This window comes from Lucilia sericata, unplaced genomic scaffold (assembly GCF_015586225.1).
Source record: "Lucilia sericata isolate MDLA Ls3-8-SP2 unplaced genomic scaffold, ASM1558622v1 Contig000789F_arrow, whole genome shotgun sequence".
Lineage (NCBI taxonomy): Eukaryota > Metazoa > Arthropoda > Insecta > Diptera > Calliphoridae > Lucilia > Lucilia sericata.
Genome location: NW_023994782.1, coordinates 96,593 through 222,996, shown reverse-complemented (window position 1 = coordinate 222,996; position 126,404 = coordinate 96,593). Strand labels below are relative to the sequence as shown.

General features: G+C 31.3%; 1 protein-coding gene across 2 annotated transcripts; it reads left to right on the top strand.

Moving 5' to 3' along the window:
- Positions 1-8,879: 8,879 nt before the first annotated feature.
- Positions 8,880-76,005, top strand: LOC119608094 (fat-like cadherin-related tumor suppressor homolog). 2 transcript variants are annotated; one of them, XM_037962358.1, is made up of 8 exons: positions 8,880-9,155; positions 16,978-17,289; positions 19,440-24,747; positions 30,039-30,323; positions 36,062-36,244; positions 36,327-36,350; positions 67,208-67,345; positions 75,785-76,003. In XM_037962358.1, exons 3-8 carry the CDS (start codon positions 19,449-19,451, stop codon positions 75,919-75,921), a joined length of 6,066 nt encoding a protein of 2,021 aa, XP_037818286.1. In that variant the 5' UTR covers positions 8,880-9,155; positions 16,978-17,289; positions 19,440-19,448; the 3' UTR covers positions 75,922-76,003. The 2 variants fall into 2 exon arrangements, with proteins under 2 accessions (XP_037818286.1, XP_037818288.1); XM_037962360.1 differs by lacking the exon at positions 36,327-36,350 and having other exon boundaries at positions 75,785-76,005.
- Positions 76,006-126,404: the final 50,399 nt, after the last annotated feature.

The window sequence follows — 126,404 nt, the reverse complement described above, 5'->3', positions numbered from 1 at the left end:
TTTTGTTTCTTGGTGCATTCAGTTTCGTATGTTTGGATGTCTGTTGGTTTCATGTATTTTGTTTTTGCTTTTTTTTTTGAGTATTTCGTTTCGTATGTTTCATTGCCTTGTGTATATTGTTTTTGTTTTTTGGTGTATTCAGTTTTGTATGTTTGGATGTTTGCTGGTTTAATTGCCTTGTGTATTTTGTTTTTGTTTTTTGTGTATTTCGTTTCGTATGTTTGGATGTCTGTTGGTTTTACTGCCATGTGTATTTGTTTTTTTGTGTGTTTATTTCTTTTAGCGTTGTTGTTCGTTTTGCTATAATAATGATATAAACAGGAAAATGAAATATATAGAATAGAAATATATAGTGAAGGGTATATAAGATACGGCACAGCCGAATATAGCACTCTTACTTGTTTTCCTTCAAATAATTTTTGATTGATTAATAAAAAAAATTTATTTATATTTTAGAATCCTGGTTAAACGTTTTTCAAAACCGCAAAAACTTGAAACAAGTTAAATAGGCGCTATTTATTTATAAATACCAGAAATTTGGCTTCCAATTCCTGTTAGAATTTGTGTGTAACCACACTGTATGATGTCATTCTAAAGCCGATGTATGATAATTAAATACTTAAAACTGGCTTTTACAGCAGTGCAAAATACTGAATGAATTATAATTCATTCCCTCTTTTTCACTGCTGTAGAAGCCAGTTTTACGTATAATTATATAGTAAAAGGTAAAATATCGCCTTGCAACTTCTCAAATATATTCCTGACGGTACAAGAATTAATTTCAAAAAATTTTTACCACGCCATCAGTATGAAAAATATTTCAAAATATTATATACATTTTCTCACATTATGATAATTTATTTCATAAAATGCTCTGCATACATTGATAGAGTTATTCTGTAATATAACGTCTCTAGTTTCGCCTATATTTAGATTTTTCATGGTGTAAATAAAAAAATTTATAAAAAATATTTGATAACAAAAATACAGTACTATAAAATATAAAAAATTGAGGTTAACTTAGAATTTTTAATATTACTGAAAGGGCTACAAGTGACCGCAGCCAAATTAAACATAATCGTAAACTATATACTTTTTTTGTATATAAAGGTTTGATCTTTGTATTCGATTGACAAACATTTAAAACTCTATATTGTTTCATATCAAATTTTTAAAGCACTTATAAAATTATACTTCGACAAAGTTTATATTTTTTAATCCATAGCACAATTGAACCAGTCATTTCGAAAAAGGCATAAGCTCTTTTATACAAACTTTTCAGGAGGAACAAAAATACGTTTGGTATAAAAGAAATTCTATGATCCTAAAAAAGTTAAACATAAAGGTTGATAAACAAAAACACAAGTAATTTTTGTAATATTTGTTTTATTGGAAAAATAAAGATATCATACAGATATTTTGAAATAAAAGTTTTGGTGTTCTAAAAACAATTTTGTGACTCGTGCCCTTTTCGAAATGACCGCTTCAATTAACTGATATTATAAAATATGTACATATGACAGAGCTAATTCCATAACCTATTATTTCCGGCCTTTACATTTTAACTGAACGCGTTAAATAATTAAATATTTATTTTTTTCTGAAAAATGTCTGCTCGTTTCTTTCCACTCATTTTGAATGTTTTGAGTGTCATTTAAAATTGGCAAAACAATAGCGATTAAATTTTTGATGTCTTTATTATAGCCTTCACCTTCGTGAGAAGGGTATATATAAGTTTGTCATTCCGTTTGTAATTTCTATAATATAATTTTCCGACCCCATAAAGTATATATATTCTGGATCCTTATAGGTAGCGGAGTTGATTAAGCTATGTCCGTCTGTCTGTCTGTCTGTCCGTCTGTATGTTTGTTGAAATCAGTTTTTAGAGGACCCCAGATATCGGCGACATCCGAATTTTCAACAATTCTGTTAGATATGCTTTCGAGAAGATCGCTATTTAAAATCAGCAAAATCGGTCCATAAATACCGGAGATATGAGCAAAAATCCGAGACAACCTCTGAAAATTTCATAAAAAAGACAATTTTTTTCATGCTTTGATATAAGCAACAACAACAACACTGCTTATTCATTGAGTATTTCGTTTCATATCGAGCCCTTTTCGCACAAAAGACGTAACCGACAAAAACTAAATTTTACAGAAGAGCATTTTTTTAAAATATCTTCGAAGTAGGACATAGCATTACTCCAAAACTTTGTTAATAAATATTATTACATCTAAAATATATTTGTTTTTTTTAGGATGCAGTTTGTTTCGATTTTATATTTCGCTATATCCGATTTTTTTGTCGCTTACGTCTTTTTTGCCGAGACAAATTTTTATAATATAAACAAAGTTAAGGCGGTTACGTCTAAATTCTCTGTCTAAAAAATTATTTTTTTGTTTATATCTTTATATAATTTGTATATATCTGAAATTTAAGAGTGTAATAAATATTTTTTATAATATTTTAAGATCATCTAGCGATGTCCGTATGTCAGTCTGTTTGTTGAAAACCGGATAGGTTCCGAACGTTAGCTCCTAACGTGATGAAATTCTCCAAAAATGCTCATTGATGACAAATATTATTTGGTGTTAAAAATGGGCAATATTTTTTCATGATTTCACTTAGCTCCTATACAAGTACCTCCCGGATTATAGTTAAAACATTAATAAATATGTTGTTTATGTAGCAATCGCTATAAAATTTTGCAGAAGTCGGTTATATATACCTGTAAATTATGTTGGGAAGTATGTCAGGAAATATTTGACCCTAGCCTCCATATATGGACCCTTTAAGACAATGATTTTATGACCATAGCTGTCTTAAATATATCAGTATAGCAACGAAATCTGATGTACATATGATGATGTTTTAAGATGGGTTCCTATGCTCCTCATACAGAAAATAAGTTTACAGTTAATAAATCTTTCAAAAGTTAAGAAAGTATGATGAAATTCTACAAAAAAACATTTGTTTTCAAAAGTAATCACGCGTTTAAATTTTATAGACCTCGGTCCACAATTGACCAAATCCCTCATTAAGGCCGTATTCTGAAAATCACCCTGATGTCCACATTAATATCCATACATGGTAGTACAATTTGCTTATATCGAATAAATAAGTAAATTCTGGGACTATTGATTCATTAAGAGTCCATATACAGGTGCGTCTTCCGAAATCCACAAATTTATAACCAAATATAAGAGTTGGTTAAATGGTAATAATATAAATGCAATGTAATTAGTAATTAGAATGAACTAAATTCATAAAAAGTTATAGAAAATTATAAATTTTAGCACATACATTGCAATGGCATAGTGATAATTACATAAATTTATTTCAATTATACTCAGATACAGTGGCGAGCAAAACTGGACACATATCAATCAAGTGTATGTTAAAAACCCAATAAAATCCAGAAAATATTAAACAATAATTTTATATTGGTTTTAAAATAAGCAATAGAAGAATAAGAAAATAAAACAATAGAAAATTCGCGAATATTGAAACTTTATCTCAAGTTTTAGCTAATTTTATTAAAAAAGTCTATGTATCCACTTTTGCACGTTTAAATTTAATTAATCTAGCAACACAAGTAAATTTAAAAATAACAATGAATTTGAGTACTGCTACTTGATTTACCTTTGAAGAAAGCATCAAAACAAACAGTTACCATTTTTGAGTCATATTTGTAATTTTTTTGCAAATATTTTAATTTTCTAGTTTTAATTAGAAAAATATCAAGTTTATTGGGAAACCAAATGGTCGAAATGACAAAAAATAATTACTGTGCTCGTCAAATTGCCAAGAAGTTAGGAATTTGCCACCGAAGAGTGCTACAAGTGCGAAAAAGAAAAATATGAGCACACCAGAAGTTAAGAAATGTCGATCGTGTTTGCTTTCGGAGAGAGATGCCAGAACTATGGAGCGTTTATTGACATCCAAACAGGTAAAAATACAAAAAACAGGCTATAGTCGCCATAAATAAGTCCTTAAGTGAATGGGCAGTCGGGGGAGCTCTTCGTAGAATTGGCCTTATATCAGCCGTAAAGCAGAAAACACCAGCGTTATCAGAAAAAGTGTGAAGGATCGTCTTAAATTTAGCAAGAACCACAAAAATTGGAGTGTTGATGACTGGAAAAGGGTTATATGGTCCGATGAAGGGTTGTATGGTCCGATGAAACGAAAACTAATCGTTTTCAGTCTGATGGCAAGGAATATTACTGGCACCGCCCTTATGAAAGCTTAAAAAAGCACCAAGTAAAACAAAAGAGTGAAACAAGCGGGTGGTAGTCTGATTGTGTGGGCTTGTTTCACTTGGTAGAATCTCGGTTCTTTAGTAAAATTAGATGCTATAATGAAAAAGGAGGATTATTTGAGCATTTTCAATCCAATATTCCAGATTTTGTGGAAGAATGTGCATATCCAGAGTCAGAGGTTATACTCCAACAGGATGGGGATCCGAAGCATACGGCAAAAATCGTAAAGAATTGGCTTTCAGCGCAGAATTTTCAAACGAAAATTTATGGGCTTTGTTAAAAAAACGTCTTGCGCAATTCGATAATGCGCCAAGAAATCTTAAAGAACTTTGGTCGAGAATACAAACGGAGTGGTCTAGTATTCCGCACCGGACCATTGAGACCTTGGTCAAAAGTACGCCTAAACGTATAAAAAGTGTCATAAAAGCAAAAGGACTTTGCACAAAATATTAAAAATCAAAATTTTTTTAAAACGTGCAAAACTGGATACTTCGACTTTATTTATAAATATGTTTCAATCTTTAGATTAATATTTAATTATCATGAATTTAATTTTGTTTTCTTTTTATATTGTTTTACTGAATATTTTAAATTTATTATTTTTCCTTTATTTTATGGGTTTTATAGCATTTTTAAGTCTTATTAGCTAAACATATATCCAGTTTTGCTCGCCACTGTATGTGGCATTTTCATTCACAAACAAATGTAATACGTTAATTTGTTCAAACATTTTCTATAAATTTAATATATTTTAAAAGAAAATTAAACGTAACCGACACCTTGCTGTTACAAAATTCATAAACAGAAAATAAATGTGTACTTACGTCTTTTTTCTTTTTCTTGTAAAGTTGAAACCATTGGATCTATAGCTACGAAATTTTCAGAGATGATGCTAATAGACCTAAATTATCGATTTCTATAAAAAAACGAAAATCGAAAATCAAGTCGCTTACGTCCATTTTGCAAAAAGGGCTCGATATGTTTGGATGGCTGTGTGTTTCATTGCCTTGTGTATATTGTTTCAGTTTCGTATGTTTGGATGTCTGTTGGTTTCATTGCGTTGAGTATTTTGTTTTTGCTTTTTATACCCTTCACCTTCGTGAGAAGGGTATATATAAGTTTGTCATTCCGTTTGTAATTTCTATAATATAATTTTCCGACCCTATAAAGTATATATATTCTGGATCCTTATAGATAGCGGAGTCGATTTAGCCATGTCCGTCTGTCTGTGTGTATGTTGAAATCAGTTTTCAGAAGACCCCAGATATCTGCGAGATCCGAATTTTCAATAATTCTATCGGAAATACGGTCGAATAGAACGCTATTTAAAATCAGCCCAATCGGCCCATAAATAACGAAGATATGAGTAAAAATCCGAGACCACCTCTGAAAATTTCATCAAAAATTTACTTTTTTCGTGCATGCTTATACAAAACAATATACAAATTAAATTTTTTTTGTTATTTGTTATTGTAATTCTTGTTTATAAACACAAAGCAAAGAATGAACATCACGTTACGTTGTTATTGGGTAGAAACATGAAATTAAATATGTAGAGCCCGGATTAGGCGAGAACACATTAAAGGGCACTTTTTCGTACTTTTTCGTTCTACAAAAGGTACTTTTTGAATTTTCTATAATATTGAACCTAGAAACATGAAATTTAGCATGTAGGACCTTGACTAAGTAAGAACCTATAAAAAGGGATTTTTTGGTACTTTTTCGTTATACAAAAGTTACTCTTTGAATTTTCTATAATATTGAACCTAGAAACATGGTATTAAATATGTAGAGCCCGGATTAGGCCAGAGCACAAAAAGGGGACTTTTTGGTACTTTTTCATTCTACAAAAGGTACTTTTTGAATTTTCTATAATATTGAACCTAGAAACATGAAATTTAGCATGTAGGGCCTTGACTAGGTAAGAACCTATAAAAGGGGACTTTTTGGTACTTTTTCGTTCTACAAAAGGTACTTTTTTAATTTTTTATAATATTGAACCTAGAAACATGAAATTAAGTATGTTGAGCCCAAATTAGGTCAGAACAGATAAAAGGGGACTTTTTGGTACTTTTTCGTTTTACAAAAGGTACTTTTTGAAATTTCTATAATATTGAACCTAGAAATATGAAATTAAGCATGAAGAGCACGGATTAAGTTAGAACGTATAAAATGGGACACAATTGGTATTTTTTGATTTTTTTGCAATAAAATTCGTACTGACTGTTTTTTAACACATCATGGTGAAGGGTATATAAGATTCGGCACAGCCGAATACTCTTACTTGTTTTTTTTGAGTTTTTCGTTTCGCATGTTTCATTGCCTTGTGTATATTGTTTTTGTTTTTTGGTGTATTCAGTTTCATATGTTTGGTTTCATTGCGTTGTGTATTTTGTTTTAGTTTTTTTGTGTATTTCGTTTCGTATGTTTGGATCAGAGTTGGGGGAAGTGCACTAAATTTGCAGTTTCCACTAAATGTTAGTGAAAGTGCAAAATTTTTCACTATCACTAATAGATATTTAGTGGTGAGTTGAAAAATTACAGCCTCACTGGTAGTGGTACAAGAAAGTTTTTCACTAAAATTAATTTAGTGATAGTGAAAACCCTTTTTTTACAGCTTAGTGCAAATTTTTTTTCTCCACTAACAGGATATTGGAAAAATATAATCATTCACTAATGTTAATGGAACTCAAAAAAAAAAAAATAAATTTATGAAAAAATATATTTTGAAAAACAACATAAAAATTGTACGCAAAGTGACAAGAAATTAAAAGGTTTGTCATTCAAATTGCATCCGGGATCAAGAGGCCACATTTTATTTCGTATTTTGGTATTATTTTCGTTGTTTTTAAGGCCTTTATCTATCGTATATTTTTGACATTTTCTTTCATTTATTACGAACGAATTCATTTTCTAAAAACCATAAATATGTATGTATGTATATGATTTTTCTTTAATACAATAAAAAATAATAAAATAGAAATATTTTGAACATACATACATATGTACATATGTATTTTCAATTTGTTTGGATTATTTTTACAAACACTATTTTTTGAGATTTTAGCATTCATGTACAAAATTTTCACTACCACTATTTTTTTTAGTGGTAGTTAAAATATGTTTCACTACCACTAATTTTTTTAATGGTAGTTAAAATATGTTTCACTAACACTATAGTGATAAAAAATAGTGGAAAATCAAAATTTCGTCACTTAGTGCACTAAATATTTAATGCACTACCCCCAACTCTGGTTTGGATGTCTGTTGGTTTTACTGCCTTGTGTATTCTGTTTTTTTGTGGGTTTACTTCGTTTAGCGCTGTTGTTGTTCGTTTTGCTATTGACGTAATAATGATATAAACGGGAAAACGAAATAAATTAAAATTTTATAGAATTGATATTTTTTAAATACACTGTGGTGAAGGGTATATAAGATTCAGCAGAGCCGAATATAGCACTATTACTTGTTGAATGCTGATCTTTTGAAAGATTAATTTTTGAGTATCATTATTATTTTTGTCGTATGGGAACCACCGTGCGGTCATACATATATACCCAGCATAAACTCGGCAATGTAAGTGTACATAACCACTTACTTTTCAATGGGTACCACTTACTGTCTGCATGACTTTGAAGTACTCTATTAATGACTTTATTTTAATCTGATATAGAAGTACTTTATTTTTGGCTTTGTCATTTTGTTTGGACATTTTATTTAATTGCGTGTTACGAATTTGTGTTTTACAAAAAAGAAACAAAATTAAATTTGTATGCGCAATAAGATAGCTAAGCAGTGCTCCAGTGAGTAGAACATTTGATTAAAAACCCGAAGTCCCCCATTTTATGTGTGAGTTTCACCAGCAAACATATTTCTTATTTTAGTTTTGCATCGTTGTTCAAGTTTGGAGATGTTTTACTTAAACTTAAAATCGGTTCAGATTCAACTATGTTACTGACTTATAAGTGCTTAAAGGTACGAAAAACGTAACTCCAGATTTTGGAGGTGTTTGGCAAATTTCAAAATATATTCTTGTTCTAATCGAATCCACCTTTCAGAAAAATAGTATCACTTCCCAGGTATTTCAATTTTCGTTTATTTTGTCTCACTGTGTAATGAGTTAAAATGCTAATGAAGAAGTAGGGAAAAGAGGTTTTATTAGCTTTTTAACTCATTATTTTTCAATGTAAGTTTTTCCAAAAGTATACTTTTAGAAAATTTTAACATATTCTAAAATTGCAATATTTTTAAATTGGAATGATATTAAAAAGTCACTGTGGAAAATTTTGTTAAAATTTAAGATAGTAAATCTGACTACTGTCCGCTTTCACGCGGATTTTCCCAAAGCCGGAATACTCATATGGGAAATGATAACTTGTTTCAACGTATTTTGTGGAATAATATACTCATTATGATGTAAATTGATTTCAATTCTCAAACTATTAAAAATTTAATTAATCAAATTACTATATTTTATTTCATATTTTTTCAGTTGAAGATTTAAATGATAATGGGCCAAAGTTTATTGAACCTTCATTTTCCAGTAAATTATCAATATCTGCAAAAAGGGGACAATTTGTTACTATAGCAAAAGCATATGATGCCGATGATTGTGATATCAATAAACTAATTTACAAAATTGTTGACGGCAATGAACACCAACTTTATTCCATTGAAGAAACTACTGGTCTCATTAGCTTGCAAAATAATCAGAGACTCCAAAACCATAAACAAACTATACTAAATATTTCTGTTACCGATGGACTACATACTAGTTTTGCCAGAGTAAAAATTAATCTGTTGGCTGAAAATCTCCACAGCCCAGTTTTTGAAAACCAATTTTATGAAGCTCATGTTTATGAGAACGATGACCAGGATAAATTTATCGTAAAAGTAAGTTTTTGTTTATAAATATTAAAAATTGCGATTATTTTAATTATTATGCGAATGCTCGCATATGCGAATTATTCGCTTACATTTTTTCATTCACATTCGCTTTTGCATTCGCAAAATCTCAGCGAATGTTTTAGCGAACACTATTTCCTAGAAAACTTTAAGATAATTTAGATGTAAACAGTTTTATTGAATGAAAATTAAAATTTTAGTTGTATATTATGAAGTAGACATGTCGTTACAACTCGATTTTTCATCGAAATAAATAATGAATTTTTGTCATTCACACCTGTGTATTAAAATTTACTTCAATTATACTATTTGCATTTGCATTCGCAAAAATAAAAATTATTATTCGCATTCGCTAAACTGGCATTCGCAACTCCCTAATTATTATTGTAAAATGCCGTCTCAAAGGTATTCTTTTTTTTTTGTCGAATATTTGAAAGGTTTATTTTTTATAAAAAGTAATTTTGGGCTACATTTTTTAAAGATAAAAACTGCTGAATACATTTAAAATCTGACTTTATACAAAATCTACAGGAAAATTTAATATATATGAACATAATTTGACATAGTTTGAATGTAAGAGTAAGAGAAAAAATGTTCAAAACTTGATTTTATTAATCATAAATACAATAACCTATACCCTTTTTCACTCGAAGTATTTTTAATCCAGCAAAAAATAATAGATGTCATAATTTTCAAACGACATCTTAACCACAACTAAGAATGCGATTAAATATTTTTTGATTTTATAAACAAACATTTCCTTACAATTAAAACCTATTTAAAATTGAGAAAAGGTTGTAGAAAAGTCACTACAAATAGCATAATCGAAGCACTTAAAATTTTGGGTTGTACTTACATAACCACTTACTTTTCAATGACTACTAACTACCGTCTGCATTACTTAGAAGTACTCTAGTAATGACATGCTTTTAATCTGATGTATAAGTACTTGCCTCCAATGGCATCACCGTGTTAAAATAATGAGTTAAAATGTTAATTAAGAAGTAGTGAAAAGAGGTTTCAATAGCTTATTAACTCATTACTTTTCAATGTAAGTTTTTCCTGGGATGTTATTTGTGGTGAAAATTCTACATTTTTTACCTCAGTTTTTTTGCTGTGCAGTGATGTATAAATAATATGTTTTGCAAATATATGAAACAAACACTTAAACATATAAAAAGGGTTAAGAAAGTGCGTTCGGAAATGACCGACATATACATATGTATATTAGAGGTGTCCAAAAATATCGATTTTGCTAAACTCAACTGTTTTTTTTTGTATTTGTTACAAAATCCCCTGCAGATAAATGAATGAATTCTGGTATATATGTAAATGGTTTTATATACAATGTTTGATCAGGTATGTGAAAAATAGGACCATAATTTCTTATACCAAGCGTAAAATAGGTCAAAAAGGGAGATAAAAACTCTCCAAGCAAGCTAGGTTTGTACCTGGATCCTTACACTGCTGGCCTATATTCTAATCATTGCATCACTAATCACTACTTTTTACATAAAAATACGATATTCGTTGCTAAATCTATGTATACACGGTTGTTAGATCTTACAACGTTGGCAGTAAAATGTGCAGAAAATGTCTAACGACAGTGTCTGTCAACTTACAAATTTCGTCTTGCAACATTGTCAGTAATGCTTTTAATGACAACGTTCCAAAAGAAAAATTGTAAGTTCAAACGATTGTTAGACATTTTCTGCACATTTTACTGACAACGTTGTAAGATCTGACAACCGTGTATCACAGCTTTTACAAACGTGTAGATTTCTATAATAAATTCCTAGCAAAAAATAATTGATGTCATACTTTACAAACAACATCTTAATCACATCTAAAAATACGATTACATATTTTTCGCTTTTATAAACCAAGTATTTCCTTACAAATGAAAACCCAGTTAAAAGTGAGGAAAGAGTTATAGAAAAGTCACTACAAATAACATATTCGAAGTACATCAAATTCAGATTAAAAACCAATGAAATTTACATAAGCGTGTCATTGAATGAATGGGGTTTATTTTTGTATCCAAATATTGGATTAGATTAGATGTAGTTCGATGTTTTCAAAAATTAACAACATCCCTCCAATGACAAGCTAATGTAAAATTCATAGGTTTTTCACCCGAATTTGAAGCACTTCGGGTTACTAGTTGTGATGAAAATACTACATCTTTTTTCACACTTTTTTTGATGTTAGATAAATATAGCTATACCGAGGGGAAAATAAAATGTTTAAATAAAATACAAAACGTATCGAATTTCGAAAAACTGAAAAAAAACCGTTTCGGTGAAATAATATAAGGTTTATAATGTAATAATTTCAATTAATCTCATTAAATAATTATATGTAAAAATTTTAAAAATCTAAAAATTTTCCGAAAAATAACAACATTTGTAATAATTTATGAGTCGTAAACAAAATTGTGTTATGTCTCTCAAAGAGCTTACATATGACACCAAATTTGCATATAGTTTATTTGCCAGAAATATGACAAAATCTTAAAAAGGACCTTTTTATCCTTTGATCCAGCTTACCAAATATTGACGTCACACAGTGGTATAGGAAAAAAAAAAGAGGGAAATAATTCGGTAACTTCTAAACGGTTAATCCGATTTTAATGAAATTTGGTGTGCACAAAGAGGAGGTGTTGTCGAGTTTAGGTTTTGAATTTGGACCTTATAGGCCAACCAGGGGCCCGGCGGGGGGTCATCAAATTAGGACACCTCGGCTATGTTAAATTTTTAAAACGATCCTATTTCTTCATTTGAGTTCCGATTTAAAAAAAATTTCGTATATAGAATCTCCTCATCGAGCACTATAAAAAATGTTGTCATAGCAGTAAATTATCTCTTATAGTTTAGGAGATATTCGCATTTGAAAATTAAAATTTTTACCGTCCTTACTTTAGTTTTTTTTGATAATAGCAGGTCCAAATATTCCCGATTTTCGCCATTTTTTTTTATTCGCTTAACAACAAGTTTATATATCAAGCAGTGAAAGAATTATGTAAAAATCATGACTGAGTCCAAAGTTATAGGCATTTTAATTTAAAAAATTAAAAAAAGGCGATTTTTTGTCATTTTTTTGGGAAAAAAGTATCTTTTTCTTTTTAAGTTATCTAAAAAGTTTCTAAGAAGATGTATATAGAATTTATACTTTTTGGAAAGCTGACTTTACATAAAGTACGATAAATGAAACAAAACCTAAAAATTTTTGATACCGAGGGGACCAGGTCCATCCAAAAAAACCCTATTTTTTATGGAAAATTAAATTTTGAGCAAAAATTCTCAAATCGCATAGTCGATATCAAATTATAGTGACCTGTTTTATATGACCCAATAAGTTCTTAATCATTTTGTAACGGGTTTCGATAACCCCGCCCCTGGTATGGATATAATAGGCAAAAAACTAAAAAATCCCATTTTTGGGATTTTTTAAAACTTTTTTGGGAATTCCGGGATTTCTAATAAGAAAATTCGAAATTTTGATTTAATTTTGGATTTTAAGTAAAAAAATCTACCTAACTGTAAAATTTCATCAAAAAATATTCATAAATAAAATTTTTATTGCAATTAGAAAAATTTGTATCTTCGCAAAAACTGAATAAAAAACATTTTTTAATTTTTTTTAAAAAAAGTATTCCGCGAATTTTTTAATTTTCAAAAATTATATACAGTTTTGAAAAATAGACAAAATTACCTTTCCATTGATATATAACATGCCTACCTAATGTTTTTTAAGTGACAAATTAATTAGGGAAAACTCAACATCTTTTAGAAAATTTGCCTAGCACTATTATTTTCATCCATAAGGTTAACTCTTAAATTTGTTACATATATGGATGAAAATAATAGTGCTAGGTAAATTTTCTAAAAGATGTTGAGTTTTCCCTAATTAATTTGTCACTTAAAAAACATTAGGTAGGCATGTTATATATCAATGGAAAGGTAATTTTGTCTATTTTTCAAAACTGTATATAATTTTTGAAAATTAAAAAATTCGCGGAATACTTTTTTTAAAAAAAATTAAAAAATGTTTTTTATTCAGTTTTTGCGAAGATACAAATTTTTCAAATTGCAATAAAAATTTTATTTATGAATATTTTTTGATGAAATTTTACAGTTAGGTAGATTTTTTTACTCAAAATCCAAAATTAAATAAAAATTTCGAATTTTCTTATTAGAAATCCCGGAATTCCCAAAAAAGTTTTAAAAAATCCCAAAAATGGGATTTTTTGGTTTTTTGCCTATTATATCCATACCAGGGGCGGGGTTATCGAAACCCGTTACAAAATGATTAAGAACTTATTGGGTCATATAAAACAGGTCACTATAATTTGATATCGACTATGCGATTTGAGAATTTTTGCTCAAAATTTAATTTTCCATAAAAAATAGGGTTTTTTTGGATGGACCTGGTCCCCTCGGTATCAAAAATTTTTAGGTTTTGTTTCATTTATCGTATTTTATGTAAAGTCAGCTTTCCAAAAAGTATAAATTCTATATACATCTTCTTAGAAACTTTTTAGATAACTTAAAAAGAAAAAGATACTTTTTTCCCAAAAAAATGACAAAAAATCGCCTTTTTTTAATTTTTTAAATTTAAATGCCTATAACTTTGGACTCAGTCATGATTTTTACATAATTCTTTCACTGCTTGGTATATAAACTTGTTGTTAAGCAAATAAAAAAAAATGGCGAAAATCGGAAATATTTGGACCTGCTATTATCAAAAAAACTAAAGTAAGGACGGTAAAAATTTTAAAATTTTAATATTCAAATGCGAATATCTCCTAAACTATAAGAGATAATTTACTGCTACGACGACATTTTTTATAGTGCTCGACGAAATTTTTTTTAAATCGGAACTCAAATGAAGAAATAGGATCGTTTTAAAAATTTAACATAGCCGAGGTGTCCTAATTTGAGGACCCCCCGCCGGGCCCCTGGTTGGCCTATAAGGTCCAAATTCAAAACCTAAACTCGACAACACCTCCTCTTTGTGCATACCAAATTTCATTAAAATCGGATTAACCGTTTAGAAGTTACCGAATTATTTCCCTCTTTTTTTTTTCCTATACCACTGTGCGTCAGTACAAAAAATTTGAAAATTGGTATATTAGAACGAGCTAAATTTTCATTTTCGGTGGGAACATCGGCAACTTCAATTGTGGAGCCTAATGTACATTAGGGTGTCCCGTGGACCACTTTTTAGGATGAATACCCCTAAAACGAAGCATTTCAATATTCTAAATACGAGAAAAATAAAAAACATTTTTTTTGAAAAGGTCCCTAGTTCCCTGCGATTGAAAATCATGATCTCAGTACAACATGTTAAAAAAAGATTGCAGACATATCTTTTCCAATTGGGTCACGAAAGTTCCGTAGTATTGAGATTATCGTGGGAAAACAAATATATTCTACAAAAATTTTAAAATTATTTTTCCCCTATTCACCCCATAATTTCGGTATTTTTAAGACCAATTTCGAAAAAATCTAATATATTTTTCAAAAATTATACTGAGGTAGGGAAAAATTATGAATTTAGAGGTACTTTTCGACATTTAAGAATGAGAATTTTTTATTTTCTTTGTTCTACGTCTTTATTTTGAATGTAATATACAGTGTCGGTCAAAACATATTGGACAAAAATTACATGCTACATATTTATGGAATAAAACAAATATGTTCTCTTTTATAAAGAAAAATATAAAGAAGTCGAATTCTAAATTTTATAATGGCAACGCTTTTTTATCATATTTATAAATTGAAAGTAACATTTTTTTCAAAAAATAACATGGATAACATAAAATTTTATAATGGAAACTCGTTTTTATCATATTTATTTATTTTTATACCATAAATACAGTAGCGAGCACAAAAAATGCAACGCGTGACGATATGATCTTCGATTTCGTCTGTTTCGAAATAACGGTAATGAATCCATCTCTTCTTTTTGCTGTTTATTCTCTTAACTTCCAAACAAGCGAAATTTTGTTTCAATTTCTATTACGCAAAGTGAAATATTTTATATTTGCTGAAAAAAGTGAACTTTTTTCGCGAGCACAAAAAATGCAACGCAATGAAATAACAGTAAATTTATGGTTTTTATTGCGTTTTGAATGAAAGTTTTTTGAAGAAATTATACAATACGATCATTATAGTAGTAGCAGTTATTATCTAATCAAAAAAAGAACTATTATTAAAGCTCTAGAGGATAAGAATCCATGCTTGAAATAGGTTCGTTCTTTTGAGTGAAAAATTTGGCGTAAATCGATATGAATCACGATTTCACTTGAGAAAAAGCATGGAAAGGGAACAGATAGTGGTTGTCTATGGAAAACTTCCACTTTTAAAGACCGTCAGGTGATTAAATTGTTCAAAATCGGCTCAAGAAAGAAGATAGTGGGCGTTGCTAGTTTTACAAAGGAGCATATGGGTGACTCTATTGGAGTTCACATTGCTCGTGGAAGTTTTAATAAAGTGTAATTTGCTTGGAAAACGTTTTACTAAGGAACCACTCGTCAGTAGAGTCAAGAAAAACAAGCCCCGTTATTTTGCGAAACGTATCAGCATTGGTCAAGTGAACAGCGGGTTAAGGTCTTATGTGACGACGTGTGCAAATAAAATTTATTTGGCTCCGATACCTTAAATTTCTTACTAGATGGCCTAGACAAAGACAATATATTCGTCTAATAGTCACATATGTCGAAAAATCCATTTTGAAGTGGTGCAAGAAGCGAGATTTTCGCAATGAAATCACTGATTACATGTCAAGCATTTACAGCACCACCTGACCAATGCTTAACACATTTCTCAAACTCAACGCGGTACTTTTTATTGACTCTACTAATCTGGGATTTTTCCAAGCAAATTATACTTTGTTAAACCTTCTGCGGGCAATTTGAACTCCAATAGAGTCACCCATATGCTCCTTTGTGAAACTAGCAACGTCCGCTGACATCTTTTTCACTCAAAAAAACGAACCAATTTCAAGCATGAATTCTTATCCTATAGAGTTTGAATAATAGTTATTCTTTGATTAGATAATAATTACTACTATTATAATATTCGTATTATATAATTTCTTCAAGAAAATTTCATTCAAAACGCAATAAAAATCATAAATTTACTGTGCTCGCGAAAAATGTTCACTTTTTTCAGCAAATATAAAATATTTCACTTGCTTAATAGAAATTTAAATAAAATGTCGCTTATTTGGAAGCTCTGAGTTAAGAGAATGAACAGCAAAAAGAGGAGATGGATTGATTACCGTTGTTTCGAAACAGACAAAATCAAAGATCATATGACCCCGCGTTGCAATTTTTGTGCTCGCTACTACATGTAACATGTAATTTTTATACAATATGTTTTGGCCGACACTGTCTGCTTTCAAAAACTCAAACTAAACTATACAGAAAGTTTACCATTTGATGATTTTTGTTTCAGTTGTGCTAAAACAAATAAATTTGAGTTGTAACTTTATAATATGATAAAAAATTTATTTATACAGTATTTTTGCGTTTGCTACTTTTTCGGTAAATTGAGCAAGTTGTTGTAAATCAATGAAATGTGTGTAATTTTATGCTATTACATAAATGTATATTTGGAATATCTATCTTAGTATGTCGAAATTCAACAATTCAGAGTAAAAGGGAAAGAGAATGTTCATTTGCATACATTGATCTATAGACTCAATATTATGAAATAAATATTAAAATCCCTGGCAATGCGGGGTAAAAAAACTAGTATTAAATTATTTCTTTATATTTTTTTATCTTTTAAAATATTTGTAGGTTAAAGCAATAGATAATGATTTCGGAACATATGCAACTTTAACTTATGAAATAATTGGAGATGACATGAATTCCATATTTACGGTGGGATAGAAACACTGGTTCTTTATACACAAAAGATTCCTTAAACAGGGAACAAAAATCAACCTATGATGTTATTGTTAAAGCTTCTGAACGGAGGAGGAAAAATTTGGATTTACTTTGGTAAAGGTCAAAGTTGTAGACGTCAATGATAATGCTCCATACTTTTTGCTGAAAGATTTGAAAATTATAGTAAAACATGATGTTAAAGTAAATTCTGTCATTGCTAAGGTACGTATTATGTTTAATTTATTTTTCCACATATAATACATATCCATTAAAACATATTTATACATACATACATACATACTACATACCATACATACATACATACATACATACATACATACTACATACATACATACATCAATACATACATACATACAAGACACATACATACTACAGACATACATACATACATACAACATACATACATACATACATACAGACATACATACATACATACATACATACATACATACATACATACATACATACATACATACATACATACATACATACATACATACATACATACATACATACATACATACATACATACATACATACATACATACATACATACATACATACATACATACATACATACATACATACATACATACATACATACATACATACATACATACATACATACATACATACATACATACATACATACATACATACATACATACATACATACATACATACATACATACATACATACATACATACATACATACATACATACATACATACATACATACATACATACATACATACATACATACTTACATACATACGTTATGAATAACACATAATTATGTACATATGTATATTATAATATAAAATAACGAAAATAGTATCGTAAATCAGTTAATTTGTTTTCATTCATGTTAATTATGAAAATTCTAAGATATTGCTTGGTAATAAACTTGAACGTAACTTGTATTATTTATCTATATATGTATGTACATACATACGTATATAAAAGAGTCGCGTTAGTGACTGACTGATTTATCATCGCACAGCCCAAACGGCTGATCCAGTAAGGAGGGATTTTTTTAAATTTGTATATTTGGGGGTAAAGAAGCGGAAAACGGGTAAAATTGTTTTTTTTTTTCTTGAACAAATAAATGCAGATTTGTATCGTTTGAGTTTTATCTGTGATATACATACATATAGATTTAAACACAGCGTATTTTGTCAACCTAATTCTAGAAAAGAAATTTAAAAAAAAAATAATTTAATCCACTATTTCATCGTTCTAATCGTATTTTTTATGTTTAGAGAAACAAAAATATTTAATCTACGTGGTCCTGATTGAATAAGAAAGAGGAGCATCTTTGGTACTTTTACGTTCATCGTACCTTTTGTATTTTCTTCGAATTTAACATGACTAAATCAGAATCCATCAGTGGTGAATTTTTGGTACTTTTTCCTTCTTCAAATGGTACTTTTTGTATATTCTATAATATTAAGCCAAAACAAGATTTTTGAACAAACACTGAATGTGATTCTTTAATAGAAAACTGTTTGGTACTTTTTCGTCCTTTAAATGGTACTATAATATTGAACATGCATGGTCCTGACTGAATAAGAATCTGTAAGAGGAAACTCTTTGGAAGTTACATAGTGGTGAACCGAAACAAATGACACACGGTTCTTATAAAATGAGAATTTATAAAAGGGAGATTTTTGGTATTTATTTTTCATTGGGTGGCGAAGCGCCCAGGGTACAACAGTAAAATATATTTAAAACGACTCACTTCTTATACCCCACAATGCAATTATTCGTCATTTACGCTCTCATTCTTCATTCAACCCCCAATTACGAACTGAATTACATGATTCGCCATACAAAATTCATCTGCCAATTACACAAGCTGTACGTAATTCAGTTTTAATTAGCTACGAATTACAAATCGGGTATTCATCATAATCAGTTAAAAAAAAAAAAATATTACTTAATTTGTTAAAATAATGTAACAAACATGTATTCCAAAAAAATAACAAAATATTGAATGAAAAAAATATAAAAATATTTGGAAATTTTAATCCATATGTACTGATTTGAAATACATGTCAACTTACTCCTTAATAGACAACAATTGATCGAATAACCGATCTACAGTTAATCTTTTGAATACCCTTCAAGCTTTAAAATTAACAGTTTAACGATTTATGTAATTTATTAAATTCAAACTACGACACCATCTGTCGAACAAACAGGAATAGTCCTCATGATCCTAAGTATATAAACACACACATACATATCGATCACGTAATATAGATAATTTTTTTTTTATAAAACCATGTTAATTATACATACCTACATTTAAGAGTAAATAAATTTATTATATTTTTATTTTTTGTAGATTACAGCGATGGATATGGATGAAAATAATAACAGCATCTTAAATTATACAATGGAAAATTCAACATTAAATCCTATGTATATGGAATATTTGTCACTAGGCAATGAAGGAGATCTACGTATAACAAAGTCCTTACAAAACTTTTCCAATGAATTAATAGAATTTTTCGTTAAAGCGACTGATAATGGTGATAAACAATTGAGTAATGTTTTACCGGTATCATTACAAGTTGTGTATTCAAATATAACAATTCCCTCATTTGAAAAGGCTGTATTGAACATTAATGTCGAAGAGTCTTATTCGCCGGGCTCAATACTAGCAAAATTAAAAGTAAATGGCAATTTTTCAGTAAAAATTTCGTTAGTATCGTACTCACCAAAATTCTCTATAACTGAAAATGGAGATGTTATGTTAATGCAGTTGTTAGATAGGGAAGTGTCTAGTGTGGAACACATCATTGCAATGTCAGAAACTGCAACAGTTCCTCCGTTGTATGCGTATATCGATATATTTTTTAATGTCCAGGATGAAAACGATAATTTTCCAAAATTCTCAAATATAGTATACAATGTTGAAATTCCGGAAAATGCTGAAAAGGGTTCGTCTGTTATTAAAGTAACATGTGTGGATGCAGATGAGGGACCTAATGGTGATGTACGATATTACTTAGAAGATGATACATATTCAAAAATATTTGAAATCGATATTTATTCTGGATGGATAACATTGCTTTCAACCTTAGACAGAGAGTCGCAGTCAGAATATTATTTCAATGTTTTAGCAAGCGACAATGGTCAGCCTAAACAAATATCTAAAGCTCCTGTATCTATAACTGTATTGGACTGTAATGACAACCCCTCCATATTTAAACAAAAGCATCAGGATCTATTTGTATCGGAAAATGTTATACCTGGAACTGTTTTATCACGACTTTTAGTAACAGACTTGGATTCGCAAAAAAGCCATTTAGATTTCTTTATAGTATCTGGTGACAATTACTCTCAGTTTCAAATCTCAAACAGCGGAGAATTATTTGTTTCGAAGAAACTTGATCGCGAATTTATAGAAAATTATAATCTCAGTGTTGCTGTAACCGATGGAAAATTTATTTCGTATGCTTATATATTTATTAGCATTAATGATGAAAATGATAATTTTCCAATATGCTTGAAACCGAGATACAATATTATTGTCAATGAATCGACACCTGTGGGTACAACCTTAGTTGAAATAAGTGCAATAGATCTCGATATTAATCCCAACAACAAAATGAGATACTATTTAACGGGTAACTTTTCAGACGATTTTTACATTGACAAAGATTCTGGTGAACTAAAAATTGCTAAACAATTAGATCGTGAAAAGCATTCAATGTATATTTTGCTCGTTCATGTTCAAGATGGAAAAGAATTATTAAAGGAGTGTGTTAGCGAAGTTATTATTGCTGTCAGTGATGTAAATGATAACAAACCAGAATTTTCAATGAAACAATATATCGTTAGTATACCTGAAGATGCTCAAATTAACACAATTGTAACCAAAATTCATGCAACTGATAAAGATTTTGGATTAAATAGAAAATTATCATACTCTTTTTTGGAAGCAAATGATTTTTTTAAGATCACTTCTTTTAATGGCATTATAAAATTAACGAAATCTTTAGACAGAGAAAATACATCTATATTTAATATATCACTAAAAGCAGAAGATTATGGAACTCCTAAATTATATTCCATCGCAAATCTTACCATACATGTATTGGACATCAACGATAATCCACCAGTATTTAATTTAAAGCATTATAAAACATTTTTATCGGAGAAATCGGCAATAGATTCTGTCGTTTTAAAAGTTCACGCTACATCTGAAGATATCGGTATAAATGCTGAAATATTATATTATATTATTGGGGGAAATGAACAACAAAAGTTTAAAATCGATTCTAAAACAGGAGTGATTTCAGTAAATTTGGAAATTGATTATGAAAAAACTAAATCGTTTTTCTTGACAGTGCAGGCAATTGATGGAGGAACGCCACCACTTAGTAGTCAAGCATTTGTAAACATCACAATATTGGATATTAATGACAATCTTCCACAATTCACACAAAATCTTTATCGTATACGTGTGGCTGAAAATACAAAAAAAGGACAAATTATAGCCCAGATTACTGCTACTGATGAGGACTCTGAACAAAATGGTATTGTAATGTACCATATAGAAAGAGGAGACAGATTAAAACAGTTTTCTATCGATGAATTTATGGGAGAAATCTATATTAACAATGACCTTGATCGAGAAACAATATCATCATATACTCTTGAGATAAGGGCATGTGATAATGGAATTCCGCAATTGTGCAGTTATGTTCAAGTATTAATAGATGTATTAGACATAAACGATAATCCACCATTATTTAAAAACTCAAATTACAGCATAGTTTTGCAAGAGAATAAGCCTTTGGGATTTATAATAATTACGTTTGAATTATCTGATGCTGACGAGTTCCCAAATAGTAGTCCATTTACATTTGACTTTAAGAGTGGAAATGAGGGTGGATTTTTTCGATTGGAACAAGATGGTAGCCTAAGAACTGCCGCTCGATTTAACCATCGCATTTGTGACGAATATGTATTGCAAATTAGAGTTTTCGACAATGGCACCCCACCTCTATATTCTGATACATGGATTTCAATCAAAATAATCGAAGAAAGTCAGTATCCACCAGTAATTACACCTTTAGAAATAACAGTTAACTCTTATGATGACGATTTTGCTGGAGGATTTCTTGGCAAAATATATGTCTCAGATCTGGATAAATATGATACTTTTACATTCGAACTTGCTCCAACCCATGGGTATGAATATTCTGTCCTTAGATTATTCAACATATCGCAGAACACTGGAGAGCTTTTTGCTCTAAAGAATCTTGATATTGGTCTATATCAAATAAACGTTACTGTGTCAGATGGAAAATTCATTTCTCATGCGATTGTACGTTTAAACGTGGAAATTATTACAAATGAAATGGTTAAAAACTCCATAATTATTAAATTTGGAAATGTTACCCCAAAAGACTTCATTTTAAGTCATCGTAAAGCTTTTATACGATCTATTCGTGAAATAATGAGATGTGGCCAAAAAGATGTGATTATTATTGCTCTTAATCACGACCAGATTCTTGCAAATGAAAATAATACAACTAATATGTTATTTAATAGCAATCGTTCTAGAAGACGACGATCCTATAATGTTTTAGAAGTGGTTTTTACAGTGCAGAAGCAACAAATCGTTCCAACATCAGAAAGCTATTATTCTTCTGATGAAATACGTTATAAGATTTTAAAAAAAATTGAAGAAATTGAATATAACTCAAATCTTTTGGTAGAAGAGCTGGTACCAAATGAATGTATATCAAGTACATGCGTTCATGGTGAATGCAAAAAACAACTGCGTATAATGAAAAACGACTTACACACATACTATACAGATGTTGTTAGTTATGTTTCACCCACATACATATATATAAATAACTGTTTATGCAAGCAAGGTTTTGACGGGAAAAATTGTGATGAGCCCATCAACGCATGTTCGTCTGATCCATGTACTGTGCAAAAAAAATGCTGGCCAGCCGATACTGCAATCGGTTATCAATGTATATGTCCTACAGGTTATTCAGGCTTGAACTGTGAAATTCAAGCTGTGAAATGTCTAAATAATACTTGTTCAAATTTACAAACACCAGTTTCATTTAGTGGAAAAAGCTACGCACATTATAAAATAAATAAATCTGTTGCTCGGAGTATTGTAGAAAGTCAATTTTCTTTTTCGTTAAATGTGCGGACTGTACAGCAATCTGGAACTCTAGTTTATGCAAGTGGTCCCATAGATTACAATATAATCGAGATTTTAAATGGAGCTCTTCAATATAGATTTGATCTCGGTTCTGGGGAAGGTCTAGTTGTAGTATCTAGTGTAAATATATCTGACGGAGCCTGGCACTCCATAAAACTAGAGCGTATTCTTAATACTGCGAAGGTGGTCGTTGATAGTAAGCACTTCTCTCAAGGCAGTGCCCCTGGAGTTAACATTATATTAAATCTGCAAACAAATGATTTTTTTGTGGGAGCAGAAGTTAAACCACATCATACTATAATTGGATATGAAGACATTCATAGGGGTTTTATAGGCTGCATGACCGATTTAAGGATAGGAAATGAAATGTTACCTCTATATATATCTGGAGGTAGTACTGTAGCTGCTTTAAAGCGATTTACTAACGTTGAATTTCATTGTGATCCCGCAAAAGTTTTAATAAATTTGGGTATTTGCAGCAGTCAACCCTGTTTGAATGCAGGCTTTTGTCAAGATCTCGGTGATAAATTTAAATGTGTATGTCCTGAGCGATTTTCTGGAAAATTGTGCGAAGTTGATTTAGATCCATGTGCATCATCCCCCTGTTTATATGGTGGTCATTGCGAACATTTTGGTCCTAATAATTATTCATGCATCTGTCCAAGTCATCTATCAGGCAGAAGATGTGAATATGGTAAATTTTGCTCACCTAATCCATGCAAAAATGGAGGAATATGTGAAGAAGGCGATGGTATTCCACATTGTATGTGTAGGGGATTTACTGGAACAATGTGTGAAATTGATGTGGACGAATGTGAAAATCATCCATGTGGAAGTGGTGCAACTTGTATCAACGAAGCTGGTAGTTTTCGATGTATTTGTCCCTCATATCTAACAGGAGCTAGCTGCGGAGATCCGTTGTATTCAAATTCTATTTCTACAAAAATTAGAAATTTTTCAATGGAAAATATTACAGGCATAATATGCGGAGTAACATTTGTTTTCATATTTTGTATATTGATGCTACTCTGCATAATTTTGAAAAAGAATTACTCAAGAACGATAAGACAAAATCCCGATAGAATCAAAAATACGTATAAGGAAACAACATTGAATTCTCTCCTACAGAAGGATAAGAATAATAAACAGAATACTAAGCTCAGTAATCTAGAAGTTAACCACCGACCAATAAGTTATACTCAATCATCTACAGATAATAATATGTTTTCAACAAATACCCATTTCGTTAATAATTTGGACATTTTAAGAAGCTATGGGTCTGCTGGTGATGAACTCGAAAATATAGCTTTTGAGTATCAGAAAATAAACTTACATAATCAAAATGTAAATATTAATAACGAGAACATATCAGACGTTGCTACGTCATCATATAAAACATACTGGTGCGATCAAATGCAACTTAAGACGTTTTGTGAAAATAAACTTAACAATGGTAAGTTCAATCAAAGTTATTCCCAACATTAGCAAAAATACATTCATTTATATATTCAGTAATGCAAAATTAAACAATATAAAAAAGTAAATGAGATTTCGAAGAAATCAGATTTACTTGTAACACACTAGGTATAAAACCTATATGTGTTTCTTTATTTAGGCCATCTACGTCCAGAAAAAATATTACAAAAAATATAGGATGTCAAATTTTTCATTAAAAAATAAATACTAAAAAAGAGTGAAATCTGGAAAAAAAAATTTAATATTTCGACTTTTAGCTATTTTTATATAAACAATTTAAGAAAGTCCTAAAGGCCCAACGATAATGTGAATAAGCAAGCTAGTTAATGACAAAATCGAGCGAAAATTCTCTTAAATGCTTAAGAAAATCCAAGGAAACTTTTAGGTGGCTATAATGTACTTACGTGCATTCAAAACATTTTAGCTCCGTTTGCATATTTATGTGCCACACGTAATAAAAAAAAGTACATATTTCATAATATTTTATTGAAAAAAATTAATTTTCTGGACAATTTTAATTTTTTCTTTATGTATAATATACAAACAATTTATTCCGAACGTAATGTGCTGTCAGTATCGCTCTTTGCTTAAGCAAATAAAATTTGACGAAACTATCTTAAATACATTATAGTTTATCACATACATTTTATATGTGTTCGCACAGTTGCTTAAGCTGACTTCAGTTTGTTTAAGCATATTAGTTAATAATATAATATTCACATTAATGTCAAAGGATTTTTGCTCTAATAGTTTCCCAGCCATACATACGATTTTTATACCTTCCACCATCAGTGGTGATAGAGGATATATATAACTTTGTCATTCCGTGTGTAACACCAAGAAATATTCATCTGAGACCCAACAAAGTATATATATTCTGGGTCCTTATCAAATTCTGAGTCGATTTAGCCATGTCCGTCTGTCTGTGTGAAACGCGCTCACGATAAAACGAAGCAATAGAGTTTAACCAAATTCACCCAAAATGTTCTTCATTTTCCTAAGTTGTTTGGTATTGAAAATGGGAAAAATCGGTTCACACCGGGAAAAGTTATGAATTAAAATTTGAAACAACTTCGAAAAAAATAAGCATTTTTTACACATTCTGATGTAATTTTCTCAAAAACTATGCACGACAATTCCATGAAAATCACCACACATTCGTTTCTACACAAGAGCTGGATCCCTGCTGTCCACAATTTCATATACCTCCCATACAAAAGTACATATTCCCGGAAAATGGGTTTTACAAAATTTTACAAGTTAAAATCTTATATTAATAGAATTCATTAAGAGAAAAAATTTTCTGGATCGGTCCATAATTGGTCATAGCTCCCATACAAGGTTCCCTCCCGAAAATCACTTAAACGCACATAACTCATTACCAAATCTTGATATCCATATATTTAGCAAAAATATTACTCTTGTATACACAAATTACACTATAAAATTGTTTTACGATAGGTCCTTTTACGAAAATCCCTTAAACGCGCATTACTCATTACCAAATAAAGCTATTGATACAAAATTTGGCACAAATATTAGTTTTGTATACAAAAATTCTATTTCAAGATTTTTTCACGATCGGTTCATAACATGGGTGCGGTCGGTCCCATACAAGGTTCCCTTCAGAAAATCACTAAAACATTACTAAATTACGATATAGATACAAATTGAAATTTAGCTTTTATGTACAGAAATTTAGCTTAAAGAATTTTTTACGATCGGTCTATAATTGATCTTATCTCCCATACTATGTACTGCCCCTATAAGCGGTTTAACCATATTTAACTTTGCATTATCAATTTGTGTAGAACAAAATTATATATATATATATGTATGTATTTTAAAAATCCTTAAATCTTTCACACACATACATACATGCAAATCACTAAATATCGTTAAGCGCTATAAAAATATAAAAGAAAATGTCGTTTGTTATGTTCAATAAATCTTGGAATTGTAATAGCTTTAAGCTGTTTAAATCTTGGGATTTTTCTATTTATGACATGAGAAAACTTATTTCTACAAATATTTGATCAATTAGAAAAATATTAATATAAAAGTAGCTGGTGGAGGGTATTTAAGATTCGGCTCAGCCGAATATAGCACTCTAACTTGTTTCTATTTAATTAATATGGGAGTTTTGAATGCCCCTAATGAAAGTTCGCCCATTTTCCCCAAAATGTTCAAATAAATGTTAAATTTCTTCGTACAGATTTGAAGATTTCCAGACAAACGTCAACTCTAATTTATTACCCAAAATTTATTACCCACATGGATATCAAAGTTGTTCCTGAAAATTTGAGGATTTTAGCTCTAATAGTTTTTCAGATATACGAAATTTTATATTTTATTCATATGGGGGTTCCAAGCCCCCCTGATGAAAGTACGCCCTTTTTCCCCAAAACGTTCAGATAAATATTAAAGTTCTTAGTGCAAAATTTTATAAAGCTAGCTCTATAAGTTTCCCAAATAAACGAATTTTTGTATATTTTATTCATATGGGAGAAGCAACGCCCCCCATTGGTAGTCCGCCAATTAGTTTCCCAGATAAGCGAATTTTTGTATTTAATTCATATGGGAGGTGCCACGCCCCCTACTTCTAGTCCGCCCCCTTTTTCCTTAAATAATCATATTGACACTAAAGTGGTTCATGCAAAATTTGAGGACTCTATCTGTTATATTTTCTCAGATATAAAGCACTGCTCAAAAATATAGCCCATTTTTGTTTATTATTTTCTCTTTTTATACCATTAAAAAAGCTTTAGGTAATAAATTTATTTTGGCGGTAAATTAAAGCATATAGTCCACTTTATTAAAACAATATTAAAATTTATTTTAAAATAGCAAAATAACTGCGCTAGAAAATATTTTACGAAACAAGTCCTTAATTATTGATTCAAAATTATAGCGCATTTATAATCAAATTAGCAATAAAATATTCTTAAATGAAATGTTTATCAATATTGGATCTCGGGATGATAAAATACTTCTGCCCCTATATTTTAAGACCCATTTAGTCCCAGTTGGTATTTAGTTGCCTAAGCGTAGCTAACATTTTGGGTTTTTTTTAACAGATTAATTTTTTAGCATTTTACAATCAATTTATGCAGCGATTTTAAATTCTGAAGACATGAATCGTTAATTAATCAATAATAATATAATTTATAAACATTTGATAACAATTTGGTCAATGTTATATGAGAATATTTCCTTGATAGATCCAAAATTTCTGAATTTCGCGCGATAGCATTGAGCGTTTTTAATATTTCAACTAGGCCTATGTTTAAATAGGCCCAAAAATGTGATCATATTTTCTCCAAAAGGTTAAAATTTAGTGACTCTAGTATTTTCATATTCTTAAAAAAAGATAATAGGCCAAGAAAAAAGATGCTAAGACATGCACATGTGCTAACTGAAACACCACCAAAAAATGTTTTTAAAATTCTTATAAATGGGAATTTTATTTTCAGTAAATGGAAATTTTAATTTAAAAAAATGGAAAATAGAGGTCAATTCGAACGAAAACTATTATTTTTATTTAATTAATATACAAATTTATTATCAAATCGATGTAATACGATATTCGATAATTGCGGATTGGTTCTTAATTTTTTTATATTACATGTGAGGTTTAGCTTGCATAGAATTAAGCATATTCAGATCATAGTAATGATGTCTTATTATTCCATAGATAATTATTAAACATTAGAAGGAAGTTTTTTAAGGTTTTATGGTGAAATTTGATAAAATTATTACAATTTGTATCATCACAATCTTAAATCTGCCAAAAAGTGACCCATGTTAGAGGGTCAGTCTGTTGTTTATCTGGGAAAAAAATTTTAAAATTTTATGTCAAAGTTATCTTTAATGTCACTAGATATAATTCTCATTAAAAAAATTGGACTATTGACCAATTAGGGGCATATTTTGACATAAAGTAATTTACTAGTACTACAAGACACATTTCAGCAAAAATAACCAAAGACAACTGCTTAATATTTGTCACATCAAATTAAATTGCATTTATAAGCATAGACAACTGTCCTTTCATGATAATTAGTTGCAATTTTTCAAAATTAATTAACATTTTTCAATATTGTTTCAACGTATTTCAAAGAGTGCGCTATAATTATGAAACAGTTTTTTATGGTTAGTTTTGTATAAAAGCCCTATTACCGTTATTTTTCCGACTTACACAAATTTTGATACTTATTACATAAACTGTACTTCGTTCTTGAATTTGCCATCAATCATGTTTTTCTAACTTAATTTAGTGTAATAATACAAAAAGAATAAAAACCTAACACAAGGTGCGCTATATTTTTGAGCAGTACTTTACTTATTTAATATATGGACTATAGCCATTCCGCCCATTTTATCCGAAAATATTTTTATGGATGTTAAAGATGTCCATACAAAATTTGAAGACTCTAACTGTTGTACTTTCTGAGATATGCGACTTTAAGTACTAAGTTTGTATGTGGGCGTGGCAACTCTCCCACTTGAAATTTTGAAATAAAAAGTAGCCCATAGTTCCTTCCAAACATACAGGAAGACTCTGTGAAAATTTCAAGAAAATCAGTTCAGCCGTTTAGCTGTCTATAAAGTCCAAACAAATATACATATATACATACATACAAACACACATTCATTTTTATATATAATATATATATATATTTATATATATATATATTATAGATGGTTTTTGAAATCAAATATCTCTTGCATTTGATTAGATACAGAAATTATTTATACCTTAAATAAAAGCTTAATTCATAAGCTATTAACATATGAATTTAAAATAGAATTATATAGACATTTTTCCCGATTTCTTTTAGATGAAAAAGTTGGGTCAAAATATATATTTCGGGAAAACCCAAAAGTCGATCCATATTTTATATATCATTAGATAGGTATTTTTAATGCCTTTTATTTAATGTAAACAAAACAAAATATAGTCAAAAATTTATTAAACTTTGGAGCCACGCCCACTCGAAAGTTGGTGTCGCCGATATAAAAATATATTTTTATTCTCTCAAAATGCTCTATATTCTTTTTTATTCTTATTTATTTATTTTTATTTTTTTTTTTTTTTTTTTTTTTGAGAAATTTCACTAAAACCGACTTGTTCCAATTTTTAAAATGTATGTAATATATTAGCAGTATTTATTTAAAATTGTGTGTTAACTGATATCACTCAGGATTGTAGAAAGCTTAATAATCTTCTAAATCTCAATTTATTAAAAACTAACAAAATATTTACAGGAAAGCCAATAGATTATCACAATTTGCCATTAAATCGTCTTACATCAATAAAATCCAACTGTGGAAAACTTATTCAAGTTACGATGCCCAACGTTTGTCAATCAACATTTGGTGGAGAATACTCATCTCTTGGTCAGTACCACTGGGATTGTTCGGATTGGGTTAGGAACAGTCATAATCCTTTGCCAGATATAACAGAAGTACCTGCGGAGATTGCAGATTCAACTAGTTTTGATAGTAATGAAAGTAATGAGTCTAAAGCTAAATCATCATCTATTCCAAAGTGTAAGTAAATAAATATTCGTTTTATTTTCAATAGCATGCTAAATATAAATATATGTGGACGCTTGACAAAATCACTTATTCGAAATACAACAATTCCCTCAATTTCTGTCTAGGGGTAAGTCTATGCCTTCTAGAAATTTGAAACGTTTTTTGCCAAAAGTCCAGAGATATTTAACAAATGTCAGTGTTATATTCGGCTATTCCGAGTCATGTGTGTGTCATAAATTTAAAATAAGTTTTCGAAGGTGACACAATAAATGGATTTAGGTCACATACACCTTTTGTGAGTGTAAGACCAATATTTTGATGTGGTATAAAACGAATGAAATAGTCACCCATATTTTCTTGTGACTATAAAAACATAACACGATCAGTGGTGATTATACTTTATTTCGGTTTCATCAGAGTTTTATTTCGGTTTTTCGTGAACCTGTTTCTGAAAATATTGATTTTCGGTAACCGTATACAAAATTGTATGTTTTGTTCGATTTTTATTGGCAATCTCTCAGTTTAAAAACATTTTCATAAAAAAATTTTATATTTATGAATATGGCCATAAGAATGTTGGTAAAAAGTTTATTAAATAAAATTTAGAATTTTAGCTATACAATGAAATTCTACATTAACAGACAAATAAAATACTGAAATCATTTTGTCCAATGCCAATGTACATTAGAGGTGTCCAAAAAATATTCATTTTGCTCAGATGGGTCTTAGTTTGTTTATTAGTATCTAAAACTAACTGGTGTTAAATAAAGTTAATATCGTTATCCGTATATACCGTGCCAGACTTTTTTTAACTTCTTCAAAAATTTTGCAATTAAAATTATATATTCTTACCCCCATATTTATAAACTTTTAATAAAGTTGTTGATGGTTTATTGTAGGAATTTTGTATGGAAAATGTGTGTAATAAACCTAAAATAAACGATTAGTATATTTATGAATACGGGGGTTAGCATTTCATTCCAACAAGGTATAAAATATGTATTAATATCAAGCGACAAATAACAAAGTTATAGGCATTTTCTTTTCACAAATATTTAGCAGAAACGACTAATTAATTCATGTTTTACTCGTTTTTTGTGTAGATATTTTCGTCTACATCACTTCTGCTTGCAAAACAAAGACAAAAAGCAAAAAATTAATGATTTTTAATATACATTTGGCTTAGGAAATTATAAATAACTTAGTTGTTTGCCCGTTGATATAAATGTTTTATACCTCATTGGATAGACAATTTTCTCTAGAAGATAATATTTGATCGAAATGTTAAGAAAATATAATTTTAGTGGAACAATTTTTGAAGAAATCAAAAATCAATAAAAGTCCTTAATATTTACCCAATTTTACTCTTTTTGATCGATTTCCGGCACGGGTTCCCGTTATTCGATTGGACTAAAATTTAACACCAGTCAGTTTCAGACACTAATAAATAAGACCCATCTGAGCAAAATCGACATTTTTTGGACGATTCTATTGTATATGTATGTACAATAAAAACTAGCAAAATTAAAATGAGTAAAAAGAGGTATAAAATCTAAATAACGGATGAAAATAGACTTAATAAATACTTTTCATTTAGATATCAATTATGAAATTCTACCGGGTAGTTTTGGCGAACATAATTTTCCACATAAAATATAATGATTTCTAATATTATTTCTCATAACCATTTACTATTCAATCTATATAGTCAGATACGTAAGTACTTTATTTTGAGTTTTGCATTAGAGCAAGGGATTGTACTTGCATAACCACTTACTTTTCAATGACTACTACTTACCGTCTGCATTACTTAAAATTACTCTTATAACGACTTACATATTATCAGATTTATAAGTAAGTTCTTTATTTTGAGTTGTGCCATTTTATTTCGTACAGGTTTTTCCGATTTCGAATTTCCAAATTCATCACGGTTTAGATTTCATCAAAACTTCACATTTTTTAAGATTTTTTTCAACAAGCATTAAATTTGACATCGTATATTTTCTAAACTTCTTATCCGATGTTAATCGTTTTAGTTCCTAATTAAAACCGATGTCTTGTTGTTTGAAAATATTTTATTTCAAATATTTCAGTTTTAACGTAAGGATGATGACATCAAACAACGTCCATTAGTCAAGCATATCTCAAAAAAGGTACCTTCCATTTTCTTTATTCCGTTGCATAAGATTGTTTATAGTATTTTCAATAATGCATTGAACACATTGAAGACAGCAGGCTACACGACTACACGAACACAAATGCTGCTGTGCTGCAGCTGTAGTCGTGTGGTAGCTACTGAATTATTTTAAAGACTACAGCTACAAGTAATATAAATAAACAGCTGTTTCTTGTTGATATGAATTTATAATTCAGTGGTGTCACTTTATCGTTTTTTGTTTTTACATTAATAAAAAATAAACGTATAACATTTCAAAGTAATTAAGATTTAAACTATTATTTTGAGTAAAAATATATATGTTGTAATAATTTACATACCTATTATTAATTAATTCCAATATGGTTATAAGAACTTCTCTCAATAAAGTAAAAAAAAATATATTTTTTAAGCACTTCAATTTTTTATTATATTAGCAACACTGTTTCTGTTTTTGTGGTTGACAAAAATAGAAATTAGCTTAATTCGACTGCAGCGACAAAAGCAGTCGAGTGGTCGTGTAGCTGTGCTGTCGTCAAAAGAATCGTCTTCATATAAACGTGTGTATTTTATTTTTGACAGATTGCAGTTGGTAGTCTGCTGTCTTCAATGTGTTCAATGCATAAAATATACAAATTTCACAATGAGACAATGAGGGGATCTCAAATAAACCAACTTTTAGTTTTTCCATACAAATTTCAAAAATGTTAATTTTTTCTTCAAGAACAATTTAATTTTTGTTTCAAATTTTTTAATTTATTTTGGTGTTCGTCAACAAATAAAACTATAAATTTTGAAATTTGTATAAAAATAATGTGGATTATTTTACTAAAAGTTGTTAAACTTGAGATCTCCTCTTTGATCCATTCCAAATTTTTTATATATTGTTGAGTACACAATAAGCAATCTTATGTGAAGGCATAAAGAAAATGGAAAGTATATTTTTTGAGATATCCTTGACTAAAGGACGTTGTTTGATGTCATCATCTTTACGTAAAAACTGTAATATTTTTAATAAAATATTATCAAGCTACAAGACGTAGGCTTTAATTGGGGACTAAAACGATTAAATATACGATGTCAAATTTAATGCTTGTTGAAAAAATCCTAAAAATATGAATTTGGAAATTTTGGAGAACTTTAAATTCCGTATTTACATTAAGAATGTGTGTACCGAATTTCATCAAAATCGGAGAGGGTAATGTTCAAAATCCTACTTTTTTCTTCGAAATTTTTTGATATTATCCTTTTTAATATACACTGAAAGAAACCTTTATTGGAAGCACAATAAAATAAATAAGCAGTGCTGTTGTGAGTAAGACAGCAAACTAACGAACAAGAAGCCCAGGTTCGTATTCTGTTAGAGCATTTTTTTTGTTTTTAAATCAAAACAAGTTTTTAACTCCTTATTTGTAAGCGAGCGTGATAAGTATTTGCTTCCAAAAATAATGAGTTAAATGCTAATGATCAAGTAGTAAGAAGCGGCTTATTTATCTTTTTAACTCATATTACCGTAAAAGGCCAACACTCCCAAAAAAAAAAAAAAACACCTAAGTCTGCTGTCAAAAAACCTAACTCTACATATGTATTGTTCGGATTTTCTTTATAAGTATTAGTGTAAAAATGCTTTTCACAACTTATGAAAATACCACAGAGTTGCACAAAATTGGCCAAAATAATATACATTTTTTTATTATACCGCATTTACACTACAGCGAAATCTAGTAGATTAGATTTCAAATCTTCAAAAATTCAAATCAAAATCTAGCTGCCTTATTCATAAACATTTATCAAAGGTTTATAGTACAAATTTTGTAAATGTTTATGAATAAGTACCTAGACCGTTTACACTTCACTTTTTTGACATTGGCTAGATTTCATTTTAAAAATAAATCTTGTTTAAAAGCAAACAATATTGAAAAATATAAAATATTTATATATGTATAATCTGTATAAATAAATATAAATAAAATAAATAAAATATTTATCAGTATTTTACACATTGTACAGGATTCGGCATTTAAATATCACGTTATATTATATCTTCAGAATACTTTTCATCCATGTTTTCCGTATTGTAGGAAATTTTCTTAAAAAATTAGATTACTTCCATTTTTCATTTGTTTTGTTTCAATTGTCATTTTTTCTTCTGCAGCGTCGTATTTTTAGTACTATTTGGCAAAAAAAGAGTTGCATTTCTATTTTTACTAGATTTTGCCAAATCTAGTAAAAATCAACAGGATTTGCTCGAAATCTCATAAGTACTAGATTTCGCTGTAGTGTAAATGTGGTATTGTAGAAATTTGCCTAAATAATTACAATTTTAAAATAATTGAATGCAGATTGCTTTTATAAAAGCTTAATATGTATTAAAATACAAATTATGTTGTATTATCCCAGCAAAAACTTACTTTTAAAAGTAAGGAGCTAAAAAGCTAAAAAAGCCACTTTTCACTACACGGTGATATCATTATAGGCAAGTACTTACCACGCTCGCTTTTATTGTTTTAACACAGAAAAACCATTTGCTTTCTGTATGTAAAATAAAGTTGCTGGTGATCAATTCAATAAAATGTGCAAAAAACGGCAAAAACCAAAATAAAGTATCTGATTATATATGTATAAGTCATTATAAGAGTACTTAAAAGTAAAAGACGGTGAGTAGTAGTAATTGAAAAATAAGTGGTTATGTAAGTACAAGCCATTCCCGAGTTTTTGCTGAGATGATACAAACATTTTTGAGAAGTATTAATACTCTGTATTTTACAGAGAATGAAAATGCATTAAAAAGCATGATAACACCGTGCAATAGTCATTTTCACACATGAAAAAATCTATGTGTACCATCTATGTGTTGACCATTAGTATTAGCTCTGTGCACTCAGTTTTTCATAATCCGCTCTTATTATCCTGTAAAAGGACTTTAAAGTTTAAAGGACATACGATTTCAAAAGATGGAATTCCAAATTTATATAAAAAATTTTGTACTGATATTAATATCAAATGAAGCTGTGAACCTCTGCTTCACAATAATATTATTTATTTCAATTCATCAGGATTAAAAAAGAAATGGAAGCTTAAAGAAAATTTGTCACAAAAAACTATTTACAAATTTTTGTTTCGAAAATGATACCTTTCTTTTCGATTTTTTGTCAAATAAATAATATAGATGGAATGCACAGATTCCTAAATTTCATTTGAAACTAATATTAGCATAATACAACACATATAAATATTTAAAATAGTCTTTTGAAATTACAAGTCCTTTTATAAGGATATAAAAGCTGTATATAAAAATCGTAGTACGCAGAATTGCTATATATGGAGTCAAGTTTCACATGCATATCAACTTTTCTATGTGTGAAAGCTTTTTTCAAAATTGTTCATGGTGTAATTAGATAAAAAAAAATTTGAGTTACATACATAAATTTAATTCCAATAATCAATTACTTAGTCGATATAATTAATTACTCCTAAGTAATATTTATTTATACACCTACATACATATATGTATTTTCTTTCTTCAAAATTTTAAAGTAGAATAATGAAAAACAATAAAATTAGCTATTAATAACTTTTCTTGATTGCTTTACAGTTTCCATGTTAAAAGTAAATCCTGTCAGAGATATTTCAACATTACCCGAAGATTTAGTTTCTGACTCTGTCGATTCTGAGCTACAAGACATCCAAAACATAAGACTGCCATTAAGTAGTAATTCGCTATCAAGACTGAGCCCCATATATTATAGTGAGAACGAAGACTACACATTAAATTCAGGTAATTTTATTAATTACATACATAATTATATATATATGTATACAATAATTATATAATATTTTTGTACTTTTGTGCGAATCAGTGCCTTTCAGATGTATCACAAAATGTAAGTAATTGAGAATACATGTAATGTAATATATTTGTTTTTTATAATCACCCCGATTTTTCAAATCCTGGGATTTCATTTTTAGAAATTCCGTTTTTCGGTAATTTCAAGATTTTAAAATCCCGAAGTTTAATGGCTATATTCATAAAAACTTATTGTAGATTAACCAATTTTAGGCAATTCACGAAAATCGTATACATAAACGTCAAATAGCTTAAAATACCTTCGAACCTCGAACCTTCTTTAAGCCAACAATAAGTTGATTTTACAATTTTTTTCTCAGATAAAGCTTTTTATACCCTACACCACTTTAGTGAGGAGGGTACGTTGGATTTGTTATGATGTTTGTAACGCATAAAATTAATGGTCCTATACCTTTAGTATACCAATCTACTACTTACTGATTTGGTACACGCATTACAAGGACGAAACCTATTGAGTTTGGTTGATATCGCTCCATTATTTCACGTAGCCCCCATATAACCGGACCCCCTAAATTGGTATTTGGAGCTCATAATTATAACAAATATACTAATATCCCTTCAAAAATAGGCACAACTATTATTATTTTCATTTTATATCTTCTGTTAATAATAGCACGTGGCGAAAAATTCGCATTATAACAACCCTGTTTTTGCAATTTTGCAGGATTTGTAGCAAAATAATATTAACATATGGCAACGCTACAACATGAAAATAAGAGAAAAACCCAGCGGTAAAAATACATATTATTCATTCGCTTATCTAAGTGATATTTCGTGGCAGTCAGTAGTGATGCTTCCACTTATTCTTCCACTTAGATTTAACATAAAAGTGTCCTAGGCTGCCTCATCGATGTGCTCTCGCTTAGAATGTAAGCCACAATATCATTAAGACAAATTAAAATTTCACTTACATAATGTGTGGAGTTCTAAGAAAATTAAGATTCATTTCATTTATCTTCGTTGAAATTGTTTAATTATATTTTTATTGAATTAACTATAATACATGTTTATTACTTGATGATCATTTTTAAATAAACTTGCATAATTTTAAAATAAATATAAAAAAATATATATTTTTCTATAACAAAATCGGAAAACATGGTACTTTGACTTACAAATGCAAATAGGATTGTAATCTACATACATTACATTCTTATTTGCAAGCGTTTATAGGCGTCTCATTAACTTCGCTTAGAACTCCACACATTATGTAAGTGAAATTTTAATTTGTCTTACCCTTTTATGTTAAATCTAAGTGGAAGAATAAGTAAAAGCATCACCACTGATCAAGCTGTTACAACACATACCAAGTAAGAGTGTTATATTCGGCCATGCCGAATCTTATATACCCACCATCAAATCATCCTTATAAATAAACTTTAATATTATTGATTTATGTTGAATCATATGTCGATATTATTATGAACATCAGGGAAATATTAAAAAAATTAAATTAAATAAAGGCTTAAGCATGGACCGTGCTCTTCCGAATTAAAAATATTAATTTTGTTTGATCCAATATTTATAACCATAAACTGTTTGTTTTTTGTAAGAGTGGTTATATGGAGGGTGGAGTCAATTATAGACCTATCCTTGTCGGTGTATAAAATAATTATTTGTATCTAATGTAGCTGTACTTGTATCTTTAATTCAGTCATGGGGTTTAAAGTAATTATCTGAAGGAAACCGAAAATGGGTGTTTGATTACTTATCGACCGATCATCATGAAATTCGGTTGAAAAATTCCAGTTCCTATAAAACTACCGTAATTTGGAAGAACTTTTGAGCCATACATGAGCGTTAAAGTGATTCTCTGGAGTGAATCTTATATAAGGGTCAATTATAGACCGATGTTTATAAACCTTCGTACATAAATTATGTTCGTAAGGGGACCTTATATGGAGGGTGGGGTCAGTTATATACCGATCCCCATAAATAGTTTTTGGCTAGTACAAAACTTGTTTACGTAGAATTTCACTGCTGTAATCGCATTTCTGAGTCAGTAATGAGCGTTAAAGTCATTTTCTGAAGGGGACCTTATACTGGCGTATGGTCAATTACAGACTGATCCTTATAAAATTTAGTGGGAGATTTTAGCTAATACGAAAATTGTTCATGTCGAATTTCATCGCTGTACTCGCAGTTTTAAGCTAGTAATGAGCTTTAAAGTCATTTTCTGAAGGGGACCTCACAAGGGGGATTGGGCTAATCAAGGACCGATCCTTATAAAATTGGCTCGCACAAAACTTGTTTATGTAGAATTTTACTAATGTACTCACATTTTTGAGTCAGTAATAAGCTTTAAAGTCATTTTCTGAAGGGGACCTTATATGGGGGGTTGGTTCAATTATGGACCCATCCTCATAAAATTTAAGAAAATGATTTTAGTTCCTATAAAAATTTTTTATGTCGAATTTTATTGCTATATATATGTAAGTATATATGTTTCTTAAGGTCAGATATGAGCATTAAAGTCATTTTCTGAAGGGAACCTTGTATTGGGGGTAGGGTCAATTATGAACCGATCCTTATAAAATTTTACGAAGAGATTTAAATTCTTATAAAACATGTTTGTGCCGAATTTCATCGCTGTTGATGCTTTTCTTAGCCAGTTATGGGCGATAAAGGCATTTTCTGAAGGGGACTTATTATGGGGGTAGGGTCAATTATGGACCGATCCTTATAAAATTCTACGAAGAGATTTATGTTCCCATAAAACATGTTTTTGCCGAATTTCACCGCTATTGATGTTTCTCTTAGCCATTTATGGGCGATAAAGTCATTTTCTGAAGGGGACATTATATGGGGGGTAGGGTCAATTATGGGCCTATCCTTATTAAATTTAACAAAGCGATTTAGGTTCCCATAAAACATGTTTGTGCCGAATTTCACCGCTATTGATGCTTCACTTAGCCAGTTATGGGCGATAAAGTCATTTTCTGAAGGGGACTTTATATGGGGGGTAGGGTCAATTATGGACCGATCCTTATAAAATTCTACGAAGAGATTTATGTTCCCATAGAACATGTTTGTGCCGAATTTCACCGCTATTAATGCTTCTATTAGCCAGTTATGAGCGATAAAGACATTTTCTAAAGGGGACTTTATATGGGGGGTAGGGTCAATTATGGACCGATCCTTATAAAATTCTACGAAGAGATTTATGCTCCCATAGAACATGTTTCTGCCGAATTGATGCTTCTCTTAGACAGTTATAGGCGATAAAGTCATTTTCTGAAGGGGACTTTATATGGGGGGTAGGGTCAATTATGGGCCTATCCTTATAAAATTTTAGAAAGGGATTTAGGTTCTCATAATACATGTTTGTGTCGAATTTCACCTCTATTAATGTTTTTCTTAGCTAGTTATGGGCGATAAAGTCATTTTCTGAAGGGAACTTTGTATGGGGGGGTAGGGTCAATTATGGACCGATCCTTATTAAATTCCACCAGAAGATTTATGTTCTCATAAAACATGTTTGTGCCGAATTTCATTGCTATTGGTTTTTCCCTTAGCATGGGGGCTAGGCGAAATTGTGGACCGATAATGCCCATTTTCAATACCAAACAAACTGCATCAACTAAAAGTATCTGTGCAAAATTTCAGCTCGCTAGCTACTTCCATTTGGACTCTATCGTGTTTTCAACAGACAGACAGACGGACGGACATGGCTAGATCGTCTTAGACGAATATTTCAATGTGTTACAAACGGAATGACAAAAACAATATACCCCCCATCTTTTTTGATGGTGGGTATAAAAAGACAGCCAAATTGTACAGTGCTGCCAAGTTAAACAAAAAACAGCACAATAGCTAATGTAAATTTATTATTTGTTTATGAATATCACAATTTTATTAACGGATTTTAAGGCTAAAGTGTGCTTTAACTATTGTGTGTATTAAAACCAAAATAAGATTTTTTTATGAATACAAGCGTATGTGTTTTTCCACAGAATTATACATTTCTACACTGAAAAAAATCCATGCTCAACTTTACGAAAAAAAATTTCGTAACTTCTATTTTCGTAATATTTACAAAAATTTCGTGTATAATACGAAATATTCTTTAATAAAACCCTTTTCTATTTTTACGAAAGTACGAAAACCTTTCGTAATATTTTTTTCTTAAATTTTAGCGAAATTAAACATAATGATATTATTTATATTATCATTAAATAAAACTACAACATTTTTATAAAATTTAAGAAAAAGTATAATATTATTCACGAATTATTTTCATAAAAAAATTAAAAATTCGTGTGGAGAATAATTTTCAACTAAAATTAGAAAAATTATTTTAAAATGAGCAAAAATGTTTGCATAAATTAATATTTCGTAAATTTTAACATATTTATTCAAAATTTACTTTTTTCAATTTATGTAAATTAATTTTTCCAAGATTATTTTGCATTATACTAAAATATTTCGTACAATGTCGTATATATTACGAAAGAATTTCGTGGTGCGAAATAACGAACGATTCGTACAGTAGTACGAGTAGTTCTTTTTACAACTATTTGATATTATGAGAGCGGCTTACAACTTAGAAAGTCAATTTTGCTAATGTAAGCTGTATACACTTGTTGAATGACTATAGTCCATATTAAATTGTTGTGCCATTTATAAGTAAAGAATTATGTGGTCACAATGTTTAGAAACCAAATTTATACAATTTTACAAAATTTGCAGTTTTTTGGATAAAATATTTGCGGCTCTTAGGTTATGCAAAATGTATAAAAGAGAATAAGTATATATTGTAATTACGCGTCATTTGATGTATATTTCCAAAATGTGTTCTAGAAGGTATCACTGTGGAAGAAGTTTAAATATTGAAAAAATAAATATTGAATAAATAAAGAAAAAAGGGCTTAGTAGCAAAGCACACTAACAGCTTAACTTCAATGTACCCAAAATATCGCGTGATCGAAATACTTTTAAATTTTACATGTTGAAATCATAAAGCCGCGATAAAATATTAGCATGCAAAGATTTTAGAGCGAATACAAAAAAATTGCAAATTTTTTACTTCAGCGAATTTCCACATTATAAACAAATTTTAAATTCTGAATTTTATCAGTAATCAATCTTTATATGGAAAGAATTGGTTTGCATCAAAAAAATTTAATTAAGGCCTTTCGTGGACTGAATACGCGGGGTACCTTTCACAACATAAATCTATGAAGCACACCTAAGCCGTTAATTTAAATTGGGGACATTATACATCAACCGGTAGCTGACAATCATGCTTATATGAAAATCAATAAGCCGTTTGAAAAAATTAAAGTTTTTTAAAAAAGTATAAAAAAGTTAATTTATGTAAATATATAATTTATTTACAAAATTTAGATTAACCGGACTGGTTTTCATTTTAACGGTTTTTTTTGGATTTTTAATTAATTTAAATTTACAAATGAAAAAAGCAGTTAATTGTAGATAAGAAGGGATACAAAAGAAATTTCATCTCTTTAGCCGAAAACGCGGTGTTTCTTGAGTTACAAGATAATTCGATGAAGCACACCTAAACCGCTAATTAATATTGGTAACACTTAACATTAATCGGTAACTGGCAATGATGCTTATGCCAAAATCGATAAGCCGTTAGAAAAAAGTACGATTTTGCATTAAATGCATTGAAAAAAGTTCGGTCATGTGTATGAAATTTATTTCCAAACTTATTATAGATTTTCATTTTAACGGTTTTTATATTATTTCCTTATTTAAATTCAGAAATGGATGCAGAAGATAATTATAAACAAGCTGTTATTGGCTAACCACAAAAATATTTGCATGAAAGTTTCTCGTGTGCAGAAAACGCAGTGTTTTTCTTTTAAGACAACTTTATGAAGCACACCCTTCCCGCTAATTAAAATTAATAAAATTATATTCTTTTATTATATTCTTTTATGTTGCTATTAATAAGGTCTATAGCAAAATCTATAAGCCGTTTGAAAAAATACAACCATTTTGGATTTAATGCAATTTAAAAAAATGCATTCGAATATATGCGTAAATAAATTAAAACCTCATAATTTTTAATCTACAAACATAAATGCATAATTTTTTTAGTTAATGATTGTAAATTAACGTATTAATTCATTATGTTGAATAGTCTATAAAAAATGTGTACTTAGTTTTATAAAAAAATATTTTTTGAAGAGGTTGAAAAAACTCTTAAAAACGAATTTACCCACGAATATTTAAAATATTTGGGTTAATTAATTTGTATTTTGGGTCCTACATTGTGGGTTATATCCACGTTTATATTTTTGACTTTCAGGTAAAAACGTAATTTTGGGAATTTTTTAAACTGTTAACTTTAAACCGCTATAACTTTGGCGGCTTTTGCTAAAAATTATTCACGAGAAGATAATTGTACTTCTAAGATGTTAGACAATGTCCAAAATATCGTTGATGTGCTATTAAAAAAATTTCATAATTTTTTTGAACCTCAAAATCTAAATTAAAAAGAGAATTTCCCATATAACTATATCGTCACCTAACAAAAATTGGACTTCTTCGAACAAAATCACCGATTTTATTGACAAAAAACAAAAGGCCCTATCTACAAAGACATTTAAATATTGAAGGTAAAAAGTCCATTTTATACATTTTTATATATATGCTATTGTCAACTATCATAACAAATGATAGGTTTCACTATTAAATAGTTTGTTTATTTACTACAAATAAATTGCGTTGATAGAAACAAAATTTTCAATATAAATGTTTTTTTCAGGTGTCGATATGTAGAATAATATCACTGTATAATTCATTTGAAAGTCGATTTTAGCAACTATTGTAAACATTAAGACCGGGTTTTTGAGTTGGCAATCAAATGCCAATTAATAATCAAATTAGTTAATCTAAAAATAAATTTAATCCGATGTTAATCCCATTTGATGTTTTTGAGTACAAGATTAAACATCGCAGTGTTGCCATACAAAACAACAGAAAACGTCACTGTTTGTTATCAAAACAATGCATGTTTTTTTAAAAAAGCAGAAGACAATTTAAATTTAGTATGAAAATTAATGAAGACTTAAATTTAAAACAAAAAAATGTATTTTGAAGTGTCCGTAATTTATACTAATCAATAAATAGAACATTTTAATGTTTATATTTATAAAAATTGTGTAAATTTTTTTGCATCAGCTGTTTACACTTTTGCATTTCATGCTTAAGATTAAACCACCTCCATTGGGCGCTTAAACTTGCAAACAAAATTAACTAATTGAGTACTCCAAAACAATTTTCGAGGTTTAATTTTAATTTAATCGCTAATCTTTCACCTAAAGATTGGACCTAAACAAATGACCACAGCAAAACAAAATACACACAAGTTTTGTCAAAAATAAGGCTAAAAAATCGCGTTTTTCAAGACAAAAATATTAATAGCTAAAAATGGAGCAACAAAACCGCAAACTTTTTTTATTGTATTTACAAGTTGAAATCCCATACTATTTGAAAGACGATGTTTCGAAATTCAACTGTCAAACCTAAAAATAGGTCTATTTTAGACCTATTAAAAAAAATTAAAAATTGTTCTACACATATTCTTATAAATACTAAATCATTTTTATACATTTAAATACTTGAGTTTAAAGATTCCAACCCAAAAATATGACTTTATTAATGTTTAATTTTAAAAACAAGCACTCCATTTTTATTATCTACTTTACTTTACTACTTTATATAAAAATATAGATATTTTCCTGACTTTGACAGCTCACTACGTAGACAGTTTATAACTTAGATATTTGAAATTTCACATACTGATCTAGAATTTTATCTAGTTTAAGTAGATACTAAATACTAGTATAAAAACCTAATTCTAATTCTGTGGGAGACATTTAAAACTTTACAGAAACACTTCTTATGATCCCTGAAACATATATTTGAAATTTTATCCTATCAGGTGCCGTAGTTCCTGAGTTTATCGATTATGAACAAACTTTACTCTTTTATTTATATAGATAGATATATAAAGTATTAAATAAGATAATTTTAATAGTTTTTGATTAAAACAATAGCTTTAATCGTTTTTTCTTCATTCATTTTGTAGGAGATTAATGACAATTTTTAAATAAAAATGTATATACATTAGGGGTTTTTTGTTTAATAATTTTATTTAGTGTTTTACAAATACAAATTTTTTATTTTAATTTCAGCTAATTAATATGATTAAACAAAAAACAAGCACTATATTATTGATGAAATTAAACTAAAATAAATATAGCCCTATTTAATTTTACAGAAATGACAAATCTTATTCGAAACATATTATTTATAAAGTTTTTTAAACGTTATTTTTGTGCGTCTTTTTAATAATATTTTCCAAATATAATTTCCATTCGAAAAAAGTTTGAACATATACATATGTACACGTATAAACAGAATTATAAATATTTTAAATTTTAAATAAAATTTAAATATCAAATTATTTTTCAAATTAAAAATTGTTTTTTCAAAATAATTGCTATCATGAGTGAATTAGAATTTCCATCTGATAAATCCATCGTTGATAAAAATTATGTGGTTCCTAGGCAAAAGCGAACAAGAAAGGTTTATACGATACTAAATATAACAAATGATATATTATTTAAGAACTATTTTCAAATTAAACATTTATTTGAACAATCCTAATATACACATGCTTTAATATTTTTCAAATAAATAATAATTTATTTTTTTGTAATTTAAATTTTCAAATGTACTATGCAAGATGTATTAATTTACGGGTGAAGTCAATAAGGCAGCTGATTATTTTGTTTTATATTTTCTAACTGTCGAAGTTTATTTATTTTTTCATTTGTTTGTTTTAAATTATTTTCGTTAGAAGCAAAAATTTTAAAATGTGTGCTTTTATAATCCGCCAACATTTTTATGCAAAAATAGTAAAAAACGCTAAAACCGTCTATCCGGCTAAACACAGATGAAGTTGTTAGTACAGATACTATTCCGCAGGACTTTAAACTACAAGGGGTGCAAGTGCACAAGATGTCGAAGTGCTTTACGTGAACACCTGTTATCCCGTATCATATACACTTAACACCTACTCATTTCCAACGTTTAGTCTTACAGTCACTCCTCTGTGGTGTATCTGTTGTCTTCGGCAACAGCACCGAACTTATCACGATTTATAGAATTTGCCGTGCAAAACAAAGTCTGAAACTCTGCCCTGCGGGCTACCGGTTCCCGTGGTAACAGATTATGCTGTTTTCTGGTTCGACCTATGTCAAATCATTCCTAGGAAGGGCCGAGGATACATTTGATCATCATCAGTTTATAGCCCCGGCAGACTAGATGTACCGGTAGCACTTCTTTTCCCCGGGATTGAAATAACCCCAAGATGGGATCTTTCATCAAGGTAACATGCCCCCAAGGGATGCAAGTGCACAGATAGTTTTAATAAAAGTCAATGTGTACACGCAGAGATCGCGACACAGTCACGATCTCAAAATCACCAAAAGTATTGGAATCTCGCTAAAATATTGTTTTGCATTTTATAATTTTTCTTTTAATATAGGGAACATAAAATAAGGAAAAATTCAAATTGAATTGTTTTTTTAGTTTTATTTCTGACATTTAGAAAATATTTTTACAAAAACAAAATACATGTTGTTTTTGCTTAGTTGTATTCGTTGTAGAATTGGGACTACCTGTAAATGAGTATGCCATGGTACTATGTATTGGATATGGATGGAATGATAATGAAAACTTACAAAAATTCTGTTAAGCGGATGAATCCTTATGCTGCAGTAAATACAATAAATTACGTAAACACTATGATTAATCAGAGTCCCTCCAAGTTTTATTATTTATTTATTTATTGCTTGTGCCGCAGCACTACGCACACGACACTCAATTCCTTACGAGACCTTCTGTGCGGTCACATCACAGTTATCCAAACATGCATTTTATTACAATTATATCTGCATTTTATAATTTTTCTTTTAATATAGGGAACATAATATAAGGAACAAGTAAGAGTGTTATATTCGGCCATGCCGAATCTTATATACCCACCATCAAATCATCCTTATAAATAAACTTTAATATTATCGATTTATGTTGAATCATATGGCGATATTATTATGAACATCAGGGAAATATTAAAAAAGCATGGACCGTGCTCTTCCGAATTAAAAATATTAATTTTGTTTGATCCAATATTTATAACCATAAACTGTTTGTTTTTTGTAAGAGTGGTTATATGGAGGGTGGAGTCAATTATAGACCTATCCTTGTCGGTGTATAAAATAATTATTTGTATCTAATGTAGCTGTACTTGTATCTTTAATTCAGTCATGGGGTTTAAAGTAATTATCTGAAGGAAACCGAAAATGGGTGTTTGATTACTTATCGACCGATCATCATGAAATTCGGTTGAAAAATTCCAGTTCCTATAAAACTACCGTAATTTGGAAGAACTTTTGAGCCATACATGAGCGTTAAAGTGATTCTCTGGAGTGAATCTTATATAAGGGTCAATTATAGACCGATGTTTATAAACCTTCGTACATAAATTATGTTCGTAAGGGGACCTTATATGGAGGGTGGGGTCAGTTATATACCGATCCCCATAAATAGTTTTTGGCTAGTACAAAACTTGTTTACGTAGAATTTCACTGCTGTAATCGCATTTCTGAGTCAGTAATGAGCGTTAAAGTCATTTTCTGAAGGGGACCTTATACTGGCGTATGGTCAATTACAGACTGATCCTTATAAAATTTAGTGGGAGATTTTAGCTAATACGAAAATTGTTCATGTCGAATTTCATCGCTGTACTCGCAGTTTTAAGCTAGTAATGAGCTTTAAAGTCATTTTCTGAAGGGGACCTCACAAGGGGGATTGGGCTAATCAAGGACCGATCCTTATAAAATTGGCTCGCACAAAACTTGTTTATGTAGAATTTTACTACTGTACTCACATTTTTGAGTCAGTAATAAGCTTTAAAGTCATTTTCTGAAGGGGACCTTATATGGGGGGTTGGTTCAATTATGGACCCATCCTCATAAAATTTAAGAAAATGATTTTAGTTCCTATAAAAATTTTTTATGTCGAATTTTAATGCTATATATATGTATATATGTTTCTTAAGGTCAGATATGGGCATTAAAGTCATTTTCTGAAGGGAACCTTGTATTGGGGGTAGGGTCAATTATGAACCGATCCTTATAAAATTTTACGAAGAGATTTAAATTCTTATAAAACATGTTTGTGCCGAATTTCATCGCTATTGATGCTTTTCTTAGCCAGTTATGGGCGATAAAGGCATTTTCTGAAGGGGACATTATATGGGGGTAGGGTCAATTATGGGCCTATCCTTATTAAATTTAACAAAGCGATTTAGGTTCCCATAAAACATGTTTGTGCCGAATTTCACCGCTATTGATGCTTCACTTAGCCAGTTATGGGCGATAAAGTCATTTTCTGAAGGGGACTTTATATGGGGGTAGGGTCAATTATGGACCGATCCTTATAAAATTCTACGAAGAGATTTATGTTCCCATAGAACATGTTTGTGCCGAATTTCATCGCTATTGATGCTTCTATTAGCCAGTTATGAGCGATAAAGACATTATGGGGGGTAGGGTCAATTATGGACCGATCCTTATAAAATTCTACGAAGAGATTTATGTTCCCATAAAACGTGTTTGTGCCGAATTTCACCGCTATTGATGTTTCTCTTAGCCATTTATGGGCAATAAAGTCATTTTCTGAAGGGGACATTATATGGGGGTAGGGTCAATTATGGGCCTATCCTTATTAAATTTAACAAAGCGATTTAGGTTCCCATAAAACATGTTTGTGCCGAATTTCACCGCTATTGATGCTTCACTTAGCCAGTTATGGGCGATAAAGTCATTTTCTGAAGGGGACTTTATATGGGGGGTAGGGTCAATTATGGACCGATCCTTATAAAATTCTACGAAGAGATTTATGTTCCCATAGAACATGTTTGTGCCGAATTTCACCGCTATTGATGCTTCTATTAGCCAGTTATGAGCGATAAAGACATTTTCTGAAGGGGACTTTATATGGGGGGTAGGGTCAATTATGGACCGATCCTTATAAAATTCTACGAAGAGATTTATGTTCTCATAAAACATGTTTGTGCCGAATTTCATTGCTATTGGTTTTTCCCTTAGTAAGTTATGAACGATAAAGTCATTTTCTGAAGGGGGTCTTATATGGGGGCTAGGCGAAATTCTGGACCGATAGCAGAAGACAATTTAAATTTAGTATGAAAATTAATGAAGACTTAAATTTAAAACAAAAAAATGTATTTTGAAGTGTCCGTAATTTATACTAATCAATAAATAGAACATTTTAATGTTTATATTTATAAAAATTGTGTTAATTTTTTTGCATCAGCTGTTTACACTTTTGCATTTCATGCTTAAGATTAAACCACCTCCATTGGGCGCTTAAACTTGCAAACAAAATTAACTAACTGAGTACTCCAAAACAATTTTCGAGGTTTAATTTAATCGCTAATCTTTCACCTAAAGATTGGACCTAAACAAATGACCACAGCAAAACAAAATACACACAAGTTTTGTCAAAAATAAGGCTAAAAAATCGCGTTTTTCAAGACAAAAATATTAATAGCTAAAAATGGAGCAACAAAACCGCAAACTTTTTTTATTGTATTTACAAGTTGAAATCCCATACTATTTGAAAGACGATGTTTCGAAATTCAACTGTCAAACCTAAAAATAGGTCTATTTTAGACCTATTAAAAAAAATTAAAAATTGTTCTACACATATTCTTATAAATACTAAATCATTTTTATACATTTAAATACTTGAGTTTAAAGATTCCAACCCAAAAATATGACTTTATTAATGTTTAATTTTAAAAACAAGCACTCCATTTTTATTATCTACTTTACTTTACTACTTTATATAAAAATATAGATATTTTCCTGACTTTGACAGCTCACTACGTAGACAGTTTATAACTTAGATATTTGAAATTTCACATACTGATCTAGAATTTTATCTAGTTTAAGTAGATACTAAATACTAGTATAAAAACCTAATTCTAATTCTGTGGGAGACATTTAAAACTTTACAGAAACACTTCTTATGATCCCTGAAACATATATTTGAAATTTTATCCTATCAGGTGCCGTAGTTCCTGAGTTTATCGATTATGAACAAACTTTACTCTTTTATTTATATAGATAGATATATAAAGTATTAAATAAGATAATTTTAATAGTTTTTGATTAAAACAATAGCTTTAATCGTTTTTTCTTCATTCATTTTGTAGGAGATTAATGACAATTTTTAAATAAAAATGTATATACATTAGGGGTTTTTTGTTTAATAATTTTATTTAGTGTTTTACAAATACAAATTTTTTATTTTAATTTCAGCTAATTAATATGATTAAACAAAAAACAAGCACTATATTATTGATGAAATTAAACTAAAATAAATATAGCCCTATTTAATTTTACAGAAATGACAAATCTTATTCGAAACATATTATTTATAAAGTTTTTTAAACGTTATTTTTGTGCGTCTTTTTAATAATATTTTCCAAATATAATTTCCATTCGAAAAAAGTTTGAACATATACATATGTACACGTATAAACAGAATTATAAATATTTTAAATTTTAAATAAAATTTAAATATCAAATTATTTTTCAAATTAAAAATTGTTTTTTCAAAATAATTGCTATCATGAGTGAATTAGAATTTCCATCTGATAAATCCATCGTTGATAAAAATTATGTGGTTCCTAGGCAAAAGCGAACAAGAAAGGTTTATACGATACTAAATATAACAAATGATATATTATTTAAGAACTATTTTCAAATTAAACATTTATTTGAACAATCCTAATATACACATGCTTTAATATTTTTCAAATAAATAATAATTTATTTTTTTGTAATTCAAATTTTCAAATGTACTATGCAAGATGTATTAATTTACGGGTGAAGTCAATAAGGCAGCTGATTATTTTGTTTTATATTTTCTAACTGTCGAAGTTTATTTATTTTTTCATTTGTTTGTTTTAAATTATTTTCGTTAGAAGCAAAAATTTTAAAATGTGTGCTTTTATAATCCGCCAACATTTTTATGCAAAAATAGTAAAAAACGCTAAAACCGTCTATCCGGCTAAACACAGATGAAGTTGTTAGTACAGATACTATTCCGCAGGACTTTAAACTACAAGGGGTGCAAGTGCACAAGATGTCGAAGTGCTTTACGTGAACACCTGTTATCCCGTATCATATACACTTAACACCTACTCATTTCCAACGTTTAGTCTTACAGTCACTCCTCTGTGGTGTATCTGTTGTCTTCGGCAACAGCACCGAACTTATCACGATTTATAGAATTTGCCGTGCAAAACAAAGTCTGAAACTCTGCCCTGCGGGCTACCGGTTCCCGTGGTAACAGATTATGCTGTTTTCTGGTTCGACCTATGTCAAATCATTCCTAGGAAGGGCCGAGGATACATTTGATCATCATCAGTTTATAGCCCCGGCAGACTAGATGTACCGGTAGCACTTCTTTTCCCCGGGATTGAAATAACCCCAAGATGGGATCTTTCATCAAGGTAACATGCCCCCAAGGGATGCAAGTGCACAGATAGTTTTAATAAAAGTCAATGTGTACACGCAGAGATCGCGACACAGTCACGATCTCAAAATCACCAAAAGTATTGGAATCTCGCTAAAATATTGTTTTGCATTTTATAATTTTTCTTTTAATATAGGGAACATAATATAAGGAAAAATTCAAATTGAATTGTTTTTTTAGTTTTATTTCTGACATTTAGAAAATATTTTTACAAAAACAAAATACATGTTGTTTTTGCTTAGTTGTATTCGTTGTAGAATTGGGACTACCTGTAAATGAGTATGCCATGGTACTATGTATTGGATATGGATGGAATGATAATGAAAACTTACAAAAATTCTGTTAAGCGGATGAATCCTTATGCTGCAGTAAATACAATAAATTACGTAAACACTATGATTAATCAGAGTCCCTCCAAGTTTTATTATTTATTTATTTATTGCTTGTGCCGCAGCACTACGCACACGACACTCAATTCCTTACGAGACCTTCTGTGCGGTCACATCACAGTTATCCAAACATGCATTTTATTACAATTATATCTGCATTTTATAATTTTTCTTTTAATATAGGGAACATAATATAAGGAACAAGTAAGAGTGTTATATTCGGCCATGCCGAATCTTATATACCCACCATCAAATCATCCTTATAAATAAACTTTAATATTATCGATTTATGTTGAATCATATGGCGATATTATTATGAACATCAGGGAAATATTAAAAAAGCATGGACCGTGCTCTTCCGAATTAAAAATATTAATTTTGTTTGATCCAATATTTATAACCATAAACTGTTTGTTTTTTGTAAGAGTGGTTATATGGAGGGTGGAGTCAATTATAGACCTATCCTTGTCGGTGTATAAAATAATTATTTGTATCTAATGTAGCTGTACTTGTATCTTTAATTCAGTCATGGGGTTTAAAGTAATTATCTGAAGGAAACCGAAAATGGGTGTTTGATTACTTATCGACCGATCATCATGAAATTCGGTTGAAAAATTCCAGTTCCTATAAAACTACCGTAATTTGGAAGAACTTTTGAGCCATACATGAGCGTTAAAGTGATTCTCTGGAGTGAATCTTATATAAGGGTCAATTATAGACCGATGTTTATAAACCTTCGTACATAAATTATGTTCGTAAGGGGACCTTATATGGAGGGTGGGGTCAGTTATATACCGATCCCCATAAATAGTTTTTGGCTAGTACAAAACTTGTTTACGTAGAATTTCACTGCTGTAATCGCATTTCTGAGTCAGTAATGAGCGTTAAAGTCATTTTCTGAAGGGGACCTTATACTGGCGTATGGTCAATTACAGACTGATCCTTATAAAATTTAGTGGGAGATTTTAGCTAATACGAAAATTGTTCATGTCGAATTTCATCGCTGTACTCGCAGTTTTAAGCTAGTAATGAGCTTTAAAGTCATTTTCTGAAGGGGACCTCACAAGGGGGATTGGGCTAATCAAGGACCGATCCTTATAAAATTGGCTCGCACAAAACTTGTTTATGTAGAATTTTACTACTGTACTCACATTTTTGAGTCAGTAATAAGCTTTAAAGTCATTTTCTGAAGGGGACCTTATATGGGGGGTTGGTTCAATTATGGACCCATCCTCATAAAACTTAAGAAAATGATTTTAGTTCCTATAAAAATTTTTTATGTCGAATTTTAATGCTATATATATGTATATATGTTTCTTAAGGTCAGATATGGGCATTAAAGTCATTTTCTGAAGGGAACCTTGTATTGGGGGTAGGGTCAATTATGAACCGATCCTTATAAAATTTTACGAAGAGATTTAAATTCTTATAAAACATGTTTGTGCCGAATTTCATCGCTATTGATGCTTTTCTTAGCCAGTTATGGGCGATAAAGGCATTTTCTGAAGGGGACATTATATGGGGGTAGGGTCAATTATGGGCCTATCCTTATTAAATTTAACAAAGCGATTTAGGTTCCCATAAAACATGTTTGTGCCGAATTTCACCGCTATTGATGCTTCACTTAGCCAGTTATGGGCGATAAAGTCATTTTCTGAAGGGGACTTTATATGGGGGTAGGGTCAATTATGGACCGATCCTTATAAAATTCTACGAAGAGATTTATGTTCCCATAGAACATGTTTGTGCCGAATTTCATCGCTATTGATGCTTCTATTAGCCAGTTATGAGCGATAAAGACATTATGGGGGGTAGGGTCAATTATGGACCGATCCTTATAAAATTCTACGAAGAGATTTATGTTCCCATAAAACGTGTTTGTGCCGAATTTCACCGCTATTGATGTTTCTCTTAGCCATTTATGGGCAATAAAGTCATTTTCTGAAGGGGACATTATATGGGGGTAGGGTCAATTATGGGCCTATCCTTATTAAATTTAACAAAGCGATTTAGGTTCCCATAAAACATGTTTGTGCCGAATTTCACCGCTATTGATGCTTCACTTAGCCAGTTATGGGCGATAAAGTCATTTTCTGAAGGGGACTTTATATGGGGGGTAGGGTCAATTATGGACCGATCCTTATAAAATTCTACGAAGAGATTTATGTTCCCATAGAACATGTTTGTGCCGAATTTCACCGCTATTGATGCTTCTATTAGCCAGTTATGAGCGATAAAGACATTTTCTGAAGGGGACTTTATATGGGGGGTAGGGTCAATTATGGACCGATCCTTATAAAATTCTACGAAGAGATTTATGTTCTCATAAAACATGTTTGTGCCGAATTTCATTGCTATTGGTTTTTCCCTTAGTAAGTTATGAACGATAAAGTCATTTTCTGAAGGGGGTCTTATATGGGGGCTAGGCGAAATTCTGGACCGATAGCAGAAGACAATTTAAATTTAGTATGAAAATTAATGAAGACTTAAATTTAAAACAAAAAAATGTATTTTGAAGTGTCCGTAATTTATACTAATCAATAAATAGAACATTTTAATGTTTATATTTATAAAAATTGTGTTAATTTTTTTGCATCAGCTGTTTACACTTTTGCATTTCATGCTTAAGATTAAACCACCTCCATTGGGCGCTTAAACTTGCAAACAAAATTAACTAATTGAGTACTCCAAAACAATTTTCGAGGTTTAATTTTAATTTAATCGCTAATCTTTCACCTAAATATTGGACCTAAACAAATGACCACAGCAAAACAAAATACACACAAGTTTTGTCAAAAATAAGGCTAAAAAATCGCGTTTTTCAAGACAAAAATATTAATAGCTAAAAATGGAGCAACAAAACCGCAAACTTTTTTTATTGTATTTACAAGTTGAAATCCCATACTATTTGAAAGACGATGTTTCGAAATTCAACTGTCAAACCTAAAAATAGGTCTATTTTAGACCTATTAAAAAAAATTAAAAATTGTTCTACACATATTCTTATAAATACTAAATCATTTTTATACATTTAAATACTTGAGTTTAAAGATTCCAACCCAAAAATATGACTTTATTAATGTTTAATTTTAAAAACAAGCACTCCATTTTTATTATCTACTTTACTTTACTACTTTATATAAAAATATAGATATTTTCCTGACTTTGACAGCTCACTACGTAGACAGTTTATAACTTAGATATTTGAAATTTCACATACTGATCTAGAATTTTATCTAGTTTAAGTAGATACTAAATACTAGTATAAAAACCTAATTCTAATTCTGTGGGAGACATTTAAAACTTTACAGAAACACTTCTTATGATCCCTGAAACATATATTTGAAATTTTATCCTATCAGGTGCCGTAGTTCCTGAGTTTATCGATTATGAACAAACTTTACTCTTTTATTTATATAGATAGATATATAAAGTATTAAATAAGATAATTTTAATAGTTTTTGATTAAAACAATAGCTTTAATCGTTTTTTCTTCATTCATTTTGTAGGAGATTAATGACAATTTTTAAATAAAATTGTATATACATTAGGGGTTTTTTGTTTAATAATTTTATTTAGTGTTTTACAAATACAAATTTTTTATTTTAATTTCAGCTAATTAATATGATTAAACAAAAAACAAGCACTATATTATTGATGAAATTAAACTAAAATAAATATAGCCCTATTTAATTTTACAGAAATGACAAATCTTATTCGAAACATATTATTTATAAAGTTTTTTAAACGTTATTTTTGTGCGTCTTTTTAATAATATTTTCCAAATATAATTTCCATTCGAAAAAAGTTTGAACATATACATATGTACACGTATAAACAGAATTATAAATATTTTAAATTTTAAATAAAATTTAAATATCAAATTATTTTTCAAATTAAAAATTGTTTTTTCAAAATAATTGCTATCATGAGTGAATTAGAATTTCCATCTGATAAATCCATCGTTGATAAAAATTATGTGGTTCCTAGGCAAAAGCGAACAAGAAAGGTTTATACGATACTAAATATAACAAATGATATATTATTTAAGAACTATTTTCAAATTAAACATTTATTTGAACAATCCTAATATACACATGCTTTAATATTTTTCAAATAAATAATAATTTATTTTTTTGTAATTCAAATTTTCAAATGTACTATGCAAGATGTATTAATTTACGGGTGAAGTCAATAAGGCAGCTGATTATTTTGTTTTATATTTTCTAACTGTCGAAGTTTATTTATTTTTTCATTTGTTTGTTTTAAATTATTTTCGTTAGAAGCAAAAATTTTAAAATGTGTGCTTTTATAATCCGCCAACATTTTTATGCAAAAATAGTAAAAAACGCTAAAACCGTCTATCCGGCTAAACACAGATGAAGTTGTTAGTACAGATACTATTCCGCAGGACTTTAAACTACAAGGGGTGCAAGTGCACAAGATGTCGAAGTGCTTTACGTGAACACCTGTTATCCCGTATCATATACACTTAACACCTACTCATTTCCAACGTTTAGTCTTACAGTCACTCCTCTGTGGTGTATCTGTTGTCTTCGGCAACAGCACCGAACTTATCACGATTTATAGAATTTGCCGTGCAAAACAAAGTCTGAAACTCTGCCCTGCGGGCTACCGGTTCCCGTGGTAACAGATTATGCTGTTTTCTGGTTCGACCTATGTCAAATCATTCCTAGGAAGGGCCGAGGATACATTTGATCATCATCAGTTTATAGCCCCGGCAGACTAGATGTACCGGTAGCACTTCTTTTCCCCGGGATTGAAATAACCCCAAGATGGGATCTTTCATCAAGGTAACATGCCCCCAAGGGATGCAAGTGCACAGATAGTTTTAATAAAAGTCAATGTGTACACGCAGAGATCGCGACACAGTCACGATCTCAAAATCACCAAAAGTATTGGAATCTCGCTAAAATATTGTTTTGCATTTTATAATTTTTCTTTTAATATAGGGAACATAATATAAGGAAAAATTCAAATTGAATTGTTTTTTTAGTTTTATTTCTGACATTTAGAAAATATTTTTACAAAAACAAAATACATGTTGTTTTTGCTTAGTTGTATTCGTTGTAGAATTGGGACTACCTGTAAATGAGTATGCCATGGTACTATGTATTGGATATGGATGGAATGATAATGAAAACTTACAGAAATTCTGTTAAGCGGATGAATCCTTATGCTGCAGTAAATACAATAAATTACGTAAACACTATGATTAATCAGAGTCCCTCCAAGTTTTATTATTTATTTATTTATTGCTTGTGCCGCAGCACTACGCACACGACACTCAATTCCTTACGAGACCTTCTGTGCGGTCACATCACAGTTATCCAAACATGCATTTTATTACAATTATATCTGCATTTTATAATTTTTCTTTTAATATAGGGAACATAATATAAGGAACAAGTAAGAGTGTTATATTCGGCCATGCCGAATCTTATATACCCACCATCAAATCATCCTTATAAATAAACTTTAATATTATCGATTTATGTTGAATCATATGGCGATATTATTATGAACATCAGGGAAATATTAAAAAAGCATGGACCGTGCTCTTCCGAATTAAAAATATTAATTTTGTTTGATCCAATATTTATAACCATAAACTGTTTGTTTTTTGTAAGAGTGGTTATATGGAGGGTGGAGTCAATTATAGACCTATCCTTGTCGGTGTATAAAATAATTATTTGTATCTAATGTAGCTGTACTTGTATCTTTAATTCAGTCATGGGGTTTAAAGTAATTATCTGAAGGAAACCGAAAATGGGTGTTTGATTACTTATCGACCGATCATCATGAAATTCGGTTGAAAAATTCCAGTTCCTATAAAACTACCGTAATTTGGAAGAACTTTTGAGCCATACATGAGCGTTAAAGTGATTCTCTGGAGTGAATCTTATATAAGGGTCAATTATAGACCGATGTTTATAAACCTTCGTACATAAATTATGTTCGTAAGGGGACCTTATATGGAGGGTGGGGTCAGTTATATACCGATCCCCATAAATAGTTTTTGGCTAGTACAAAACTTGTTTACGTAGAATTTCACTGCTGTAATCGCATTTCTGAGTCAGTAATGAGCGTTAAAGTCATTTTCTGAAGGGGACCTTATACTGGCGTATGGTCAATTACAGACTGATCCTTATAAAATTTAGTGGGAGATTTCAGCTAATACGAAAATTGTTCATGTCGAATTTCATCGCTGTACTCGCAGTTTTAAGCTAGTAATGAGCTTTAAAGTCATTTTCTGAAGGGGACCTCACAAGGGGGATTGGGCTAATCAAGGACCGATCCTTATAAAATTGGCTCGCACAAAACTTGTTTATGTAGAATTTTACTACTGTACTCACATTTTTGAGTCAGTAATAAGCTTTAAAGTCATTTTCTGAAGGGGACCTTATATGGGGGGTTGGTTCAATTATGGACCCATCCTCATAAAATTTAAGAAAATGATTTTAGTTCCTATAAAAATTTTTTATGTCGAATTTTAATGCTATATATATGTATATATGTTTCTTAAGGTCAGATATGGGCATTAAAGTCATTTTCTGAAGGGAACCTTGTATTGGGGGTAGGGTCAATTATGAACCGATCCTTATAAAATTTTACGAAGAGATTTAAATTCTTATAAAACATGTTTGTGCCGAATTTCATCGCTATTGATGCTTTTCTTAGCCAGTTATGGGCGATAAAGGCATTTTCTGAAGGGGACATTATATGGGGGTAGGGTCAATTATGGGCCTATCCTTATTAAATTTAACAAAGCGATTTAGGTTCCCATAAAACATGTTTGTGCCGAATTTCACCGCTATTGATGCTTCACTTAGCCAGTTATGGGCGATAAAGTCATTTTCTGAAGGGGACTTTATATGGGGGTAGGGTCAATTATGGACCGATCCTTATAAAATTCTACGAAGAGATTTATGTTCCCATAGAACATGTTTGTGCCGAATTTCATCGCTATTGATGCTTCTATTAGCCAGTTATGAGCGATAAAGACATTATGGGGGGTAGGGTCAATTATGGACCGATCCTTATAAAATTCTACGAAGAGATTTATGTTCCCATAAAACGTGTTTGTGCCGAATTTCACCGCTATTGATGTTTCTCTTAGCCATTTATGGGCAATAAAGTCATTTTCTGAAGGGGACATTATATGGGGGTAGGGTCAATTATGGGCCTATCCTTATTAAATTTAACAAAGCGATTTAGGTTCCCATAAAACATGTTTGTGCCGAATTTCACCGCTATTGATGCTTCACTTAGCCAGTTATGGGCGATAAAGTCATTTTCTGAAGGGGACTTTATATGGGGGGTAGGGTCAATTATGGACCGATCCTTATAAAATTCTACGAAGAGATTTATGTTCCCATAGAACATGTTTGTGCCGAATTTCACCGCTATTGATGCTTCTATTAGCCAGTTATGAGCGATAAAGACATTTTCTGAAGGGGACTTTATATGGGGGGTAGGGTCAATTATGGACCGATCCTTATAAAATTCTACGAAGAGATTTATGTTCTCATAAAACATGTTTGTGCCGAATTTCATTGCTATTGGTTTTTCCCTTAGTAAGTTATGAACGATAAAGTCATTTTCTGAAGGGGGTCTTATATGGGGGCTAGGCGAAATTCTGGACCGATAATGCCCATTTTCAATACCAACAATACAAACTGCATCAACTAAAAGTATCTGTGCAAAATTTCAGCTCGCTAGATACTTCCATTTGGACTCTATCGTGTTTTCAACAGACAGACAGACGGACGGACATGGCTATATCGTCTTAGAATCGAATAAGGACCCAGAATATATATACTTTTATGGGTCTTAGACGAATATTTCAATGTGTTACAAACGGAATGACAAAAACAATATACCCCCCATCTTTTTTGATGGTGGGTATAAAAATTCAAATTGAATTGTTTTTTTAGTTTTATTTCTGACATTTAGAAAATATTTTTACAAAAACAAAATACATGTTGTTTTTGCTTAGTTGTATTCGTTGTAGAATTGGGACTACCTGTAAATGAGTATGCCATGGTACTATGTATTGGATATGGATGGAATGATAATGAAAACTTACAGAAATTCTGTTAAGCGGATGAATCCTTATGCTGCAGTAAATACAATAAATTACTTTAACACTATGATTAATCAGAGTCCCTCCAAGTTTTTTTTATTTATTTATTTATTTAGTCTATGCAATTACTCCTTACGGACAAACATTTTAATTTTTACAAAACATAAAATAAGTAGAATTAATACAATCTATTTAAATATGAGAGTAAATTTCGCTTAATAACTTTAGTACTCGAGGATGTATCAATAATGTTGTACAGGTCATTAAAATTTAGACACATACGACGAAACGAATCAGCATTAGCAAAATTTTGTTGAAACTATTGAATTGATAACGGCTGATAGTAACGAGTTGGTCGTTGAGAAACATTAAAAAATAAGTTGTTTAACCGTCTTGTCTATACCCGAGCATAACTACGTACATCAATGCCCAGCATACCCGGGTATGTCATACAATTTATATGGCTATTTCATCTTTTTATACATTTCTAGTGTATAATTTAGATAAATTATTAAAACTAATTTAATAAAACGCCTGTGCAATTAAATTAAATTTATTACATTCCATTAAATTTTAGCCATTTTTTAAAAGTTTTCTCATTGTTTTATTATGAACAAAAATATCTTGTGCAAAAAACCTTAAGAAAAAGCACTACATAACGTATAATGTACATTATGCAGAATTTGACTTTGTAAAATTTTGACTTCAAGAAGCTATTACTCTTAGACGGGGAAATATAATTGAACAAAACTTTCTCTATAATATTACATTTAGTTAAGGTATATAAAATCGATTAGCATTGAATAAATTGTTTTTGTTTTCGTTAGTAGAGCATATATTTGCAAAAAAAGATTGTTAAGTCATGGTCAAAAATTAAAATTTGAAAATTCAAATTTAAATATTTTTGGTTATGTAAGAATAAAATTATTATAATAAGCATAATTTTACTTAACTAAGTCATATACAATGGAAAAAATTTTAATTCTTCAAATCGATCCATATTTGTAAATATTACAGGGTCTAAAAGATATTCACATTCAAATTTATGAACAATGACACATTACTCTGTAATTTAAACAAAATTTGTTGTTTAGTTAAATTTTTTTCATAATATACAAGAATATATATAATTCTAATAATAAAACTGAAAATTTATAACGATACTTAATTTTTGTCCGATAACTGACATATAATTTTTATACATACCCGGGTATGTTGGGTATTGATGTACGAGGTAAAAGTAGAAAATCGGTCATAAATCGGTTTAAAAAATATATATCTAACTAATTTTTGGAAAATTTATAGAAGACATTAGTCCGATAGAATACCCCAAATTTCAAAACACTTCAAAAATGAAAAACATACCCGGGTATGTGGGTATTGACATAACGGTTAAAAGAAATTCCGAAGTGATATTGGCATTTATCATATTAATAAGAAATAAAACATTCAGCATTGTAGTGCGGCTTTATAAAGTTGGTAGATTAAGTTGCAGTAACCTAGTACTGTATGGAGGAAGATGGATAGAAGGATTAGGATAAGAATTCCGTAAAACGAATAACATAAATTGAGTTTGAACAGACTCAATACGACAATTGATGCATACTCGATTATAGGTCTCACAAGCGTTATATATAAATGTTTCGATATAGATGAATCTCTATAATATTACATTTAGTTAAGGTATATAAAATCGATTAGCATTGAATAAATTGTTTTTGTTTTCGTTAGTAGAGCATATATTTGCAAAAAAAGATTGTTAAGTCATGGTCAAAAATTAAAATTTGAAAATTCAAATTTAAATATTTTTGGTTATGTAAGAATAAAATTATTATAATAAGCATAATTTTACTTAACTAAGTCATATACAATGGAAAAAATTTTAATTCTTCAAATCGATCCATATTTGTAAATATTACAGGGTCTAAAAGATATTCACATTCAAATTTATGAACAATGACACATTACTCTGTAATTTAAACAAAATTTGTTGTTTAGTTAAATTTTTTTCATAATATACAAGAATATATATAATTCTAATAATAAAACTGAAAATTTATAACGATACTTAATTTTTGTCCGATAACTGACATATAATTTTTATACATACCCGGGTATGTTGGGTATTGATGTACGAGGTAAAAGTAGAAAATCGGTCATAAATCGGTTTAAAAAATATATATCTAACTAATTTTTGGAAAATTTATAGAAGACATTAGTCCGATAGAATACCCCAAATTTCAAAACACTTCAAAAATGAAAAACATACCCGGGTATGTGGGTATTGACATAACGGTTAAAAGAAATTCCGAAGTGATATTGGCATTTATCATATTGATAAGAAATAAAACATTCAGCATTGTAGTGCGGCTTTATAAAGTTGGTAGATTAAGTTGCAGTAACCTAGTACTGTATGGAGGAAGATGGATAGAAGGATTAGGATAAGAATTCCGTAAAACGAATAACATAAATTGATTTTGAACAGACTCAATACGACAATTGATGCATACTCGATTATAGGTCTCACAAGCGTTATATATAAATGTTTCGATATAGATGAATCGGAAAATTCTCTTGACCATCGTTTAATAAAACCAAGTACACAACGAGCTTTATTTGTGCACATATTTATATGTTCAACAAAAGATAATTTCGTGTCAAACATCACCAAGATCGTCAACAATATCCAACATATAATCAACAAGAAAATAGCAGCCTATTGGTCTAATTTTTCTGGAAAAACACATATGCTTACATTTCTTTAAATTAATGTCCAATAAATTAATTTAGCACCAAACGAAAAATAAATTTAAATCCTGTTGTAAAGAATTTTGAACAATAGAATCCGCACAGCTTGATAACAATTTTACATCGTCGGCGTACATAAGAATATTGGAAGAATTTAATGTAGTAGGAAGGTCATTAATATACAACAAGAATAGAATTGGTCCGAGATGACTACCTTGCGGAACTCCAGAATTGACAGAAATAATTTGAGACGAGGAATTATTAAAACGCACATGCTGTTCACGACATATCAGATAAGATTTTATCCATTCCAAATAGCAGTTGGTAAAACCCATTAGGTACAATTTATGTAAAAGAAGATGGTGGTTAACTTTGTCGAAGGCTTAGCTAAAATCAGTGTATATGACATCAGTGTAGAGTTATGAAGCTATTATTAATATTCGTAACAAATTAGTTGTAGTCGAACATCCTTTACGAAAACCATGTTGGAATGGTGTAACAATGGAGGAGACTTGACGACTTAAAAAATCAGTGAGGTATTGTTCAAATAATTTAGGTATAGCACTTAATTTAGCGATACCTCTATAATTCATTATATTTTATTTTATATTCATTATTATTTATTCCCCGATTTAAACAGAGGAAGAATAAACGATTTTTTCATAATTTCGGGAAGTAGCCATACTTTAAAGACATGTTAAATATAATAGTTAACGAAGTAGTAAGAGATTGAGCACAATTTATTAGAATGCGGTTAGGGATCCCATCAGGTCCACTGAAGAAAGATGATTTTAGTTTCAACATCAGAGAATTTAAAGTGGAAGTAGTCACAAAAGGAAATTATATTGGTTGTTGTTCTTGGATAGAATATGGATAGGTTTTTGATATATCATATTCAGTTGTAGAGTAAGTCGAAGCAAAAAAATCAGCAAACAAATTATACTTCAACAAATGGTACTTCATTGAGGTTGGAAATCCATCGGAACTTCTTTTTGAATTAACAAATTTATACAATATTTTTGGATCACGTTTGAAATTTAATTTCATAATGTTTAAATAATTCTTTTAAAGGTCAAGGTTGAGTAAATTATATTTAGCTCGATATAAGGAATATTTGGAGCAATCAATCATCATTCCAGATTGTTTGTATTTCTTATAAAACTTATTTTTCAGATTTTTTAGTCTCGATTTGAATTCCAAGGAGGGCCAGATTTATTAACGCGCACATATTTAGGAACGCAAGTTTAAAAGTACATTATTCAGAAGGAAAAGCTAGAACTACAAAAGACGTTCATTGGCTGATTCTTTTGTGTTAGACACCGATTCTGTTCTAAGCAAACTTCAACGAAAGCGTTTTCATTCAGTCTAATACAAATTGAATTTAAGAAAAATTTCGTAATTCAATTTGTAATTCAAAATGTAATTCAAACATGAATGAATTCAGTATATGAATCAATTAAAATAAACTGAAAGCCTTTGAATTAAGCTATTGAATTAATTCCTGAGAATTAAAAAAGAATTGGTAGATTAAATTTTATATTTCTGAATTAAGATTTTGGTGTATTAAGTTCAAATTGAATTGAATTATTCGAATCTCTGATTATAGGAGGCATATAAATTTCAGAATAATCTAAAAAAATCTGAAATGGACCAGGCAAAAAGTCCATTTTTGAAGTGAACAATTTTTCAAAAGTAATGATGGCATTAGTAGCCAATATTTTGGAATAGACAAGTGCAAAATTTTAGAATCAGGTGGCAACCCATTATTTAGCGTCAAGTTGTCAAAGTTGGATGTTGTTTGTTTGGTTTGTCTTCATATAGTTAGAGCCATTGACTATTATAGACTGATATTAGTAATATGGCATATGCATTACGAAAAGTCAACAAAAGAAAATGTATAATGAACAACCGGAGATTAAAAAGAGAGACAAATATATAATGATATTTCCATCTCTTTTAACCTTATACTTAAATGTATAAAATCAAATGTATAAAACAAATTGCATTACAGTCAAACCCCTTTATAACTTTCCTTGCTTTTTACGAACTCATCTTAATTACCGGAATTTTGATAACTATTTTGATACAAGAACATATTTTATAAAGAATTCTTGTTGAAAAGATGTTACTATTTAGTCCAATGAATAAAATTTCATACATTTATTCATTTTCATATGGAACTTCAAAAAAATATGGGTTGAAAACAAATATACGGGTGTTACTGTACATGCAAAGTTAAAAAAGTTGTTTGTGGTGTTGATAGTATATTGAAAAGTGTTTTATAATAAAAAAAAAAATTAAGGAATTATGATTTCCTATTAATAACGATATACATATGTATGATGGTAAAATTCTACATAGATGTAATAAATGAGAAATATCATATGTATGATGGTAAAATTCTACATAGATGTAATAAATGAGAAATATCAAAGTTTATTTATAAGGTAGCATTCCTTTTCGCCAATGATTTGATGGTGGGTATATAAGATTCGGCACAGCCGAATATAACACTCTTACTTGTTTATGTTATTTTGGTAATAGTCAATGTTCCATGGTGTAGTACTTTATTTATCGGGACGTATTCACTAAACTATTTATATGCTTAGAGTGGTATTGATATTTATTTTAATCTTTTTATAATTTCAACTGTTCATATCTGCAGCCCTCTGTAAAATTTACGATTTTGATTGCATAAAAATCCAAAGTAAGTCAATTGCAAAACATTTTTTTGGAAGATAATCAAAATGCGATAACTGTTTTCCAGTGGATTTGTTATAATTTTCGAAGAAATACTAAAGGAGACTACATAAAAACAATTAAAAGGAAAAATTAATAATTTTTGTGCATGTGCGACCCAATAGTGGGCCTTAACTTAGGATAGCAAGACTTTTTATTAGGGCTTGAGCCAAATATGGACCAATCGTCATAAAATTTGTTAGATGCAATTATGTATACATAAAACTTGTTTATGACAGGTTACATCACTATATTGACATTTGTAAGCCTTAAAGTCATTTTATAATGGGGACCTTAATAATGGACCGAGCAACATAAAATTTGGTAGAAAGCTTTCGGTCTCTATGAATTTTATGGCTATACTGCTCATTCCGCCCATAGTGCACTGGTAGGGAACTGAGGACCATTCGAAAAAATATATTTTTTATTTTTCTCGTATTGAGTACATTAATACTTACTGATTCCTACATGAAATTCTTAAAAAGGCTGTTCCTCGGGACATTCTAAGTATGTACATATTTAAGTTGTAAATTGAACAATATTAGTTTTTAAGATTTTGTAAGTTTTATTATACCCACCATCAAAAAAGATGGGGGGTATATTGATTTTGTCATTCCGTGTGTAACACATCGAAATATTGTTCACAGACCCCATAAAGTATATATATTCTGGGACCTCGTAAGATTCTTAGACGATCTAGCTATGTCCGTCCGTCTGTCTGTTGTTGGCACGATAGTGTCCACCAAAAAAGGGATATTGAGATGAAATTTCCCTAAATATTTTTTATTGATCAGAAATGTTTGGTATTGAAAATGGGCAAAATCGGTCAACGATTTCACATAGCCCCCATACAAATGTACCCCCCGGAATATTGTGTAAAAAGCTTCAAACATTCATAAATTCGTTGTTTTTGAAGCAAATGCAACAAAATTTCGCATAAGCCAGTTTTTTGACTTCCCAAATAAATTGGCCCTACCCCCAATATAAGGTCCCCTTTTGAAAATGACTAAAATGCTGATTACTGGCTTAAACATACGAATATAGCGATGAAATTTGACACACATAAGTTTCATGCAAGCCAATATCCCTTCACCAAACTCTACATATGTGGATAGGTCCATAATTGACCCTACCCCCCATATAAGGTCCCCTTAAGAAAATGACTTTAAGCTCATTATTTGCGTAAAAATACCACTATAGCGATGAAATTTGATACGAGTGCAAATCTCTCCGCCAAATTTCTTGGGGATCGGTCCATAATTGATCCTAGTCTCTATATAAGGTCCCCTTCATAAAATGACTTTAACGCATATTACTGGATTAAAAATACGAGTATAGCGATGAAATTTTTCAGAAGTAAGTTTTATATGAGCCAAAATCTCTCTACCAAATTTTATGTGATCGGTCCATAATTGGCCCTACCCACCCATATAAGGTCCCCTTCAGAAAATGACTTTATCACATATTATTGTGGTAAAAATACGAGTATAGCGAATAAATTTTACATAAGTAAGTATCTTAGGAGCCAAAACCTTTCAGGAAATTTTATGTGGATCGGTCCATAAATCCCCCCATATAAGGTCCCCAACAGAAAATTACTTTAACGCTCATTACTGGCCTAAAAAACGACTAAAGCGATGAAATTCGATATAGTTTTTATGAGCTAACATCTCTCTACAAAATTTTGTGGGGATCGGTCATAATTGAACCTACCCTTCATTTAAGGTCCCCATCAGAAAGTCACTTAAACGCTCATTACTGGCTTAAAAATGAGAGTACAGCGATGAAATTCGACACTGATAAGTTCTATAGGAACCGAAATCCTTCTACCAATTCGTATGCGGATCAGTCCATTATCCCTTTAAGATAATGACTTTAATGCTCATTACTGGCTTAAAAATACAAGTAAATCTGTGAAATTTGAAATAAATAAGGAACTGAAATCTTCCTACCGACTTTAATGAGAATTGGCCCATATAATATTTACTCCCTATATAAATTAACATATTTAATTCGAAAGAGCAATATCAATAGTTAAACCCCCATTAATGGACCTCTTTCAAATATTACCCTGATATTCTCATTAATATCGATATATAATAACAAAATATTCAAAATATCAAAGTTTATTTATATGGCAGTGATTTGATTGTGGGTATATAAGATTCGGCATAGCCGAATATAACACTCTTACTTGTTTTTAGATTAGATTCAATAAATATATAAAACGGTAATAAGAATTTGTTATATCCTCAATTTTGTTTTTTTTTTATTTTTTAGGTAAAATGTATGTTAGACACCCTGACACATATTTGCCACCTTTGAGCAATCTTAGCGAAACAGAAGGGGAAAGTTCATCGAATGACAAATGTACAAAAACCAATGATGATTTGGAACATTCTAAAAGAAAATTAAGTGGTAAGATTTGTTAATTAACTAGCTACATATATCTTGTGTTCTCCTCGAAACTAAATATAAAACCATTACAATTGTAAGTATGTAATGGTTTTATATTTAAAACCTTTGTTTAAAACTCTGCTTTGAGTCATAATTTCATCAAATTAACTTGAAAATTACAATCGTATAGTTGTGCTGAATTTTGTATATATTTTATCCTTTTATTTCGTCTGTAATACATCGAAATATTGGTCGTAGACCGAAAATGTAGTAGCCATGTCCGCCTGTCTGTAGAAAACACTGAAATCTGAAGAGGACCTCTTCTAAAAATCACATTGATGGTCTGAATCTTAAATACCCACCATCAAAACATTGTCATGTATCTATATGAGGGTATTTTAGATTCGGACCAGTCGAATAAAACTCTTATTTATTAAGAGAGGTTTTTAAAGGGTTTTTCATTTTAATCATTCTACAAATCAGAGTCATACCGGTAATGGTAAATTATCTTGTTTTGAGTATTTCAGATGTTTTTCTTAAAAAATCTCATTTAATAGTGCAAAACTCCATTCTTAATTAATTTTTGTTCGAAAGTAGACTAATTCCCCTTTCAAAATAAACGGTTAATTTATGATCCTAAAATCGAGGTGTCGATTAAACAGTCTCATATTTCAATGCATGATAGGGACACCGCAGTGCAATCAATAGTACCCACTGCATCAATGGTCACTTCAGTCTACCCAGAGGAGTCAAGTCCATAGAGCGAGGAGGTTAAAAACCAACTTGCTGCAAGTCAGTTAAATGGATGACCATGATTGAGGCGATCCAAATAAACCTCCATCGGAGCTAATATTAACACAGGTAAAATACATATAGCTTTAATCCAGGAACCTTGGACGATTCGCAAAAAGGTTTCTGGATTAAAACACGTAAATCTCCAACTTTTCTACTCTAATACAGGATCTCGCCCTAGAACATGTATCTTATGCCACAAGAACTTATGTTTCCTCCTCTCAACAAGATTATCCACATCGGATGCAACCATACTGAAGCAAGGCAGTGGCAAAATATATCTCGCATCCGTTTATCTGCCCTTCGATTCTCTGACACTACCTCCAACGTCGGATCTGATGAAACTAGTTGAAGAGGCACAAAAGAAAAATAAGCTTGGGGTAGTACAAACACCAATCACAGGGGACAATCCCTGTGATTTCCTTAATACTAAAGACTTGATCACATTGAACTTAGGTAATAAATCTACCTTTGTCAATAGAATCAGAGAAGATAAAGTTTCGGAATAAGTCAAAAACTAATTGGACAATGTTCGGTTCCTTACTAAAGAACCGTTTAGGTCAGGACATTTCTCAATGTCGATATGAAGAGGATATATACGCCAAAGTAGAAACGTATTTAACTGGGCACGGCGTAAAAAGACCGCAGTATACTGGAATGAGTATCGTAATAAACTTGGTGAATATAAGAAAATCATTCGAAAAGCCAAACGATAGGAACGAAGATAAAAAAGTTCCTATCCAAAACTCATGTTCAGCCGGAATCTATGATCGATGACACATAGGTGCATCCTTTAATAGCAAACTGTATACACTGGCGGTATGCATTGACATCGAAGGCGTCTTTAATAACGTACACACTGATACTCTTATCCAATCCCTAGACCAGTTTTATGTTACCGGGTGCTCCGTAACTGGATCAACTACATGCTATGGAACAGATGGATAAGCTGCGAGATGTACGATATAACTATGTATCAGGAAAAAGGTATTTCGCGGTATAACACAGGGTGGCATTTGTCACCTTTACTTTGAGTTACGATTAATAGCCTCCTAAGGACCCTAACCGAGAAAGGACTTAGAATTGTCTGCTATGCAGACGATGTCGTAATACTTTTAAAGGTAAACGATTCAAATTACTTGTGTAGAAGAGCTGAGGAGGCTCTGAATACGGCCTTGAGCTGGACTCAACCGAGAGGCCTCAATATTAACCCGGCAAAAACAGAAATCCGTCTTTTCACAAGAAAGACAAAAATTTCTACGTATACTGAACCTTGCTTCCTGGGCAAGAAGATACCAGTGACAAAGTTAATTACTTAGGTGCTGGGCGATATGTATCAGAACTATAGGCATGAAATGGAGTCTTATTCCTACTTTGACAAATTGGCTTTATAAAAGTGTAATTAGGCCAATTCTAGCTTATGTTTCAATAACCTGGTGGACTGCTTTAGACAAAAAGTGCAATATCAAACTACTACAGGGAGAGTACATGCTGCTTGGGTATAAGTGGTGCCATGTGTACAACTTCAACCAAGGCTCTGGAAACGTTGCTAGATATTCCACCCATTGAAACATATTTAAGATATGAGGCGGCGCTTACAGCCGAAGATCTGTCTACTTTAAGCGAACTGGCCAAAAGCGGTTATAGGACTCGTCATCAATGTATACTGGACACTTTAGAAGGTTATACACAATAATCGGACGTGCCTGATCGCATACCAGACACATAATTTGTCGGAAACTTTGAATTTCTTGGTCAAGCGGAATTTTAGAGCAAATACCAGTAGGACTCCGTTGTTACGCGGATGGCTCTAAATTGGGGACAAAGTGGGGCTGGGGTTCTATACTGAAGACCCAGAAACAGAAATATACCACCGTTTACCAAATCATAACACAAGCTTTCAGGCAGAAGAGTACGTAAAATCAGGATTAGAGTACGTAAAATTTGAACTTTCAAAATTAGTTCGTATGTCTATGCGTGAAAACTTTTTTCAAAATTTAAAAAAATAAAATAAGTTCATACTTTAAAACGCAATATCGCCCAACTTTTCAAAACGGAGTATGCCACTAGATTCTACGACCCAAAATTAAGTTTAGGTGTCTCGGCGTTTTTGTGTGTCTTTTTGACATACTTACAGTGTTATTAATATACATATTTACCGATATCCAGAAGGCAATTAGGGCGATATCAGGTGATAGAATTAAATCTAAGACCGTATTGGATTGTAAGAAAGCTTTAACTAAATACTCTCCCAGAGGTAAGGCTTACATCATATGGGTACCAGCCCACTCGGGAGTAGTCGGCAACGAGAGGGCGAATGTAATAGCTTTAAAGAGAAGGAAGCTCGATGTAGTTAACCTGACAAACGCAAAACCATTCGACGCAACAAAAGCTGAACTAAAAATATGGGTGAGATAATCCCATAAGGGCTCTTGGAATAATGAAACGGTGGGTAGTACCACGATGGTTCTACAGGGTGACCCTGATGAGAGCAAGACAAGAAATCTCCTCAAAATGAGCATGTCTGAAGTTAGTATGATGGTACGTATTCTGAGTGGACATATTGGATTACGAGAACATCTATGTAAAATTGGATTCAGACGAATGTAGAGCATGTAGAGTACAGTGAAACTCTGGAGCATTATCTATCTATGCCACTGCCAGGCATTCGTCGAAGTTAGATCCAAATATCTTGGAAGTGATATTATTGCGGAAATAACATTCCTAGCTAACACTGATTGGAAGATTCATAGGAATTACGTCCAGGAAACTAAGTTTCTGAACACTGAAAAATAATTCATTCAGTAATTTCTTTTTCATGATAAAGAGGGCACAACAGGCCCGATAGAAGCCTAGGTGTACTTCTTCGGATTTGATGTAGTATACATCCTCCTATCAACCTAACCTAACCATTTTTCAGATATTTAATTTTATTTAATGTGCAGTTAAGCCAGTCCCGTTTGGCATCCCTAATATAAACATTGAAATATGCTTGTACTTAATGTCATTTTTATATTCACCTTTGTCTTGTTTTAGTCTTGGGTCTCAAATATATAAATACTTTTTATACCCTTCACCTTCGTGAGAAAGGTATATGTATATACGTTTGTCAAAATTCTATAATATAATTTTCCGACCCTATAAAGTATATACTGGATCCTTATAGATAGCGGAGTCGATTTAGCCATGTCTGTCTATTCGTGTGTACGTTGAAATCAGTTGTCAGAACATCCCAGATATCTTCGGGTCCCAAGTCTTCAATAATTCTGTCAAACATGCTTTCGAGAAGTTTTCTATTTAAAATCAGCAAAATTCATCCATAAATAACGGAAATATGAACAAAAATCCAAGACAACCTCTGAAAATTTAATCAAAAAAGGGGAATGTTAGTGCATGCTTTGAAAAAAACAAAGAACAACATTGTATTGGAAAAAAACGTTTGTTTAGATGCGTGTTGGTTTTATTGTTTTTTGCATTTTGTTTTTATTGAGAAAGCGTAGGTTGATAACCACTGGTTGTACGTTGTTTTTTTTTTTATTGTCTATACTTAAGCAAAAATGCAATTAAGCTTTTTAAAGTGTCTGAAGCTTGACCAGAAGGAGACAAAAATAGGACAAATGCCAAAAAACGGGAAAAATTTGTACTTCTGTGTTTTAAGACTACTTTTTTTCGCTCTAAAGAAAAAATATTTTAGACGATGAGTTTTGTAGTCTCAGAAATATGTTTATTACAAAAGCCCACTCTTAGGGGGGAAAACGGGAACAAGAAATTCAACCTAAATGAGCAAAATTATTAATTATGTGTTTCTCTGGTACATCTTTTGTACTTTTATGAAATTTAAGAAATATATCGTCACCTAAAACGCAGACGGCCCTATCTAACATTTTAAAAATTTTACAGGAGAAGCAAAAACTATTTAAATTGAAAAGTTTGTTTCTATCAACGCGATTTCTTGTTATTCAATAAACAAATTGTTTAATAGTGAAACCTATCATTTGTTATAATAGTTGAGAAGTTATGGACAATAGATGAGGGAATAAAACGGTATTAAAATTAGGTATATAATTCTTACAATTTAGCTCTACCTGCGATTTGAACTCGGCGTATTTCGGGAAAATCGCATTTTTTGTAATATTTTACTGAATACGTATTAATTCTTTACTGTTTTACATTTTAAATAAAGTATTTTCAGAGTATTATAGTTCAGATAATATAAAATATATATCCGAAGTTTTATTCATATTGGACTTTCTTAACCCATAAATTGTGGAGTTCAAAAGTGAAATTTTACAATATTTGTGAATTGTCGGCCAAATTTAATAAAGATGACTGGAATTTTTAGTATAAAGTCTTATGTTTAAAATAACAGTGAAAAAAGTAAAATAAACCCTTTACACATGGGACGAATTTACCCGAAACTTATGAATTAACCCTTTTTGAACATATACGGTTTGTATTTTTAGACATATTATATCGAAGATCGACCGAAAAAATGGACTACATAAATTATCAGTTTTAAAAACAAAGTTTTTCTTTTAAAAATGTACACCTCAAGTTTACACCATAGTCAAAAAGGGTTACAGTATAATTTTGTATACTTACCCCCTTATTCACAAACAAAATTTTTATTTTATAAAAATTTTGTATACTTATAAAACAAAAATTTCCATAAAAAATCTAATTTATAAACCGTTTATAAAATAAAAATTTTGTTTGTGAATAAGGGGGTTAATATATAAGCTTTTATTATATTTCTGCTATTTATCTAATTATAAATCAAAGTGACATTTTTTAAACATTTAATTTTTCTGAAATTTATGTTTTATTAACTTCATAGGAAAATTTATAAAATGTTGAACTATTGATTATAAATTACTAGATATACCCAGTGTGCTTTGCTACCCTAAAAACAGTATAAATAAAAACCGCACTTTACGATTTTTGAAGATTCTAGTTCTATTAGTTTCCCAGTTGTACGAATTTGTATTTTAGTCCTCCAATTTATAACCCAAAATGTTTACATGGATGTTAAAGTTCTTCGTGCAAAATTTTAAGATTATAGTTGTAATAGTTTCCAAGATAAACGAATTTGTGTATATAATTTATATGGGAGGTGCCACGCCCTCTGCTGCTAGTCCGCCTTCTTTTTATCCTAAATAATCATATTGACTCTAAAGTGGCTCCGACAAAATTTGAGGACTCTAACTGTTATATTATCTCAGATATACTGATTTAATATTTTCTTAATATGGGCTCCTCGCCCACTTGAAATTTCAAAATAAAAAGTAGCCTATAACCGGATATACAGGAATACACTGTGCAAATTTTAAGAAAATCGGTTCAGCCGTTTAGAAGTCTATAAACTTCAAATATACAAACATATAAACATACAAACACACATTCATTTTTATATACTATATATAATTTTGTTTGTTATAGGAAGAAAAATATTGTAAAAAAGAAATAGTATTAATACAAAAAAAACATCCAGTTTTCTTTTATTCGATTAACCGAATAATTTTGAATTATCCGATTATTAGCCGGCTAACTTAAAACCTCAAATAATTATTTGTCGAATTAACCGAATAAGACAAAAACCCAAATAATTGAATACTATAATATATATTCACATCAAATTTAAACACATAAATAAGAAACCATTCGATTCTACTAAATAAAACATACATATATTTTATACCTAAATTTACAAATATTATACATAATTTATTTAAATTAGCGATATTATTTACATTTATCATTGTAAAATGTAAACACCAAAATAAAAAACAATCCATTCTACTAAGCCAGGGGTTGGCAAACTACGGCTCGCGAGCCAAATGCGGCTCTTTGGATGTGGAGCTGTGGCTCTTTAGTTTCATAAACACTTTCTTATTTTATAAACAAATATTTACATATTTTAAAATCTTTCTGAATCGATTAACGAGCAGTGTTTGTTAAAACTAACAAAACAATTCGCAAACGCGTTCTACAATATACACAACTTTTCATCTTTGTTTAATCGTTTTGTACGTAAGCAAAATAAAGCAAATTCTTTTTGGGCGAGAAACAACGAAAACAAAACAATTAGTTTTCAGCCATTTGGAATTGGTACTGGATCTCTAGAAATGCAGTTGATCAATTTAAAAGGAAAGCTTTGGTTATGGAAAATAGTCACAGTTTAAAAGCCAGTTGATAGAGTTAGGTAAAAAGCCAACTAACAAATGAATGTTTAGAGTCGTTTGTGAAACTTTCTAAAGCCATACAAACCTATCTCTCCCACTGAATTTGTTCCATGTATAAGTTAGTATTGTAAGAAAATGTTTAATTCTTTAAATTTTTAATTGAAAAGTTCACTATAAACGAATGGGGCATCATGAGCGCTCTTACGAAGTGCCATTAGATAAGATGTAAATCATGATCGTACATTTCGAAATTTAAATGTTTTTCGAATTAAAACATATTTTTTGGAAATTGAAAGTATCGTAATTAATTAATTAATTAATAATGTGGAGAGTTTGTATACAGTTAAATACTAAAAACTTGGTCTATTTGAAAACTTCAATATTGGGTGTTGGTTGGTAGTATCAATTCGGAACTCATCTTATTAAATTTGGTACAGATATTTTTGTTTCTATAAATTTGTTTATGACGAATTTCACAACTATGCTGGTATTATTAAGCCTAAAAGGGGATTGGTCAATTATGTTCGGATCCTCTTAAAATTTGGTCGAGAAATTTTGTTCTTATAAAACTTGTTTGTGTCAAATTTCGTCGCTTACTGCTATTATTAAGTCACTTAAGAGCGATAAGGTAATTTTCTAGTGGTGATCTTATATGGTGGTAGGATCAATTATGAGTCAATAGTCACCAAATTTGGTAAAGATTTTTGTTCTTGTTTGTGTTGAATTTCGTCATAATACAGCTATTATTAAGACAGTTATGAGCGTTAAAATCAAATTTGGAAGATAGATATTGGTTCTTATAAAAGTTGTTTATTTTGAATTTCGTTGAAATATTGCTACTGTTAAGTCAATTATGATCGTTAGTCATTTTCTGAAAAGGACCTTATATTGGGGTTGGTAAAATACGGTTCTATGTCCGCAATACATCACAATATAATTTCTGTATGCATAAAAAAAACTTTATCTTGATTGCCGCCAAATTAATATATTACTTTATGCTGTATTAGCTGCATCATCAATTTTCGTTATTTTTACATTTCCTGATATACTTCGAAAAGACTTTTAAATTATAACACTGTCGCCCTACTCTAATAAACTTCTATATTTTAAAAAATTTATTCGAATGACACATAAAAATTCAAAAAGTATTTGTAGTCAAAAATCTATAAGAAAGAATGCTGAAGAAAAACAAAATCACTTGCTAGTTATTGCAGCAGCGTGTGCGCACAGTTGACTGTTTTCAATTAGTTTGTGATTAAAAATTTTAACAGTTACTTGTTTTTTAGCCTAAAACTAGATTTAGTAAAATATTTAGTAAATTGCGACTGCAATAAGTAGTTTTTCAAATCTCTGGTATTAACTATGTATGTTTAACAAGTATACAAATTTAACATTCCATTTATCAATTTTGAGAATTTTTGTTTATAAGTGTTTTTACTACTATTTATGGAAAAATTAGTTAATTTGTAAACTTATTTCTTTTCAGTAAATTCCGATGAGGCATTCCTGTGCAACAAAAGTCCTTATAGCAGCAATATTTCCGTACATCTTTGTGAAATCGAAGATTCAGAACTCGAAGAATTCTTGCCTAAAAGAAAAGAAACGCCGGCGATACCCGATTGACTTTAAATATCAACTAGTTTTCCATTTTCCTCTTTTACTGTATGTAGTACCTTTAATAATATAAATACAACAAAATATTTTAATACAATACAGCTTGTTTTATTTAAGTATGGGCCATCCATTATATACCAATATTCGGCTTAGCCCGACTATAATATTTTTATGATTATAATACACTTAACACAATTCTTTAGAGTTTGCCTTTTATGAAAACTATGAAAATTGGCTCGCGAAATATTGTGTAATAACGGGGTCATCCAATTAAGAAGGAGGAGCAGAACGGATCTTGTCAGATTCCAGGATTCCTGATTATTCTTTCGGCAATGGACTTAATAACTAGTTTTTAGACACAGAGAAAAAACATGGTTCGACATTCTTACTACAACTATACTTTATCCTCTGTAACATGTTCATGGCAATTATAAATTTGAAACATAATAATTTTTACAAAAAACTAAATAATGATAATAATGAAAACATATTATCTTATTTACAGCCATTTAAACTTACAAATAACCATTATATGTTATATTGTTAAAAATAATCATTATAAGTCACTGAAACATAATTATATTTACAACTACTAAATAATGATAATAATGAAAATATATTATGTTATTTACAACCATTTAAACTTAGAAATAACCATTATATGTTATGTTGTTATATACAGTTAATCACAAAAGTAAGTATACAGAAATACTGACGATTGGTTTTATTTAAAAAAAGATATTATTTTTCCAAAAAACAAAAAAGTAACACATTTATTTATTAAAAACAATTATGATAATTATTATTCACTACTTTTTTCTTCATATTTTGGTTCTTTGAGTTCTTATTTAAGCTGAAGTTAAAAAGGTGCAAAATTTACGTCACAAAAGTAAGTATACAGATCATTTCGGTATATATTTGGTTTAATGATATTAACAAAATTTATGAAAATTTTACTTGTATTAATATAATTACTTTTTAATAAAATATTTTTTACACAATAACTTTGAAAAAATCTACTTTTAGTTCCGAAATCTTGAAATTTGGGACGATTGGCTCCGGAATTAATTAATAGAACAGTTTTTTCTAATTTCTAAGATTTTTTTCCACTTTAGACCCCGGATTTTGGATCTGGTGGTCATTGAACCCTCCAAGTGATGCATTGGAAATAGAATTTTTAACTTTTGAAAAGAGTTGTTATTTCGAAATTAATGTTATATGCATGGATTTGGTCATTTTGAACACAGTACGTTCTTAAAAAACCGAAATACAACATAAACTATAAAATTTGGATAATTCTATATATTTCCTTTAATATAAACAGGTTTTCCAAATACTCCGATTTCCAAAGCATACAATAATGTTACCAATCATATCTTGATATACTCGATACAATAACCATGTTTTATGGATCGGACATTTTATTTGTTCTAGCAACAAATTAAGATGTATCCGTGTTCAAAATTCGTATTCATACCACCAATTGAGCCTGATTTAATATAAAAATCTTACTATTTTGGACAATAATCAATTTCAGAACCAATATGTAGTGTAAGTTATTGACGATTATTGGTAGTATTTAGGAGTGTGTAATGGATGATTGGAACTAAAAAACTTGTTTTAATTAATGGATACTAGTACAAATATTAATAATATCGCATTATAAGATATACATTTAGGAAATTGCCGTTAAGTATCGAATATGAACGCATTACTATGTTAATGTTCCGCAATGGATTGCAATTATTGTAAAGAAACAATTAATTTAAAAGTTAAAATATCGTCTTCCAATGCATCATAATGAACAGACGAGGGATATTATTGAATACCCGATCCAAAACTCCGGGGGTTTAAATAGCCAGATGTTCTTAAATTCGAAAAAAATGCTCTTATAAATATTATTCAGATCAATTATCAAAAATTTCAATTTTTCGGAACAAAAAGTGAATTTTTTGCATGTTATAGTGTACAGAATATTTTATTATAAAATAATTACATTCAAACAGGTAAAATTTTCATGAATTTTGTTAATATCATTAAGCCAAATACATATTGAAATTATCTGTATACTTATTTTTGTGACGTAATTTTGCACCTATTTAACTACACCTTAAATAAGAACTCAAGTAACCAAAATAACCCGGAAAAAAGTAGTGATTAATAATTATCATAATTGTTTTTAAAAAATAAATGTGTTACTTTTTTGATTTTTGAAAAAATAATATCCTTTTTTAAATAAAACCAATTGTCAGTATTTCTGTATACTTATTTTTGAGATTAACTGTATCTATGTATGTCTGCTGATACAACAACAAAATAACTTTTGCCATACCCAGCAAAAACCCGATAATGGGTTGTACTTACATATCCACTTACTTTTCAATGACTATTACTTACCGTCTTCATTAGTTAGAAGTACTCTAGTAATAACTTTCTTTAAATCTGATATAGAAGTATGTACTTTATTTTCCGCTTTGTCATTTTGTATGAAAACCATTATTTGACGCGCAATATTATAGCTAAGCAGTGGTGCAGTGAGTACAACATTTAATTAACAAACCGAAGTCCCTGGCTCGTATTCTCGCTGGCTCTCTTTATTATTAATAAGCAAAACAACTTACTAAACAACTTCTTTGTAAGACAAATTGCAAGTACTTCTATAACTCCATATTTTTAAGCGAGCGTGGGAGTACTTGCCTCCAATGACATCACCGCGTTAAAATAATGAGTTAAAATGCTAATGAAAAAAGCTTTTATTATTATATTTCAGTTTGTATCGAAGAATGTAGTTATGTTTTTGTGAAGTAAATTAAAATTTGTGAATTGTGTTAAATATTGTACGCAATGAGTAGTAAAATTTTTGTTACCTTAAAATTTTTATTCCCCTCGAAGGGAAAATTGCTATCATGAACTCGCTGTAAACAATTCATTCACAATACTTGGTTTTGTATGCAACAGCTGTTTATTGTTTACAAAATTCCATCAGAAAATTTCACAACAGAGGAATTGCTTTCCCGTCAAAAAAGTTAGTGAACGAAATAAGTGAAAAGGGAAAATTTTTCACGTGAAATGTTGATTGGCGATAGGTGTGAATATCTTTATTTAGATAATTTCAACCATTATATATTGCTCTTAGAACATGGTTACCACAACCATGTTTTTTCTCTGGATAAAGAATTAAGATATGAAGTATTTATTGAAGCATGAATGCGAATAATTGCGTAATTATTATTAAATTTGCCTTTTAGAGAATAGGAGAAATACATTTAAACTCTATGAATTTCTTTATTAGAAAACAAAATTATTATTTTAACATTAATTTCAAGACGGGCAACAAAAAGGACTTATATCCAGGGCTGCCAGATAAATTTGTAGAAATATCGGAAAAAACCCAAGGAAAAATATCACAAATTAATTCAAAAATCACAATATTGTTTTTACATACATAACTCAGGGAATTTTTATTCAGAATAGGTCTAATAAAATAGCACTTTCTAAGGGTACACCAAAACTTTGTTTTACTGGAATAAACTCGATTAGAATTTGTATCACTTTTGCAGAAAAGTCTAAATTTATAATTATTTGTTGAATACTACCCTCTAAAATATTTAAAAATTTTGGTAATTATCCGCCTTTACAGAAAATAACTGTAAAAGCCGGTTTTAAATTTAAAATGTCGGGTAAGCACATTTGTAATCAGTTATTTTCGTTTTTTCGTCGAACAAAACCGGGTAAGTAAGATTTTTGAATATACATAAATCTTAAGGTATGTATTTAATGCGTTGAATTTGAATTATTTTTACAATTATGTTTTTTTTTTAATATAACATATGTAAATACTATTTTTAAGAATTTTTTAAATATTTAGTTAAAAAACGCTATAGAATGGATTCATCGCGTATTATTGTCAGTTTATATTCACACAAAATATTTTGAATGTTGTACTCTGGTCACTTATGTTGCTGCTGTCTAAGTTTTATCCAATTTAGTTATTGATTGATTGAGCGCGTCACAAAGCACTACGACCCAAGTTATGATCTTTTGTGCAGCCCTTTGGTTCACGAATGGAGATTAAGTTATCATATTAATCCTAATGTTCTAGACGGTGATAGAATGAATATTTCATTAGGCGATAGAAATGCACTTCCTAGAATACTCACTCTGAAGGCCATAGTGGCTGATAGTCACAAAGTACATGTTCGGAGGTTTCACCCTGCAGTTCACAGAATCTGCATAACCTCGTCACATTGTTGCAAAGAATGTGCTGGAGGCATCTAAGTCACACAGTGTCCGGTATAAAGCCCGGTTAGTAATCTTAGGTTAGCATTATTAAGCTTTTTGTCATCTGAGTCCTGATATTGACTCACAGTGGCGAAGAAATGTATCCTTTGGGGATACCAAAGAATGGTTCTGGTCCAATAAATGTGCAGTACAATTTGCTCTTTCATTGCCAAAGGCCGGGTACCCAACATAGTGTGAGTTTATTATGAATTAGCTGCGCGTACCCGGCGTTGCCCGGGTTTCTTCTAAAATGAAGAGAATATTATTCTATCTGTAATGACCAGGGCAACCAAAGATATGCTCTAAAAAAATTGTTTTATGCGCATAAAAAATGCTCTTAAAACTAAAAATATGCTCTAAAAATATACAAAATATGCAATTAAAATTTCCCAGTTTCCAAATGAAAACACCGTTTTTACCATTAATTTATAAAATCCATTATGTTATCTGAAAGTCCAATCTGTCGACTTAAAAAAATGTTTAACCTCCGTCATATATCCATGTTTCTTCGAGATATGTTAACCTAAAGCTTGGAACAACCATAAACTTACAAAAACTCAATGTTGGCTTTATTCTATGACAAACTTATCTGTCTCAATTTTTTAAACTTTTATTTTACTCCCGTATTCAGTATCTCGGACGGAAATTTTATTTTCAATATTAATATGAAAAGCACTCAAAAATATTTAAAAACTGAGTAATTTTCATACAAATTTTAAAAATAAAATGTCCGTCTGAAATACTGAATACAGGGGTTAAAGCCGACAGATTGAACTTTCGAATCACATAACGGATTTTATAAATGAAGGTGTCTTCCATCTTTTATAAGGTTTTAAATATGGTCAAAAACAGAATTTTTCAGATAATTCAGAAATGTAAACTTGGTCTCTGGGTTTCTCTTTAAAATTTTGTCGACCTGTGTAATTTTCTAGGAAAAGATTAAGCTGCTTAATTCTTTTGCTTTACATTCCATTGATTTAATTTCTAAAATAAAATTTTATATTTGAAAGACAAACAAGTAAAAAATGTATATGATAAACTACACCAGTGTGTAGGTTAATATTTAAACAATTTGTTGACATTTGTTGGGTTTAAAATTTTATTTACCCCATTATTACAGCTTGGCAATAACTAAAGGTTGGATTTTATAATGCAGATAATTCATTTCTAGTCATTTGAATTGTACTTTAGTTAAAGGACATCGGTAAAGCACACGGAGACCTTTCCGCCAGCTTACCTTCCCGTATACATATAATAACGAGATTCTGCACAAAATCATGAAAAACTTGGGCTCATTGGTAGATTTTAAATTCCTTTAAAAATAACAAAAATTAAGTTTTTTTCTGCCTTAAAAAATATGAAGAATCCTTGAATCTTGACAGAGAAAATTTGACAAACAATTTTGAGTAGTTCATTAAAGAGTAAAACCACCGTTTTTGTCTCATCACTGTTTCTCAAAATTACATCCATTTATACAATAGTATGTTTAAACATATTATTTTTATTCATTAGGGTGAATCCATATCAAAACGGACAGAAAACAGCAATTTTCGGATTTACCATCTCCGATTTTAATGAAATTTCCCACATATATTATGGTTTGAAAGTGTTCTTTAAATCAATGACTTTTTGATCGGAATCCCATTCCAGACCAAAAATATCGCGCTTTGAAAACTTAAAAATATGTTAAAATTGTCTAAAAGTATATACATATAATTGCCCATAACTTTGAAATTCCTTTAAGTACAGGATAATTTTTGATTTCGTTAGGTAGGTAGGTTGATAGGAGGATGTATACTACATCAAATCCGAAGAAATACACCTAGGCCACTATCGGGCCTGTTGTGCGCTCCAATTCAAGAAAAAAAATTGTTCACTGAATGTATTATTTTTCCATGTTCAGAAACTCAGTTTCCTGGACGTAATTCCTAAGAATCTTCCAATCGGTGTTGGTTAAGAATGTTATTTCCGGAATAACATCACTTCCAAGATACTTGGATCTAACTTCGACGAATGCCTGACAATGGCAAAGAAAGTGCTCCAGAGTTTCACTGTCCTCTCCACATGCTCTACATTCGTCTGAATTCGCACGTCCAATTTTTTATAGATGTGCTCGTAATCCTGTGTGTCCACTGAGAATACGTACCATCATACTAACCTCAGACTTGCTCATTTTGAGAAGATTTCTCGTCTTGCTCTCATCAGGGTCACCCCATAGAATCTTTGTGGTTCTCCCCACCGTTTCATTATTCCAAGAGGCCTTATGGGATTCTCTCATCCATATTTTTAATTCAGCTTTTGTTGCGTCGAATGGTTTTGCGTTTGTCAGGTTAACTACATCGAGCTCCCTTCCCTTTAAAGCTATTACATTCGCTCGTACTTCTGCCTGGAAGCTTGTTTTATGATTAGGTAAACGGTGGTATATTTCTGTTTCTGGGTCTTCAATATAGAACCCCAGACCCACTTTGTCCCCTAATTTAGAGCCATCCATGTAGCAACGGATTCCTACTGGTATTTGCTCTAATGTTCCGCTTGACCAAGACATTCTATCTGGGATTAGCTTTTCAAAGTTTCCGACATATTCAGTGTCTGGTATGCGATCAGGCACGTCCGATGAATGTGTATAACCTTCCAATGTGTCCAGTACACATTGATGACGTGTCCTATAACCGTTTTTGGCCAGTTCGCCTAAAGTAAAGAGCCGTTCGGCTGTAAGCGCCGCCTCATATCTTATATATGTTTCAATGGGTGGAATATCTAGCAACGTTTCCAGAGCCTTGGTTGAAGTAGTACACATGGCACCACTTATACCCAAGCAGCATGTACGCTGAACTCCCTGTAGTAGTTTGATATTACACTTTTTGTCCAAAGCAGTCCACCAGATTATTGAAGCATAAGCTAGAATTGGTCTAATTACACTTTTATAAAGCCAATTTGTCATAGTAGGACTAAGACCCCATTTCATGCCTATGGTTCTCCTACATATCGCCCAGCACCGATGTGCCTTGTTGATCCTATCCTCTATGTGGTGTCTCCATTTTAATTTCCGGTCAAGTATTACACCTAAGTACTTAACTTTGTCTGTCACCGGTATCTTCTTGCCCAAGAAGCAAGGTTCAGTATATGTAGAAATTTTTGTCTTTCTTGTGAAAAGACAGATTTCCGTCTTGGCCGTATTCAGAGCCTCCTCAGCTCTTCTACACAAGTAATTTGGATCCTTTCCCTTTAAAAGTATTACGACATCGTCTGCATAGCAGACAGGTCTAAGTCCTTTCTCGGTTAGGGTCCTTAGGAGGCTATTAATCGTGGTGACCCAGAGTAAAGGTGACAAAATGCCACCCTGTGGTATACCGCGAAATACCTTTTTCCTGATAGTTATATCGTACATCTCGCAGCTTATCCATCTGTTCCTTAGCATGTAGTTGATCCAGTTACGGAGCACCCGGTCAACATAAAACTGGTCTAGGGATTGGATAAGGGTATCAGTGTGCACGTTATTGAAAGCGCCTTCGATGTCAATGCATACTGCCAGTGTATACAGTTTGCTATCGAAAGATTCACCTATGTAGTGGACAACTTTATTTAAAGCGGTTTCCACCGATCGTCCCTTTACATAAGCTTGCTGCTTATATTTAAGGTCATTGTATGGTATGCTGCTTTTAACCATGCTATCGACTATCCGTTCCAAGGTTTTAAGTAGGAAGGACGTAAGACTTATCGGTCGATAGGACTTAGGTGTCGCATAGCTAGGTTTCCCTGGTTTGGGTATAAATATTACCCGTGCATCCTGCCATTTAACTGGGGTATATGCCAATTTTAAGCATGCAGTGAATATCTGTGACAGATGTACGGAAACCAGTCCCGCCTCCATCTGCAAAAGTGCCGGGAAAATTCCATCCGGCCCTGCAGCTTTATAGGGAGCAAAGCTCTTGATTGCCCCTTTAACCATGTCAGTTGTAATAACTATTTCCGTGTTACCCTCCCCTTCCTCCAATATCGGTTCATCTATGTTATTCGATATACCGGGTGGGAAATGAGAATCCATTAGGAGTTTCATTGTCTCCTCCATATCCTCAAGCCTCCTGCCCGTGTCATCGATCATAGATTCCGGTTGGACATGAGTTTTGGATAGGAATTTTTTTATCTTCGATACGTCATTTACGCTATCTACCTGTTCACAGAAAAGTTTCCAGGAGTCTCGTTTGGCTTTTCGAACGATTTTCTTATATTCACCAAGTTTATTACGATACTCATCCCAGTGTACTGCGGTCTTTTTACGCCGTGCCCGGTTAAATAGTTTGCGAAGAGTCTTCCCAAGGTTCCGGATCTCCCCAGTTACCCAGGGTTTTTCCTGGGCAGATCTCCGCTCTCGCAGAGGGCAGCTGTATCAGCGTAGAAAAGTTGGAAATTTACGTGATTTAATCCAGAAACCTTGTTGCGAATCGTCCACGGTTCCTGGATTAAAGCTATATGTATTTTACCTGTGTTGATTTTAGCCATCAGAGCGTTGGTAGCTGTCTCGCCCCGATGGAGGTTTATTTGGATAACCTCAATCATGGTCATCCATTAAACTGTCTTCCAGCGAGTTGGTGGTCACCTCCTCGCTCTTTGGATTTGACTCCTCCGGATAGCCTGAAGTGGCTATTAATGCAGTGAGTACTGTTGATGGCACTGCGGTGTCCTTATCAGGCATAGGAATAGCAGTATTTTTAATAGACACATTCCCAATTCTGGAGAGCATTGCTGTTCTGTCTTCTGGCGGGTGAGTGATTTCCTCCTCGCTTTTAGGAATTGACTCCTCAACATTGCTAGTACTTGCTAATGATGCTTTGGGTACTGTCTTAGGTGTTTTAGTGTCCTTGTCGGGGCCAGTTTTGACAGCCCTTTCAATCGGCGCCTTCCCAATTTTGGAAAGGGCAACTACACTTTCTTCTGGCGAGTAAATGGTAAATTCCTCGATTTTAGGATTTGACTCCTCAACGTTATCAGTAGCGGATACTGATGCTGTGGTCTTAGGTTTTTTAGTGTCCTTTTCGAGGCTTGTTGTAACAGCCCTTCCAATCGGCACCTTCCCAATTTTGAATATGACAGATTTAGAGGCGAAGTAAGCCCTACCTTTATTCTTGGCAAGACTAGCCATGGATTTCTGGTCGATACCTATTACAAATAAAGTTCCCTCAGGTTCTTCTTTCCTGTAAAAGACATCCCATTTTTCCACGGCCAGCTCAGCATTTTGACCTCCAAGAATTTCCAGTATACGTTCATTAGCCAGTTTACTGCCCCATCCTTTTATGTAGACAGTGGACTTTAGAAGCACCGGAAGCTCGCTCTTCTTTGCCAGTCCCAGCCTAGCGCCGTCCCAGGGAGGAGGGATACTTTCCACCAAGTTCTTTAGGGTGCTAACACATTGGTGAGATGCCAACCTCATCAACATCACGCCCATGCTGAACTCGCAGCTCTCGCTCTCTATTGGTTGTTTGCCCTTTGAAGCGATTGCATGGTCCACTATCTTATTGTTGACCAGGTCTTCTATTTTACTCTGTTGGTCTATTGGAATTTTGCCTGTCGGATTACCGGCATCGTAAACTGCATAGCAGAGATCGTCCCGGTGCCTACTTTTGGCAACTTTGGCGTAAGATGGCGGCCCTTCTCCTTTTCCTCCGTCTAGCTTCTCCTTCCTCGTTTTTCGGGGCTTCTTTTGAGATTCCCTTACCTTCGAGGTTGATTTCGCCGACGTGTTCGTCTTCGGAATATATGGCTTGGCGTTGTCACCCTTACTCGCAGGATTCTCACTTGAGATTCCTTTGAGTGAAGTATGGCTTTGCTTCGACTGTGTATTAGAAGACGGGGAGCTCTTTTTCTTCTTAGGTTTATTCTCAGTTGTCAACTCTCGGGAGACCTGATCCTTTTTGCCTCAGATCTTGTGAGAGAGTCCGATTTTTCCTTTGGAGTGTCGTGGGATTGCCTAACTATGATTTCCTGAAGCATCTTTTTCAACTTCCTCCTCTGTGCTCCAGAAAGTCTTTTCTTAGTAATAGGTAGTTTAGCTATGCTATCACTCACCTCTTTCACCATTTGCTCTACTTCATCCTTTTTGGGATTTGCTATAATGGTATTATTATTATCATCTGAGGATTCAGAGTCGGAACCCTCACCTATATTTAAAGGCTGAGGTAGCTTAGAGCTCTCTCCGAGTACATCCTTCTCTTTCACCCCTATATTTTTGCCAGCGGCATGCTGTACACTTGACGCATTGTCCGCCACGGAGGCCAAGGTACCCACCTCCGTAGTAGTATTCTGCTCACGATTGCAGGATGACGACGACACGTGACTCGCGAGTAGATCAACACTTGCCGCCGGTACTGGGTTATTTAGGCCCTGCACCGTAACTTTTATCTTTTTATTTTTATTTTCCATATTTGTTTTTTTTTTCCAGTGTTTTGGTCCGCGGGGAATATAATATTCCCAGGTGGTGGACAATCTGCCCACCCTCAGCTTAAGTGAAATTAAAGCTGGGAGAGGACAGATGGTCCATCACCACCCCCTATCCGCAACCCGGGGACGCGCTCGGTAGGAAAAATGTGGAAAACTCCCCCGATTTCGTTATAAAGCCAAAGATATTGTCTTTAAAATCGTGCAAATAAAATATTTTACTTCCAAAAGGTTAAGGGTCAATTTTTATAGTGTATTGTTCGATGCCAAATATATCAGACAGCCCCATATTCAAAATTATAATAGGACATGGTATGAGGATACCTATACTCTCTTCTATATTTTAGTGAAATTTTTTCGATGGAGACTCGTGTAGTTCAGGAGTTATTAACCAAAACGTAATTTAAAGCAAGTTTTTTTATACAAAATCGTATGAAAAATTAAACAAACAGAAAAAAATACAAAGTGGAATCAATTCAACTTATATGGAAAATGCTATGTATCTCTTAAACTGCAGGACCAATTTAAATAAAATGTACAAGAAAATTATTAAGAACGATTTAACCTTACTGAAAATTTACCTTGTTACCGCCCTGTTAAAATACAAGGTGAGGTATGTGGTGTTAAATGAGAGTACTTCGACTATAAAAAAATATTAAAGCTTCACAAATCTGCAAATAAGGACCGATTTGGCTGAAGTTGAATTTTTCTTATAGTAGACAATACGGGTATTATAAAACTTAATGGTAGTACTAAGTTATAAGTAAAATTGAAAAATTATTTTAGTTTAATTGTTTAACTTTTGTCCACTACTTTATTTAAATTATATCTCTTAAACCCTTAAATTTAATTAGTATTGCAATATGGATCTAGCTTTACTGTATTGTATAGATTACGAAAAGTTTATGATCAGTTAAATTTGATCTCATTTATAGATGATAGAAGCTTTAAAATAATTTTTGAAGTCGAAGAGTTAACTTCTTAAACGCTGTTTTTCACCTTTTATTTTAATATTGTGATGACAAAGGATACCTCCAGTAAGGCCTGATCGTCCTTCATAATTTTCTTGCACATTTCATTTAAATCGGACCAGTGGTTTATGAGATACAATGTAATTTACCACATAAATTGAAATTGATTCTAATGTGTATTTTTTTTGTTTGTTTAATTTTTCATACAATTTTGTATAAAAAACTGGTTTTAAATTACGTTTTGGTTAATAACTCCTGAACTACACGAGTCTCCATCGAAAAGTTTTCACTAGAATATAGAAGAGAGTTTAGGTATCCTCATACCATGTATTTTTATAATGTTTAACACGGGGCTGTCTGACCTATTTGACAATGAATTATACACTATGAAAATTGACCTTTAACCTTTTGGAAGTGAAATATTCTGTTTACACGATTTTAAAGACAATATCTTTGGCTTTGATATGAAATCAAAAATTATGTTGGTCTTTAAGTAGTTTCAGAGTTATGGGCAATTATGTGTATGTACTTTTAGGAAATTTTAACATATTTTTCAATTTTCAAATCGCGATATTTTTACATTTGAATGAAATTCCATTCAAAAAGTCAATGATATGTGGAACATATTATATATTTTATATGTGTGGTAAGTTTCATTAAAATCGGAGATGGTAAATCCGACTGCTGTCCGCTTTCACATGGATTCTCCCATTAGCTTTAATGCATCCACACTAAAGTTTTGACTGAATTTAGACACCACTTATTAAATCCCAAAAAATAAAGGTTAAATATCGTTAGATGTACAAAGCAGATACCCAAATTATTTTACTTATTAAAATATCCACGTCTTCCTCTAATTAAAAAAAAATTCGGAATTTGTAAATGGTAAACGGAAAATATGTGCTGCAGTTATACATAATCATTATTTAATTTGAAAAGCTTGGAATAAATACGGCGCTACATATAGAAAAAGTTGTGCAGAATTTTTGGTGGATAATTTTCGAAAAGTATAAAAAGTTATCGAAAAATTAATTTATCCAAATTTTATATGAACAATGCTTTCTATGCATCGTTTGAGAGGTCTACCTATATAAGATTTGCAAAAGTGCTGTCTTTCGGGACACTCTAATGAGTAGTCAAATACATATTTTCATGGTTTTTTAGATTTGAGCTGCATTTGAAAAATGGAAACCGAATTTATATCAAGATCATTTTTTGATGGCATATGATCATAGATTTTTATTGTTATCTCGATTAACAATAAATTTAAATTTTTTATTTTTGATATAAAACTCGATTTGTATGGAAAATATGAGTGATTACGGATCTTTATTGTTTTCTCAAATTGAGAGTAATTTAAAATAATTTTTTAAAAGAGTTATATAAATAGAAATTTTTGAGGGCAGATATGAATGATTTTCTAAATAGATTTAGGTGTTAAAGGAAGGAACCACAGCCGATTTAAAATTCGAATTTAAGTAATATGAATATATTATTTTCCCCATTTTAGAAGCGGTTTTTGTTCAGTAGTTTTTATTCTGCATACAAATGTGGCATCGTAGACATTCATGTAAGATCTAATAAAGATTCTGTTTTAAAATAGTTATTTTCTGAGAATATACAGCAGATTAGAGGTTTTTAAATAAAAAACAGTTTTCCGGTGGAAAACGCTTAAGATGAAAATCGATTTTTGATAATAAATTAAATTGAATACAGATTTTTATTTTACCTAATCGTAAAGTTAGTTAAGGATCTACAAACATTTTAGAGTTTTCATATAAAAATAAATTTTTGATTAAAAATTTAAGAGAGAATTATTATTTATAATTCTCATATACGATGAGAATTATATATGTCATGATCTTTAGCATTATAAATGTAACAAAAAGTGGACGGAAAAAGGTCATTGCATTTCATTAAAATCACAACAGGCCTGAAATTAGTGCTATAGGTCTATTTATTCGGATTTGGTGTATTAAACATTCTCTCAAATTTCTTGAAAATCGGTTCATGTTTTTTTATATTTAGCCTAGAAATTTGGTGTTAAGCAGTTATTCAAAAAGTAAAAATAAAAATGTGCGTATCATCCAATCAATATCATATAGAGTTTTATTATACCCTCCACCACCCTCAGAGGTGATAGATAGTATATGTATATAACTTTGTGATTCCGTGTGTAACACCAAGAAATATTCATCAGCGACCCAACAAAGTATATATATTCTTAATCTTTATGAAATTCTGAGTCGATTTAGCTATATCCGTCTGTCTGTCTGTGTAAAACACGCTCACGTTAAAACGAAGCAATAAAAATTCACGAAATTCACCCAAAACATTCCTTATTATCCGGTACAGTTTGGTATTGAAAATCAGTAAAACCGGTTCACGACGTAAAAAGTTATGATCAAAAATTTCAGACTTCCTCGAAAAAAAATAACTTTTTTCCCCAATTCTTAAGTAGTTTTCTCAGAAACTACCAATGATATTTCGATGAATTTTGTCACACATTATTTTTTTGTGCCTGGGATTAAGTATGTTCAAACTCATAACAATTAATCCAATATTTCCCATAGCCCCCATACAAAGGTGTATATTCCCGGATATAAGTTTATCGTTAATAACTCCCTCAAATATATCGGTATCAACACAAAATTTTGTACATACAAATATAATAAGAATAGGAATCATACTACCTACGTAGATCTCAGTCGGTTTACAATTTGTCATAGCCCCCATGTAAGGTCCACTTCCAAAAATCACCTAAACGCACATATTTCATTGACAAATAAAGTTTTTGTGATTCGAGCTGAAAATGTTTTGTGTACATACAAATCATTCTACCAAATTTCTTTTCGGATCGGTTCATTATTAGTCATAGCTCCCATATAAGGCCCACTTCCGGAAATCACATAAACGCACATATTTAATTGTCAAATAAAGGTATCTTGATAAAATTCGACACATATATGTTTCGTCTATATATGAATCACTCTACGACATTTTTTTCGAATAAGGTCATAGCTCCCATATAAGGGTCTCTTCCGAAAATCATTTAAACCAGCCAAGCGCAGAAAGAGAGACGCGAGGAAACTGTTATTGTAGTGGTGAGAAAATACTAAAAAACACTTAGAAATAATATTGCCTAATAACACTTGTTATGATCAAATTTCATAGCAAGTAAAATAGTAAATTTTACAGATAAAACATATTCAAAGAAAAGAGAAAATACATATTTCTTCACAAAGATATAGTTTTTTATTTAAAATGTGTAAAAAAAAGTTTTAAAAATACTGTTTTTATGTGTTTTCAATCTTATGCATTAGTAAAATTTTTTGGAGTGTACGAGTTTTTTGCAAGTAATTCTCTTGTTTACAAATTGTGTTGTTGTTTTTACAAAATTGTTTTTGCAATTTTTGAAACAAAGCGACATCAACCTTCATTGTTGAATGCTGTTAAGCAACTGAAGATAATCTTTTGTATTTTTACGCTCTTGCTATGAGTTTTGTTTACGGTCGGGTAGTGTACGTGTGAATTGCCGAAAATCTTCGTAATTTGAACAATATGAACGCGCAACGCTGATTTAAACTCACATATTTCATTGTGAAATAAAACTATCTTGATAAAATTCGACACAAATATGTTTTGTGTATATACATATGAATCACTCTACGAAATTTTTCTGGAGAGACCCGTAATTGGTCGTAACTCCTATATGAAGTCAAGTTATCTAAAAATTAGATAGTTAAATGGGCTTTAATAAAAAGTTGCTTGCTGGTGGAGGGTATTTAAGATTCGGCATAGCCGAATATAGCACTCTAACTTGTTAACTTTTGAGGTTAGACATTTAATAGGTCAATAGGCCAAATTTTATGTAAATAAGTATATAGTAGATGTAATGTGTCGTACTGTTCATTCCACAACATTCATTATAACAGATTTCATGAAAATCGGATCAGTAGTTTTTTGTATGCCTGAACGTAAATTTGGTTTAATAATTGTTTTACAAATAGTTGGTGTAAAAAGGGGCGTCCGATCCTGATCCTGAGATCAGACCTATCGGTTCAGTAGTTTTCTGTAAGTCTCGAATGAAAATTTTGTATAACAATTATATAGAAAAAAGTGAGCATAAGAAGAATCGTGACGTCAAATCATTATTTTATATAACCTATTGTTCTACTTTAGAATAGAACTATTAGTGTTCTAAATTTCATGTAAATCGGTTCAGTAGTTTGTTTGTGCGAGAAAGCGTAACAAACAGACTTTCTCTTTCATATAATTATAGGATAAGATATAGGTAAGGATAGTTTTATAGTTCTTTCTAAGCTTATACCTATCGGTATGCAAAATTTCAGGTTAATCGGTTTAGTAGTTTTTGCATATTGTGATTGCAAAATTGGTGTAATAATAGTTTTACAAAAAGTGGGCGTAAAAAGGGGCGTGGCATCCGATCAAGATCTTATATAGCCTTTTGTTCCTTTTTGGGGTTAGACCTATTAGCTGTCCAAATTACATGTAAATCGGTTCAGTAGTTTTGCCGTGAAAGTGTAACAAACAAACACCCAAACGAACAGTCTATATATATATATATATATATAGGATTATGTAATTACCCATAGGGATGATATTTTAGAAATGTGGGCCATTATATATTGCTCTTAGAACATGGTTACCACAACCATGATTTTTCTCTGGATGAAGAATTAAAATATGAAGTATTTATTGAAGCATGACTGCGATAATTGCCTAAAGATCAATTTGCCTTTTAAAAAATGGGAGAAATACATTTAAACTCTATGAATTTCTTTATTAGATTACAAAATTATTATTTTAACATTAATTTCAACACGGGCATCAAAAAGGACTTATATCCAGGGCTGCCAGATAAATTTGTAGAAATATCGGAAAAAAAAACCCAAGGAAAAATAACACAAATTAATTCAAAAATCACAATATTGTTTTTACATACATAACTCAGGGAATTTTTATTTAGAATAGGTCTAATAAAATAACACTTTCTAAGGGTACACCGAAACTTTGTTTTACTGGAACAAACTCGATTAGAATTTGTATCACTTTTGCAGAAAAGTTTAAATTTATAATTATTTGTTGAATACTACCCTCTAAAATATTTAAAAATTTTGGTAATTATCCGCCTTTACAGAAAATAACTGTAAAAAGCCGGTTTTAAATTTAAAAAGTCGGGTAAGCACATTTGTAATCAGTTATTTTCGTTTTTCGTCGAACAAAACCGGGTAAGTAAGATTTTTGAATATACATAAATCTTAAGGTATGTATTTAATGCGTTGAATTTGAATTATTTTTACAATTATGTTTTTTTTTTTTTAATATAATATATGTAAATGCTATTTTTAAGATTTTTTTTAAATATTTAGTTAAAAAACGCTATAGGATGGATTCAGCGCGTATTAGCGTCTGTTTATATCCACACAAAATATTTTGAATGTTATACTCTGGTCACTTATGTTGGTGCTGTCCAAGTTTTATCCAATTTAGTTATTGATTGATTGAGCGGGTCACAAAGCACTACGACCCAAGTTATGATCTTTTGTGCAGCCCTTTGGTTCACGAATGGAGATGAAGTTATCATATTAATCCTAATGTTCTAGACGGTGATAAAATGAATATTTCATTAGGCGATAGAAATGCGCTTCCTAGAATACTCACTCTGAAGGCCATAGTGGCTGATAGTCACAAAGTACATGTTCGGAGGTTTCACCCTGCAGTTCACAGAATCTGCATAACCTCGTCACATTGTTGCAAAGAATGTGCTGGAGGCATCTAAGTCACACAGTGTCCGGTATAAAGCCCGGTTAGTAATCTTAGGTTAGCATTATTAAGCTTTTTGCCATCTGAGTCCTGATATTAACTCACAGTGGGGAAGAAATTCAGATTCAATATATAAATCGCATTTTTCCATAATGTATCCTTTGGGGATACCAAAGAATGGTTCTGGTCCAATAAATGTGTTTGCAGTACAATTTGCTCTTTCATTGCCAGAGCCCGGGTACCCAACATAGTGTGAATTTATTATGAATTATGTAATTACCCATAGGGATGATCTTTTGGAAATTTGGGCCATAGATAGTAACCTGACCTACCTTGTTTCATCATATGAAGGCTGCATAGGTTAGTATGGGCTTTATTATGTTTTTCAAGGGCTTTATTATGTTTAATAACAGAGCCATTCAAAACTGGATCGACAAGTCTCAGAGGTGAATGGTACAAGGATAGTGTTCATTGGATTGATTGCCAGTCCTCTTTCCTTACACCATTTAATTGTTAGATCAAGTGAATACTGCATCCTTTCCGATGTGGTGTGGTCATCAGATCCTATTACAGACATAATCAGATCATCAGCGTATCCATGTCGTTGAATTTTTCGAAAAGGCTTTCGATAACCAGGGTCCTCAATAGGGACAATAGTCAACTCCTTGAGGACAACCCAATGACTCTGGATGTTAGCATTTCCATCGTCCAGTTTTAAATAATTGCCGGGACTAGTTTTCTGTCGAGCGCCTGGCCAATGGCATTATAAGATTAATTACGGTTATGGTATATTTAACAAGGTAGTCTCGTCGCTACAACAAATACAATAATACAAAAACATCAGGCATTTTGTTATTGTAAAATAGGCCAAACTGTCAAAAACAAATGTGTGTGTAATAGAAAAACAATAAATAAAAACAACAGAAATTTGTAACGTTTGCAGAGGTATCGAACTTCGTTCATTAAACTGGTGGTCTATACGAAGGTCGCTTCTATATAGCTTTTACAGAACCAGTTCCTGGGTTGCTCTTTAATTAAAAATTATCATCGCCAAACTAGAACATATAAAAGCAAAATGCATGCGTGCTATGTTTGTGCGTCACACAAACATAGGTCAAGTTAGGGCTTAACTCCGGGTACATAAAAGCAATGAGTGCCACATTGAAGCCACACACAATATTATTATTATTATCCAATCTCCATTATTTTAAATTAATTTCTTTAAATTAATAAAAAATATAAAACTTAAATTTATTTTTTCACAATATTTCCCAATTATTTTGAAAAATTTTTCAAATTCAAATAATTTTAAAATTTTCCATAGTAACGTAAACAAACATTTTGACAAATTGGCCTTAAGCAGCTGATAATCATATACCATCTTAATCTACCTTGATTACGGTCGTTACCTGTTGAATAGCCGTTATCGTTGATTTTCATGGTTGGTAGCAAAGAATAAATAAGAAATGAAACTGTTACTCTCTCTCAAAACTTCAAAACTTTGTCGTGAAAATTCGTGGCATATAGATTTTCAAAGTAGTTTTTATCACTTAACGTTATATTTTATTATTTTTTCAACACTTTAAATACATTTAATAATATATATAAAAATATTTTTTATTTTTTTGACAAAAAAATTTTGTTGTTGAAATTAAAACTGAAAAAAACAATGTTGTAAATTTTCGTATGATACAAGAAAAAAATATTTCAAATAAATTGTTTATTTTAAAGTCAAATAAATTGTTATGTTTAAAGTTTTGATTGCAGTTTCAACTCTTTTTCCTTCCGAAGAAATAATCCTTAATGAAGTCCATGATATCGAATTCATTGCAACGTGTGTTAAAACTAAATTAAAGACTATCTTTATTACATGCTCATACATTCCTCCTGCATCAAGTATCCAAATATATGAACGACACTCTACAGCGATAAAGCTCGTAGTAAATTTATCCAAACCCGATGACATAATTATTGTCTTAGGAGACTTTAATATTCCTAACATAATATGGTCTAAATATGGTCGGATTCAAGTTTTTGAAGTCCATCAATAAACTCGGAATCAAGTTTAGACTTTATTGATTCCATTGCAGAATTGGCGCTTTTTCAAATAAATAGCATACCAAATTTATATGGTAAAACACTGGATTTAGTATTTGTTGATCGCCCAGATGAATTTAAAATACAACGCATAGATCCACTTTCGACTCCAGAAGATGTTTATCACCCTACACTTGAAATTAGTTCAAATATTAATATGCAAATAACGGTAAAACTAGTTCCGAAAGAAGAAAAAGTCTTTGACTTTAGGAAAGCTGATTTTTCCAAGTTAAATCGCCTACTCTCATCAGAGAATTGGTTCGATTATGATTCTCACAAAAACTTAAGTCCATATAACATCGATCTAATTCTAAATAAGTTTTACGACGTCCTATTTAAATGTTTTAAATTATCTATTCCGATGAGAAAACTAATAATTCCAAATGGCCCACCATGGAATACAAAGCAGCTCACTACACTGAAAAACTTAAAAAATAAATACTATAAAAAATACAAGAAATCCGGCCTATCTACTGATTACGCGATATACTAAATATCCAGATCAACTTTCAACTTGGCAAATATCCAGTGTTACAATAATTATATTTTTAAAGTAAAGACAAATTTCAAAAACAATCCGAAATCTTTTTATCAATTCGTTAATTCGAAACGTCGGATATCTGGATATCCTTCCATGATGAAATCCGGCGATTCAGAATCTTCAATTGATTCGGAGATTTGCGACATGTTTGCTGATTTCTTTTCCTCTTCTTATTCAAAGAAGTCACTAAATATATTATCAAATTCTCCATATTCAATCTTAGAGGCAACTCCAATCCACTGTCCAACAATACACACATCCACTGTACTCTTGGCTATACGAAAATTAAAATTTTCCGATAAATATGGTCCTGACGGTATACCAAGTTGTGTTCTACTGAACTGTATATATCCTCTTATTTCACCCTTAACATACCTTTTTAATGCATCACTTTCCAACGGTTATTTTCCTGATTTCTGGAAAAAATCATATATTATTCCTTTGTTCAAATCCGGAAACAGATCCAACATTTCCAATTATAGAGGTATTGCCAAATTAAGTGTTATTCCAAAACTTTTTGAACAGAAACACTGTCACACCAAGTTTCAACATTTCTGTCACCATTCCAGCATGGATTTAAAAAAGGACGTTCAGCCACCACTAATTTATTAGAATTTACAACTTCCGTGATCAAATCTTTTTATACCGGCTATCAAACTGATACTATCTACACGGATTTCAGTAAGGCATTTGATATTTGATAATCATAACCTATTGCTTTACAAATTAGACAAACTTGGACTTACACCTATATTCCTCAATTGGATTTCCTCATATCTTAAAAACAGATATCAATGTGTATCGTTTAGAGGATGTACATCGAAAACCATCCCAGTTATATCCGGGGTCCCTCAAGGTAGTCATTTAAGTCCAGTATTATTTCTAATATTCATAAATGATTTACCGACTTGCATCACGAATTCCAATATATTAATGTATGCCGATGACGTCAAACTTTTCCTTAATTTGAACCATTCCAACCAATGTTCCTTACTTCAAGCAGATGTAAACAATTTTAGCCAATGGTGTAATGAGAATTTAATGGATTTGAATTTGAAAAAATGTAAGCAAATGACATTCTACAGACGAAGTCCAGTAGTCTGTAGCTACTCGATAAATAACTATCAACTAGATAAAGTTGATGTGTTCCTTGATCTTGGCGTTCTACTCGATAACAAAATGTGTTTCAATTCCCGCATTTCCCAAACTGTTAATAAAGCAAAAGGTGCATTAGGTTTTATCAAACGCTGGGGAAAAGAATTCGATGATCCTTACGTCACAAAACAATTATTCACGTCGCTTGTAAGACCTATTTTAGAATATGCCTCAGTTGTATGGGATCCTCAATATGAAATCCATATTAAGAAAATTGAATCCGTACAAAAGCAATTTCTTTTATTTTGTCTTCGAAAACTTCCTTGGAATCCTAACATTAATCTTCCATCATATGAAAGCCGTTTAGCTCTCATTAAACTTCCCTCTCTACAAAGTAGGAGAATATGTATGAACATATCATTCATAAGTAATCTAATGAATGGAGTAATTGACTCTGAGATCTTACTACGTAAAATCGAGTTAATAGTCCCAATTCGTCCAACAAGAAATTATATTCCACATAAGCTACAATACTTCCGTTCAAATTACGCCAACTTTGATCCGATGCGTAGAATGTGTGCTCAAGTCAACAACTTATACAATCATATCGACTTTTCAACCGATCCAAAAGTCATCAAAACAAGCATCCTAAACTTTTAAATCAATATCCTCCCTACTAAAGTAACATTATTATTTTAGTTTTATTATTATTATTATTATTATTATTATTATTATTATGCTTTATCTTATTTAATGTTTTAAATCAATTGTAATTAGCCAGTAAAAATTGTAATTTCATTGGCGAAATAAATAAATAAATAAAAATATTGCAGATTAAAAAGCAAACATACATTCTTCTAAAATGTTTATAGAAAAATATTTAAAGAAATATTTAAACTATAAATTTAAATGTATTAATTTTTTCAATATTTTTAAATCCGTATTTTTGCAACTATGTTGGCTTGAGACTTTTACTAATAGTTATTCGTGCAAAATTTGAAGATTCTAACTGTAATAGTTTCCAAGATAAACGTATTTTTTTATTTAATTTACATGGGAGGTGCCACGCCCCCTAATGCTAGTCCGCCTACTGTTTGTCCTAAATAATTATATTGAATGAAGAAGGATTTGAAGAAGGATAAGTAATAGTGTTGTATTCGGCTGAGAAATTTGAAACCTAGAAAATTTGATTATGTTAAATGTCACCATCATTTCAGTTATGAGAGCCTTAGTAATTTCTTAAGTGGACCTTATATGGTTACTTGGATTCAAAATGAACCGATTCATATGAAACTTGCCAGAGAGATTTAAATTACTATGAAATTTGTTTCGGACGATTTGCTACTATACTGGTATTTTTAAGGTTTTTATAAGCGTTTAAATCATGTTTTAAAAGGAACCTTACATGGGTGTATGGGTCAGTTATGGACCGATTTAGATTCATGAATATAAATTTTTGTGTGTCAAATTTCATGGCAATATATATATGTAGGTATTTTTTTTTATCAAGCTATAAAAAGAAAAGTCATTTTCTAAAGCGGATCTTATATGGGGAGTAGGATCAATTATGGACCAATCCTTATAAAATTAAGTAGGAAGTTTTTTGTTTCTATAAAACTACCCTGCGGGAAAGGGAACTGACACAAAACATGTCACGCGCTAGTGCTAAAGTGATAGGGACCGGTTCTAGTTCTGGCACTTTATATAGAGGGAACCTTTTTCATACTCTGTGACATGTCACGGAACTTACCTCAGCGAACCTGTATTATTTCGGAAAATTTATTAATGAAACAATAGCAAAAATTTAAAATACAAGGATTACTCCACACTGGTAAAAAGAGAACATGTCTCTTAACATGTCCGAAAGTCTCGAGTATTTATCAATAGATTTAAATCAATTTGCTAAATCTAAATTTGTTCTATGTTTGTCACTTCCTATTCTAACGCTATTTTAATGTGGTCTTATAATTATAATAAATGACCATGGACTAGCTTTGATTCAGTTCCTTCAAACCAATCAGGAGATAAGTCTTGTTTTCACCTATCACACTTCTGTACTTTTTGTAATAGTTTTATTTTCACATATCACGGGACAGGTACTTTTGTAGCATTGGTACAAATTTTCCGCAAGATAGTTCTTGTAGAATTTCGTTGCAATACTGTTACTTTTATGCTAGTTATGAGCTCTAAAGTCATTTTTATAAATGGATCGTATATGGGGTATAGGATAAATTATGGACCGATTCCTATAAAATTTAGTATGTAGATATTAGTTCCCATAAAACTTGTTCATATTGGTATTCTTATTCAAAAAACCGGCTTTCGAATAATTCGAAAAATTGCATTTTCTAAAAAACCGGTTTCGAATACGGTTTTAAGTGTTTAAGTAAAAACCGTTTTTTTTATTTATGGTATTTTTTCTGCATAAATGATATATAAATTTTTCCAAAGTAACATATAGGCCTTTTTTAAATGTATACGGAAAGATAAATTTGCTTAAATATTTGAAATTATAATTTTAACAATATTGAAGACATCTTATGGAAATAGCTTAATACCTTAAAATTCACATTTTTATATGTAGAATAAAAAAATTGTAAATGGCACGAGGAAGTTCATATTTTTAAAAATGTTAATGGATATTTTTTTTGCATCGGTAAATGTGAATGGAGTGTTTGGTACTCACTATTTATAGAAATCCCCTAAAAATTTTAGGATTAGACCATAAGAATACGGAAATATAGTCACATTTTGGACTATATTTCCGAAAATCCAAAATCAGATGAAACATTTCTCAGCTAATAGTAAAATTAGCAAAAATTAAACTATTAGGAAGATATTAAATTGTACTAGACAAATGGACTATATTTTTAAACTATCATGTTAACTGTTTTCAAAAAATTAAGATTATCTATACAAAAGTTACAAAATATTAGCAAATAGTAAAGTAGGAAAATAAAAAATAAACCGAATTATTTGTTTATAAAAGTTGTTATTTTATCCCAAAATTTAAAGAAAATTTCATCCATAAAAAACCGGTTAACCGACACCAAAAAACCGGCCAGTCGAATAATTCGAAAATATGAACTATTCGAAACCGGACGGTTTTCAAACAAGAAAAAACCGGTTAACCGGTTTCCGGTTTCGGTTTTTGAATACTCTAGGACCGATCCTTATCAAATTCAGTAGAAAGATTTATGTTCCTATAAAACTTGCTTCCGTCGAATTTCATTGTTATGCTGGAACTTCTAGGCCAGTTGTGATCGTTAAAGTCATTTTCTGAAGGGGGACTTCTATGGGGAGTAGGGTCAGTTATAGGGGAATGTCAGCCATACTTTACAGAATAGTTTCTGGGTACTTAAAACTAACTTGTGCGAAATTTCACTAGGAAATTAAAAGTTTTACGACGATTTAAACAATATTCCGGGTTGGTCACTTATATGGGGGCTATGTGAAGGCGTGGACCGATATTGCCCATTTTCAATACCAAACATTTCTAATCAATATAGAATATCTTGAGAAAATTTCATCTTCCTAGGTCCATTAATTTGTGCTCTATCGTGCCTTCAACAGACGGACGGACAGACGGACATGTCTAGATCGTCTTAGAATTTTACAAGGACCCAGTATATACTTTATGGGGTCTGTGAGCGACATTTCTATGTGTTACAAACGGAATGACAAAATCAATATACCCCCATCTTTTTTGATGGTGGGTATAAAAAGTATCAAAAGGTCATATCTGATAGATTTTGATTTAATCGTGATAAATTTTATGTTTCAATTCAAAGAAATTAAAGAAAATACAAAAACAAACATTTGATGAAGTAACGAAAATTTCCCATTTTCTTATTAAATCAGTACCGTTTAGATTAAATAATATAGTTTCCATACACAGAAAAAACTAAAAATATGTTTCAATTATCAAAATAATTGTATCAAGCAAGTTTTGCACCTATCACCAAAATGATGATATCAATTATCAAATTTGTAAAAAAATTAAAAAAATACTTTTTTTTCCAAATAACGAATTAATCAGAACAATTAATATCAATAATTGAGACAAAATTTAAAATTGATTAATTCATTAATTGTATAAATTAAATATTTAATAAAAATAAAATCTAATTTTTATTAATTTATTAATCAAATGAATTAGTTTGTTTGGTAGAAAATGTATTAAAAACCAATTAAGTTGATGATTAAAACAATCAAATTATTAACTGATTACTCACAATGTTAAAGGAATGCTTGACCTTTAACAATGCGTTGAGCATTTACAAAAAATATCACTTTATTATCAAATTTGAACATATAAAGTGTTTTATAAATTGTCAGGAAACTTGAATATTATGAGTATGTAAGGGATGAGTATCGTAATAAACTTGGTGAATATAAGAAAATCGTTCGAAAAGCCAAACGAGACTCCTGGAAACTTTTCTGTGAACAGGTAGATAGCGTAAATGACGTATCGAAGATAAAAAAATTCCTATCCAAAACTCATGTCCAACCGGAATCTATGATCGATGACACGGGCAGGAGGCTTGAGGATATGGAGGAGACAATGAAACTCCTAATGGATTCTCATTTCCCACCCGGTATATCGAATAACATAGATGAACCGATATTGGAGGAAGGGGAGGGTAACACGGAAATAGTAATTACAACTGACATGGTGAAAGGGGCAATCAAGAGCTTTGCTCCCTATAAAGCTGCAGGGCCGGATGGAATTTTCCCGGCACTTTTGCAGATGGAGGCGGGACTGGTTTCCGTACATCTGTCACAGATATTCACTGCATGCTTAAAATTGGCATATACCCCAGTTAAATGGCAGGATGCAAGGGTAATATTTATACCCAAACCAGGGAAACCTAGCTATGCGACACCTAAGTCCTATCGACCGATAAGTCTTACGTCCTTCCTACTTAAAACCTTGGAACGGATAGTCGATAGCATGGTTAAAAGCAGCATACCATACAATGACCTTAAATATAAGCAGCATGCTTATGTAAAGGGACGATCGGTGGAAACCGCTTTAAATGAAGTTGTCCACTACATAGGTGAATCTTTCGATAGCAAACTGTATACACTGGCAGTATGCATTGACATCGAAGGCGCTTTCAATAACGTGCACACTGATACCCTTATCCAATCCCTAGACCAGTTTTATGTTGACCGGGTGCTCCGTAACTGGATCAACTACATGCTAAGGAACAGATGGATAAGCTGCGAGATGTACGATATAACTATCAGGAAAAAGGTATTTCGCGGTATACCACAGGGTGGCATTTTGTCACCTTTACTCTGGGTTACCACGATTAATAGCCTCCTAAGGACCCTAACCGAGAAAGGACTTAGACCTGTCTGCTATGCAGACGATGTCGTAATACTTTTAAAGGGAAAGGATCCAAATTACTTGTGTAGAAGAGCTGAGGAGGCGCTGAATACGGCCTTGAGCTGGGCTCAACCGAGAGGCCTCAATGTTAACCCGGCGAAGACGGAAATCTGTCTTTTCACAAGAAAGACAAAAATTTCTACATATACTGAACCTTGCTTCTTGGGCAAGAAGATACCGGTGACAGACAAAGTTAAGTACTTAGGTGTAATACTTGACCGGAAATTAAAATGGAGACACCACATAGAGGATAGGATCAACAAGGCACATCGGTGCTGGGCGATATGTAGGAGAACCATAGGCATGAAATGGGGTCTTAGTCCTACTATGACAAATTGGCTTTATAAAAGTGTAATTAGACCAATTCTAGCTTATGCTTCAATAATCTGGTGGACTGCTTTGGACAAAAAGTGTAATATCAAACTACTACAGGGAGTTCAGCGTACATGCTGCTTGGGTATAAGTGGTGCCATGTGTACTACTTCAACCAAGGCTCTGGAAACGTTGCTAGATATTCCACCCATTGAAACATATATAAGATATGAGGCGGCGCTTACAGCCGAACGGCTCTTTACTTTAGGCGAACTGGCCAAAAACGGTTATAGGACACGTCATCAATGTATACTGGACACATTGGAAGGTTATACACATTCATCGGACGTGCCTGATCGCATACCAGACACTGAATATGTCGGAAACTTTGAAACGCTAATCCCAGATAGAATGTCTTGGTCAAGCGGAACATTAGAGCAAATACCAGTAGGAATCCGTTGCTACACGGATGGCTCTAAATTAGGGGACAAAGTGGGTCTGGGGTTCTATATTGAAGACCCAGAAACAGAAATATACCACCGTTTACCTAATCATAACACAAGCTTCCAGGCAGAAGTACGAGCAATAACGGAATGTGTAAATTGGATTAGAATAAATATGGCGCCCACAGGGCTTAATATATTTACCGACAGCCAGAAGGCAATTTGTGCGATATTTGTGGATTGTAAGAAAGCTTTAACTGAATACTCTCCCAGAGGTAAGGTTCACATCATATGGGTACCAGGCCACTCGGGAGTAATCGGCAACGAAAGGGCGAATGTAATAGCTTTAAAGGGAAGGGAGCTCGATGTAGTTAACCTGACAAACGCAAAACCATTCGACGCAACAAAAGCTGAATTAAAAATATGGATGAGAGAATCCCATAAGGCCTCTTGGAATAATGAAACGGTGGGTAGAACCACAAAGATTCTATGGGGTGACCCTGATGAGAGCAAGACGAGAAATCTTCTCAAAATGAGCAAGTCTGAGGTTAGTATGATGGTACGTATTCTCAGTGGACACACAGGATTACGAGCACATCTATACAAAATTGGACGTGCGAATTCAGACGAATGTAGAGCATGTGGAGAGGACAGTGAAACTCTGGAGCACTTTCTTTGCCATTGTCAGGCATTCGTCGAAGTTAGATCCAAGTATCTTGGAAGTGATGTTATTCCGGAAATAACATTCTTAACCAACACCGATTGGAAGATTCTTAGGAATTACGTCCAGGAAACTGAGTTTCTGAACATTCAGTAAACAATTTTTTTTTTTTTTTTTTCTTGAATTGGAGCGCACAACAGGCCCGATAGTGGCCTAGGTGTATTTCTTCGGATTTGATGTAGTATACATCCTCCTATCAACCTAACCTAACCTAACCTGAATATTATATGCCTAAAATCGAATTGACTATTTAAGAATTATAAACATTGTTAGCATAAGAAATCAAAATAAAATATTTAAAAAAAAAAACTAAAATAGAAAAGTTGGCCAGAACATTTTTTCAATCAATTAAAAAACTAATTGAATCAATTAAAAATTTAATCAAATTTGTAAACTTAGGTTTTAAACAACGAGATAATTAAGACAAATAAAAAATTGCTTAAATTAAAACTAAAAAAGAGAAAAACATGTTAATTGAAAATAAACTACTGATAATTTTTTCTGTGTATTAATATTATTAAAAAAATCGTTTAGAACGATGAAATAGTGGAGTAAGTTCTTTCTTTCCATTTTATATGTATACAAATACACCATGGTGAGTACCTAATACTATAAGTATAAATGAGAGAATGAGTGTAACTGATATTGTATGTTTTTCAGTGTGACCAGGTCTCAAAAAATGTTGCGGCTAAATCCCATCCAAAATAATGCTAGAAAAAATGCTAAATTGATTTTAAAATGCCAAAAAAAAAAAATTCTAAAATTTTTTAAGTGTTTTTATGAACAATTCATATTAATTTGTAACTGAAATTCATTGTAATTTATAACAAGTAAGAAAGTATATTCTGCCGTGGTTGACCATATGAGTATAAAATTTGATTTATTTTTCGTAATAAAGCATTTATGTTGAATTGAACCTTGGTTCCGATATATTTAAACTAATTTTCTGAGAAAGGCTTTATACATTTGTATATGTATGGGGGCTAGGTAAAATAAAGGACGGACTTTAACCATTTTTAAAAGGTTTTGTCATTGGATCAAAAAGCATACGTGCTTATTGTTTTGAAAATTTCAACCTCTACCAGACGGTCAGAATTACATGGCTTAATCGATTCAGAAAATGATTCTTAACCGATTAGTATACTCAAACGTAGTATAGTGGAGTAGGGTAAAAAATTAAGTTCCGTGGTATTATGATAAACAGAAATGCTAAAAATTATTTCAAAATTTTTGTAAATTTAGCAATATGTAATGTCTCTAACTTTAAAATTTTTCTGAATGCAAAAATTACATTAAAACTCTATTAATTACACTAGTTGCTCATGGTATAAAACCTATATGTGTTTTCGGAAGGAAAAGTATAATATTTCTAGTTTTACTTTTTTTATATAAACAATTTTATTTGTCTTCCTCAAAACACTTTAAAAATGGTTTTCATGTCACAAAAATATTGAAAATTCCGTTGAAATAATTTTAAATCTCGGTGAATAGATGTCAGGTTTATAACTCATACTTCCAAGATTTTTTCGGAAAAATATATATGAGAATGTATGAAATGAATTGAGAGATATATTCAAATCCGTAAGTTTGTAATTCTGGAATAAATTGTCAATAATATCTTTTTTGATGGTGGGTATAAAAAGTATCAAAAGGTCATATCTGATAGATTTTGATTTAATCGTGATAAATTTTATGTTTCAATTCAAAGAAATTAAAGAAAATACAAAAACAAACATTTGATGAAGTAACGAAAATTTCCCATTTTCTTATTAAATCAGTACCGTTTAGATTAAATAATATAGTTTCCATACACAGAAAAAACTAAAAATATGTTTCAATTATCAAAATAATTGTATCAAGCAAGTTTTGCACCTATCACCAAAATGATGATATCAATTATCAAATTTGTAAAAAAATTAAAAAAATACTTTTTTTCCAAATAACGAATTAATCAGAACAATTAATATCAATAATTGAGACAAAATTTAAAATTGATTAATTCATTAATTGTATAAATTAAATATTTAATAAAAATAAAATCTAATTTTTATTAATTTATTAATCAAATGAATTAGTTTGTTTGGTAGAAAATGTATTAAAAACCAATGATTAAAACAATCAAATTATTAACTGATTACTCACAATGTTAAAGGAATGCTTGACCTTTAACAATGCGTTGAGCATTTACAAAAAATATCACTTTATTATCAAATTTGAACATATAAAGTGTTTTATAAATTGTCAGGAAACTTGAATATTATGAGTATGTAAGGGATGAGTATCGTAATAAACTTGGTGAATATAAGAAAATCGTTCGAAAAGCCAAACGAGACTCCTGGAAACTTTTCTGTGAACAGGTAGATAGCGTAAATGACGTATCGAAGATAAAAAAATTCCTATCCAAAACTCATGTCCAACCGGAATCTATGATCGATGACACGGGCAGGAGGCTTGAGGATATGGAGGAGACAATGAAACTCCTAATGGATTCTCATTTCCCACCCGGTATATCGAATAACATAGATGAACCGATATTGGAGGAAGGGGAGGGTAACACGGAAATAGTAATTACAACTGACATGGTGAAAGGGGCAATCAAGAGCTTTGCTCCCTATAAAGCTGCAGGGCCGGATGGAATTTTCCCGGCACTTTTGCAGATGGAGGCGGGACTGGTTTCCGTACATCTGTCACAGATATTCACTGCATGCTTAAAATTGGCATATACCCCAGTTAAATGGCAGGATGCAAGGGTAATATTTATACCCAAACCAGGGAAACCTAGCTATGCGACACCTAAGTCCTATCGACCGATAAGTCTTACGTCCTTCCTACTTAAAACCTTGGAACGGATAGTCGATAGCATGGTTAAAAGCAGCATACCATACAATGACCTTAAATATAAGCAGCATGCTTATGTAAAGGGACGATCGGTGGAAACCGCTTTAAATGAAGTTGTCCACTACATAGGTGAATCTTTCGATAGCAAACTGTATACACTGGCAGTATGCATTGACATCGAAGGCGCTTTCAATAACGTGCACACTGATACCCTTATCCAATCCCTAGACCAGTTTTATGTTGACCGGGTGCTCCGTAACTGGATCAACTACATGCTAAGGAACAGATGGATAAGCTGCGAGATGTACGATATAACTATCAGGAAAAAGGTATTTCGCGGTATACCACAGGGTGGCATTTTGTCACCTTTACTCTGGGTTACCACGATTAATAGCCTCCTAAGGACCCTAACCGAGAAAGGACTTAGACCTGTCTGCTATGCAGACGATGTCGTAATACTTTTAAAGGGAAAGGATCCAAATTACTTGTGTAGAAGAGCTGAGGAGGCGCTGAATACGGCCTTGAGCTGGGCTCAACCGAGAGGCCTCAATGTTAACCCGGCGAAGACGGAAATCTGTCTTTTCACAAGAAAGACAAAAATTTCTACATATACTGAACCTTGCTTCTTGGGCAAGAAGATACCGGTGACAGACAAAGTTAAGTACTTAGGTGTAATACTTGACCGGAAATTAAAATGGAGACACCACATAGAGGATAGGATCAACAAGGCACATCGGTGCTGGGCGATATGTAGGAGAACCATAGGCATGAAATGGGGTCTTAGTCCTACTATGACAAATTGGCTTTATAAAAGTGTAATTAGACCAATTCTAGCTTATGCTTCAATAATCTGGTGGACTGCTTTGGACAAAAAGTGTAATATCAAACTACTACAGGGAGTTCAGCGTACATGCTGCTTGGGTATAAGTGGTGCCATGTGTACTACTTCAACCAAGGCTCTGGAAACGTTGCTAGATATTCCACCCATTGAAACATATATAAGATATGAGGCGGCGCTTACAGCCGAACGGCTCTTTACTTTAGGCGAACTGGCCAAAAACGGTTATAGGACACGTCATCAATGTATACTGGACACATTGGAAGGTTATACACATTCATCGGACGTGCCTGATCGCATACCAGACACTGAATATGTCGGAAACTTTGAAACGCTAATCCCAGATAGAATGTCTTGGTCAAGCGGAACATTAGAGCAAATACCAGTAGGAATCCGTTGCTACACGGATGGCTCTAAATTAGGGGACAAAGTGGGTCTGGGGTTCTATATTGAAGACCCAGAAACAGAAATATACCACCGTTTACCTAATCATAACACAAGCTTCCAGGCAGAAGTACGAGCAATAACGGAATGTGTAAATTGGATTAGAATAAATATGGCGCCCACAGGGCTTAATATATTTACCGACAGCCAGAAGGCAATTTGTGCGATATTTGTGGATTGTAAGAAAGCTTTAACTGAATACTCTCCCAGAGGTAAGGTTCACATCATATGGGTACCAGGCCACTCGGGAGTAATCGGCAACGAAAGGGCGAATGTAATAGCTTTAAAGGGAAGGGAGCTCGATGTAGTTAACCTGACAAACGCAAAACCATTCGACGCAACAAAAGCTGAATTAAAAATATGGATGAGAGAATCCCATAAGGCCTCTTGGAATAATGAAACGGTGGGTAGAACCACAAAGATTCTATGGGGTGACCCTGATGAGAGCAAGACGAGAAATCTTCTCAAAATGAGCAAGTCTGAGGTTAGTATGATGGTACGTATTCTCAGTGGACACACAGGATTACGAGCACATCTATACAAAATTGGACGTGCGAATTCAGACGAATGTAGAGCATGTGGAGAGGACAGTGAAACTCTGGAGCACTTTCTTTGCCATTGTCAGGCATTCGTCGAAGTTAGATCCAAGTATCTTGGAAGTGATGTTATTCCGGAAATAACATTCTTAACCAACACCGATTGGAAGATTCTTAGGAATTACGTCCAGGAAACTGAGTTTCTGAACATTCAGTAAACAATTTTTTTTTTTTTTTTTTCTTGAATTGGAGCGCACAACAGGCCCGATAGTGGCCTAGGTGTATTTCTTCGGATTTGATGTAGTATACATCCTCCTATCAACCTAACCTAACCTAACCTGAATATTATATGCCTAAAATCGAATTGACTATTTAAGAATTATAAACATTGTTAGCATAAGAAATCAAAATAAAATATTTAAAAAAAAAAAACTAAAATAGAAAAGTTGGCCAGAACATTTTTTCAATCAATTAAAAAACTAATTGAATCAATTAAAAATTTAATCAAATTTGTAAACTTAGGTTTTAAACAACGAGATAATTAAGACAAATAAAAAATTGCTTAAATTAAAACTAAAAAAGAGAAAAACATGTTAATTGAAAATAAACTACTGATAATTTTTTCTGTGTATTAATATTATTAAAAAAATCGTTTAGAACGATGAAATAGTGGAGTAAGTTCTTTCTTTCCATTTTATATGTATACAAATACACCATGGTGAGTACCTAATACTATAAGTATAAATGAGAGAATGAGTGTAACTGATATTGTATGTTTTTCAGTGTGACCAGGTCTCAAAAAATGTTGCGGCTAAATCCCATCCAAAATAATGCTAGAAAAAATGCTAAATTGATTTTAAAATGCCAAAAAAAAAAATTCTAAAATTTTTTAAGTGTTTTTATGAACAATTCATATTAATTTGTAACTGAAATTCATTGTAATTTATAACAAGTAAGAAAGTATATTCTGCCGTGGTTGACCATATGAGTATAAAATTTGATTTATTTTTCGTAATAAAGCATTTATGTTGAATTGAACCTTGGTTCCGATATATTTAAACTAATTTTCTGAGAAAGGCTTTATACATTTGTATATGTATGGGGGCTAGGTAAAATAAAGGACGGACTTTAACCATTTTTAAAAGGTTTTGTCATTGGATCAAAAAGCATACGTGCTTATTGTTTTGAAAATTTCAACCTCTACCAGACGGTCAGAATTACATGGCTTAATCGATTCAGAAAATGATTCTTAACCGATTAGTATACTCAAACGTAGTATAGTGGAGTAGGGTAAAAAATTAAGTTCCGTGGTATTATGATAAACAGAAATGCTAAAAATTATTTCAAAATTTTTGTAAATTTAGCAATATGTAATGTCTCTAACTTTAAAATTTTTCTGAATGCAAAAATTACATTAAAACTCTATTAATTACACTAGTTGCTCATGGTATAAAACCTATATGTGTTTTCGGAAGGAAAAGTATAATATTTCTAGTTTTACTTTTTTTATATAAACAATTTTATTTGTCTTCCTCAAAACACTTTAAAAATGGTTTTCATGTCACAAAAATATTGAAAATTCCGTTGAAATAATTTTAAATCTCGGTGAATAGATGTCAGGTTTATAACTCATACTTCCAAGATTTTTTCGGAAAAATATATATGAGAATGTATGAAATGAATTGAGAGATATATTCAAATCCGTAAGTTTGTAATTCTGGAATAAATTGTCAATAATATTTTCGAAATTTATGTATTTTTTTTTTAATTAAAAAAAAAAAAAACTTGACAACAAAATTACTAAAAATTTGGTAAAAATAAAAAGAACAGAAAGTAGGATGAGAAAGTCTTAATTATATATTATTGATTTTTTTCAATACTTATTTTCAATAAATTAACAAGAACTCCTGAAGGATGATAAAAATTAAAACCTCTTTATTTCGTATAGGAAAAAATAAAATTTGTTAATTAACCGTCATACATAGCCTTTTCCAAAATTATATGTTTCATTCCATGAGCAAACAAAAAGTATTAGTTTGTAAAATAGCGTACTGAACGTATTTGTAAAAATATATGAAATCTCTTGAATTATTTCTATCACCTCGAATTTAAAAAAGCATTGGGTTCCAGAAAAATATTTTAGAATACAACATTTTAAAGTATTCACTTTTGAATCTTTTTGCATTATTTTGAATTACAGTGTAAATTATTACATTTCTCATATTACTTGTTGCTTGTGTTTGGGTAGACATTTAATTCTGATTTTTTCCTATTTCCAATATAAATATTTTTTGCAAAAATTTGTCTTTTTTTGTTTATATACTAAAATTGCAAAAAAAGCTAAAAATGCTAAAAATATTTTATAAAAATGCTAAATAAAATGCCAAATTAAAATTTTACAGCTAAATCAAAATAAAAAATGCTAAATCTAGCTGCAAAAATGCCAAAATGGTCACACTGATGTTTTTGCTTGTGCTCATCCACTCTATCCACAAAAACAATACCAGTTGCTTATGGTTTTGAGTTGAATACTGTATTGTATTTGTTTCTTGCTCTCAAATAACTGTTGTACTACAAATATTTTTGACTATTTGTTGTTACTTATAGTAATACAAAGAATCTATATTGATGCAGTATGTTTATTTATATTAAATAAGATTATTTCAAAACAAAAGAAAAATATGTAATAAATGAATAATAAATTAGTGAATATTTTTATATTTATTTTTAATTTTTTATTTATTTATATTTTTATTTAATATTCTAGTTCAGTTCTAGTTAGTTCTAGTTCAGTTTTCAGTTTTTTTATTTAATATTTATTTAAACTGAAAAACTATTTCAATTCATTTCATTTTTGATTGATTTCACACAAAATTTTTATTTGTTTCTAATTTTGTTGTTGTTAAATACGTATTTGATTATACATTTTTATGATTCAAACACAAAATGAATTGAACCATTTTAAAATTTTCGATTATTCGTTTAACTGAATTTTTTTTAAAATCTGTTTTTTCTGTGATATTTTCTGATAGTAATTCAACATTTTCTGAAAATAATTCTAGTGAACTATTGAGGATATTGAAATTAAATTTTACATAAATATTCTTAGGTGGTCTCCAGACTTATTTTTTAATCGACATAAAATCAATAATAAATGAAAAGAAAATATATAGATATTCCTTATCATCATTTATTTGATAAAAAAATTAAAATACAACATTTAAAAGAACATTTTTTTTTTAATTTTGAAAAATGTCTCCCAAAAAATCTCAAAAAAAGTCTAAGCCTAATATCTGATCTAAAGAAAAGTGTAACAAGAAACAGCTTTTTGTGATTTAAAGTGGGCACAAGTCTCAAATGATGTGTATTGTCGTAGTGAACTCGAAAAAAAATAAAAAATAATTTTCCCACCTATTGAAAATAATGATCTCAGTACAAATTATAAAAAAAGTTTACTACATTTTTTAGAAAAAATAATCATAAAATTGTTTGAAGTACTTTTATTCCACAGAATTACTTTTAGTGCTTCAGAGTTCCTACATAAATTAAAAAAGTCATTATGTAAAAAGCTAAATATTTTTGTAAACTTTTCTTAAAATTACGATAATTTTTACATATTTCGAAAAAATTCAAAATCTTTGTGTCCTTTGTAATGCGCTAAATAAAAGTCTTTTTGTGGACCAAAAATATTCTTACAAATTTTACAATTTAGGGAATATTTGAGATGAATTTCGACAAAATTTAAAAACTTATTTTTTGGCAAATTGTACTGAGATCAGGATTTTCAATTAAGGACCCTTTCAAAAGTTTTGTTTTGTATTTTTTCATTAAAATGTTTTTTTTTTTTAATTCGAATCATAAATGCATTTTTATTGATTTAAAAAAAATTGAGTCGAGGTGACCAATTTTAAGGGCCTTACCACTGGACTCCATTGGACCTACGGAGTCTACAGATTGTAAGTAGATACGCAAACACCTCAGCTCTAACTATGTTAAATTTTGCTACGATATCTCCTATAGATCACGAGATACCGAATATACATTATAAAATAATAAAAAAATGTTTCCAAACAACTGTGTTTTTATACGCTTGTAGCATACAATAAGTTATTTGTTGTACAACCATCATTATCTATTTTATTTGTTTGGCAAAAGTATAGCAAAACAAGTATGTTACTCTTATTCTCTTTGTACTCACTCACACAACCTATGTTTGAGAAAATAACAATATCAACTTGTACCAGAACCACTCAACTACTCATCAATACTGTAGTGTAATTTTTTTTGTTCCTTATCCATATCATCTGTAGTGTGATAATTGTTATAATTCTTAACGCTCTCCACTCAATCTATAAAGTTTGCATATTGAGAATATCGTTATTACCTTATATGGTAAAAATTTGATGCGTATTTAATTCTTTATATTCAATTTAAAATATTTTGTCCCGTTATTCTTCTTGTGCGTAAAATAGTAATATTGATTTATGAAAACAAGAATTTTGGAGATCAATTGAATAATAAAACTTGAACAGTTCGCATTAAAAGCCTACGCATCTTATGTAACAAGAATAAAGTGCATTTAATTGAGTTTATAATTACTTGTTAAAATTTTTAAAGTAAATTTATGGTGTCATATGAAAAAGAAAGTTCACATTTCTTATTACATATAAATTATTACCGAGGTAAAAATCGCGTAATTAAAGTGTAGAAATTTAAATTATAACATTTCCTTTTTTGTGTCATCAGGAAACTCGGTGTTTGCTGAATATAAGCAATGATAGTTATAGTTATCTAAACAGCCTAAACAATTAATCGATAGAAGAGGTCATAAAAAGGGATATTTTTATATATACAGAAACTGCATGGTATAGGCCGTTTAATTATTTGTTCCCTGATGATTGCTCTACTCTACAACTTTTAAAAATACAACAACAACAAACCACGATAAGTAAAGTATATGTATAAATGTAAGTTAAAATAAGAAAAATGAATTGAAACAAAATTTAACTTAATGTAATTTACATAACATACTCTTAAATCTAATTAACAAAACTAAATTTATTCTTAAGTATTTTTATATAATGAATTATATGAAATAAAATGTTTGTAATGATTTAAAAATTCCACAATGAGTTGCTAGAGTTAATAATTTGGGCCGAAGTGGACATACTTGTGACACTGTGCACTAGAGAGATTATAGTATAATCTCTTAACAATACTACAATGTTTTCTTGAAATTTCTCTTCGTTCATATCTATTCACTGACCCATGACAACCACTGAGTGTTTGCCTGGCAAACTTATAAGAGAACATGTGAATAGATATTATGATTAGTTCTCTTAAATAACTAATGTGGCACTACGATTTGTCTGGTATATCACGCACTAGCAAAGTACACGCTACAATACGCACTCACAGTAGTAGACACTACAAAACTTGTGCAAACAGTTGTAACTGTGCACGTCTTTAGTAGGTAGGTAGGTCGATAGGAGGATGTATACTACATCAAATCCGAAGAAATACACCTAGGCCACTGTCGGGCATGTTGTGCAAGAATTATTTTTCAGTGTTCAGAAACTCAGTTTCCTGAACTTAATTCCTAAGGATCTTCCAATCAGTGTTAGTCAGGAATGTTATTTCCGGAATAACATCACTTCCAAGATACTTGGATCTAACTTCGACGAATGCCTGGCAGTGGCAAAGAAAGTGCTCCAGAGTTTCACTGTCCTCCTATAGTTCTCCTACATATCGCCCAGCACCGATGTGCCTTGTTGATCCTATCCTCTATGTGGTGTCTCCATTTTAATTTCCGGTCGAGGATTACACCTAAGTACTTAACTTTGTCTGTCACTGGTATCTTCTTGCCCAGGAAGCAAGGTTCAGTATACGTAGAAATTTTTGTCTTTCTTGTGAAAAGACAGATTTCCATTTTTGCCGGGTTAACTTTGAGGCCTCTCGGTTGAGCCCAGCTCAAGGCCGTATTCAGAGCCTCCTCAGCTCTTCTACACAAGTAATTTGGATCCTTTCCCTTTAAAAGTATTACGACATCGTCTGCATAGCAGTCAGGTCTAAGTCCTTTCCCAGTTAGGGTCCTTAGGAGGCTATTAATCGTGGTAACCCAGAGTAAAGGTGACAAAATGCCACCCTGTGGTATACCGCGCAATACCTTTTTCCTGATAGTTATATCGTACATCTCGCAGCTTATCCATCTGTTCCATAGCATGTGGTTGATCCAGTTACGGAGCACCAGGTCAACATAAAACTGGTCTAGGGATTGGATAAGAGTATCAGTGTGCACGTTATTGAAGGCGCCTTCGATGTCAATGCATACCGCCAGTGTATACAGTTTGCTATCAAAGGATGCACGTATGTAGTGGACAACTTCGTTTAAAGCGGTTTCCACCGATCGTCCCTTTACATAAGCATGCTGCTTAAATTTTAGGTCTTTGTCGGGTATACTGCTTTTCACCATATTATCAACTATCCGTTCCAAGGTTTTAAGTAGGAAGGACGTAAGACTTATCGGTCGATAAGACTTAGGTGTCGAATAGCTAGGTTTCTCTGGTTTAGGTATAAATATTACCCTTGCATTCTGCCATTTAATGGGAGTATATGTAAATTTCAAGCATGCAGTGAATATCTGAGACAGATGTACGGAAACCAGTCCCGCCTCCATCTGTAGGAGTGCCGGGAAAATGCCATCCGGCCCTGCAGTTTTATAGGGAGCGAAGCTCTTGATTGCCCCTTTAACCATATCAGATGTAATTACAATTTCCGTGATAGCCTCCCCTTCCTCCAATATCGGTTCATCTATGTTATTCGATATACCGGGTGGAAAATGAGAGTCCATTAGGAGTGGCCTCCGGTAGGTTAGTGGTTAGTGTTCAAGTCTGGTAGACCGGAGGTGGTGGGTTCGATTCCCACCTGAGGCACTGGTTAAGGAGCACACAACAGTCCCGATAGAGGCCTAGGTGTATTTCTTGGGATTTGATGTATATACATCCTCCTTTCAAACTAACTAACTAACTAACTAACTAACTAACTAACTAACTACTAACTAACTAACTAACTAACTAACTAACTAACTAACTAACTAACTAACTAACTAACTAACTACTAACTAACTAACTAACTAACTAACTAACTAACTAACTAACTAACTACTAACTAACTAACTAACTAACTAACTAACTAACTAACTAACTAACTAACTAACTAACTAACTAACTAACTAACTAACTAACTACTAACTAACTAACTAACTAACTAACTAACTAACTAACTAACTAACTAACTAACTAACTAACTAACTACTAACTAACTAACTAACTAACTAACTAACTAACTAACTAACTAACTACTAACTAACTAACTACTAACTAACTAACTAACTAACTAACTAACTAACTAACTAACTAACTAACTAACTAACTAACTAACTAACTAACTAACTAACTAACTAACTAACTAACTAACTAACTAACTAATTAACTAACTAACTAACATTAGGAGGTTCATTGTCTCCTCCATATCCTCAAGCCACCTGCCTGTGTCATCGACCATAGATTCCGGTTGGACATGAGTTTAGGATAGGAATTTTTTTCATCTTCGATACTTCATTTACGCTGTCTACCTGTTGACAGAAAAGTTTCCAGGATTCTCGTTTGGCTTTTCGAAAAATTTTTTATATTCACCAAGTTTACTACGATACTCATCACAATATACTGCGGTCTTTTTACGCCGTGCCCGGTTAAATAGTTAGCGAAGAGTCTTACCAAGGTTCCGGATCTCCCCGGTTACCCAGGGTTTCTCCTGGGCAGATCTCCGCTCTCGCAGAGGGCAGCTGTCTTCGAATGATTCAACCAAGGCACTTGTGAGCATTTCTACTTTGGCGTCTATGTCCTCTTTATTTCGACATTGAAAAGTGTTCTGACATAAACGGTTCTTTAGTAAGGAACCGAACATTGTCCAATTAGTTTTCGACTTATTCCGAAACTTTATCGTCTTTGGTGGCGGCCGTAGTATTTTGAATCTTATGTACCGGTGGTCAGAAAAGGAGTGCTCGTCCGAAACTCTCCAATCCTGAATTTCGTTTATAAGCTCTTCTGAACATATAGTTATATCTAATACTTCTTCTCTGATTCTATTGACGAAGGTAGCTTTATTACCTAAGTTCGATGTGATCAAGTCTTTAGTATTAAGGAAATCCATAAGGGCTTGTCCCCTGCGATTGGTGTTTGTACTGCCCCAAGCTACATGGTGGGAGTTGGCATCACAACCTATTACAATTTTCTTATTTTGCCTTTGTGCCTCTTCGACCAGTATCATCAGCTCCGACGTTGGTGGTAGTGTCGGAGAATCGAAAGGCAGGTAAACAGATGCAAGGTATATGTTGCCACGACCTTGCTTCAGTACCGTTGCATCCGATGTAGATAATCCTGTTGAGAGGAGAAAACATAAATTCTTGTGACATTAGATACATGTTCTCGGTCAAGACCCTGTATCAACGTAGAAAAGTTGGAAATTTACGTGATTTAATCCAGAAACCTTGTTGCGAATCGTCCAAGGTTCCTGGATTAAAGCTATATGTATCTTACATGTGTTAATTTTAGCCATCAGAGCGTTTGTAGCTGTCTCGCTCCGATGGAGGTTTATATGGATAACTTCAATCATTGTCATCCATTTAAATTGTCTTCCAGCGAGCTAGTGATCAAATCCCCGCTCGTTGGATTTGACTCATCCGGGTAACCTGAAGTGGCTATTGATGCAGTGGGTACCATTGATGGCACTGCGGTGTCCTTATCAGGCATAGGAAGAGCAGTCTTTTTAATCGACACTTTCCCAATTTTGGACAGCACTGCTGTTCTGTCTTCTGGCGATTGACATATATCCTCCTCGCTTTTAGGATTTGACTCCTCAAAATTACCAGTACTTGCTAATTGTGCTTTGGTATTTTAGTGTCCTTATCGGGGCCAGTTTTGACATCCCTTTCAATCGGCACCTCCCCAATTTTGGAAAGGGCAGCTGCACCTTCTTTTGGCGAGTTAGTGGTATCTTCCTCGCTTTTAGGATTTGACTCCTTAACGTTATCAGTAGTTGCTACTGATGCTGTGGTCTTAAAGACGTGTAAAAGACGTCCCATTTTCCACGGTCAGCTCAGCATTTTGACCACCAAGAATTTCCAGTATACGTTCATTAGCCAGTATGCTGCCCCATCCTTTTATATAGACAGTGGACTTTAAGAGCACCGGAAGCTCGCCCTTCTTTGCCAGTCCCAGCTTAGCGCCGTCCCAGGGAGGAGGGATACTTTCCACCAAGTTCTTTAGGGTGCTCACACATTGGTGAGATGCCAACCTCATCAACATCACGCCCATTCTGAACTCGCAGCTCACGCTCTCTATTGGTTGTTGGCCCTTTGAAGCGATTGCGTGGTCCACTATCTTATTGTTCTCCAGATCTTCTACCTTACTCTGTTGGTCTATTGGAATTTTGCCTGTCGGATTACCGGCATCATAAACTGCATAACAGAGATCGTCCCGGTGTCTTCTTTTGGCAACTTTGGCGTAAGATGGCGGCCTATCTTTCCTCGCTTTTCGGGGCTTCTTTTGAGATACCATTACCTTCGAGGTTGATTTCGCCGACGTGGTCGTCTTCGGGATATCTATCTTGGCGTTGTCACCCTTACTCTCAGAATTCTGACTTGAGGTTCCTTTGAGTAAAGTATGGCTTGGCTTATACTGTGTATTAGAAGACGGGGAGCTCTTTTTTCTCTTAGGTTTATTCTCAGTTGTCAACTCTTCGGGAGACCTGATCCTCTTTGCCTCAGATCTTGTGAGAGAATCCGATTTTTCCTTTGGAGTGTCGTTGGATTGACTAACTATGATTTCCTGAAGCATCTTTTTCAGCTTCCTCCTCTGTGCTCCAGATAGTCTTTTCTTAGTAATAGGTAGTTTAGCTATGCTATCACTCACCTGTTTCACCATTTGCCCTAGTTCATTTTTTTGGGATTTGCTATAATGGTGTTGTTATTATCTTCTGAGGATTCAGAGTCGGAACCCTCACCTATATTAAAAGTAGCTTTGAGCTCTCTCCGAGTACATCCTTCTCTTTCACCCCTATTTTTTTGCTAATGGCATGCTGTACACTTGACGCATTGTCCGCCACGGAGGCCAAGGTACCTACCTCCGTAATAGTATTTTGCTTACGATTGCAGGATGACGACGACACGTGACTCGCGAGTGGATCAACACCACCCGGGGACGCGCTCGGTAGGAAAAACGGGAAAACTCCCCCGAATTTCAAAATAATATACCAATAGTTTATTTTGTGTGAGTAAAATAAATATTTTTTCAAATTTTATAAAAATTCTCTAAACGAGTTTGAATAAAATTATATTTGCCGTATTCCCCTTTTTGGTACTTTTTTCTTCCCAATGAAATATAAACTACTGTATTTCCATAAATATTACAGAGTTAGTCCGTAAGTTAATAAGTATACGTCAATAAATCGAAGTACCAAAAATACAGTTTTCTCTTTTTACACCCAAAAAGGACTGAATTTTAAAAAAGTACGAAATAGGTGTCTCATAATTGTGTAAGATATGTCCAAAACATTTACAAGATTTCAAAAAAGTACCAGACACCCGTCTGCTCCTTTTAAGAGTAGATACAGGTCAAATAATTTTTTTTGTATCACTAATATTGTGTAAGATAATTAGGAAACCGCTTTACCCGTTTTTTTCCTTTTTTACCCCTAAATGTACAAATTTCCAAAAATCCCTCCTTATTGGATCTACATAACCAAAAACACACACACTGTTAAAATTTCATGACTCTATGTTCAGCAGTTTGGGCTGATATTTAGAATTTTGATTCGGGAATGAAATTTAAAAAATCCGTCCATAAATAACGGATATATAAGAAAAAATCCGTGACAACCTTTAAAAATTTCATCAAAAAAAGAAAATTTTTTGCATGCTTTGATAAATAAGCAACAATAACATTGGAAAAAAGATTTATGTTTGGATGTATGTTGGTTTCATTGTGTTGTGTACTTTGTTTATGTTTTTTGTGTATCTTGTTTCGTATGTTTGGGTGTCTGTTGGTTTTATTGCGTTGTGTATTTTGTTTTGTATGTTTTGATGCTGTTGGTTTCATTGCGTTGTGTATTTTGTTTTTTGTGTGTTTTATTTCGTTTAGCGTTGTTGTTGTTCCTTTTGTTTTGCTATTGCTAATTTTCTCGACTATATCATTAGTCGGGAAAATTAAATAAATTGAAATTTTATAAAATTAATATTTTATATAGACTTTTTACTTGTTAATAATCAATTCAATTCACGAAATCAATTTTCCCTTCGAAGGCAATGAAAATTTAAAGAGAATACAAATTTCTCTTCTATTGGTGAATATTTCTTATTTTAGTTTTGAAATAACTCACAGCAGGGATGGCAAATGGAATTTTCAAATTGTACAAAATGGCATTTAAAAGTGTACTTTTTTGAATCCGATTGTACCAAATCAATATTTTTGCAAATTTATATTAATATAAAACAATAGCATTCTTCAGCTAGTCAGAACTAATCAATATTTGTATGTATCAATAAGTAAGTTCATTAGTCAATGTACTAGTCCATTGACTAGGCAATATGCTATTCTATAGAATAGAAGGGAGACTAGTCTATAACTAGACAATAAACTAGTATATAGAGTTTTTATACTAGTCCAAAGACTTCATAGAATAGTCCTTGAAATACTTTAAAGGTCTAGTTAAAAGTACTTTAAAACTATAGATTAGTCAATGAATAAGACCATTGTCCTTGTCAATAGACAGTCTATTGTCTTTCTATTGGCATAGAGTAGTCTATAAACTAGACAAAAGACTAGTCTATAGATTAGACATTAGATTAATTTATTGTCTAGTCTGTAGAATTGTCCATATACTGTCTACTTCCAGAATTCTTTACAAGATCCACTTCCGACGTTTAGTAAAAATTTGACCGAAGTCGGTAGATCCTTGAACTTTGTGTTAAAAGTACAATTTTTAAATTATCATTTCAATAAGGGAATGTATTTTGAATTTGTACGAAATAGGTCATTGGCGTACAACTGTACTTTTGAAGATCGAATTGTACCAAAAAAAGTACAATTGTACCAATTCTGCCAACCCTGACTCACAGCACTACAAGATATTCGAATTATTTATGTAACTACTGTCCAAAATTATTCTGTTTATCTATATTGCTCCACAAGAGTAATTTTATGTTATTAAAAAGATTTTTAATTTCATTAAAACAAAATAGGTAAAACACGCTGATTCAGCGTGTTTTGCCTAAAGCGCTAACAGCAAAAATGCGACTTTTGTGTTGTTAAAAGGCTCAAAATCCAGCGCCAAAAGCGCTAAATTGGCAACGTTGTTTGCAATTGAAAGCCATACCTAGTTTTTGCTCATGAATGAAATAAACAAGATTGCGACACCGACAATTCCGTTATTTTAATGTACTCTTTTTTCGTGACGTCAACAGTGCTTGTTTTGCTATGTTTTTAATGTAAAATATTTACGTTTCACATGAAATTTGAAAACAAATAGTGAAAAAATAAAAATAAGTAAATTAAAATGTGGTGTGCAGTCAAAAATTGCAATAATAATAATCAATAAAAAATCAAAATAGTGTGGAATAAGTTTTTTTAACTTTCCTTCAGATCCTAGCTTATTAAAGCAATGGATATGTTTTTGTTGCCGCAATAAAATCTAAAATCTGTATGGAGCATTTCAAAACCGAAGACTTTGTAAACAATTTACAATTCGAAATGGGTTGGTATGAAGCAAATGATTTCTGTAATAAATAGATTAGTCCCTATTATATTTAAATAAGTTGAATATTTAAATAAGTTTAGTATTTAAATAAGTTAAATATTCTTAATAACATAAAACGTAAAATACATTTTATTTTATTAGACACAAATAAGTTTTAAACATAATTATTTACTTTTCTATTATAAATCACATACAATCAGTTCTAGGCACTGATGACGTCACACAGTGGGGCAGAATGGAAATTTTTTGGAAATAAATCTGGCATTTCTAAACGGCTGATCCGATCGGGATAAAATTTGGCGTGAGCGTAGCCAAGGAGTATTCGAGTTTAAGTTTTGAAGATGAACCCTGCAGATGCCCCAGGGACGGCGCTGTGGCGGCTCAAAGTAGGGTACCTACGACATGTAAAATGTTTAAACTCGTGCCATTTTTTTGTTTTTCATATTTTGTGAAAGCGCTCGATGAGATCTTGAAAAAACATGCTTGGACATACTACTTATCTCTTATAATATCCGAGTTATAGGCATTTAAAAATTTAGTGATACAAAATTTACCATACCTTGGTCCGCCTTTTTTTGAATACCGGGCGTAATTTTGGACCAAATGGACTCAATTTTTTCTTGTTAGTTAGACAACAAAATTTCCAATAATATACAAAAAATTTCAGATCAATATTGTTTACAGATCCAAAAATATACGTTTTTTAATCTAAAAATTCAAAAAATTTTAGATTTTTGGCGTTTTTTTGCCAAAAATGTGTCTTAACTCTTTTATTAATAAAATAAAATTTTTATTAAGAACATATAACAATTTTATAGTTTTCTAAAAGGTATCTTTACGCAGAACGCTTTGGCGTAAAAAACTTGTCCTATTTTTTGAAAATGTTGCCACTGCGTCCTTCCGAATATGACCTATTTTTTATCAAAACTTCAACTTTGGGCGACATGTTCTAAAATCCCAAAGCTGGGATCAGAAAACTGAAAGCAGTTTTGGAAACCTCAATATGTTTTCTATTTACTCCAAAAGTATTTTCCCAGCCCTGAAAGAAATGTGGATCCTATGGGCAAAAAAGTAAAAAATCCCATTTTTGGGATTTTCATTCCTATTTTTGGGAATTGCGGGATGCCCTTTGACCTTTTCAATTTTTTTTTGCATATTCTTATTTGAAATGACAAATTTAACAAGCGTTGAAAATTTCATTGAGTTTTGTTCATAAATAAAGATTTTGTCATATATTACATATTTGTTTAATTTCTAAAACTATGATTTATATCAAAATTTTAATAGGATCACAGATAGCTACAACAATTTAGTCCATATTTATCCCTTAATATCATTTTTTAGTTAGATATGGAAATTTTCGACCCTTTACAAAAAATTTCAAGCCAATATCTCAATTACATTCAAAAATATGTTCATTTAAACCTGTGTCCTTTAATTTCATCTTTTTCATATTTTAGTATTAAGTATGACAGAACATACATTTGGTGTTGAATAAAATATTTGGACAATTTTTAAAAATTATTTAGTTAATTATTTTATTATAATATTGTATATAAAATAAAAAAAATTATAATTTTATTATGAGCCACGCACAACAACACCTAAATCACCCCACACAAATTACCTTTCCCGCCCACCGAAATATAAAACACAATTTAATACAATATCATCAGTTAGTATAATAGCTTTTTTTATTTGAACTGTTTATCTTAAACATAATACAATTAATTCTTACAACCTACTTATATAGTTAATTCCTAACACTACTTATTTTCTATAAAATAATCTGTCATATCGGTATACATATCCAGAAGGTAATATAAGTCCTTTAAATCTTCCTTGTTTTGAGATGATAGAGTTTCATAACAAATCCATCTTTTTCGCATAGTTGAAAGAACAGGATCAGAAGATAGAAGTAAACTATTAAAAATATCTTCATTCTGTGATTGCCTGGAGCATTTTCTTGAGCTGAATAGTTGAACATGCTTAAAATCTCGATTCCTCGCTTCCTGGGCTTCTTCTGTTAACTCTCCAAGTGGAAGAATATTCGATTCAATTATTATTTGACCATGACACAATACTTTGTGTACTGTTGGTGTTAGTTCCCTCCATGGATACAGAGATACAAGTAATTTAGAAATTTCAGATGTGTATTCCCCAAATCGATTTTCATTAATTTTATGTTTACTATTCAGTGCCATTAAAATAGTTTTAACTCTTCGAAGCAACTCCTTGTCGATTCCAGTTATTTTTGAAGTAATTTCAAAATCACGAAAAAACCTTCTCGACGTATTACCGTCATTTGTACTACCGCAACTTGAAAGTGGTTTGTCGATGTTTAATCCCATCTGAACTTTAAATTCTTCTTGGATTCTGCTTTTTTCCGCAGCTCTCAGTTCTTTCAATTCTTCATAATTTTTTGTTGATTTAGTAGGATAGTTTGTTTTTTTTTCCTGGATCGCCTTGTATGATGGTAATATATTGTGTCCTTTTTCATGCAGAGCTTTCCTTAATATTTGGTACTTATTTCGACTGAGACCCAGTTCCAACATAAGCGCTATTGCTTCCTCTTCAGTAAAATTTGATTATGATGTTGGAGTTGGTATACTTTCCACAATTCGCTTAAGTCGTTTTGGTGATGCATTAGGAAGAATAGTTGCAATATGTACGACATCCATATGTTGGTTTTCCTTTTTCAGCATTTCGTTAAATGTATCAGCAATTTCCTCATTTGAGATTGAAAAAAGTTTTTGTGTGACCCTCTTTTTTTACCTTGAACATAAGTCTTCGTATGACTTGCAAGGCGCTCCTATTGATGTGTTGTAAGTTGAGATTTCCGTAGTAGTTTCCATCCAACTACAAAATTTTAATCGAAATTTCTTTTGATTTCCATCCACAGACTTACTTTTTACATCAAAAAGTTTTCAATTTTTGATATGCCTGTTTTGTCTACTTTTCTACTATATGTAGTTTTTATATAATTTGAAATGTCTTCAATTCTTTCTGGCCCTTTTGAAGATATACTCCATAAAACGGAACACAACTCTTCGTACTTTAATGTAATCTTTATTGTAGATTTATTAAATATGGTACTTAAAATCTGAGAAGTTTACTTATATACCAATTCTTGTCATTTCCGATACAGGTATTCCAAAGTAAAAAATTACGAATTGTCTACCTATTAACATTTAGGACTACATTACTATAACCTGTAATTCAGTCATTGATATTTCTTATTAGTGAATGAATCGAAATTATCATTACCTGTATATTTTTACCTACATAATCATAAACGAAACAGAACGAAATGATCTGTCGAAAAAATTTAGGTAAAAAATAGTTATAAATTTTTGAAAATTTAAGCATAATAGGACCTTTCAATTCTAAGGATAAGCAAACAAATAGAAAATAGGTAAATATAAGATTTAAATATGTGCTGTCATACTTAATACTAAAATATGAAAAAGATGAAATTAAAGGACTCAGGTTTAAATGAACATATTTTTGAATGTAATTGAGATATTGGCTTGAATTTTTTTGTAAAGGGTCGAGAATTTCCATATCTAACTAAAAAATGATATTAAGGGATAAATATGGACTAAATTGTTGTAGCTATCTGTGATCCTATTAAAATTTTGATATAAATCATAGTTTTAGAAATTAAACAAATATGTAATATATGACAAAATCTTTATTTATGAACAAAACTCAATGAAATTTTCAACGCTTGTTAAATTTGTCATTTCAAATAAGAATATGCAAAAAAAAATTGAAAAGGTCAAAGGGCATCCCGCAATTCCCAAAAATAGGAATGAAAATCCCAAAAATGGGATTTTTTACTTTTTTGCCCATAGGGTCCACATTTCTTTCAGGGCTGGGAAAATACTTTTGGAGTAAATAGAAAACATATTGAGGTTTCCAAAACTGCTTTCAGTTTTCTGATCCCAGCTTTGGGATTTTAGAACATGTCGCCCGAAGTTGAAGTTTTGATAAAAAATAGGTCATATTCGGAAGGACGCAGTGGCAACATTTTCAAAAAATAGGACAAGTTTTTTACGCCAAAGCGTTCTGCGTAAAGATACCTTTTAGAAAACTATAAAATTGTTATATGTTCTTAATAAAAATTTTATTTTATTAATAAAAGAGTTAAGACACATTTTTGGCAAAAAAACGCCAAAAATCTAAAATTTTTTGAATTTTTAGATTAAAAAACGTATATTTTTGGATCTGTAAACAATATTGATCTGAAATTTTTTGTATATTATTGGAAATTTTGTTGTCTAACTAACAAGAAAAAATTGAGTCCATTTGGTCCAAAATTACGCCCGGTATTCAAAAAAAGGCGGACCAAGGTATGGTAAATTTTGTATCACTAAATTTTTAAATGCCTATAACTCGGATATTATAAGAGATAAGTAGTATGTCCAAGCATGTTTTTTCAAGATCTCATCGAGCGCTTTCACTAAATATAAAAATCTTTGTATTTGGGTGAAAAACAAAAAAATGGCACGAGTTTAAACATTTTACATGTCGTAGGTACCCTACTTTGAGCCGCCACAGCGCCGTCCCTGGGGCATCTGCAGGGTTCATCTTCAAAACTTAAACTCGAATACTCCTTGGCTACGCTCACGCCAAATTTTATCCCGATCGGATCAGCCGTTTAGAAATGCCAGATTTATTTCCAAAAAATTTCCATTCTGCCCCACTGTGCGTCACTGAGCTTAAGAGTACTTTTTTAAGAGAGTCATGTCGCCATCTGTGTTTATTTCTTTATGGTTTTTGCTAGGCAATTCTATAAAAATAAATTTTTTAAAAAAATACTTATATACTTACCACACTTTTAAGAAATTCCAAATTTTATTTCTCATTACAGAAACTTTTATGTTGTACTGTTAAAACTGGAAAACTTATATATTAAATGTTATGAACCAAATAAGAATTATAT

What these genes read in the sequence shown, in the direction of transcription:
- LOC119608094 (XM_037962358.1), top strand. Translation starts at nt 19,449, where the DNA reads ATGGATATGGATGAAAATAATAACAGCATCTTAAATTATACAATGGAA. An exon ending in TTTCAGATGTATCACAAAAT is followed by an intron (nt 36,351 to 67,207) that starts GTAAGTAATTGA and finishes TTTATTTTTTAG; the next exon opens with GTAAAATGTATGTTAGACAC. An exon ending in TTCTAAAAGAAAATTAAGTG is followed by an intron (nt 67,346 to 75,784) that starts GTAAGATTTGTT and finishes ATTTCTTTTCAG; the next exon opens with TAAATTCCGATGAGGCATTC.